The 141,344-nt window shown below is 51.7% G+C and overlaps 3 protein-coding genes across 3 annotated transcripts; all 3 read left to right on the top strand.

The window, feature by feature from the left end:
- Window positions 1-45,889: 45,889 nt before the first annotated feature.
- On the top strand, window positions 45,890-48,107 carry ID3 (inhibitor of DNA binding 3). Its single transcript, XM_073317816.2, has 3 exons — window positions 45,890-46,384; window positions 46,589-46,667; window positions 47,349-48,107. Exons 1-2 carry the CDS (start codon window positions 46,058-46,060, stop codon window positions 46,643-46,645), a joined length of 384 nt encoding a protein of 127 aa, XP_073173917.1. The 5' UTR covers window positions 45,890-46,057; the 3' UTR covers window positions 46,646-46,667; window positions 47,349-48,107.
- Window positions 48,108-79,007: 30,900 nt separating this feature from the next.
- CATSPER4 (cation channel sperm associated 4) lies at window positions 79,008-96,162 on the top strand. Its single transcript, XM_073318093.1, has 10 exons — window positions 79,008-79,076; window positions 80,840-80,983; window positions 85,831-85,932; window positions 87,596-87,693; window positions 90,013-90,133; window positions 91,068-91,201; window positions 92,110-92,302; window positions 94,058-94,272; window positions 95,576-95,738; window positions 96,046-96,162. Exons 1-10 carry the CDS (start codon window positions 79,008-79,010, stop codon window positions 96,160-96,162), a joined length of 1,356 nt encoding a protein of 451 aa, XP_073174194.1.
- Window positions 96,163-108,799: 12,637 nt separating this feature from the next.
- E2F2 (E2F transcription factor 2) lies at window positions 108,800-138,168 on the top strand. Its single transcript, XM_078849426.1, has 7 exons — window positions 108,800-110,035; window positions 125,446-125,551; window positions 126,199-126,418; window positions 127,638-127,796; window positions 128,724-128,838; window positions 131,995-132,151; window positions 132,769-138,168. The coding sequence occupies exons 1-7, from the start codon at window positions 109,742-109,744 to the stop codon at window positions 132,981-132,983; spliced, it is 1,266 nt and encodes a 421-aa protein (XP_078705552.1). The 5' UTR covers window positions 108,800-109,741; the 3' UTR covers window positions 132,984-138,168.
- Window positions 138,169-141,344: the final 3,176 nt, after the last annotated feature.

Below are 141,344 nucleotides of genomic sequence, written 5' to 3'. Positions count from 1 at the left end.
ACTAGCATCCCAGTAAGTGCCCCGGCTCTCGGGTGGGCTTGCACGCAGGTAGCCAGCTCCCTCACTGCCTTTTGCAATAGTAAGGCTGTTAACCCCAGTGCTAATTTCCCCTTTGAGTAACGTATCTTCCGCCCACCCAAAATTCCTGCTAAAACTTCAGTTGGCGGCAGTCTTCTTTGCCTCCTGCCCCAAGTGGTTGGGTAAATCCAGGACTGCTGGCCCCAAGCATTCAAAAGTAATGAGTCAGGCTGCAAAAGAAAAAGAAAAAAGAGCTTGGCTTAGAAATCATGCCAGTGTAATAGACTAATAAATGTCATAATTTATTGGCCTTGTGGGGGTTTCCTGTTGGTAGAGAAAAGCTTGAAAACAGAAAGCTAGAAGCCTCTGGTTTTTGACTGGAAGCTGGGAGTCTCACATAATCATGTGACTCCAGGAGCTGGGTCTTGAAGAGAAACTCCAAGTAGTATGAGACTTGCAATACAATTGCAAGAGCTGGATGATGGGGTGGCCCCCCCCACACACACATGGCCTGAGCAGGTTAAAAAGGGCCAATTAACCTGGTAGGCTGCCCCTGGGGGAGAGCCAGGGTCTGATTAAGTCTAATTGATGATGAAGCAGCTGGGCAAGGGCAGGCTGGGGTTTGTATCAAGCCAGGAAGTTGAGAGGAGAAGGAGGAGGGTAGAGGGAGGGGCTCTCCCGACACTCCCTAGAGACACAGGGAGTTGGCTAGGGACAAGGTAGAGTCCTAGGGGAAGTAAGTCCTAGGATCTGGCCCTGGACTAGAGACTAGTGAGAAGCTGAGATGGGTGAAGTAGCCCCTGGGAGCAGAGGAAGCTTAGGCTGGTAAATCCAGAGATGAGCCATGAGAGGGAGAAGTGAGGTAGGAAGGTGCCCAGGAAAACAGCTGCCAGACCGAGAGAGCGCGAATCCCAAGACCCAGCTGCAAGGAGGCGCCTCAGCGGCTAGAGCACCCAGTTACAAGCTGGCCATGCTGTGACGTGTCTCTGTGCACCATGGGCTGCTGTCACCTTCCTCAGCACCGTGCCATCTAGCATCCGGCTGGGGCATTGTCCTCTCCTGACTTTCAACTTCTGAATCGCTGACGCCACTTCTGGCATCAGCATGTGCTTTGCTCAGAGGTCTCCTGCCCAAATGCCATGTAAACAGATGGGGCGTAGGGTGCTCCAGGCACCGAAACCTGCATGTGGGCTCATCTTTGGAAGGCATCATGCAAAGCTATGAGTCTCCACGCTCCAACCTGGCTGGGTTGCTGCACTTTCAAATACCCATGAATGGAAAGGACATGGGGAGATGAAGATGGGACGAATGGCCACAGCAGAACTACCATCACGCTGCACGTCATCAGCGATGCCTCTTCAATCTTTCAGCTCAGGATGGGTTAAGGGGCTTACAGGAAGGGGGCTGGATGGACGGCAGCCCTGGCTGCATGCCCCTCCATTTCTACATGGCAGCTTTGATTCCAGATGGGTTGTTTGGTGAGTAGAGACAGACACGCCATTTAGCTCGGGTCAGGGACTTGCCCAAAAATGTCTGGCTGCTTCTCTGGATGCCTTGGGTCTGTCTGTCTGGGTTTGGAGAGAAGGTTTGGTTTGATACCACTTTCCTCCAAAGCAGCTCACACTTGTGCCACCAAATCAGTGAATCCCAGGTGTATTTTGCATACCCCTGACCGACAGAGTTGTGCCAACAACACTCTCAGTGTAGACACAGCTGTGACAGACGGGCAATTTCCTGCAATATCTTTGGGAGATCTCACTCTATTCAGTTGATCTATCATTGGGGGTCAGGGGTCGTATATAATTCCATGGCGGGAGGGTTACCACAGCCCCCCATGAACTAAGAAGGAGGGGGATTAGGCAAATTCACTCAAGTTGTAACCGCTCCAGAGAGGTACCACCACCTGGACAGGCTGCATGTACTGATTCAAACTGGATTCTACAGATACCAATACACAAAGAAGGGACTTCTGGATAAATGCCTCCTTTCTGATCCAGCAACCAGACAGGACCTTCTGTCCAAGAGGGGCCCAAATCCTCCCTGGGAAGGGTTGGAAGGACTTGGGCCTAATGGGGTCCCATAAGACTGGCAGGTGACATCTGGTGCGCGTGTAGGAACTTCTCTTGGTTTTAATATGTTTTCTCGGTCATGCTTTCACCTTAAGAACAAATGTGCTTGCTTAGAAAGGGCTGTGTGGGAACTTGTGACTGCTGGCAACTACAGCTGTGCGTGGCCTTCGGAGAGAACGCAAAGTGCGGGTGCTGGCTTGTCTTGGCAGTCCGTCTCGCTGGGGATGTCACAGTGTAGGCAGGGGTCAGTGCAGCCTGGAAAAAACCCGGTCAGGAGGGAGAGAGACATGGGTCTCCACCCAAGAGAGGTGACGGCTGAGGAGCTGAGGGCCTAGAGGGGGTGCCCTTGAAGGGGGACCACGGACCAGGAATATGGGTGCAGTCACCCTGAACTGTACACTGTTGCATCTATCTATGCCGCTGCAAGCTCTGTAGTGTAGACGTAGCTTCTGCTACCTTCCAAGTCAGGCTAAGGCACACGAGTGGGGGACACTTGCCCTGTTGCTGTTTGTGTGCTGTCCCTACGCTCAAGGAACCTCAGATGCCAAGTTTGACAATCCTGCCTTCCCCCCCCCCATCAAATTCCCTGAACACGTCACACCAGCAGCGAGCGCCTGTGAAGGTAGGAAATGCATCTTTGCTGCACAGCGCGGGCCCTGGGAGGCCCACTGTCAAACATAAAAACAAGCAATCAGGAAGAAAAAGAAGCACCCAAAACAGCCTCTTATCACGCCACCAGCAGACGGGGAGAACTTGGCACCGCTCGCCTTTCAGGCCGCGCAGCCCTGATAAAGTCTTGGGTAATTATAATCAGAAGAGAAAAGTGCCGAGGTAGAAATAACGAGATAATGCCAAAGGCTGCAGGAGGCCCCTGCGCTTCGCAGGGCGACGCTGGTGTAATCCCCACAGCCACAGCGAAAGAGGGAGCAGACGGATGCTGCGTGGAGGATGGGGCAGTTTTTACATTTTTCTCTACAGAAATCCTGTCTTAGAACCAGCCACGCACACCTCTGCTCGGTCCCCGCCCCATTGAGTCAGGGGGGTGAAAAATCCACACCCGAGGGCCTAGCGAGGCCGAGCTAACCCAGGGTGTAGATGCAGCTAGGTCAATGGAAGAATGTGTCTGGTGACCTAGTTACCGTCACGCGAGGAGGAGGAGTTCCTCCAGCGACGTCTGGCGGCGTAGGTTGCGTCTACACTACCGTGTTACCCCGGCAGAGCCATGGCGCTGGAGTTGTACCGCGGTAGGCCCCGTAGTGTAGACAAGCCCAGAGAAGGATGCAAAATCTAGAGGCCCTCATTCTCCATTCTTCTGCCTCGCGTGGTCATTGACACTGGGGCAAAGAGGGTCAGTCACAAGCCAGAGCGGCCGTGATTTGCACACACTTCACATTCATGCTGTGCTGGGATTGCACGGGGGCAGGGCAACGGGCGATCTGGGGTAACTATTTGTACCTTTCCCTAGAAGGCAGGTGGGGCTAGCTAATTAAATCATGCTCTTCAGGGCAGGTGCCATCTTTTTTGTCCTGTGTCTGCACAGCACCTTGCACATAAGGTGCAGGGCCATCGCTGGGCTCCTAGGTGCTGGGCGAATACACATAATAAATAAGATCAGTGATGATAAGGTGCTTTGAGATCCTCAGGTGCAGGATGCTGTCAGAGGCCAGAGCACTCACCTTTGGTCCATCCAGAATGGCTTGTGCATCTTTCTCTTACCCATTTCCCTCAGTCCCAACTCTGAGGCATCAGAAGTTCTGGGGGAAGCTAATGCAACAGAAAGAGTTGATGGAGCAAGTCCCAGGCCGCAGCCCCCTGGGAAAACTGGAGTCAGCATGTGTATTGTGGGCATCGCGTGTTTTCTTTGGACTTGACGAAAGGCAGGTCTCCACCTGGGCCTGTGTGGCTGGTGTCCCATACCTGCCATCGGGCATATTCACTGTGATCCCTAGGGGGCAGCACCCCTGCTCCTCTGCTGGGCTCGGAGTTAACAGGGGCAGGCCCTGGAGGATCCTGGGTCAGGACACCAGGTCCGGTTTCCCCTCCCTCCTTCTAATCCCTTGACCCTGCTGCATTAGCCTTCCAGCACCTTCGTTCTTTTTGCTCAGGGCCCCAGTTAACGAAGGGGACGCTGATTTGAGGCCCTCGCCAGCGCAAACACTGGCTCGACCTCTAAAAAAGCAGGTGGGGTGCACCAGAAGTCAAGTGACGAGGGGGATGAAATCTGCCGCCGCTCTCCTCACAAGATTTGCCTTTAAAAGGCTAAGAGTCCTGCTCCCTTGAGCAGAAGCCCCCCACCCTCCTCCGGCCAGCACTAGGTGTGTGCGTGCAGGCAGGTTTGTGTGTGTCTGTGTGTCTCGTGCCATTACTTGCAGCAGCCGTGGCTTGGACGAGGGGGCAGCAGAGGTCTGGTTAAAGTGGAACGGGCAGGTTTCCAAGCGGCTTTGCAGTTAAGATTCCACTGAACACTCCGGTTACTGTAAGACAATTCAATAACCCTGGAGCACGGGGCGGCTGGTTTTTCGGGATCGGTGACGGTTGAGGTGGCGCTGCGTGTTTCTGACCAGGGTTATACGAGGAACGGTCATAAACAGCCAGCCGGGGGGGAAATTCACCCCAGGGCTGAGGGCCAGCTCAAGGACTAGGCATTCCTTAGGCCGTCAGTGGGCCTCAATCCGTGTTGTGGATCCCAGCCCAGAGGTGAATGTGGCTGGAGAACGAGGTGGTGGACGCTTGTATGGCTGTTCCCTCGCCATACCTGTCCTGGGAGTAAATTCAGGACATTGCTCCTTAGGGTTGCTGATCCAGCACCTTACACTAATGCTAAATTCACTGCCTGTGGAAGGGAAGTTGGCTGGTCCAGTGGTGAGAGCATTGGCTTGGGCTGGGGGAGACCTGGCTTCTATTCCTGCTCTGCTTCAAACATCGTGTGTGACCCTGGGCACATCCCTTAGCCTCTTCAGGCCTCAGTTTCCCCTCCAACGTGGGGATAGTAGTACATCCTGCCTTCATGGGGATAAAGATGTTAGAGTGGGAGGGGCTCCACTATTACCTGCCGGGGGCCCGGGGTGCAAGGGGCTTCACGCACAAGGTCCCATTGTGCCAGCCTCCAGTTTCAGTGTGCGACCTTTCAGCAGCTGCTCCAGCGGTGACCCCAGGCCGACCCACTGGCTAGCTAAAGGTAGCAGGCTCCTGGCAGGCAATGCGCTCTCACACCTGCAAAGAGCAGTGGGCGGGTTGCATATTTCTCTCTCTGCCTCTCTCTCCAAAACCTGATGGAGGAGCCGCATCTGGGCATCCAGCTAGAAATAGAAAGCACCTGTGCGCCAGGCACCGGCCTCACAGCCCCGCTAACTGGAAGAGACCGGTACGAAATGGCCCTTTCAAACCAGCCTGACCTCAGATCCTCTCCCAGGATTTACTTCTCCATTTATTTATTTTTTTACCTCCTTGCATCTGAGCCACCTGGTGGGTACAGTTCCCTCCATCGCCTTTTGGGGTCACTGGCGAGCAGTGTGAGGGGAGTTACTACCTTCCCTTTGCACCGGGGCGGGGGGTGAGTCCCCCTTTCTCCCCCTAGCACCCAGGCAGGTGGGTGTGAGATAGGGTGACCAAATGGCAAATGTGAAAAATTGGGACAGTGGGTGGGGGGTAATAGGAGCCTATATGAGAAAAAGCCCCAGATATCCGGACTGTCCCTATAAAATTGGGACATCTGCTCACCCTAGTGTGGGAGCCCAGTGCAGAGCCCTCCTCATGTTGGCCAGCTGGGGAAGCTCTGCCCAGCCCTGCCCCCCGCCATACCTCCCTTTGCTTGCATGGGGAATATCCCCAAGCACTAGGACTTGCAGTGTCCTGGCAGCTCACCCTGAGGGAATGTCTGCCCTGAAATCGCTACAGGGGCACAGCTGTAGTGTACATGCTCACAACAGCCATGGGAGGGGTAGTTAATTCACCTCCCCGAGAGGGAGTAGCTTAAGATTCTTTCCTCAGCCTAGCGCTGTCTACACCAGGGCTCAAGTCGGCATAACTGTGTCTCCTCGGGGTGTGGATTTTTCACCCCCCTGAAAGACGCAGCTGGGCCGATGTCAGTTTTCTGTGTAGTCCTGCCCCGAGCCCAGGCTAGTCCTGCCCCGAGCCCAGGCTGAAGGACCATTTTTGCGTGATAGGCCTTTGGAACATGAGGCTCAAGAACCCTCCCTGCCCCCGAAACACCTGTTTGTGGTGCAGCGAGCCCCTCCCGTCAGCCCTGCTTATCAGCCCTGGCTCCACCCCACCTCTGTGGCTATTTATACAGATTTGCTAATATAGTTCACAATCTCGCTATTGTCATTTCAAACACTTTAAAAGTTCACCACTTCCCTTCGCTCCCCTCTGCACCAGCACCCTCGCTCGCTCTCCGTCATTCACCAGCTCTCTCCTCTTATTATCTTCCTCATTCATCAGTTCTCTTGCTCTCCATCACCATCTCTCTCTCTCTACCCCTGTGATGAAGTCAATGCGCAGGAGATGGTGGTGGGTTTCTAGGGCTGAGCAAATGCAGCCGGAGTTCATTCAGCATTTCTTTATTATTCTTTCTTTCTATTCCAGGAAGCCCTTGGAGCATTGGGGCCTCACTGTACATATACATAATAAGAGACAGTCCCTGCTGCAGAACGCAGAGTCCCCACAGCTGCTTGCTTTGGTTAGAGCATCTGACTCCAGAGCAAAGCCTTGAGTCAAAGCCTGACATCAGGGCGCAGGGGTGCTGGAAGCAAAGTGGGTGCAGCGAGATAGGGTGCAATGGGGAATGGCAGTCGAGGTGCCAGATGGTTGTGCAGGTAAGGCTCCAGAGTGGGACTCAGGTTTAAATCCTGGCACCCTGCGTGACCTTGGACCCATCAGAGTGGGTCAGATGTTCAGCTCCTACTGGTTGGCCTAAGGAAGGGCCTGCTTTTGCGACGGGCTGACCACTCTGCGTCTTGGCCTCCTTTGCAAACCTGGCGGTAAGTGTCACCGCTGGCAGCTGGGCCTTTTTTGAAAGTCTGGCCCTGAGCTCTTTGGAATATTTGCCCCTCAATCTCTCCGGGCCTCAGTTCCGCTGTGGAAAATGGGGATCAGCCTGACCCTGCCGCAGGGGTTCTGCGCTGTTTGTGAGGTGCCCAGATACCATGGTGAGGGGAGCCTAGGTATGCAGCAGCGGGTGACGGAAGAAAGTTCCCCCTGAGTGATCCCGGGAGCTGTGGCCAGACCTGTGAGATGGCTGGCAGGTTAGCATCCCGGCTAATGGCAGATGTGTGGGCCGTGATGATGCTTCTCTATTAGGAAATAGTGGGAGACGGGGGGACTCCCCCTGGTGCTTTAAACACTGCCACAGGTTTTCAGCCAGGTCTGGGCCAGAACTTCACTGCAAAAGGAAATGAAAATCAAGAAAAAGAGAAAGCAGGTGGGAGGGAGTGAAAGCGGGAAAGTAGCTTTTAGATCATGAGATGGGCGGTGCCAGCTGGGCCTGGGGAGGGACTGAGAGGCAGGGAGGGGGGCTCCCCCTGCATTCTTGCAGCTGGTGGCATGGATGAGGAGATGTCCGTCCCCCCCGGCTCCCGCAACTTGCTTTGTCCTGATGGCCTCCCTTTGGCTCCGGTATATTTCAGGGTGTGCTCTTGGTCCCTTGCGGGAGTGAAGGAGCAGGGATCCTGACTCTGGAAGGATGGGTCTATGGCTAGGACAGAGACCCGGCTCAGTCCTCTGCTCCGACACTGACTTCCTGCGTGACTGCAAGCCAGCGCCTGTGGGCCTGATCTGTGAAGGTCGCGAGGTGTCTAATTCCCACTGAAATCAACGGGTTCCAAAAGACCTTTTAAAAATCAGGCCCTTGGCTTCTCAGTGCCTTAGTTCCTCATCTGTAAACTGGGGGGAATCTCAGAGCCGGGGCTCCCCCCGCAGCAGGAACGTTGACATGGCTATTTTTAGCCCCGCAGCGTGAGCCCCATTAACCCAAGTCAGTTGCCCAGGGCTCTGAGACTCGCTGCCATGGTTTGGCGATTTTGCAGTGTAGACGTACTCTCTGTTCCCACATCCCAGATCCTTCGCTGCCAACGCTTTCTGTTTCCCATGCACCAGACTGTGCCAGTCTCAGGGCAGCAGCCTGGCCTCTGGTGTGGCTCAGCTTGGGACCTGCTCACATCCAGCTGGCAGAGGGATCTAGGGATCAGCTGACTCTCAGAGTCCCCGAGAGAGACTAGGGCATTTCGGACACACTGGGCTGGCTGCCTGTCCTGAGCTACAGCCTGGTTCGCAGCGCCCCCCTCCTGCACCAGCACTCGCAGCTGCATGCATCCACAGAGGTGTGAATACAGTCACAGGGAGAGCCACAACCCGCAGGCAGGACTAGGGACAGATGCATGGGCAGGCAGGCCCGTAGGGCCACGCGTGACGCTCGACGATCCCAGGCTGAGGCCCTGCATTCTTCAGCTCACGTCTCCTTGAGGGTGCAGGCTGATGGGCCTTTTCAGCAATGACCCCCGCCCCCATCCCCAAGGCTGCGTTGGGGACTTCTCTGAGAGGTGTGAGGGGGGTGGAGGATGAGGGAGGACCTTCCACCGCCTTTCCTTCCCCTGCACCCTGCCCAAAAAAACCCCTTCCCTGATCTTGCACCTCAAACTGCGGCCAGCACCTCTTTTAGAAAGTGAAGCTGCCTTCTCAAATAAAAAGATGAGAGCGAGAAAACTGGCAACCCCATTTCCTGCCCCATGCTCTCTCTCTCTCCAAACACCTGGGGCTGCAGCTGCATGAAATTCACGGCTTGTTTTTAGAGGTAGAGTCAAAAACACCAGAGAGCAAAAAAGGTGGGAGGGGTAGGTTTGGCAATTAGACGCTTCAGACAATGATTTGAATCTCGTGCAGTTGCTGGGTGGAGATTTGGGGGGTGGGAGGGTGCGGGGGACTGATTTCAGCAGCACCAGCTCCGAGTGTTCAGGCCCTCAAAAATCAGGAGATTGTCTTACAAACCAGGAGATTTCTTTTTTAAATATTCTTGGGGGTTCTTTTTGTTCACGCCTGAGGGTGCCCTGGGGTCCATGTTTTCAAGCTTTTCTCTGCAGCCACAAGGGCTGGGGAAAAAAACATTTTTTTATTTTAAATAAATGAAAGTCAAGCTTGTCCCCTAGTCACGTGACTCCCAGCCTGGCTTTAAGAAATAAACCAAAACCAAATGTCACAAGACTTGTGATAAAATCTTGAGAGCTGTTGACACATTGCCCCACCCAGATTAAATTCACCCCTCCCCCCCCCCCCCCCCCTGCAACCCCCAGAAGTCTCATTTAAGCCAGGCCCCAGTTCAGCCCTTGAATCCAAAGATCTCCAAGTGCTTTCATCTCAGAACCCTGTGAGGTAGGTCAAAGGATATGAAGGGAGCTTCTCACCAACCACAGAAATGCAGCCACCTCTGAGGAGGAAAGCAGCCATTGTTTATCAGCGTATAGTAATGCTGTGCAACAGTTTAGGACAGGAAGTGAAGCAGAATCCAAGTGCCATTGCGGGGAGAAATTTTGGGAGGTGGAATGCAATTACCCAGAGTGGAATGAGGCCTACCTGCTTTAGGTAACAGTCTTGCAGTGTTGCCAGCTTGCATTAGTTTTACCATGAGTCGCAATTTTTGGTGTATTTTTGAAAGCCCCAGCTCCTGGACTCCAGAGAGAGTCTGAGAATCTCAGCTTTCGTGGACAAGAAAAGGCAAGTTTCTAGCCCTTCTGGTTTCAGAGAAAAGCTTGAAACAAGTGCAACCCAAAGGTTCAAAACTAGGAGAAAATTAAAAAGAACTCCAAATATGATTTTTTTTCAAAAAATATTATTTTTAAGCCAGCCTTGTGACACTTTTGGGGCCTGACTCATGAGTTTTGAAGGTGTGAAGCTAGCAACACTGGCTCTTGCTCCTGTGAAAAGTGCACTGGGACCACCCACAAGCGATCAGGATAGTTCAGGTTTCCCTCTCCTACTTTCCAGCAGCACCCCCCCAGTACCATGATTTTACCACAGATCTCATGGTATCTGGGGCTTTTTCTTAAATCCTCAGCTCCCCGAGTCACATGAAACCCTGATAGGTTTCAGAGTAGCAGCCGTGTTAGTCTGTATTCGCAAAAAGAAAAGGAGGACTTGTGGCACCTTAGAGACTAACCAATTTATTTGAGCATGAGCTTTCGTGAGCTACAGCTCACTTCATCGGATGCATCCGATGAAGTGAGCTGTAGCTCACGAAAGCTTATGCTCAAATACATTGGTTAGTCTCTAAGGTGCCACGAGTCCTCCTTTTCTTTTTATGAAACCCTGAGAATCTCTGCAGTCATTGTCAAACAAGCTAAGCTTCTAGTCTTTGCGGTAACAGAGAAAAGATTGAAACTGTGACCTCTAATGGCCCAAGTGCCAGGAGGCAAAGAATCAGAACTTGCCGTGTAAAATCTCATGACTTCTGAGGGCCTGGCACTGGTTGTGCCTTGTTGGATCAGGGCTGACTGAGATTGAAGCGTGTTATGTACTGAATGTCCAGCCCCACTTCCCGCAGCACGTGGGGGGCTGCCCAGGCCCAGAACTGCCCACCCGACCCCTGTTGACCTGTAGGCTCCAAAAGCATCCCCACACAAGGTGATGGTAGTACCCATCCATACAGGTGTGTTCTTCAGGGGCCCAACCTGCGTTCCAGGGAGTCTTTCCACTGACTCCAGTGGAAGCTGGATCAAGCTCTGAGCCTAGGATGGCTGCCAGCCAGAGTGAGTGAGTCAGCTGGTGGAAGCTGCCATCCTGGTCTCTCCGTCTTGGTGCCCAGGTGAAAGGTCTGTGTGGTTGGGCGTAGCACAAGCCACTGTTGGTATAGTGACCCAGGGAGGGCCAGGATGAATTCAGCGCAGGGCCCCAGTACTCTCAGTCTGTGTCCCTCTCTGCCACTCCCTTCGTTGGCCTCCTTCCCGACCCATCGCTCCCAGGGCCTCACTCCTGATGGCTCCGGCTGCATAACCCAAAGGGGGAACTAACACACACAAAACGCACGGTCAACCTGTGGAACTCCTTGCCAGCAGGTGTTGTGAAGGTCAAGACTATAAGAAGGTTCAAAAAAGAACGAGATAAGTTCATGGAGGATAGGTCCATCAATAGCTATTAGCAGAGCTGGTGTCCCTTTTTGCCAGAAGCTGGGAATGGGCGATGGGATGGATCACTTGATGATTCCCTGTTCTGTTCATTCCCTCTGGGGCACCTGGCATTGGCCACTGTCAGAAGGCAGGATACTGGGCTAGATGGACCTTTGGTCTGATCCAGTCTGGCCATTCTTATGTTAAAAATCAAGAACTAAAACAAGCAAACTGGCATCTCGGCATCCCTCCAGGAGAGGAGCAGCTGCAGGGCTGGCCCATGTTCCACTTCTCCATTCCTTTCCTGCTCCGATGCTTTCCCTGTCAATAATCTCCGCTCAGCTAGCACCTGGTGAATGACACACCTTTTAGCTGCTTGCCCAGGTGCACGGAAATAGGCCACTCTGATGATGCCTAGAGGGCAGGGAAAGAAAAATACTGTTGTAGTCCTGAGATACCCAACCCAGATCATGAGCTGCAAAGTCACATAATGAGAGATGGTCCCTGCCTCAGAAGAGTCTCAATAGACAGGAGGTATTACTTTAGCGTGGAAGTTCTTTCAGACAGGGAATGTCTTTTTGTTGTGTCTGGACAGTGCCTAGCACAATGGGGTCCTGGGCCATGACTAGGGCTCCTAGGGGCTACCACAATTCAAACAAATCACAATTATTCTCCCCCTTTTACAGATGGGGAACCTTGGCACAGAGACTTGCCCAGAATCCCAAAGGAAATTTTTGAATCGGCGTCTCCTGGGTCCCAGCCCAGTGCATCACCACAAGACCAGCCTCCCTTCTCCAGGAAAACACCCTCCCGGTGTAAGTAGCATAGAGCTTTGTGAAGACATCCCAGCTAACGATGTCCATGCTGGAGTCCTTTTCTGTCTGTAGAGCCTTACAATTTATTTGTCCCTCACAGTGATTCGCCAAGCACTTTTGGAAAATAATTAGGAACAATGGGATCATTTGACACTGAGTCAGGCCAGTAGCCCCAGACTGAATCCAGTCTCCTGACTCAGACAGTGGCCAGGACCAGCCACTTCAAAGCAAGGAGCAAGGACCCCAGTGTGGACAGTAATGGACTATGTGCGAGGTGTTGTACACACAACAATGGGGTCCCGGTCCATGCCTGGATGTGATGGTAATCCAAATAACAATAATATAATAACTCGTCCCTGGGGAACTTTTCCTGATGTCCGTCACTGAGTGGTTGGTTCGTGCCCTGAAGCAATGAGCCTTTATATCCCATATACATTTCCATCCGATCAAAACGCAATTGGATTTTCCCATTTGTCCATAGAAATGCCTGATCCTTTCGTGAATCCTGCTAAATTCTTGGCTTCAATGAGACGTTGTGGCAGTGAGTTCCACAGGCTAAATATGCACTGTGTACAAAATAAACCATTCTCCTGGCTCATTTTTAAATGTGCTGCCTTTCAGTTTCATCCTGTGGCCTCTCGTCCTTGAAATTAGGAGAAAGTGTAATGGCAATTCCCAGTCTGGAGTGCATTCGCAATCACTCAGTATTCCCGTTGTGTTGTTTAGACATGCAGGCCTCACTGTATCATTTCTGTCCTGGGAGTGGATGAGCATAATTCTTAGGATTGTGTTTCCAGTGCAAATGCTCTCATGGACGAGATGGCCCCTTGAGGTCCCTTGCTGCCCTACATTTCTATGATTTCTGTGATTTACGAGGTTAAAAAAAAAAAATCCACGCTCCGCAGATGTTCTCTACTAGTTGCTTCAAACTTGCTGCTTCAAACTTGCTGTGAAAATTCCTGCCTCATTTGCTAGAATATTGACCTGTAGCGAACGGTAAAATGGAGGGGCGTGCAGGCGAGGGGAATGCAGTTATCTGCTCCAGGGAATATCAGTGGGCAAAGAGCTGATACAGCCCCAGCACACGGCTGATACAAACACTACAGACAGTTGCTGTTCTGTGTATTCTCATGGCCTAGCAGATAGAGCACTAGATTGTGACTCAGGAGACCTGGCTTCTGTTCTCAGTTACCTGCCGGGTGACCTAGGGCAAGTCACTGACCTGCTCTGTGCCTCAGTTTCCCCATCAGCAAAAAAGGGCTAATGATAGTGACGTCCTTTTAAAGTGCTTTGAGATTGACACTGTTCTGCTCAGGAAATAAAACCAGAGTTAACCACCTTTCCCCATCTCTGCACCAACCCCACATGATCGTTTATTCAACAGAGATTTTTGCCCCTCCACACACAATCCCCCTGGGGGGCCTTGGCATGAGTGCAAAGGCCTCCCCATATTCCCAGCTCCAAGGAGCCCTTCCCACCCGAGTGAGGCTGCAGCTCTGGGCCGGTTCAGCTGTGGGGGCGAAAGGGGGAAGCTGCTCTGATGAGGCGGGGAGGGGCTATTGTGGCAGGGTCAGGGTGGGGGTGGGAGACAGTTTGCAAGCGGAGCCTGGCACAGACCCTCTCAGAGGGCGACATTCCGGCGGGAGCCTCTGCTGTCTTTGATACGTGTTCCAGATGGCAGGGCAGACTTGCTGGAGTCAGACGGATGCCGGAATGTCAGGGCCAGCTGGGTTCTTCATTTCCAGGTGGAAGTTCTCAACTCCTCTCTCCTGTCGGCAAAGCCTTTCCCAGCCGGCTCAGAGCAATCCCAGCCCATTCGTTCCCATCGCTGTCAAACACAAAGTTGGGGCTTGATTCCCACCAGCCCCCCACCCCACACCGTTCAGTTGATTATTGGCGGAGGATTCACGCGGGAGTGACATCATGTGGCAAGGTGAGCGCTTCACAATATCCCTTGGCACTGTGGAGCCGCAGGTCTGGGGGGGGGGCTTTTCCGCTCCAGAACCAGGGGCTTCAGATTCTGACCCAAGAACTTGTTGGCTCTCAGTCTGAACGTTCCCCTTTTGCCCCATCCAAACCCCCTGCAGAATTTGGTGTGAGTAGTGCTCTTATTTTTCAGCGGGAGTCAGGAGGAGCAGAGGGGGCTGCAGGCCAGGAATGTGGTACCTCAGCAAGGGATCAGGACTGGAGTCATGGGGTCGGGGGCTGTGTGGGTGTCAGGCAAGAGTCTGGCAAAGGGTAGTTTGCATTAAGAGCACAAATACAGAGGACCATGTATTCTGTATTCACACCCCACCCCGCGAGCCACACCAGTGGAAAAACGGACAGTAACATAGACACACACACGCACATCCCCGTCTAAACAGTAATACGGGCACCCACCCCTTCCCAGTGTAATACAGATGGACAACAAAATACACGCATATCCAAACAGACACACCCACACCCAGCCCTATACAAACAGTAATACACGCCGTCGTATAAATAGTAACACACACACGCCTACACAGACAGTAGTTCCGTATGCACACTCTCTACAGAGACATGTACACATCCCCACTTGTACACTCAGTATCACAGTCACACACACACACACACACTGAGTCAAACACACTCACAGACCCTGGTGGGGAATATGGAGTCAGAGTGAGATCGGTCATGGAACCAGAACTCCACATTTTCCCCCTTTTCAAGCATTTTCTTTTTAACTATAGCGTCCTAATTGGGTCCTTATGAATTAAATCTGTCTGTCTGTCTATCTGTCTAATTCCCACTAACACTAATGCCTCTTTAGCCTGCCAGACCAGCGTAAAGTACCTTGAAAATCAGGCCCATATTTTTGGGGGTAAGGAATCGATCTTTCTGCCTATTGATCTGTGATGTTTTATTGATATTGCAGCAGCGCTAAAGGGCCCCCATCAGGGATCAGGGCCCCACTGTGCAAGGTGCTGTACAAACACAGAACCAAAAGACCCCCAAAGAACTTCCCAACTAAGGTTAGGATGAGAGACGACCGGTGGACACGGACCGACAGGAGGAGACCAAGAAAACAGTGAATTACTTACGAAGAGCATGAGACGCAGCTGTCCCAACACAACTCCTTGCTGTCCAGGGTTCTAAAGGCATCCCAGGTGAGGAGAGGGCCCAGGAGGGATGTGAAGGAAGATGAGATGATGGCTATCTATCTACTGAGCTATCTAGCTACATTCTTTCTGCCATTCTGTCTTTCCCAGGCTTGTTAACAGGAACAGTTTCCTTATTATTTTAAAAAAATGAGGAGGACTTGTGGCATCTTAGAGACTTACAAATTTATTTGAGCATAAGCTTTCGTGAGCCACAGCTCACTTCATCGGTCCTCCTTTTCTTTTTGTGAATACAGACTAACACGGCTGCTACTCTGAAACCTTAGAGACTAAGTTCTTTTTGCTGATACAGACTATAGTGGCTACCACTCTGAAACTTATTATTTTAGGCAGGCACAGGGCTGTACCTCTATTCCCCCCCTTCCCCTTTGTCTGTTTAGATTGTAAGATCTCCCGGGCAGGGGCTACCTCTCGCTATGTGGATGTATGGCACAAGGAGGCCCTGGTCTCAGCTGGGATCTCCAGCGACTACTATCTTATAAATAATAGTGTCCTAGGTACTTACACATGAAAAAGAAAGCTGAGAGCAGGGGGGTCTCAGTTTTGGAGACAAAGGCAGAACACGATCCAACGGCGGGACGTTGAAGTTAGCTGAATTCAGCCTTGAAATGAAGATGCAGTTTCCTAGCAGTGAGGGTAATGAAACGTTGGAACAGCTCACCAGCGGAGGTGGGGGATGGACGCGCCCCTACGTGGAGTCTTTAAAACGAGCTTAGATGTCTTTCTACAAGGCAAGCTCTCTAGTCCAGCTTCTGGGGGAAATTCTCTAGCCTGTGCCAGACAGGAGGTCAGGCTAGATGGGCTCTTCTGGCTTTAGTGTCTATGAATCTATGAAATCTTACACCAGCTCCTGGCTCGGGTCCCATGTGACTCCGGGCAAGTGGCTCCATCTCACAGTGACTCAGTTCCCCTGAGGAGGATACTCCTTTGCTCTGTCTCGTCTGAGGCTGTGTCCATGCAGCGCCTAGCGCAGCCGGGCCCTGATCTTTGGCTGACGCCTCTTGCCCCTGTTGGAAGAGAAGTGATACGAGAACACTCTGGGGCTGAGGCTGCTCTCGCCTGCATCAGGCAGGGGTGATGCCATTTGAAATCGCTGGCCTGACGTTAGCGAGAGGCGCTTCAGAGCCTTTGGCCTCTTTATTTCCAGGCTTCTTCCACGCCTGCAAGAGCTGGGTGCCTCTGGCCAGTTGTGCTCACATCTGCATCCCCAGCCCCTCCTTAGACTTGTCCCGCCGGGCGAATCTCCCCTGCCGGGCACGGCGGGGTGAATAGCAATGAACCGCTGGAAAGCGATGGCCCATTGTGCTTAACCCGGTGCATTAAACAATCCCTGGGCAAGCAGGGCTCCTCAGACAGTGGGGTTTCTCACCAGCCTGATTGTCCATTGACGAGTCATCTGTGTTTGCTCCTTACCAGCTCATTAAAAGCCCATTTCGCCTGGGGATTATCCCCACTGTGTGGTGCCTGTGTACACTGGGGGTTGATTATTTGGCTGATAATGGATCCCCCCCCCATGCTCCCCTCCTTTGCAGTCTGGCTGAGGCCTCACACACGTCACCCCCTCCCTCTAGCCCCACTTGCCCTAACCCAAAGAAAACCACAGGCCAGGCCTTGTGAGGCACCTTCAGACTCCAGCTCTGGACAGGCAAAGAGGCATCTGTGCGTGACTCAAAGGACCTGCAGAATCTCACCCCCCCACACACCTTGGCTCTCCTCCCTCTGTGGCCCCTTCCCCCATGCCCAGCGTCACGCCTGCACTCCGGGCTGCCCCCCACCCACCTTGTGCCTAAGATCACTTTCCCGCTTCCAGAGCCTGGTGTACATCAGCAGCCGCCTGTGGGAGTCAGCGGGATGGCACCGCTGTGGGTGAGAGGAGAACCGGGCCCCTGGTGCAGCAGGAGCCCATAGCTCCCCACAAAAATCTATGTCTCGCTAAGATCAAATCATTGAGCTCTGGGCCCTCCAGAGCACCTGGGTGGGGCACGTCTGGGTTATCTTTATTTTAGCCCATGATGATGTGCGGCTGCATACTTCTTCCCACCTGCACCTCTGTGCTCCGTGATGGGCTCTGAAAGGCTGCCCTGGGCTTTGCCTCATCTGGGGCAGGCTGCAGAGCCATCGGGCAGCGTGCTTGCCCTGGCCTAGCTCTTGTTAGGGGCTTGTTTCCCTTAGAATTGCTCCTGTTAAATCGCCTCCCATCCCCTAAACCGCCTCCCTGTTAGCATTGCTTAAGTCAGGGGTGCAGATTGGCGCCAGGACACAACATGCTGGTCCTCCAGCATCATCATCACGGCGAATCCCAAAGGGCTGCAGCCTCCTGGCAGGTCAGCCGCCACCTGGCTCAGACTCAAGCTAGGTCTTGAGGGTGTTCTGCCTGGCTATTCAGTTTATGTCCATCAGTGGCCCTCCAGCGCTTCCCATGATCCCCCGTGGTTTATCTTGCCATTTGCCCGTTTGCTGTTCCCTGCCTGGACGTCACCTCCCACTGCCTACAGGAGACCTCGCCATCCCGGTCGCATGCACCTTCCCGGGCCAGTCCTGCTGCTCATCTCCGGTACGACGCTCCGACTTGCAGGCGCAGGCCCCAAGGAGCCATCCTGCCAGCGTGCCGAGGCCGACACGGGGGCGTTGCCGGAGCTTTGGCGTGAGGCTCCCATTTTCCACCTGCAGATCTCCCAGCACTCTGCAAGGGTGGGTGGGGACCATTCCTCTGTCGCACAGAGGAGTAGAGACGTGGCCAAGGTCACGCAGCAGGCCGCGGCAGAGCCAGAAATAGACTCCAGGTGGCCTGATTCCTGGTCCAGTGCCCTCCTTCCTGCCACTGCAGATTGTGAGGCTACTTCTGCCCTTTCTCTTCATCCTCTTCCTCAGCGATGGGGCAGCCCTGATGTGCACAGTGCCACGCAGAAAAGGGCACTGGTGGGTGAGGAGGCTTACGACAGCAGATACACTTGCGCGGCCAGATCCTCAGCGGGTGTTAGCTGAAATCCATGGAGCTGAGGACCTGGCCCTGAGCGGTTACAAACACAGCATGTTTCATAGGCTGCTCCCCAGGGGCGGACAGGGCGTGCCTCAGGGAGACTGGCTCTGGGGCGAGGAAGGCCGCGTCCACCAGGGTAGGGAGAGGCGTAATTGAAATGGGCAAATCTGGCAGGGTGCTGATGGAAAGAGGCGGGCACGCGTGATTCTGGCCCTCGCCCGACTCCCCTTGGGGCGGCAGCCGGGCCTGAGTCACGGTGCCAGGTGGAGAAGGGGCAGTTGGGTCACTTGGGAGCCAGCACTGCCATGGAACGGGGCATTCGGGGACTGAGTGTGCCAGAGGGGAAGGGCATGGTGTGGGGCGGGAGGGCCAGGCTCCCAAGCACTGCGCACTCAGCAACGAGGGAGACTGTACTGGGGCGGTGGGGGGTGATGGGTTTGGGTGAGGAGACTGTATTGGGGTCAGGACACTATGGATGCAGGAAGTGATTTGCCCAGGGGAGGAGGAGTATCTGTAATGGCCCAATATCCCAGTGGTGTGGTCCCCCCCACACCACACACAAACACAATCTCCGCCCCCCTCCCCCCCGTCCCCCTGTGCAAGCTGGGAGTTCTCATGGGCATGGCCCTGCAGAGACAGCTTGACCGGAACGACACCCCACCCGCCGCCGTGCCGTACGATTGCCTTCACCTGTCACCTGCTCTTGGTGAATGGAAACTTTGTGTCAGAGAGGAAGCTGGGCGGCGGGTTGGCAGCTTGCTGCAGAGGCTGCTGGCTGGGCAGCTGTGCATGGGGTGGAGGGATTGGGGATGGGGGGGGGTGCCAGGCTGCATGGGCATTGCAGCCACACGATCTAGGTGGTTGGTTCAGCTCCAGACCAGGCTCTTGTGTGAATCCCATCGGCACCGCTGGGTAGAGGCTGGTGTGACACTTGTTTGCTGGTCCCTGATGGACTAGAAATCTCACCTCCTTGGCAGGGCCGCTCAGAACTGAATGGGCCATGCACCCTGAAGTGTCCTTTCAGCCCCAGAGGTGCCCCTGCCCCGGGTCAGTGCTAAGGGGCATTGTCAGGGCTGAGTGTGTTTGTGTGTGTGTGTGATGAATGTCTCTGTCTGAGCTGAACCTGGATGAGGACAGGGCTGCAGGGACAAGCTGGTGCCTTTCACTAGCACGAATGACACTTCTAACAGGAGACACTGTGGACAAAGCACAGGGCTGGGCGCCAGGAGGGGCCAGTCCCGACTGAGTCACTTTAATCACTCAGTGCCTCCAGCTGTGGAATGGACCTGCGAGGTCGCCATAGCTTTGCAAAGTGGCCAGAAACATACGGCTACAAGCACATGTATGGTTTAAAAAAAACACAGTGCCACGGGGCCCCAACCCGGAGCCCTGGTTTCCAAACCCATCAAAGAGCATCCTCACTTTGTGTCTAGGTCCTAGTCAAAGGCCTCGATGCCTTTCACTTTGTTTCTAAGCACCTCCCTGCCTTCAAATCCGAAACACTAATTTCCCAGCCAGCGGCTCCATTGTCTGATGCGTTCTGAGAAAGAGGGGTCGCCTTTGAAGGCCTTCTGCTTTTTTTCGGGGCCCGGCAAAGTGACTGAGCTCGCTCGCTGTCTCTCTCTGTGTTCTTATTTATAGTGATCTCTGTATTTTAAGGGCTTTTTGACGAGTGAAATAACAATTCAGGTTAGTTTGAAAAAGCGCCTTAACCACCACAGGAAACCAAATTGTACAAATGCAGATGTGAATGGAAAATACTCTCGAGATGGCAGATTATTGGCTTTCACCTTATCTAAAAATAAAGTAGGTTATTAGAGGCTGATAAACGCTGAGATAAAGCGGCTGGCTTTCCACCGGCAGAGGAGAAGAGGCTGCTACTCCTGGGCAGTAATAGCTCACGCAGGATTTGGGCGGGGGAGGAGCTCTGGCCAACGTATCGGAAAACTGTGTCTTGCGATCCCGCTGCAAAGAGGTTGTTCCCGCCATTCGCCATGTTATATTTTCAGGCGCCGGGTTTGTTCTTGTGTATTTTTTGCAAAGGGCCAGAAAAATTTGTGATGGAGGGGCCTTGCGTGCACACTGTACCGCCCTCTACTGGACAGCGCATGGGTTCCTTTCTTTGCACAACTGCGCCTGTCGCTGGGTTCCTGAGTCTTGGGAGCTCTCGGATGGCTGGCTGTAGGTGACAGTCCCATCAGGCCAAGTTCCTCCCGGCTGGAATGCCACTGACTTCATCTCTGGCCCAGTCAGGTCAAGGATTGGCTTTGGTTCAAGAGCAAGACCCACCAAGCTGTCTCATGTTGCAGATTTAGGCCCGGGCTGCGCTAGGAACATTGCCTACTAAAGCGTGTCGGTCGGTTTCACAATGTTTCTTGGCTGGCAAAGGAGTCGCAGTTGTAAGACAGAGTTGGAAGATGCCACTTGGTACATTTATGAAGGGACTCATTGCCCCTTCCAGGCCTAGGTAGTACCAGCAAAAAAGGGCTTATGCTGGAAAGGCCGGCTACTGGTGTGGCTATGCCTGCCAACCCGCACTAGTGTGGAATGGGCCTTCCGGTGGGTGGAGGAAACATGAGCTTTGACTGTTGCACTGAGTCTGGCACTTTGGAGCCGGAAGCTCCTGATTCTCACTCTGGCTCCTTTGATGACCTTGAGGGGATCATGTCACCGCCCCGTGCCTCAGTTTCCCCATTTGTAAAGTAGGATTATAACCTGCCTGCCCACCCCAGATGGCTGCTTGAAAGCTACCGAATCTCTCTTCTGTGTTTTCAGTGCACCTCATTGTGTGTAGAGCCCTGCATGGATACCAAATTTGTATCCGCATCACAGCCGACCCACGACCCGCAAAAATGATCCATGGATTTAAAGCGGATTTGCAGGCCCCTCGCTCTGTGATACTTTGCTCTCGTCTCGTGCTGTCCACATGGGGATCTCAGAGCACGCTGCGGATGCTAATGAAAGCACCGGACAAGCGCGAAGTAGCGCAGCTGTGTCTCGTGTGGCCGCCCGCTGGCGGTGCACCCAAGGCAGAACCTGGCTGCTAACCTGGCCTGGGCTGCGTGAGACCACGCAGAGCGCAGCTCGCTCTGCCCGTGCGGCAGCAGTGAGAGCTTGTCTTTGTCAGCACATCGCCGCTGGGTCTCCCCCACATGCATCATGCTCTCATTTGTCCCCCCCCGCTCTGCAAGGGGGCTGCTGCCCCCTTGCGTGACTGGCCCCGTGCGCTGGCCCCTGACAGGATACCGTAGGAGGGAGAACATGCTTCAGCTGCAGAGGTGTGCACTACCAGAGCCATCAACCCGGCGGCTTCTTTCCTCTGAGTCCCGAGTAGCCCAGCACCTGTGTGTGACCGCGGGTGAGGGGCTGGAAACGGGCTCGCCGAGGCAAAGAGACACACACACCTGTGGGGCGCCCTGTACGTTCTCATTCTCCTCACAACGGAACCCATGTCAGAAATAAATGAGCCCAGAAAGGCCTGATTCAGCCGACCGAAGCATCTCCCCTCCTTCATGCACTCACCCAGACACACACCCTGAGACAAACGCACACAGAAAAGTGTGCAGACGCCCCCAGCCCGCCCCCGTGCGCTCGTGCCCATCCGTATGCGCACACGCGTGCGTGAACGCACCCAGACACACACGTGCAAAGCCATGTGCACTAACACAGAGAGACAGGCCTACACAGACAGATTTACAAGTAACGCGTGTGCCTACGCACAAACACACCCACACACGATCACAACCCTTCCTGTAGGCCTGCGGAAGCGGATGAAGAATACCACTTGCTTAGACAGGCGCAAATATCCTTGCATGCACGTGCAGACATACAAACACGCTCATCACGCACCGACAGTTACACATGCAAACACACATTTACAGTCCCGTGCATTCTCCCCCCCCCCCGACCCCCCCATCGGTGCCTGCACATCGACAGCCCTGGAAACACAAATAAACTCATGTCCGTGAACACATGAACCCACATGGATGCACTCACATGCCCACATCGCTGCATGCACCCATCCAAGCTCACACCGGCAAATGCACGCTCAGACGCTTCCCGTAAATACCCAGGCACATCCACTGCACCCACACATGAGCACAGTTGCACACACGTGCACAAGCACAATCATCTGCATGCAAACCCACGCGTGTGCTCCCAAGTCCACGGGCACCGGGGCGCAGGCATTAGGCAAATCACTTGCCCATGCAGAAGGTCTGGTGCTGAGTCTTTGGAGGCTGCTTCCCCATTGCCCTTCGTCTGGTTTCCTCCTCCTCGCTGACTTACTTTCCCAAATCTCACCTGGCCTGGCCTTTCTGTGCTCACACACTTGCGTGGCTGCACTCCCATGCTAGCTGCCAGGAGCAAGCGGTGCAAGCGGGTGCAAGCGGGCTGGCCTAGTGACGACGCAGCGCGTTGCCGCGTGGAGATCTGAGCTCCGACAGCAGCAGGAACTGTCTGGCTTCTGCCCCGGAGCAGCATTGGCTATACAGAACATTGATCATGGGACCATGTCAATGGGTTGGCTGGCCCTTTAAGGAAAACCAGCCTCTTCTGCCACAGATCAGCTACCCTCCTTGCTGATCCTGATCAGCTGGCGGTTAGATGGTGTGGGGCAATTATTAGACTCAGCTGGAGAGCAGATGGGCGATGGCACCAAAAGGCTGGGAGAGCTCAGTTAGGGGGAAAGCAGCTGGAGGGAATGGCTGCCTGGCTGGCCCAGCCGCCCTGTGGGGGAAAGGGTAGCCTCAGAGGCAGGCCCTTGGAAAGGCCTAGGCAGCCCTGGCCCCAGGGAGATGAGGCTAAAGATTTGGTCTGGAAGGAGGCAGCCAAAGGGGAGGATTGTAGGGAAGAATTCTGGAGGGCCAGTGGCCCTTGAATGGCCAGAGAGGAAGCTTTGGGAGGTTAGGATGACCAGACAGTGAGCGTGAAAAATTGGGACAGGGAGTGGGGGGTAATAGGAGCCTATATAAGAAAAAGACCCCAAAATCAGGACTGTCCCTATAAAATCAGGATGTCTGGTCACCCTATGGCAGGTGCTGTTGTGTAGAGGGAGTGGAGAAGACTCTGCAGGGGACTGGGCCCAGGAAGGCGGGGTGGAGTTTGTCCTGTGGTTTGGCTTGGCCTTTGGGAGAATCAAACTGCAGAAGAGCCCAGGTGGGGAAGAAGATCTCCCGTTTGTTGGACATTATTGGTTTGGGACACTGGGCACCATGGATGGGGGCAGAACTGGAGAGTGACCTGGCTGGAGATCGCCTGCCGAGGCCCGAAGATGGAATTTGGTGCAGTTGCTTGCAATGCTGGGCCTTGCCAGGAGGGACGGTGAGTCTTCTTCCAAGCCACTTTGTTCATGCCATGCCTTCCTCCATGTAAGCATTCAGGGAGCGTCTCCATAGCTTCCTCTCCCCTCCGATCCCTATGCCTGGGTGACAAAGCACAGCCCCAGAGATAGGTGTGGGCAGCAGAACACAAAATTTCTTTAAGGTTGCATCTAGGATTCTGTTTGGCCTTCCCCTTTGATAACCTCACCTGCAATTTCTGCCCTTTCCATGCCGGGGGGATCTCCGAGCACTTTGTATACAGTAGTGCATTTGCCTCCCACCACAGCCCCTCTCCCGTTTGGTTTTATCCCCATTGCATAATGGGAGAAACTGAGGCACAGAGCGATGAAGGGGCTTGCTCAGTGTCCTAGTGATAGAATCCGGGTCTCCTGGCGCTCTGATCTGTGGTTCCAATCGGGGGGGGGGGGGGTGTGGGAGGGATAGCTCAGTGAGCATTGGCCTGCTAAACCCAGGGTTGTGAGCTCAATCCTTGAGGGGGCCATTTAGGGATCTGGGGCAAAAATTGGCGATTGGTCCCCCTTTGAGCAGGGGGTTGGACTAGATGACCTCCTGAGGTCCCTTCCAACCCTGATATTCTAAGATTCCTTCTGTACTGCACTGCAGCTTCCATACCCTGAAAGGGGAGTGAGGGCCCCAGGCTCCTGTTAAGTCAGTGGGAGGGCAATGGAAGTGGAAAGCCCTCTGTGCCAGGCTCTAGGTCAGCATGACATCTCTTGGTACTTAGGTTGCCTTTGCTGGACTGGGTGATGAAGGGCACAAGCTCATGTGGCTTGTGACTGCAGCTGCTTTTGTCCCCCCAGGGCAACAAGGGTCCCATCCCCAAGCCACTGCTTAGTTGTTGGCCTCTTAGCCCAGAGGATGGCCCTCAGACTGGCTGTTCCCCCCGCCCCCCGGCAGGCTGCTCGACTGTTCCTATCCCAAGCTTCCTCTGCCTGTAGCAATGGAGTCCAATCTCTGAGAGCAGGTCGGCAACTGGCATCAAACCGGGGGCAACTCGTCTTTGCTTGTCTCGCCGGCTCCTTTCTCTTGGCCTTGCGCAGAACTGATTTTGCTGACGCCTGAGTTACCGAAGATGGGACGGTCCGAGCTCCATCCGTTGTAAGACACCAAAACCTGTGTGAACCAGTGAGGGTTAACAGGCAACCCTACAATAATAAGCCAGGGTGTGCTCAGCTCTGCAGAGCAAACCAATTTGCTGCACCCCACCGTAACAAACCGGTGTACCTGCAGCCCTACGATACTGCGCTCAGCCACTCATCAACCCCCCCGACACTAACAAACCAGGGCGTGCAACTGAGTGCCTGTGAGCAACCCTACAATAACGAACAAGATGTGTGCATCATGTGACAGTAGAGGAAATTGGTAAGGAAATGCCCTGCCTTAGGCTCCCAAAGGGATGGATATTAATCAGCCAGGGGGCGAATATATGAAAAGGTACCTCGCCTGTGTTCTAATGGGAGCCTGTGGTTATTGTGTGATAAACAGCAGCCCCGGTCCTGGGAGGTCAAGGCTAAATACGGCGGTTTTCTCTTCAGGCGGCTGCTCAGGAAGATGACAAAAGGAGGATCTCAGGAAGGAGCTGGGAGTCCCTGGTTGTCTCTTTTTAGGCCGCTTCGATGTGGTGGGCCCAAGCAGTCCAGCTGTCCGTCGGGCAGGCCGTGAGAAAGGAGGCGCAGGCCAGCGTCCCGGTGCAGGAAACAGAGCGTTTAGAAGGCAGCGACTCTGGGCTGCTGGTACCACATCCTCCAAGATGAGCGTGTGAGATAGCCGGCTGCAGGAAGCAGCTGTCAGGGAGTCCCAACAACGGACTCTGGGAAAATTGGCCACCAGCTGCTAACATTTGCGTATCGCTTTCACTCTGTCTCCCCCCCCCACACCCCCCCCCGGCCCCGCCCTCTGATCTTCTGCAAAGCCTGGCTAGAGAGAGGAAAGGTTTGTCGAGAGAACCTTCTCCACGCACACGGATATGATCCCTGATGCCTCCCGCTGCACGTTGGCAACGGCAGCTTTTCATTGGGTTTGCGTTCGGACCTGAAGATCCCAGTGAGCGCATTGAGGCCTTGAGATGCAGGCTCCTCAGAGGACGCTGTGAATCACTCCCCTGGCGCCAGCCATCCCAAAGTCGATGCCCTTTCACATCCTGCTCTCTCCTCTCCTTGGCCTTTTGGTTTTGGTTTTCAGGATGCCCAGGTTTTGTTATAAAACCTTTACTTCCTTTTCAGCTGTGGTAACAACCCTCCCCACTCCAACTCCCCCTGAATGTAGGAATCGAGCTAATGAAATAACTGTCCTATGGCGTAGCACCTGGAGGCTCCAGCGAAGAGCAGACCCCAGGTACTGTACATACAAACTCTGAGACAGCCTGCCCCAAAGAGCTTACAATCTAAGTCGGCCAGGCAGATCAAGGGAGGAAGGGGAAACTGAGGCACAGAGAAGGGCAGTGACTTGCCCAAGGTCACACAGTGCTAAGAGCAAAGCTTTAGCTCCTAGTCCAGTGCCCTCCCCCCTGGATAACACTGCCCCATTCAGCACTCTTCATCCAGAGACCTCCAAGCACTTTAGAGAGGAGAACAAGAACCAACACCTCCAGTTTTGCTGCCCTTTGGAGCAGGGACTGTCTTTTATTGTATATGTGTGCAGTTCCTAGTGCAACAGGGCCCTGATCCTGGTTGGGGGCCCTCTAGCTGTTACAATATAATGTGTCTTTTCATTGTGAGCAGGGACCATCCTTCTTAGTGTTTGGCAAGCAGTGCACACGTTGTACGTACATCCCTAAAGAAATAATAGATGGGGTAAACTGAGGCACAGAGCAAGTTAGCAGCACAGCCAGTAACCTGGGGGTCCTGATTCTGTCTGGTGCCTGCTCTGCCCCTGTTGCTACTTAAGTCATGGAGGCCCAAGAACAGCTCCTTAGTGCAGGTTGGAAAGAGAGGCCAATCGTACGCCTTTTATTTCACTTCCTCTCTCAAATTCCTATGATCGCATATTACATCATAGGCTATATTGATAGAAGTTCTAGTAAAACAGGGAGAGGGTGCTGAGTCCCTGGAACTGAGAGGAAGGCAATGGGAACTGAAGGGACTCAAGACCCGTCAGGATCAGACCCTGAGTTACTGTGGGCCTAAGCCACAAGAATTTATGAAAATTAGCAGCAGGTCAGGGAAGCATGGTACATACGTTCTCTGCTGGCTCTCACCCGCTTGGTAATCTTCCCCGCCCGGCTTTGCCATGGGCAAGGGACACCTGCGTGGCTTGACAGGCCGGTGCCGGCACTGAGACTTGTTGCTGTTCTAATCACATGTGAAAAACCAAACAATTAACATACACGGTGTGGATATTGCCTAAAGAAATGGGTGAGGCCCTCCCTGGTTCCGAGCACCCCTGATCTTTAGGAGAGTTCAGAGTCTGGATTCCTATTTTAAAAAACAAAACAAAACAAAACAAAAAACAACAACAGACAAACCATGGCCCCACCAGAATCGCACACCAACAGGGGGATTAGAACTCCCCTCTTCTCATGCTCCTAAAGCAAAGACCCTGCCACGGGAGCTAAATCCCTGTTAGTAGCTGTGAGGCTATGACACACAGTTGAGTGGCTCCAATTCCATCCAGTAGAGGGCAGCATGCATACACATTCGCATCCTCACTGCAGCGAATAACTGGGGTGTTGGGTTGGTACAGCCCCACCTCCATTTCTTCTCTCCCAAATTAGATTTTCTCTCTGCTGCCGTTTTAGCCCTTCCCTGTCCTTGAGCTATCACTGCAAGGGGTGAGAGGCCAGGTTAGTACTTGGCCTTGTGCCACCAAGAGGGTCCGTTGCGATGGAGCTGGTCAAAAAAGGGACAAATCTGTGCCCTAGAAAGGAGACTGAGACTTGTTTCACGGAGCAGCCAGCAGAAGGTCACAAACAGTGAAAAGCTGCTGCCCTGTGCCAAACCCAACCTACGCAGCAAGCCGCGGCGAGGTGCCGCCCACAGCAGATTGCGCAGCTCTTTGCAGTATGATTATCCCACACTTTTTGACAAAACAGCAGTAAGTGGTCATCATTAGAGTTCAGAGTGAACGCGGCTAAGCTGGGGCGGTTCACACCACAGACCCAAGCAGACATCACTGCCTCTTTGCACCGGATTCACAGGGTGGCGACTTTCTTTGCAACCATAACGGCTAGAGACTTGTTGTTAACAAAAGCTGAAATGCTAGAGCATCCCCTGCGGTGCCTGAAGCAAAAAGTGGTGACTCGCCAAGCTCATGCAAGTCAGCCCAATCCAACCCCTGGCCAGAGTATTTTTTCCTCCCTGTGTGTACAGGGTCAAAGGTGAGAAATCACTTGCCACTACAAGCCCTCCAGGCAGGGAATTTCCAGTAGGAGCATGGAGGGCAGCCCAGGACTGCAGATTCAATACCCAGCCCTGAAGGGGATTATCCCACATTCTCTCTGTCTCTCATTCAACTACTCAGGCCTTGATCCTGCAAGGCCTTGCACAGCAGGGAGATGGAACTGCTGGACTCCCATGAATGGGGCTCGCACCCAGGCACTAGTAAGGTCTCCCACGCGGAGTGGGAGGAGCTCTCTATCCAGCAGTCATCCTTGTGCTGCTGAAACCGATCCCATTCCTCTCTAGGGCTGCCTTTCTCAGGAGTCGGTTGGTGGCATTCTGGTTAAAGGAGAACTGGGGTTCCCTGTGCTCCCCTTATTCCGCTGTAATAATACACTGCTTTGCACTGACAGAGCCCCGTTCACGCCCAAAGATCCCGAAGCACCAGGGTCCATCTACTGGCTCATCCCATGCACACCACCAGTGCATCCTGGTGCACCATTGCCAACCCCAAACGCTCAAGATCATGAGTCAGGCTTGCCAAAAATCACAAGATTGGCTTTAAAATCATGAGATTATGTAAGAATAATAGATGTGGTGCTCTTTTTATTTGCCTTCTGCTTTTTGAGCCTTTAAGGCGCACCGGGGTCACATGTCGGAGCTTTCTCCCCAGCCACAAGGGCTAGAAACTTCATTTCTCTTTAAGAATGAAGGCTGAAATCGTCCCATATTCACTTGACTCCAGGAGCTGGGGCTTTATGGAAACCAATAATTCTCACGAGACTCACGACAAAATCACAAGAGTTGGTGGCAACGCTGCAGTGGTGTAGCCCTTTCAAAGGAAGGAGCAGTCCTGGTCTCAGATATACCCCCAGCCTTTGTTTGCGATGGAGGGGCTGCAGCAGCCCCCGAATCTCCACAGGGGGCTCCCCAGCAGTGGGTTCTCTGTGGCCAAGGGGTGACGGGTGGGGGAGAGCGGAGGTTCCCGCGCTGGGCCCTGCCTCAGGAAAGGTCGGCGCACCCGGTGCTGTTCTATTTCGGGCCTTGCTAACGGATTTCCCTTCCATGTGCCTGCACCTCGGGTCGCCCTCTGCAGGCACCAACCCGTCCCGGGACTGGGATCCTCCACGACCCGCACGCATCCCCTCTGCAAATCGGGGTGCCCCGTCTGCTCCCCCAGCGATGCCCTATGCATCAAGCGGAGCAGCCCGGCTTCTCCCCCCGGCCTCGCCTCATGCATGGCTCCGGCAGCATGGTTACGAACTGCATTCCTTCCTCTTTCCCACACACAGGCAGTCAAAGGCTCCAGAGCCACTCGTGATTTTCCCTGTGTACCCCCCTCACACACACACTCCCTACCCAATGACTGGAGACGCTATTTTTCACTCTGGTCTTTAATCTGTTGTTATAAAATAAAGCCTCTTTTGTTGGGGGGGCGAGAGAGCAAAGCCGCTGTGAAAGGAGCCGAGGGTCCTGATTGCTAATTATGCATGGTGAATGTTGATAGCTTGATTGTGTGTCCTGCAGCTGCACAGACAGCAGAGAGCAAGGGAGGGAGGGCGAGAGGAGAGAGGCAGACAAGCTGACGCCAGGCCTCCAACTCTCCCACCCATTTGCAAGTGCTTCTGGTATTGTTTTCAATGGCCTGGCCCCAGCACCTGGGTTCAGCTTGCAAGCACAGCAGGGACGATGTCGGAATCTGGGGGGGACAGCATTTCTGTGCAGAGAAGGAGGGGAAGGGGGAGTGTGGGGGGGAAGGAAAAAACCCTGTTGGATTAGAGCTGTTAACCCCTTGCTTTGGAAACGGCGAGAGGATCCTGTGGCAGAGGAGGAAATGCAGAAACACCCCACACGTAGGCACCCAGGCGGCATGGGCACAGCGTGGTCTTGCAGTAGCAGCAGGGGGCCTCGGTTGAGATCAGGACCACCGCTGCGCTAGGCGCTGTACGTACATACAGCGAGGGACTGTGCCTGCCCTAAAGCGCTGACAATCTAAATAGGCAAAGGGTGGCAAACAGGAAGGATTCTTGTTCCCACTTGTAAAAAGAGGATCTGAAGCCTGGGGAAGGGAAGGGACTTTGCCCAAGGTCACGCAGCAGAGCTGGGAACAGAAGCCAAGTCTCTTGATTCTTAGCTGTAAGGGCTAGCCGCCGGGCCGTGGTGTTTTTATGCTGAGCTCACTCCTCAGAGAGTGTGGGCCTCTGTCCCCACATGCTGGCTAGTAATTGGTTCACACAGAAAGATAAGAGTCTACTATAGCTATCAGCTTGAGGAGCTGCTCCCTTTGTTCAAACCGCCTAGATTCTTGTTTTCAGCAGTGTGGGTCTGTTTCAAACCCCAATGCCAGCCGTCACAGAGTCAGTTATCAGTGCACATGCCTGTGAATACAGAGGGGATGCAGGCACAAAAATATACACAAACATCCCTCCACAAATGCACACGCAACACACACGTATGCACACACAGCAGGGCCTGTGGACTGAGGGCTAGTTAATGAACACGTGTGACCTGCACAGAGGTTCATGCACACATACACATACATCCATGCAGCCCTGTTCGTACTCACGCCCATGCAAATGCGTGTGGTCAAGAACACAGCTGCACACGGAACAAGTGCCGCTCGCATAGAGCGGTGCGCTTGTGTGAACGTATACACAAACACACACACACACAGATGCATGCCAACACATCCCTACACGAATGCATTTCCAGACACAGGGCTGCACACACCAATGGGGTGGCATGCACCCAGAGCAACTGCCAGCTGACAATGAGACAATCAGCTAGTGAGGAAGGATGGTTGAGTGCTTAGGGGACTAGCCCAACACTTGGGAGACTAGGTCACATTCACTGCTCCACCAGACTTCCCGTGTGACCATGGGCAAGTCGCTTAGCCTCTCTGTCTCTCTGCTTGCCATTGGTACAATGAGGATAGCAGCCTGGCTCTACTCACAGGGGTGACAATAAACATGCTGAAGACTGTGATGTGCTCAGATGCTAAGGATCCTGTTATTTGTACATATCTATCCAAGAGTCTTCTGGGATAGCGTATATGCCTTTTTATAGACAGACCAGCCTTTGATGTGATCTGTTCTGCTTTTCCCCTAACTCTTGCTCTTGAATCCCTCCTAGATAGAGAGGCAGAGGGGGAGGGCGCAAAAAGGAGGTCATTATGAGTTGTCCCAAGTGAGAGTCATCCTAAAAAATATAGCTGTCAAGAAACAGAAAGTAAGGACGTATTTGTTTACTTCTCAGCCAGCGTGTATGGCATCTATTGATAGGTGCCATGGTAGTCAGCGAACGGACGCGTGGAATCTCTGACAGCTCGTTATGACGTGGGAAGTAGATTTGAGAAAAGTGCATATGGTACCAATCTTCTGAAGAGGGAAGAAGAGTGCTCCTGGCAATTATTATTTCCTGTAAATGCAGCTTTTGTCATTAGGAAAACAATGGAACAAATATTAGGACAAGTAAAAGACCACTATGCATCTAGGTAGGGTGACCAGATAGCAACTGTGAAAAAACGGGATGGGGGTGGAGGGTAATGGGCGTCTACAAAGAAAAAATCCCCCAAAACGGGACATCTGGTCACCCTACACTAGGCCAAGATTTTCAAAAGGGGCTAATGCTTTTGGGAGTCTCATCTTCTTTTGTGAGGGGAGGACAACTTGAGACATGCTGAAAAATGAGGCCCCCTTTAAAGGCGTCTTATGCTGAGCACCTAAAAATTAAGGATTCCCAAATCACGAATCATCTGGCCCTCCTGGATAGTAGAACCACCAGCCCGACTTTATTATAGTATTACTTGGCTCTTATGAAGTGGTTTTTTAAAAATCAGTAGATCTCAAAGTGCTTTAGAAAGAAGCTCCATATAGTTAGCCTCATTTTACAGAAGGGGAAACTGAGGCACAGAGTGGTTAAAGTGACGTTAACTGGCCAATGGCAGAGCATATCTTGAACAAAACTTGCCAGACAAAGCTGATTGCTTTTCATGGACAGATCTGCTAAACTAGTAGATGAGGAGAATGCAGCAGATGGGACATATCTGGATTTTACTCTGTCCTTTGTTCCTGTCTCCCACCAAATCTTACTCTTACAATGAATTCAGATGCGCTCGGATGGGAACACCGTTGCCAAGGCTGAAACCTGGCTGAATGACCATAAGCAAAGGACAATGATAAATGGCAAGGTGTCAAACTGTAGAGAGGTATCGAGGAGGTTGCACAGGAATTGGCATGGGGTCCTGTCATGTTTATCATCTTCAGTCAGGATTTGGAAGAGAGGTTAAATAACACCTTGATGCAGTGTTTCCCAAAGCATGCCTATATCCTCTGGGGAGGAAGGTGCAAAGGAGTTGCTGGGAAGAGGGTTGTGGCTAGACTTCTCAATTGTTCACCAACCTCCGCTTTATTCTTATTTTTTTGAGGAAGTCTGTAGCTCTCATGGCTGTGAAGAAAGCCTTGAAAATGTGAAGCATGTGTTATCCACGCAAGCTATTTCTGCCTGTGTTTGCAGAGAGCCTGAAACCTATGGTGTGAATTGCCCCCTTCATTTCCATGGATGCTAAGTCAGCTGCCTTCAACGATACTTTAAATGTCAACATTGTTAATTACTTTAAGCATGTAAGCAAGGAGAAAGGAGTGTTGTATGACGAAGACCTGTGCATTCTGCTGTGAGTAACTACTCATTATTAGGGAGACCTTTAACACCAGGTAGCAGGGCTGAAAGGGGATGTAATTGCTTTCATCTTCCTGAAGCAACTCTTGGATTTCCAAAGCCTGGGAAACGTGGCTTTCCTGAAAGCTACAGATGATGCCAAATGGCGAGGAGTTACAAACGCAAGTGCTTGACAGGGCCCTGGAGAGATGAGAAATGCAGGTACAAAGTAACAAAATGAGATTTAGTTCTTCTTTTTACTATGGATTATGTCTGTTGCGGTAGCATCTAGGGCCCGTGGTTAGGGATCACTGTGTTCGGTGCTGTACAGCCAGATTATTGCTATTATTTTATTTCTGTTTCACAGCACCAAGGAGCTCCAGTCATGGACTAGGACCCAAATGTGGTAGGTGCTGTACATTAATATTGCTAGGTGTATTCTAGGAGCCCCAGTCATGGACCAGGGTCCAAGTGTACTAAGCACTGGGTATCATTATTGGTATTTATTAGGTTTATTACGGTAGAACCTCGGAGCCCCAGTCACGCACCAGGGTCCCACTGTGCTAGGTGCGGTACAAACACCGAACAAAAAGACTATCCCTGCCCCAGAGAATTTACATGAGACAAAATGTGACAGGCGAATAAACAGACAAAGGGGATAGAAAGATGTTAGCCAACACAACTCACAGTTTTATCATGAGTCCTGTGCTGTTTGGTGTTTTTCTTAAAGCCCCAGCTTCTGGGGTCATGTGAGACTCTCCCTTTCCAATTAAAAGAAAAGTCAGATTTTAGCCTTTATAACTGTGGAGAGAAGCCTGAGAACGTGACCCCCTACAGTCTGAAATACCAGAAAGTAAATTTTAAAAAAAACCCAATTTTTTTATTGTTTTTTTTAAAAAAATCTCATGATGTTTAAGCCAATCTCATGATTGTCTGAGGCCTGATTCATGGTTTGTGAACCCCTGAGCTGACCTTGCTGCCTAGGGGTGACTGCAGGCAGCAATGGAAAACAGGAGGTTGCAAGGCAATTGTGGCACAGGCTGGGCTGCCAAGACATAATGGAACTGAGCAGGTCTGCCCTGTTTTTGCTGGAGGACTGGCCAACTGAAGTGGGAGCTTTCCCAACCCTCTGCTGAGGGGTGTGTGTGTGTGGAAACTTTCCCATAGAGTGCCTTTCTCCCTAGTGTTTACCTGGTGTTTGCCAGGCAGGTGTTCAAACAAAAACATCTTTTGAAACAATGGGACTAAAACTCCCCTCGACTGTCCAGTCTCTATCCTGTTTGCAGTAGCGCATTCCCATTCATTCTCCAGCCCATCGGCAAGAAGAGAAGAGTCCAGAGTTGCCTCTCTACTGCAAACCAGCAGGACTTTCTTTGAACCCTTAGGGCCTCTATAAAGAAGCAAAACCGGGCACGGACCCGTTTTCCCCTTTGTGCTTTGCAGATCACCTTTTACTAACTGGTGGTAGCACAGGGACAGATTTTGGCCAATCCCAATAGTCCTCCCCTTGCATGCCACCACCTCTGGACTGCTCCAGAATGGATATGGAGCGGGCAGGGCTGTTACTCCGGCACCCCTCTGCATTGGCCAGCATGGTGCTGCCTCCGGCACTCTCCCCAGGAGCAGTGCTCCCGAGGATGGCCCTGATTCCAAGGAGAGTCATGTATGCCTGTCCGATTGGGCTGGAGGTGGAGAAAGGCCTGGGCGGTAAGCCATTCCATGGGGAGCATGCTTGTCTTTGCTTGCCCAAGCGGGAGCTGGCTGCGAGGCGGGACAGGATCCTGCCGCGTGAAAGGCACCAAACTGCCTTTCACTGTGCGTCGCTACTTGATCCGTCAGCATTTCCGCAGCATCTAAGCTGGGGGTAAGGTGCACGTGGGCTGGCGGCATGAGAAAAGGCAACTGGATTTCATTAATGGAGAGGAAAACCTCTAACACAAGGAGCCTGTGTGGTCTAGTGACCTGGGGCCTACTGGGAGTCAGGAGATCTGCATTCGAGTCCCAGATCTGAAAGTGACCTTGGGCAAGTCACATGACTGCTCTGTGCCTCAGTTTCCTCTTCCACCCTCTCGAGGTTCTATAGACTGGGTGCTTTTTGGAGCAGAGACTGTCTCACTATGTGACAGCACCTAGTGCTGAACTGAGATCTTGGCTGGAACTGCTAGAGGCTCCTGTAACACACCTAGTAACTGGGAGCTTTGCCACTGAACCCATAGGAGCAGACCTGACTCCGGGATGAAGTGCACAGTCCTCTGTTTTTCTCTAGCTATGGACCTGTTCTGTCCTCCTGGTTTCATTGTCCCTAGCGCTGGGTCCCAATGCCGCCCCTCTTCCACTGCTTCCCTGGGATTCTCCCCGAGGATTTTACTGAGGGCGACGATTCATGGAATTCAACAGAGGAAAGAAGCAGAGTCAGGCTGGGTTTTCATGGCTGCAGACAGAGAGTGGCTGGTCTGGCAGAGCAAGTGCCCGTTCACCTGCTGGGGACAAGGTCCCCTGGCATTATCGGCCCCATGAGAGAGGTGGCCTCTTGAGTTATTCAATCCCTTGTCTCTGCTGCTCCCGGATTCCTGGCAACCGGGGGAAACAGGGTGTCTCAGATGGCGCATAACAGACATCCAGGTTAAAAATCCGCAGTCATTTGACACTAGACCAGGCAAAGGTCTGGAGAAGACCGTGAGGAGTGATCCTGCGCAGGTCCCAGGTTTGGGCAGCATGAGAATGCACAGAGCTTTCCCCCCCAACTATCTTCTAGGAACCGCCAATGATAAAATAACAATCCATAGTCAAAAGGCTGGGGCCAGCTGACTGATTAGATCCTGCCTGTCTCTTGTTCCTGGGATCAAGACTTTTGTTTGTTATTTGTACTGCAGTAGCACCTAGTAGCTGCTGCCCTGGGCCAGGACCCCCTGGTGCTAGGTGCTGCACAAGCAGAGAACAAGGAGATGGTCCTTGCCCCATAGAACCTACAAGCTAAGCTGGTAGCTGGAAGGAACCTTCTTAGGCCACCTAGTGCAGCCTTCTGCATTTTCGTTATTCTGATCCATACTGAGCTCCTAGAACTGAGAAATAGGAGTCTGCAGTGACTTTTATCCCCCTACCCCCCACTATCACTGGGTCCCCTTCTCAGCTTCACCCCACCAGAAGGTGTTTGAGGGAAAGGGGGGAGGGGAGATGAGAGGATTTCCATGCACCTGCTGCATTTTGTCCCCCTCTGGAGACCATCCCTGGCTGATGAAGACACTTCTAAAGAGCAAAGGGACAGTGCCTGTGACACTTACTCCCCTTACTCATGCAAACACTCCCTGTGAGGTTAGTGTGGCCAGTGAGTAGGGGTCTGGCCTGGAGGATTGGGCCCATGTTATTTGCCTTTGGAATGCACCAGCGTGCACCAAAGGACAGGCGTTCTCCAAAAACCCTGCCATAAGGAGAAAAGGAGTACTTGTGGCACCTTAGAGACTAACCAATTTATTTGAGCATGAGCTTTCGTGAGCTACAGCTCACTTCATCAGATGTTTACCGTGGAAACTGCAGCAGACTTTATATACACACAGAAATCATGAAACAATACCTCCTCCCACCCCACTGTCCTGCTGGTGGAGGTATTGTTTCATGATTTCTGTGTGTATATAAAGTCTGCTGCAGTTTCCACGGTAAACATCTGATGAAGTGAGCTGTAGCTCACGAAAGCTCATGCTCAAATAAATTGGTTAGTCTCTAAGGTGCCACAAGTACTCCTTTTCTTTTTGCGAATACAGACTAACACGGCTGTTCCTCTGAAACCTGCCATAAGGAGGTTACCCTTTGTCCCCCTGCTTTCCTGCAAAACACTTAGGCACAGATCTACAAAGGTATAGAATCGTAGGACTGGAAGGGACCTCGAGAGGTCATCTAGTCCTGTCCCCTGCATTCAAGGTAGGACTAAATATTATCTAGACCATCCCTGACAGGTGTTTGTCTAACCTGCTCTTAAAAATCTCCAATGACGAAGATTCCACAACTTCCCTAGGCAATTTATTTCAGTGCTTAACCACCCTGACAGGAAGTTTTTCCTAATGTCCAACCTAAACCTCCTTTGCTGCAGTTTAAGTCCATTGCTTCTTGTCCTATCCTTGGAGGTTAACAAGAACAAATTTTCTCCCTCTTCCTTGTAACAGCTTTTTATGTACTCGAAAACTGTGACCATGTCCCCTTTCAGTCTTCTCTTCTCCAGACTAAACAAGCCCAACTTTTTCAATCTTCCCTCACAGGTCATGTTTTCTAGACCTTTAATCATTTGTGTTGCTCTTCTCTGGACTTTCTCCAATTTGTCCACATCTTTCCTGAAATGTGGTGCCCAGAACTGGACACAATACTCCAGCTGAGGCCTAATCAGTGCAGAGTTGAGCGGGAGAATTACTTCTCGTGTCTTGCTTATACATCCCTGAATGATGTTTGTTTGTCTTGCAACAGTGTTACACTATTAGGCTCCTGACTTCCACTGAAGCGATTGCCCAAGCTCAGCCAGCAAAAGAGCAGCAGAGCAACAAATGGAACCCAGGCCTCCTGAGTCCCAGTCCAGTACCCTTTCCACTAGGCCAGGCTGCCTCTTTTCTAAAGGAAGCCTCAAGCCAGGGCCAGGCTCCCATTCCGCTAGGGCTGTACAGACAAGGGAGACGGGTCCAGATCATCTACAATCATTTGTAGAAAGGATGAAGGGAGGTGGCTGGCTTCCTTTGGAGATGGGATGGGATGAGCTCTTCTGGCTGTTTTGTACAGCATCCCTCAGCCAGGTCCTGCTGTTAGCTACCCAGTGTGGAGTTACTCCAGATTTACACTAAGGCAGCTGAGAGAGGAATCCATTCCTCTGTGTCCTGTATCCACAAGACTGGTCAGCACTCACCAAATGGAGCCTGGTCTGGGTGGACTTGGTGCAAATCATTAGCCAGCAGCGAGCTAAGAATACGCACTCCCCAAGTGCTGTTCCGGGTTTACTCCTTCACCCGTAAACAACCGCATTCCTCAAACAAAGGCGGCAAGATGCAACCCTGTCTAAAAAGGAGCTAATTGAAATTAATGGAAGTTAGGAGCCTGCATACCTACATCAGGTCCTGAGTCCACACACACATACAGTGTCTGAGTCTTGTATTGCTCACCCTGGGTAATGCAGGAGTCACTCCATTTTAGCCAATGGACCTGAATCTGCTCTTGCTCACCCTGGTGTAAATAAGAAGAGAAGCGGGCCCCGTGGCCCTGGATCATCTGCACCTCCCAGTTCTGCTCAGGGTGCAGCATTCCCGTAGGTTGGGGGTGCTTGGGGTGGTCTCTGCTAGAGGTTAATCCTCTCTCCAAACAATCTGCTTGCTAGGGACCACCTTTGCATTGCCGCAAGCTGGTCTGGCTGTCCCAGTGAGGGGGTGACACAGACCCTGGGGGCAGGGTGGCGGGTTGATGTGTAGGGGAACAGGTGAGCCCAGATGTAGAGGAGGCTCTTCTGTGTCCTTTGTAAAGCCAAGAGACCGAAGCTGTCCATTTATTCACAACAGCAACTGAAGCTGCTGCTGCTCCCCAAATGGACCACCCCTAAGGCATCGGAGGTAGCTGTGGATGGATGCCCATTCAGTCCTCTGGCCACAACCACGGGTCGTGCCAGCTCGTGTGGCACACAGCCTGATCTGCTGGCAACTAGATCTCCCCCTCCACCCCAACCCATTCCACACAGGCCACCTGAGCCCAGCTTCCATCACTGCTAACCTGAGCCAGATTCCGAGGGGTGACCTCAAGGTGAAAGGCTGACCCTGTTACCAGCTACCTGAGCCTGTCTGGTGCCAGAGAGTGTTTACACTGCAGCAGGTTGCAGGGGGGACACTGGCTACTAACAGGCATCAGCACTTTTTATCCAAACTGGGTTATCTTTTATCTCATCTGTTTGTTGGCTTCTTGCAAGGTCCACATGCTGTCTGATGACAAAGAAGCTGAGTGGGGCAAAGCATCGGGGCTGCTGACAGAGGTGATGACAGCAAAGCAGGAAGGGTTTAAGGTAGGATCGTAAATCACCAAGAGGGAGAGACAGGGCCTCACTCACACAGGGGCAAGCCGGGAGGGACTCCACTGAGGCCAGGAGGGATACGCCAGTGTAAACATGCAGCGAATCGGGCCCAACATTTCCCGATTGTTTGAAAAAGGAACTGTGGGGGTTGGGGGCGCTTGCCAAACCAAGCCAAGGGCAGGCTGCCATCAGGCAAGGGCAACCTTTGCTGTTTCATTCCAATGTATCTCTAGGGAGGAAGCAGGAAGTGAAAGAAGCATTATGTGGCTTCTTTGGTGTATGCGTCTCCTATGAGAGGCAACTGTGGTTGAATGGATAGGACACCAGTCTGGCTCTCAGGAGCCCTGGGATTTGCTCCCAACTGGTCCACTGGCCTGCAGTGTGATCTTGGATAAACCCATTTGGCTGTCTTGTCTATTTAGATTGTAAGCTCTTTGGGGTAGGGACTGTCTCTCACAGCATCTAGTAGAATGGGGCCACAATCTTGGTTGGAATCTCTAGGTAATGTTGGGGTTTGTCATTTGACAAAAGACATTTTGAAGGACATTTGTTGGGGTCACAACACTTTGCTTGCCTAGAGCATTTTCCATGCACACTAATATTAGAACATGGGAATGGCCATGCTGGGTCAGACCAAAGGTCCATCTAGCCCAGTATCCTGTCTTCCGACAGTGGCCAATGCCAGGTGTTTCAGAAGAAACGAACAGAACAGATAATCATCAAATGATCTATCCCATATCGCTCATTCCCACCTTCTGACACAGAGGCTAGGGACACTGTCCTTGCCCATCCTGGCTAATAGTCACTGATGAACCTATCCTCCATGAATTTATCTAGTTCCTTTTTGAACCCTGTTATAGCCTTGGCCTTCACAATATCCTCTGGCAAGGAGTTCCACAGGTTGACTGTGAATCTTTGTGAATTAAGACTCTCAGCATCCCTGGGAGTTAGGCCAGTATTGTTATCCCTGGGGAAAACTGAGGCACATGAATGTGTAGTGACACAGCCAGGGTCATGCAGCCAGTCAGCGATAGAAACAGAACTATTCTCAACTTGGCATCCTGTGCTCTAACCACTAGGCAAAGCTGCTTTGGGGAAGACAAACAGGTTTACAAACATAAGAAGTCTCCTTCTCCCTGCAATCTCTGGTTCATCTCTTGAACAGAACCTGAACCAAACCTTGCTGTAGGCTCTGAAATGTATGTCGGACTTTCCATTCCAGCCCTCACAAGTATCTCCCATTGTTATGACTGTCTCTGTACCTTGGGCTACTAGCCACAGGAGTGGACCTAGGAACATAAGAATTTCCAGTGGATCAATAGCCCATCCAAATCAATATCCTATCACTGACAGTGGCTGGTACCAGATGCTTTAGAGAAAGGTGAGAAATCCACATAGACAATTTTGCAACCTTCATCCCATAGGGGTAATTCCTTCATAATGCCGGTTAGGGTTGGCTTATGCCCTAACAACTGAGCATTGATACCCCTTATACATATTTATCCTAGTGTGGGTGATGCTCTTCTTGCCTATAGAAATGCTGAATGATTTCAGGAATATTTTCCAGCTTTTTCCTTGGTGATATAATGGAGCCTCAGTGAGTCCCACAGGTTAGTCAGACATTGTATTTGAAAAGCTTCATTTCCTTTAGTTAATTGTGAAGATATTTTACAAACCCTCCTGATGAAGGCTGCTCCTATCAGATTTCTAGTTTAATGTAGCTTTTAAATGGTTCGTATCATTAACTTAAACATCCAGATTGATGGGTGCTAATCCAGACTCAAAACCCTTTGATGGTCACCTGCCACTTGTTCCTGGGAGTGGAACCATCACTATTGTTATTATTTGTGCTGCAGCAGAGCCTTGGAGCCTGCACCCTGGACCAGGGCCCCAGTGCGCTAGGTGCTGTACAAACACAGACCAAAAAGATGGTCCCTGCCCGAAACAGCTTACAATCTAACCATGATTTAACTGGGAATTGGTCCTGCTTTGAGCAGGGGGTTGGACTAGATGACCTTCTGGGGTCCCTTCCAACCCTGATATTCTATGATTCTATGGTAGCTGCCTATGCTATCCTAGCAATGCAGGGCTGGAAGGGACCTCGAGAGGTCATCTAGTCCCACTCCCTCCATCTTTAATAAAGTCTGCTGTGACTTTGCTCCATCTCCCTCCCATGATTTAATCATTTAAAATAATGGGTAGAGAAGATGAAGGGAGGTGTCTGGCTTACTCTGGAAACACTAAGCTATATCTATGAAGCTGCCTAATGCTGCACCAGCTGCATTGTACACCGTCCTGCTGTTAGTTACACAGTGTGGAATTACTCCAGATTTACACCCAGGCAGCTGAGAGAGAAATCCATTCTTTTGAGCCCTGTATCCACAAGACTGGTTATTGCAGCAGCAATCACACCACATGGAGCCTGGTCTGGGTGGACTTGGAGATATCCCATACAAATCATTAGCCAGAGAGTGAAGAATAATCACTCCCCAAGCACTGCTCCAGGCTTACTCCTTCAATCTGGTTCTCCAAACAAAGGCCGCAAGAAGCAACCGGGTCTAAATATGAACTAAGTCCCCCTTGGCAAAAAAAGCAAAAGAGATGCTTCTCTTAAGTCTTGATCCAACAATGGGAAAAGTTCCCACAGACTGATCTGCCAGTAAGATGAGCATTGTGGGGGAAGCACCCATGCAGCACCAGCCTGCTGGAGTTGGTCATGTTTTTGGAGAAACTGGTTGAGAAGCCTGGAATTTAAGCTCCTTCAGTTGGGCTGAAAGATTCTAAAGAATCTGAGAACAATTTTGGTTAAAAAACACAGTAGTTGAAAATAGTCAACAGGCCTAACGGAGACTTTTTAATTGATAGTTTCTTCGTGTTGCCCTATAGTTAGAGGAAGGAGTAGGCTGTCCTGCCAGATATCCTAAGTGATGTCAAACAACTTATTTACAGGGGTAGCATTGTCTGGTAACAGCACAGGGCTGGGTGTCAGACCACCTGGGCTCCATGCCCTGCTCGGCTACTAATTTGCTCTCTGACCATGGGCATTTAGGCATGTGCTTCAATCCTATTGATTTCAACAGGCCATGTGCTTACTGCTATGCTGAATAGGGATGGGCTTAAGCACGTGCATAAATGCTTTGCTGAATTGGGACCTTAACATGTGGGCATAATTACCAAATGTTGCTTGTGAAGATGCAGCCAAACCTACCAGTGTGGCATGGGCGTCTAGCTCCACATGTTGTTCCTCCTTTCTTCCCCACCCACCCAACATATTGCATGCCAGTTGTTTTGCCTAGGGTCAGATGGGAAGGGGGTCCCATTGACAAGAGAATTCCACAACATATTTAAGAAATCACTGCTTATTTCTTAACCAGCTGCTCTAATTTTTCCTCTGGCTTTAAAATTATCCATTGATTTTAATAAATTTGTCCCAGACCCACAAGCACAGGCAATTAGAAACAAAAAGTAAATTGGACATAAGCACAAATGTGAAGGTAAGCATGTGCTTAAATGCCTTCTTGAATCAGAGCTCAAGTGAGTTTGCCTGGCCAGCTGTTTTTTTTCCTAGCTCTTGTTTTGATTGTGAATAAGGGGACAGAAGTGAAGGTCCCAAAAGATTTGGGACAAGATTTGATCCAGCCCTTGTCCAGAAAGTGAATCCAGATGACCACTGTGGAAGAACTGTCTTCTTTGTAATTTCCTTGGGCATATATTCTGTTCCTCCTCCTCTCTTCTGTTCTCAATCACTTTCATGGATGCAGCGTTGCCAGGAATCCTGAAGATGCCGGAGCCCTGAGAAAATCCCCCAAAGCCCGAGTCCCTGTCCAACAGCTTGAGGTTAGGTTGGTATGATAAACTAAATGCAACTCCCATCCCAGTCTTCCAATCATCAGTCCTATCCTCACTTCCATTCTCCCACCCCAAAATACCACATTCTGGGAGCCAGAAGTCTTACTCTATTTCGTATCCTGCCACCTCTGTTTTTTTGTTCTGTTTTTAAAGGTTTGATCTTAACAGAACTTCTCAGGGGCGCATTCGGTGGCAATTGATTTAAGAAATTCCTAGAGAGAAGCCTTGGAAAAATCCTCAGCGTTGCAGAACTGATGCAAATTACAATAGATGTAGCAACAAATAACCGGTAAAAGGGACTTCAGGGAAGGGTTGAGGATGGGGTACATTGCCTGGCTGAGAAGTTAGTGAACATTTCGAGCTGGAGAAGAGAGAGTCTGGGAGGGGATGATGGCTGTTTGCTGACTTTCCCCCTTTACAAATGAATCCAGGTGAATCAAAGAGCCTAGGAGGCGAACACCAGTCCGTGTTGTGAGCTTTATGGGACTTGTTCTGAAAAGTTCGCTCTCAGGGCCCAGCGCAGTTCTAAAACAACCAATTTTTGTTAATAAAACACACACAGTGTGGGCCATTCCCAACATGAAATCACTGCACTCCAGAGCTTTCGGGGGTGGCGGGCGGAGTGAATACTGCTTTGAGCCAAAAAACCGGACTTTATGACTCCCCCACTGGCCTAAACTGTAAGTGATAATAATATTCTGATTCTTGGCTTGCAATGGGAATCAGTTCCCAGAAAAAGGCCAGAAATGATCCAGCCCCACCAAATTGTAGTTTAAAAAAAGGGGGGGGGGGAGCAACAGCCTCATGCAGAAATGTTTGCACGTTCCCAGAATCTAAGCTAATTTTGCACTCAAGGTTCTATTCCCCCAGCGAGGCCACGCCCCTTCGAGCGTTGAAGCACCTCCCCGGCCTCTCATTGGCTGGGCTGCGAGGTTCCAGTTCGGTGGCTATGGCGGCGGAAAGGTTGCCTTGGCCACGCATCCCTGTGTGAATGCATGACGTTCGCAAGGCTGGCGCCAGGCTGTCTGGAGCGGAGAGTTAGATCAACACAGCTGGAGGGAGAGGGACACAGCTGGGCAAAGGGAGCAGATTCCTCAACAAAAAATAGGATTGTGAGAAAAGTTCTTAAACAAAAACAGTTCAAACAAAAGCCTTAATGACATCCTTTCATAAAAATAAAAAATGCAAGGAGGACGGGGGGGGGAGGGGTTTGGAGGGAGGGTAGGGAGCAAGAGTGGGAACAGAAAGTTCAGGGATGCTCCGGGGCTGCCTGTCCAAACAGCCAAACATGTTGCACACAGAGAATCTTTGCCACCAAAAAAAAAAAGTTATTTGAAAAATCAGCCTTGGGGATATTCCAGTGCCATCGCTCAGTTCCTGGAACGAGGCAAAAATGGGGTTAAAGATGGAATGTTTTTGGGGGGGGGGTGTGAATAAAAAAAAATGCTCAGGGCTGGGGCACAGGGCTGGGAAACATACTCTGGGAGGCCCTAGGGCTGATGGTGACTTGTATGAGTGTTAAGAAAATTTCAAAACTTAACATAGAAAAAAAAATTGGAAAAAAAAAGTCTTTGGACAGTCCAGGCCAATACCCCAGATTCTGAAAAACAGGTTAAAGATTTATTATTTTTCTTCAAAAACAAACGAAACCCCCCTGCCCCATCAAGTTCAGGTTTATTCGCCAGCTGCCACCATTTGAATGAAGGAGGTTTCCCAACAAACTTGGAGCGAGGGTTGAAAATATCTCATCACAATTTATTTCCTCAGGGAGAGAGGGGTTTTTTTTAAAGGCCTTAAAATGAATCCAAAATTAGGGAGTCTCCCTAAATAGGAGTGAGGATTGGCAGGGTCAGAGGACTACAGGAGGGTGAGGGAGGAGGAGAAAATAGTGGGGTTACCAAAAAATAATTACTTTTTATAAAGATTTAGTAATGTGCAATCTAAGGTCTTGAAGGAATGAATAATTTAACTAGCTTTTCCATTACACTAAACAACCCCCGGCCCCAAATAAATATATATTTAAAAAAATCCATTGTGACATGCAGTGTGACTGCATTGTGACTGCTTAAAAACATGGAAATTGACCATGGTTAGAGTTGTATACCCAAGGGGGTTGGGGAAGTGATTTTTTCCAAACTTAGCTAAATGTGAAAGCAGAAGAGAGAAAAGCCAAAAAAAAAAAAATACAGTATGTTTTGTTTTGTTGGAAAAACACACACACACAACCTAGGGTTTAGGCAGATCTGGAGTAAATTGTACTTGTGGGCAGGCATAATTTACTCCAGGTGCCCTGGCCTCCCCCACAGCCCCTGAAATAATACAGTTTAAGAAATTGTATTAACAGAAATAGCAAGCAAGAGATTTGGGAAACCAGTAATGGGCTAGGGGGGAAATTAAATGGCATACCCCATTGTCATGGGCCATAAAGCAGTATTTCCATAGCAGTTGCCCACTCACAAATAATCAAAACACATTCCAAAATAAAGAGCTGGCCCTTGGAAAAATCTCCAGGCTTGGGATCAATAAATTATATCACACAGCCCATTTGAGATTGATTTTTAAAATCAAGTTAAAATATAAAGAGAACTTTTTATACCCTCCCTCTCCTCAGCCTCCGCCCCACCTTCCACCAAAACTGTTTTTTAGGGCCTCATTCGACTCTCACAGTTACTCTGGATTTACACCCAAATGTGAGTGGGATAAGGCCCCAAGCGAACTGGGTCTTGTCTGCACCCCAAAAGTTGGACCCACCCATAAAGTTTTGTCTTTTTAGTTAAACCGATACAACCATGTCAATTGAGTTTTTTTTACCCTGTTCCTGTTGTTTCAAAATAAAATAAACCCCTACGTATATAGATCCCCCCACAACACAATGTTTCTGCAGTCAAAGAGTTGCTGACCCAAATCTGGTTTCTCCACGGTAACCTCAGCTTTACCGCAAAGCTTTTTTATTTTTCTGGTCACAAGATCATTCCTGACGGCAGAAAGTCTGGAGGTCATATGAGCAGCAAAGTGAGGAACAAGGCGCCACTAATTCCTTACTAGAGCCCCCTGGGAAAAAAACAAACCACCCCCGGGGAAAAAAGTCCCTGCCGCGAGGGGCTTCACGGCTTCGGTGGGTGCTGAAGTTTGAGGGGCTGCCCCCTGGGGCTGGGCTTTGCAAGGCGCGCTTTGAAAGCCGGGTTTGTCTTTTCCAGCCAGGGCTTCTTTTTTTTTTAAAGGGGCCGGGAGAGACAAACGCGGCAGGGGAGAAGAGCTCGACTTGGAATTTTGAGCTTTAAAAAGCAAAGAGGGGTGGGTGTGTGTGTGTGTGTGGGTGTGGGGGGGTTGATAGCTAGGCCCGCCCGTTTGCAATCAGAGCTTCCTCATTCCTTTCCTGCCCTGGGCTCTTTGGTGTCAGGCGAAGCCAGGGGAAGCCGGCTTCGCCATGCAACCAGCTTGTAAGCGCTCAATGCAACATTTCCCCCGGCTGCCACCAGAGAGGCAGAGGGGGGGGGGGGGACAGCGGCGCGGCTCGTTTGCATAGAAAGGGGCGGAGCCGGAGCGGAGCGCCCGGCGTATAAAAGGCCGGAGGGGGGCGAGGCGCAGGCAGCCCGTTGCACGGAGGAGTCGGGGTTTGGGCGCCGGGATTGCACCGCGGGAGAGACGTGCAAGCAGCCAGCCGGGGGTGGAGGGGAGGATCTGCCTTCCCGAGACACCAGCCCAGCGCTGCCAGGCGTCCGCCAGCCCAGCCCAGCCCGGTGACCATGAAAGCCATCAGCCCGGTGCGGTCCGTCAGGAGCTGCTACGAAGCCGTGTGCTGCCTGTCGGACCAGAGCCTGGCCATCGCCCGGGGCAGCCCCAGCAAGAGCCCGGCGCTGGAGGAGCCCATGAGTCTGCTGTACGACATGAACGATTGCTACTCCAAGCTGCGCGAGCTGGTGCCGGGCATCCCCCAGGGCACCAAGCTGAGCCAGGTGGAGATCCTGCAGCACGTCATCGACTACATCCTCGACCTGCAGATCGTGCTGGAGGAGCAGGCGAAGGGCCAGGGCCAGGACCCGTCCGCCGAGACCTCCCTCCTCTCCCTGAAGGTAAGGACGGGGCCCCGGCTGGTGACTCTGCATGGTAACATTGGCGCTACATCGGGGGCACCTTTCCCCCAGCCGGCTAGTGCCCTGTGCGGGCAGGAATCAGCCTGCGAGGCTGCTGCCCTTTTTCCCCAGGGAAGAAAAATCCCCCCCACACACACACACACCAGGTCCCCCCCTTGCTTACTTCCCTTCTCCTCTCTGCAGGCCTCTGAACTCGCCTCTGAACTGTGCTCGAAAGATGAGAGACGCTTGTGCCATTAATGTCTCTTCTCCCCCCCGCCAGGTAAGACTTGGACCACGCGCTTCCTTGTCAGTTTCCATCCCCAGCCCACTTCTCCGTCCCCGGGAATTCGCGTGAGTGGCTTGACGCTAGCCAGGGAGGGATGATTTTAAATCGCCCCCCTTCGTGCAAGCCACGCTGCTTGGCGCTGGGCATCTCTCGCGTCTCTTCCCTTGCGGTTGATTGAGGTTGTGGGTTTTTTTTAAGCAGCAACTGTAGTGGAATGAGATCTGTAGCCATTGTCCCCAGTTCAGCCTCTTCCCAGCTCCTGCAAATGGGGTCATTCTTGTTACAATGTCCTTCTTTTTACAGCGAACTCTGCAGCTGCTTCAACGGCCCTGTTGAAATGGGTAGAATCAAGAGGCTTTTTTTTAAGGGGGGGGGGGATGTTTTCAGGCAGGAAGGCACAGCCAAGCATGTGTCCCTCCCTTCTAATCTGTGTAATTTTAGATCCATCTGTAGAGAGTTAGGAACAGAAGGGCTTGTCTCTTTTTTCCTTTTGGTGCCAATTAGCAAACCTCCAGCCTGAGTGTTGGTTCCTGATTCCTTATCAGCTGGAGGTAAATAGAAGTTTCCTCTCTCTGGCGCCAGGATGTCTAGTGCAGACCTGCCTGTGATCTGCTCTGAATAACTGACATGTCTTTCTCTCACATCCCCCGCCCCCTCCCCTCTACCCCTATTCAGACTGCAGGTGTGGGATCACAACACTTGGCTCTCTCCAAGGGAGGTGAAGAGAGACCTTGACTTGGAAAGGATCAGACTTCAACCCCATGAATCCAATAATGGAGGGACCTCAGCCTTTATCTTCCAGATATTGTGTCTCTGGAGCATGTGGTGCAAGGCATTGGATGCTTGGCTGGTTTTTTAGTACTGTTTCTGCTTCTTGCCTGAAAATAAATCTCAACAGGCCAGGAAAGACTTTTGATTCTGCTCCCTCCATCCCCCATTCAGAAATGGATCTGAACTCTTGAATTTAACCGCCTCATTGCACAAGGGCAAGAAAAGCTGGGAAGTCCTGACTCCTTGCGCATCATCTGCACTGTAAGATCAGTGTTTTGTGTTCACAAAATCCCAAGTGTGCTAGACTGGCTTCCCAGTCTTTAGATAGATATCTTTTAAAACATGGCTGGCTATAAATGAGACCACAACATGCTTTAAAAAGACTTGCAGAGATGCAGTTGTATGTATATTTTGGATTATAGTGTGATTTAAAAAAAAAAAAAATCCTTACGGGGGCTGGGTAGGGGGTAATACCAACAAGAATTTCAAAAATGAGTTGTTCTGGGGCTGTGGCCCCATGTTTATTGTTGAACTCTATAATAGAGTATAATGTTTGTACCTTTTTTGCAGGAAGGTGAATTTCTGCGATCATGCATTGTACTTGCTTTATAAACTTTTTATAAAAGTTAAAAGTTTTTACATAATAAAATTAAGTTTGTTTTTTGACTAGTCCTTCTCTTCCCCTAAAATTCTGAAAGTCACATCAGTCTTCCTTCCTTGGAATGTGAAACCGCTTTGGGGAGCGAAATAACTTTATAAAAAGCAATTGCAATAAGATTGATCCATCCGTATTGAGTTCTGCCCACTTCACATTGTCTATGAGAGGAATGACACAAAATGAGCTATATTTGAATCAAGTTGAATTTGCAGTTTAGTAATTTTCTGCTAATAGTGCTATTATGGGTTAAAATGTCAAATCATGTATCCTAGTAAGGATCAACCTTGTGACTTAGTAAAACTTTAACCTCTCTTTTGCAGAACAGGACTGTTAGTGGGTCAGGCCTATCTTAACTATCAGTGTGAGAGCCATGTCAAATTTTGAGTTGATGGTGATTTGGGGCATAAGGTGGCCATGGACAAGAGTATTTCCTTCTACCTTTATTCTGTGGGTGTACTGTGCGGTGTGGTGGTTGGGGTCCCCTACCCCTTTCTGGTCTCAGTAGCCTAATAGTTGATGGTATCAACAGTGTCACAGAGAAGGCCTTGAAATGGCTTATGGACCCATAATTGCTTTGCAGACAGTCCTGCCTGGGTGTGCAAAAGAAGCATAACTGGGCAAGCTTTTTTAAAAGAATTTTTCTTTGCCCTAATGTGCCAGTCCAGTTTGTCTAAATATAGAACTCAGTGCTATATTGCACAGCATGCAGGTACATGAGGGCTGGGTAAAACTACAATTAAAGGCTTAGAGATGATGGATTGGTTTCTAGTGGAAACCTTATCTCTCCTCCCCCCCCACTTGGTTTAAAGTTGTTTAGCCTTTACCTCCTTCAGCTTGCCCTGTTCTAGCTAGCTTCCTCCAGGTTTTCTGCAACAGTTGTGATCCCACAAAGGCCAGGCTAAGCAATCTGAAAAATCATAACAGGAAGAACTGGGCTCGACTGCTGTCACAAGCTATAGGTTATGGGAAGCCAGTTCCATTAATGGAATGCTCAAGAGGGATAGTAGATTTGTTACAGCCCTGGTTGATGAGCACTAGACAGATTGGCTGTTGGTGTTGTGCTATGATCTGCCATCAGACAAAATGAACCAAGTTCCCTAGTGCTGAAACTGGGGTGAATACACTCCAATAGGTGTGGACCGTTCCAGCTCCCTTGAATAGAGTGCGTAACAAGAAGGCCTAATTACCATGTCACAAGGACTATCTGCTGCTAAACAAACTTCTCTGCTGTGGGTTGTTTTTGCTTGTGCCCTGGCAGGGGTGGGGAGCATGTGAACCAGCCCGGGGCGGAGGGAAGTTGTAGTGCTTTGAAGTATAGAGGTGCTGTCTTGACCCCTTCAGTCTCACCCTTCTCTAGGCAGGCCAGAGTTCCTCCATGGGAGTTTTTAATACCTCATCCTGTGTAGAAATGAGTGGTGGCCACTAGGGCTCTGCAACTGTCTAATCGGGTTAACCAGTTTGCAGGGTTGCTGCAGGCTGCTCCGGCGCTCCAAATCTTATTCTTGAAGATACAGCAGGCTGGGAGAATACACTAGCCTTTTCAAGTCCGTGAGATACAAGCTTAATTATGGCTTGCAATGCTGGAAATCTCAATAGTTCCTGGACTGTCATAGGCTGCTTCCAACCAAAATGGAGGTGACAGTTGTTTGAATTAATAAGGTACCTAATGATACTGCCGTCACTTTTCTCTCAAAATCTTACCTTTGGGGCAAGGCCAGTAATAGTGTGCGTAAGTCTATGGAGATGTTAAGTCACTTACCAAAGGTCATGGAGCAAGGGACAGAACTGGCTAGAGAACCCAGGAGTTCTTAACCACTTAATAGACTCTTCCGTAGATGTGAATAGAACTCAGGAATCCTGGCTTCAAATCTCACTTGCTCTCAGCCCTAGATCCCCTTCCATAGCTATGAATAGAAGAACCCAGCAGTCTGGTCTTGCATACGCTGCTCTAATCCATGGACAACATGTCCTTTTTACAAAATTATCCAAAACCTCAGAATTGTCCTCCTGCGATCTACACTTTTCCATTGGCCTTGAGCAGAAATAACCTGGAGCCCACCTTGTAAGTCAGCTCAGGTACGGACCCTGTCAATAGCTGCCAAGTCATTTGAATGCATAAACAGCTGTGCTGTAGCCTTGTATCTCATTGCTCAAAGGTGCGTGACTGGCCTATCTGAGAGGGCATGAACCCAGATGCTTGATTGGAGTTGCGTTAGCCAGAAGCCTGTGTGGTTGCATAGGTCCCCACCACCCATGTCCCTGATCCACTAGCCAAAGAGCTATCTCCTCTACCTGTATTCCTATCTCTCTGGTGCCAGTAGCCCATGGTAGAAGGAATGCTGTAGTTTCCCTCTGCTTCCTGATTGGAGAGTTCTGTTTTGGTGCCATTTCTGGCTTCCTAAGGTAAGTCCAGGGGGATTAGATGTGGCTATGGAGACCTTACAGGGTGGGGTGGAGGTTTTGAGTTGAGGATGCAGTTAGAAAGTGGCACAGGTCTGAGAAGAGGACAATATGGCTCGGGGGTGGATGTAGGCTGTACAGTCTTTCACCTTTAAATCAGTGGTTGAAACCCAGCCTTGACAGGTAATGTGCAAAGGCCACTACTCTTGTTCCGTGGTGTATGTGAAATGAATTCCTGATCCTTCTCCAGTTCCCTGTTGGGAAATGTCCCAAAAGCTTGGGGGGAAAGTTAGACTTTTACAGAGTGCCCTATAGGTTGCAAATTGGCAGCATAGTCTAGTGGTTTAAGGCCCTGCAACCAGGGGACCTGGTATCTGCCTGATGGTGGGCAGGTCCCTGCACCTCTCTGTGCCTGCTGCCGCCCTTTATCTACCTTATGTATTCAGACTAAGCTCTCTGGGACAGGGACTGCCTCAAGCTGTGTGTACAGCACCTAGCACCATGAGGCCCTGCTCCTGGCTGGAGTCTCTGGTGGTTACTGTAATATAAATAATGGTTGTGTTGGCTCAATGGGGAAGCCAATTCCAAAGTTGATGGTCCCTTACTGAGAACGCCCTGATGTCAGTCACCCCTCTCGCCCCCAATTAACCCAGGTCAAGGGTTACCAGCTTGCCTACCTTAGCAGCTGTGGAGTCAATCATAGCAGGAGACGGTTGGTCTCTCAGATAAGACCAAACCATTTAGGGCTGTGTAACTGGAGATGTTGCTTTGCCTTACCTGACCATAGCCATGTGCATGTATGGACTTAGTGTGACTCCCTCATCCCCCATGTAACTGCACTGAAGTCAGGGTGATGCAGTGGATAGGGGATTTGGACTTGGGAGCTAGCCTTTGCTTTGCCACTATTCATCTGGCCAGGTGCCTTTCTGTCTCAGTTTGCCCCTCTATAAAATGGGTAGAATGACACTGCCCTCTGGAAAGCACATTGTAATCCTCTGAGGAAAAGAGTATTATGGCATCAAGGATGAGTTTGGCATCACGATTGGTAACGCAAGCTCTGTTTTCCGGGAGATGCCATTTAAATTGACACGTACCATCGCCTCAAGTTCTAGGGAAGAGCGTGAGCTTGCTACCAGGAACATCCAGTGAAGGAACACGTGAGTGGAAGGGGGGTGTGGGTGTGGGTGTGTAAAACTACCGGCTGGCAGGAACCTGGAGAAAGCATAAATACAAGCCCTAATGAATAGTGGTGACAGGCTCGTTTGTGAGTGATTTATTATCACTTTAGGTTCCAGTGGGCAGCATGGATTTCCTGCAGTCAGACCAGGGACAGAGTAAGGCTTGGTCCACAGTTAAAAATTAGATCTAGCTATGTCACTCTGTAGCTATGTGAAAAATGTAACCCCCCTGTGTGTTGTAGTTAGGTTGACCTAATCCCCAGTGTAGATGCAGCTAGGTGGACAGAAGAATTCCTCCATTGATCTACCTGCTGCCCCTCAGAGAGGTGGATTAACTTCGGTAGCAAAATCCCTTCTGTCGAGGCAGGAACATGGCTGCAGCGACATGCTCTAAAACTGCGGCGGGCCTGGATCAGTCAATGAAGCCGGCACTCTACATCTGCTTGTGTTTCCTTTCTGCTCGAACCCAGAGTCTCCAGTCCTGACGTCCCCTTGTAGGCCTGGTTTATGCTACAAAGTTAGTCTGGCTTAACTGCCTTGCTGAGAAAAACTGCATGTCCCGTGCGATGTAAGTAAGCCGCCTGAAGCCCCAGAATTCTTCCCTCGACCCAGCTCCTGCCTCTCAGGTGGATTTACTACCGTGACAACGTGATACGTGTTTACACCGCTGTAGCATTTCTAGTGTAGATGTACAGGGTGGCCCTGTTACCAGTTCAACAAATTATTCTTATGAGCCACTCTACACATGTACAGCGTGTGCTCTGCATGGGCCAGGCTGTGAATCCCTTCCCCATGTCTCTGAGTCCCTGAACTGCTCATGTGAGTAACTCCTCACTAGTGTGATTAAGAAGTTCACGCTCTGTTCCTCCATCTTTAAAACACACAATCGCGGTGCCTGGCCAAAGGGAACATCCTAATGTTCAAAATGCACTTAAGGATCACTTCATCCATCACTAAGATGCAGCCACCTCAGGGTGGAACACAGCAGCTGCGGCAACCTCTAAGCAGAAACAGGAAGTGAAGAAACATCCAATAGAAACTGCCAGGGCAGAATTTTAGTAGGGCCTAATATAACTCATGCATGCTTGAATGTGGCCAGAGCACAAAAGTCTCCGGAGAACTTTGGTAAACAGGGGCCCGATCTAAAGCATCTGAGCAGTGAGCTCATTTGTTGTCTGTAACAGGGCTCCTCTATACTATGGTACTTCCCACAACCCTAGCTCTGGGCTGGGGGAATAGCTCAGTACTTCTCAGAGGGAAGAATGCCACCTACTGAATGGCCATGAGCCTTTTTTAGGAGGCGTGAGTGACTATCCTGGTGGGTTTTGCACAAATCCTGCAGCCGGTGCGAGGTCATCCCTGGGGGTGTATCACCCAGTATTCCCAGGATTTCCCTGCCATGAGCAACGTGGGAGAACATGTGTTCTTGCATCACCATGCTCTGACACACATCTCGCCCTGCATCTCCACTTCCCTGCATCTTTCCCTCCCACGCTTTGGTTGCTATTGGCCTGAGTCACATGGGGAAGGCTGGGGGGTGGGGCTGGAAGATGCACTGTTCCCGGGGCTGTGCCGTGATGTCAAAGTCACAAGGGATGTATTTCAGAAGAGAGCTGCTCTCAGCTAATGCTAGGTTATTCTGTTGGTGGGTTATAGCAGGATTCCTGGGTTCTAGTCCCAGGTCTGTCCTGAATTTGTAGTGTGACCTTGGGCAAATTGTGTAGGTCAGATTTGGTGGTTAAATTAGGCCACTAAAGGAAGCTGCCAGGTCTCTGGAAGGGCTGAAGGCCTGCAGCTCCCATTGGGGTTCTCATCTCATATTGGGGCTGAATCTGGATTCAGGTGTCTGACTTCAGGCTGAACATTTTCTGCCATTACCTCTCTATGCAGCAGGTTTCCCCCCATCTGTAAACCAGGGACCTTCATGCTGACTGTGCCGCACAGAGGGCTGGGTGGGGGTTAATGTCATGGTTGTAAAGCCCATGGAAGGCACTAGAGACATGGAAAGTGGTGTTTACACACAAAACACCCTTGTCTTCATTCTGATCAAAGCTACTGGCCCAGACTGCTCCGGCTCCTTTAGAATAAGGTTATGGTCATGTACATAGCATGTCTGCCTCGTGTGTCTTGGGGTGGTGGCCAAGGTCCGAGCAATACCTCAGTAGAATCAGACTCGTATCTGCTGATCTTCCATGATGTCGGTAAATGGTTGCTCTGTGATCCCTGCAGAGCTAATACAGCTATAGGAGAGTGAGGTGGGGGTCTAATCTACTGCACCAGCACAGCCATCTCCTGAGTACTGCCCGGAAGAGTCTTCATCCCCAGTGACCAAGTGAGAGACAGGAAGAACCCAGATGGATTTCAGCTCCTAGCCTTGAGTTTGTGGCACTAACAGGTGGAAAATCTTTTGACCTATAAAGTTAGCAGGGCTGCTATGGAATTATTGCATGAGAAGCAATACGGAGACCCGGGTTGTCCTTTTATAGAGAGTTACTGAATACCACTGTAAGTGCTTCTTTAAAAGCACTGGAGAGGGCGTGGGGTGGGGTTAGGAAGGGAATGGAGGATGGGGCAGGGGAAGACGTTGGAATTTCAGTTTCTCTGGCAACTTTTTCTTTCATTTGGAGAACCGCGGGAGCCAGTCAGAATGGAGAAGTCGGAGCCACATGGTGCTAGGGCCCAACCACACTGGCGGACAAAGGGGCCTACAAGTGAATTCATGGTCATGGCCATCATAGGTTTGGCATGTGCAAGGTGGGAGCTGCTGCTGCTAACCCCCTGCATGCCTCTCTAGGCTGCTGTGTATCTGGCCTGAGTGCCAAGGATCTCCTCCACTTTATTCCCCTGGGTATCTTGGTTCAAGTCTATCCCCAGCGTCACCCCATTGCCTTCAGAGGAGTTCCAGAAGGGTTCGATCTTGCTCTTTGGAGGGGCGCACAACGACGTGAGTCCGAACTGCGCCCCATGTTGTTATTAACATATTTGTTATGCTAGTTGCCTAAGAGCCAACCAAGACCAGGTCCCCGTTGTGCTTGGTGATGTACAAACACAGAGTTGGAGACAGGCCCTCTCCCCAAGAGCTGACCGTCTGAACAGCCAGTCCAGACAGATGCAAACTGCTATTTACTGTTGTAACTAAACGGGCGGTGCACAGACCGGAGAAAGCAGCTGTCTCCTCAGGACAGGGTAGTGATTTCAAGGTGCCTTGAGTTTTGTGCGTCAGACACGAGACACCTTCAAGGGGGCCCGATTTTTCCCGCCCTCTGAAAATCAGGCACCTTGGAGGTGTTTCAGCACACCCCGCGTCCCCCTCCCCCAAGCACTGGTCACTTTTGAACATCCCCGTGACAGGAAGCAAACCCTTCAAAGAACAGCAACAAGCTCAGCAGAGCTGGGCCTGCAGATTCCACGTCTGAATCTGCCCCCTGCAACCGACAGCACAGTGAGCTCCTTGGTGTCTTGGGGGTCTGCTGTATTCAGCAGCGACCGTGGCCCCAGGTTTCCAAGAGCTGAGCAGTGGGGCAAATTGTCGTAGGAAAAAACCTGCATTCTGAGCATCCCCTGCCACCAGTCCCCAGTATCTTGACTACAGCTAATCCCTGCTTGGGTGATTAATGTGAGCAACAAACCCGAGGTGGAGAAGAGCCTGCAAGGAACGGCAGGACGCAGGCCCTGGCATACCAGTCAGGAGGGGGTCCCTGTCGTGCAGGTAGCTCTGTGGGGTGGGCGTTCCCCTCTTCCTGGCTAATGTCAGGAAGGCACAGCCAATGGCTCTTCTCCCTGAAAGCACCAGGGAAACCAGTGCTGGGTCTAGCAGCTAAGTTGAGGGGGTGTGTGTTGGGGAGTGCACCAAGCAGAGCAGCTGAGTGGCGATGGGGTGGGAGGGCCCATCTCAAGCTTGGACGCTCAGGTGTCGCAGGATCCACAGAACAGACTTGGCCCCAGGACCTTGCTTCACTTTCTCCCGGCTTGTTTTGCAGCTTCTTGCCTCACAGGTGGCGAGTACTTGGGGCCTGCAGAGGGAGTGATGGGAAGTGGGGTTAATTTCCAAGCTGCCTGGGCAGCAGCCTCACACTACAGCTAGGGGAACAGCAGCCTTGTGGGTAAGGGCTCAGCTCTCCGCTCTGCCCCAGACGGTCCCTGGGTTCTGGGGCCCGGCGCTGAGCGTCTCAAGGTCTCAGGTCTCCAGCCGCAAACCTGGGAATCCATCTCTTCTCTCTTGCCTGTTTAGGCTGTGAGGTCTTCCGGGCAGGGGCTGGATCTCACTGTGTGCTTGGACTGTGCCCAGCACAAGGGGGCCTGATCCCTGCCAGGACTTCTAGGGGGCACCGTAATGCAATTAACAATAATGTCCGGAACGCAACGATCACTGTCAAATCGGTTTCTCCCCCTTGTTCTCAGGCCCGTCTGACACTGCTTGGGCCAGATCCAAGGAACCAAGTACCTGGTATTGGATTGAACTGGTGTTGCTGGCCCATGGTGGTGTTCTTAGCAGCTTGGCATGGAAAGGCTCAGAATGATAGGTGTGAATAGAGGAGGGGAGGGAATTATTGCAATAGAAAAGACCGAGTTGAAGCAAACTGAAGTTCCTATTAAATCCAGAGAAGTCTAGTAATGCAAGGTCAGGTCTGCCTTCCCTGTGCACCCGTATCTCGTGTTAAAGCCAGTGGGAGTTTTGGGGGTGGAAGGGATATGGAATCTGGCTGTGTCTCCATTGATAACACTAGCTACTGGATGGCCACCGAATTCTAGTAGCTTCCTCTGAGCAGTGCCTGGACAGAGACAGGAAAGCTACGAAGGAATGCATGCTAAGATTCCTCAGTGCTTCCCTTCTCCCTCTCGACTCCTGTTCCCATGGGCTTGGCTTCCATGTTGCTCCTGCCATAAATACAAGGAATCCAGCTTCTCCTGGACACCCCCCAAGCTCTAAGTGCTGATCTGTGTGTGTAAACTGACTGGCACAGCAGTTGCGGCGTAACCTATTCCACAACAGCTACTCTGGAATAGCTACCCATGTGGACACTCTGGTCTGGAATAATTCCTCCACTTTGGAAAGCCGAATTCAGGCCCCCCCTTTATTCCAAATGAGAGTCTCCACATGGGGCTAAATCCGGTTTAATGAATTTGGTTTAAATTCACACTTTTACTTAGTCTAGATTGCGTTACCCATGCAGACAAGCCCTAAACAAACAGGGGGGAGGAATGTATCCAGGTATCTCCACCGAAGGGGAGGCTGGCCTAGGGTGGGAGCAATGAACAGGCCTGAGAGGAAGAAGCCAGAGTGACATGTTGGAGGAAATACGAGCAACAATCTTTTCGGGGCAATAATTGATCCTGCACCTCTGTGTAAACAGTGTGTGGAGGGGCAGTGGGTTAAGCGGGTGATAGATGGCAGCCAGTGGGAATGCTCCCTTCCAACCAGCTGCCAGGTGCCGGTCTAGCCAGTTTGCCAACCCGAGCAGAAAACATTTTCGGTGCTGCCTCTCAGTGGCCGAGCAAAGGCCAACAAAAAAAACAGCCAATCAGTGATGCAAAACACCCCAAACAAACAAAAACACAGAGGCCCGGCAGTACGGCGCTCCTGGAGGCGCAGGGGCCTGGCAGTATGGCACTCCTGGAAGCTGGTGCAAATTCCAGGGGCAAATTCCAGGGGCATCCAGGAAAAGGGGCGCAAGGCGTGAATTACCCTGGAGGGGCAGACAGAAATGGCAGGTCAGTGTGGTTCTCTCTAGCCCTGATGAGCAGAGGAGGGGAAGGGAAGCCAACAAGAGAGACCTCACCATGATATTGTCCAGGCCTGCTGCTCCTTTTGTTGATGTTAACTGCCCTGACATCTATGGTGCAAGAGTGGATGCTGGCTAGGCCCTCATCACCGGGCTTGATCCTCACTGCGCCCCTCGGAGGGCGAGGTATGCTCTTACCCCAGACTGGGGACCTGAGGCACAGGGTGGTTTAAGGATCTGGCCCAATGTCAGTCAGGAAGCCAGAGCCAGACACTGACCCCAGGTCTCCTGAGTCCCCATCTCGTGCAGGATCCACCCAGGCCCACTTTATCCCATTCCTCGCCCTGCCCCAGCATGGCCACAGCTCAGCCCTAGCTCTTAGCTGATCAAGCTGCTTCTCCCCCATCCTGCCAAGCCTCCAGGTGCTGGGGTTACGCTATCTCCCCACACAATTCAAGGCTGGGGCAGTGTGGCACCCGATGGATCCGCAGCAGGCTGGCGTGCTGGATTTTCCCTGCTAGCCTGCAGCCCCCCCAGGTCAGCCTCCTCTGGCATTATCTCAGCAGGGTGAGGCAGGACGTGACCCAGCTGCCTCCCAAACAGAGAGGAGAGGAGATTCCAGCCAGGGACAGTGGCTGAGAAGAAGCAGATCCCAGAGGCGTGAGCACAAAGAACAAAAGAAACAGAACTTCCACTGTTTAATCCCTGCGTTTCCTCCACTGCAATCGCTCCTCCAGGGCCACATCACCCCACCCCGGGACAGAAAGATGGGGCAGCCAGTGCTTCCAGACCAGGAACCTGGCGTTAGGGGCTGAGCCCTCCAGGCCAGGTTAGCGGAGAGCAGGCACCAGTAGGGACAGTTGCTGAATGCCTGAGGCATGAATCAGGCTGGCAGAAATGTACCAGAGAGAGCTTGGGAGGGGAGGAGAGGTCGGGGCTTTTAGGGCTAATGGGGAGTGGGGCGGGTGTTTAGCAGGATATCGGAACGCAGCTGGAAGTCATTAAGCAAGGACTGGCAGAGAGGAACCAGACAGGACTGCACCGGGCTCTCCCACTGTGGAGCACAGAGTACTGTGGGGTTGGCACGCAGGGCTGTGCTGGCAGCTAGGCAGGGTCCCAATTGCTGAGGGGCAAAGGCTGCAGCGGGCCCTGGACGTAGGTAGCAGACTCTGTGTGTTTCTGCTGCAGGAGGCAGGATTGGTAGGGCTGGGGCCCACTCCCCCTGCGCCCCATGGGACACTGCTCCACGGGGACTCTCCCTGTGCACTGAAGAAGGGAGGGATGGGGCTAGTGGGTCCACCACAGCCTCCCACACAGCACGTGGTGCCAGGTCTGTGGGAGCTCACGTGGCCACAGGGCTCCCTGGTCTGGAGTGAGCGGGGAGGAGTCCATCACTACCACCCCCACAGGGCACTTCTCGGGGCTGAATACCTAAGCCTCCGTTCTGCCCCTGCCTTGGCACCCACAGATTTCTGCTGAACCAGTGGCAGTGGGGCTATGGGCTAGCTAGAAACCAGGGCAATCTCCGCCCCATTGTTAGCTGCTGGCAAACATTCCCAGGTAAATGACCTGTTGTCCCAGGCTGGCAGAGCCTCGTAACTGGCCACACGAGGCTGTTTGGGAAAGGGGCATCGGCGATCGTTCCATGGTACCATGGGAGCGTGCTCCCTGGCTGATTCCCAAAGCACTTGGCTAACTAGGGACGTTGCTGTCAAGCGGAGGTGCCTGCCTGTGCCAAATGAGAGGCCTGAGTAGGGTGACCAGGCAGCAAACGTGAAAAATCGGGACAAGGGGTGGGGGGTAATAGGAGTCTATATAAGAAAAAGACCCAAAAATCGGGACTGTCCCTATAAAATCGGGACATCTGGTCACCCTAGGCCTGAGTTTGAGGACCCGAGCACCCGCTGCTCCTGAGTGACTTTGATGGCACTTGGGGGCACTCAATGCCTCTGAAGATCAGGCTACTGCTTCGGTGGCCAAAATGTGGATTTAGCTTCCTACCGTTAGGCCCCCAGGCATTGAGGAACATTGCTGACACCTGCGAAGGAATCTGTTCCTCTACCAGTGAAGTGCAGCTGCGTCAGGGGTGGAACATGTTCTCTGTTTGGAACAGGAAGGATGCTATACCCAGTGGGAACGGCGAGGGATTATTGATCCTCTTGTCAATGCAGGAGGGGCATTCCTAATGGACCTGGCACCACGTAGGTGTAGGCTGGCATAGCTACGGTGCTCAGGGGTGTGGATTTTTCACTGCCCCACAGGTCAACTTATTGTTAAGTGTAGTGTAGGCTGTCCAGGCCCAAGTATCTAGACACTAGATCGACTTAGCACAAAAGAGCATTTATCACCTCCCACCCCTGCCCCCAGAGGGAACCCAGCCCTCCTCTGGTGCCCTTGGAGATTCTGTTCTCATTGGTTTTTCCATCGGTGTAGGAACACCGTTTCCCCGAGTGACAGTAGCTTGGGCCACAGAAGTTGTCTCTGTGCGGGGGGTTAGGTCACTGTAGCTCCATTGCTCAGGATCAGGTGATTTGTTGCACCCCTGGGTGATGCAGCTCGGCCGACCTAAATTTTAAGTGTAGACTAGGCCTGGCTTACTGGGTGGCCTTAGGCAAGTCACTCCATCCCCCTTGTTTGTGCCTCAGTTTCCCCATCTATAAAAAATAGTCACGTACCTCACAGGCGCATTGTGAGAATTATGATTTGTAATGCACTTTGAGAGCCTCATTTGAAAGGCCCAATGCAAGAGCAGGCTGCAGAAGTGCAAAGTAGGGTTATTATTTTACATGTGAGTTTCCTGGCTTCTGCTGGTTTACAGCACTTTCCATGTCTGTAGCACCGTGAAAGATCCCAACGTGTTTTGTAAATGATATAAATGCACCACTGAAATGCAGCCACCTCTGGGGTGGAGAACATTAGCCCACCAACAGTGCACAGGATGCCACACAAAGCTGGGGGTTGGGGAAGGCAAGTCCTTGTTTATGCCATGCAGAGCAGCCAGGATCTGAAATATTCAGGACACCCAAGAATAAAAATTGGACTGATTTTGGAACAATTTGTATAGTGGAGGTGCTGAGAGCCAATGAACCAAATTGTAAACACTTCTGTGATAGAAACTACTTGGAGCCAGGGGCTGCAGCAGCCCCCCCCCCCCCCCAGTTCTAGCACCTATGGCTTTTGGAGGGGGATGTTCTGTGTCCCTGCTGCAGCCCCAGGGCTGAATGAGTTTACTCTTACCCCACAGTCCTGGGGCCGGAGGAGGTAATTCTCCCTGCCCAGGCCCTGGAGCTGGAGGAGTTCTGTGCCCCTGCTGATTTCTGCGGGAGCCCGTGCTCCTGCTTGGCCCCCTTGTGCACACTCCTCAGGAATCCTTAAAGTGTCTGTCCTCCCCCCCCCCCCCCCGAGCAAATTGCATTGGGATTAAGTGCAGTCACCTCTGGGGTGGCACACGGCAACTGCTTAACAGCGCTACACAATAATTTAGGACAGGAAACTGAAGAGGGATATTCACTTGATAGGGGATATTCAATTGAAAATACTGTGGGGATGTTATTAACCAACCTGGAATTGGGACTCACATGGGAAGGAAGCTAAGAGGGAACATATGTGATCGTTCAAAAATCCCCTTCGAATTGAGAAATAAACCCTAAGAGACACTTCTGGGTCTGAGCCATAAAATCAGAATCCAGATAGGGCGACCAGGCAGCAAGTGTGAAAAATCGGGACAGGGGACAGGGGGTAATAGGAGCCTATATAAGAAAAAGCCCCAAATATCGGAACTGTCCCTATAAAACCAGGACATCTGCTCTCCCTAAATCCAGAGTTCAAATATTTGGGGGAGCCCACATCTTGGGGCAGTGGATTAAGACTCCCGTGTGGGAATCACGCTCTCTATTTAAGGCCAGGCAAACTTTCCGCACACCCCGTCTCCTGACCCACACACAGGGGAAAAGTCAGACCCCCGGAAAGAGGGCGCCCCGCCAGACTTGTTCCTTTCGGGGCGGTGGGTGTGTGGCCTGAGGGGATCAAAGAGAATTCTCCAGCTAATGAATGTTTGAAAGCTCTTTTGAACCGAGCAACACAGAGATGATCCCCCCTCTCCCCCCCAAAAAAAATCCCTTTGTCCCCCTCCCCTTAAAAACAGGAATTTGCCCCGGATTGCATTTCAAGCGTAATTGATGGGGCTTGGAGCAGGGCTGGAAAGTGTTACTGGGGCCGCCTTTGCTCCCGGTCCCTGGGCTTGTTTGCCGACGTGTGAATGGGAGAGGGAGGCGCCGAGTGGACTTGGAATTGGAGGCGAGCCAGAGAGCAGGAGGGGGCGGGGTGGAGGGGAAGGAGCAGGGCCGGGAGCTCAGACAGCCCGGCGCCAGCAAACACCTGCAAACAGCTAACAGGAACACAATGGCAAACACAGGTGGGGGAGTGCTGTCATCCCCAGCCGCTCCCCTCTGTTAATCACAGCTGATTGCATCAGTTTCCAGGCCCTGCCAAGACCCACCACCAGCAGCAGCAGCCGCCACCGCCGCTGTAGCCAGGCCGGGGTTATTCTCTGTGTCAGGAGTTTGCTAATTTAAAGCAACTTTGCGTTACTTTTCCCCCCTTGCAACACAAAGGGGAGTTAAAAACAGGTGGGGGGAGGCTAGAGCCAAGCCTCGCTTCAGAGTAAAAGCCAGCCCAGATTGGCCTGGTGCTTGGGGTTTGCCCAGCCCCGGCGCCTAGGAAAATGCAGTGGGAGGCAAAATGCCAGGCCAGATAGAGTCCAGGGCCTGATTCTGCTCCCATAAATCCGGAGTAGCTGTATTGTTGTCAAGTCAGGCCCAGTGTAAGGGAGCGCAGAATCATGGCTCAGCATTTCTGCCGTACCAGGGTCCAGGATACATTTTTTTTGTGTTTAAACACGGGGTCTACTGGTGTGTGCTAAGCTGCCGTCTCCCGAGGGACGTGTGGGGCGGAGAAGAGCCAGGAGGGACTGGGGAGCAGAGCCCCTTGTTTTTCCATCACCCAGGCTGAGGAGGAGACAGCAGACACAAATCAAAGCTGCACATGGCTGGAAAGATTTTTCCGTTTGTTCCAGGAAACTTTCTGGAGTCCTGATGACACAGAGGAAGAAGAGAGACGGGCTTCTGCCCTGGGACACTTAAGAGTACTTTGCACAGGATGCAGCAGGCTCCATTCCAAAGGTTTGCTCTTCTGACCGAAGTACTGAGCCGTAGGGATCCAGCACCCCTGGCTGGGTTCAGCTAGGAGCCAAAAAGGGGTGATGTCCCTGACGCAGATTGGAGTTCATTCTACCCCAGCAGTGGGGTGGTATCACGGACCTGCTTGCTGAGCGAATGCCGTATTGGGAACTGTCGCTTTTGCCATATAGGCTCGGTTTCATCACCCTAACAATCCTGCATTCATATAAGGGATGATCTTATATATGGCGGAGAGGCCCTTTCACCTACCACTGAAATGCAGCCAACTCTGGAGTGGAGCATGGTAGCTGTTTAACAGCGAGACATAACAGTTTAGGACAGGAAGTGAACAGGTATGCTGTATCCACCTGAAAAAACAGCAGGAGGGAACATTGTTCTTAACCAAACTGGAATGTGGCCCCATTCTGGGGATATCACCATAACTCTTGCAAAAGGAGGCTTGTGGTTTTGGAAAGCCCCTCTGTGGTCAGGCCCTTGGTTTGATGTCTCACTGTATTCCCTGTGACCGCGCTGGGGCCCTTGGTCGGATCATTTTTCAGAGGGAAGAGTAACCTCTTCTCAGCCACTGTCTGCTGCTCGATTGGTTTTTATTTCGGCACTGAGCCTGACTCAGCCCACCAATATTGCTTAAGCTTATGAGATCTGACAAGATCACAGCTGGGAGCGGTACCCGTATGGAAGCCAATAACTGTCATTATGCCCCATTTTATAACAAAGGAAAGAAGTGTCACAGACAGCCTTTCCCACCCCCCCCAGTTTATACACAGGGAGTGGCTAGGGGTGTTTATAAAGCATACAATCACTCTGTTATTTATCTTGGTGCAGTCCTTCTGATTAGACACCTGGGCCCAAGGCTACATGGCTCTCCTCAATTCTAAGCAGCTCAGTCTCAGCAAGCCTGGATTTCCAAGCTCAATAATAATTCTGACTCCTTTAATGCCTTTCACGGGGGATCTCAAAGCACTTTTCAAGTACTAATGTGTATCCCAACCACCATGTTGCGATAGGTGGCGTTGCCCACTTTTAACACATGGGGAAACTGAGGCACAGAAGTGGCATGGCATGCCTGGAGACACCTATTTAGAATGGATTTTTGCGCGAGCAAGAGAAATTACCCATTGTTGAGTGGTGGTCAGCACGCCCCCTTCACCTGGTATTCGAAGTGGTTGGGTTGCTACTGCAGACAGGCCCCAGTTGTTTTCAGTGCGATCAGAGGTCCCTTTCCTTGTGCCCTCAATGTCGAAAACGCAGCTCAGACTGCGTCGCTGCTGAGCTCCGACAACGTGTCGGTGCCCCAAGAGAGCCACACAATTATTGGATAGCGGCTCACAGGAGCTCCCAAAAGTGTCACTCAGGATCAGGTCCCCATTGGGCACCCACATAGGAACAGCACCCCAAGTCTCTGCCCCGGAGGGCTTACAATATAACGTGCGCTCACGCTCTGTTGTGTTATGGTGACTTTTGCCCTCCTGATCACACGAACGTCCCTCCCTAGGACTGTCCTTGAATCAAAGGTTGTTCCTGGGCGGACGTGCCAGCCACTCAGGATAATTAAACTGGATTCTTTAATCAGGCAAACTTAAACGCTGCCATAATGTCTGTCTCCTTCCTTCCAGCTTTCAGGGGCCATATAGCATTGGCAGGTATGTGCTGCACCCACTCACCCTCTATTCCATTATTATTATTATTTGATCCAAACCCCAAAGCTTTGATATTTTAAGGCTTGGAAAGATATTTTTTGTCACCTTGTGGCAGCTTTTGCCCTCCTGCATTCTGGCCAGAACAGGCACAAGGGCTGACATGTAATAATTACCTCTGATCAGCCCCCTTGCTCAAAGCAATTTACATAGGGAGGCTAGTATCTTTACAGTATTCTGATTTTTGCGGATGGGGAAACTGAGGCAGGTAGGGGCAGAGAGAGCGACTTGCCCAAGGCAAGTGGCAGAGGTGGGAATGGAACCCAGGTCTCTCAACTCACAGGTCTGTGCCCCACCCACTAGACCACACTGCCTTTCAATACAGCCAGGTATGGAGGAAAAGGGCGGTCTTTTCCTGGCCCTGGCCCTCTGTGGGTTACTGTAATTCACCTTTCTGATCCTGTCACTGTGGCCAACCCCTACAGTTGCTAGACCCCACCTTAACGAGGAGCATCCCTGACTCACCAGCTGTCAAGCCCCCTTGCTACGCATGCGTCCATGTGCCATGCAGGCTACAGATGTCCTCCCCTGGTCTCCTACATGCTGTAGTGCACAGGATGTGTGGCCCTGGCCACCCCGTAATGCCCTTTCCATCACGTGCGGCCCGTATGCGGCCGGGCCCTGTTGTGCGGCGCTGGGCCAGAGCTGACAACAACGTGCGCAGTCACTGGCCTCCTGGGTATTTCCTCTGTAACTCTAGATGAGAGCGAGTCTGAGCCCCTCATGAATTCTTCTGGGGGGCAGGGAGCAGCCTCGCTCTGCCTGGGGTTACGGGCTAGTGAGCTGGTCCCATCTCGCCCCCAGATCCAGTTTCCTAGCTCAGCAATGCAGGAAAGCTGGGCTTGGGCCATTGTCAGCCGGCAGCCTTGAGGGGATCCTGGGAGACGGCTGACTCTCCCTTCTGTGCACATCCACCAACTCTGACCGGGGCTGGGGTGAGGGGGGGTGATGGTTTCCATCCACTTGGTGCAGACACTTAGTCAGAGCTGGCCCCCTAGACAGCATCCAGGGCAGCCCACCCGCCTGTTCTATTCGTTTGGTAGGATTACAAATCCTTTGCACCAGCACCTTCCACCTGAAGATCACAGTGCACCCAGCAGGCGATTTGGGTGGTGTTGCCAGGTGCCCGCCACTCCCATGAACATCAGCTGGAGATGTGGGGGCTCAGCACCTTTGAAAATTAGGGTTGTCATCTGCGTAAGCGCCTTGTGGGGGTGGGGAGGGGAGTGAGAATGGGGAAACTGAGGCACAGAAAGGCAAAGTAACTTGCCCAAGGTCTCACACAACAGGACAGGGGCAGAGAAGTGCATAGAACCCAGGGAGTTCTGGCTCCCAGTTTCCCATGCTCCACTCTGGTCCCCTAGCCTGTCCCTTTGACCACAGTATACACCCACCTGCCACTCACTGTTAGCATCGCTGTCGGATGGAGTCATTCGTTTGCCAGCTCTTGGCTCCCTCGAGCCCTGCTCTTGGCTCCCTCGCAGGCAGAGCGGGGTGACAGGAGCCATGGGCAAAAGCACGGAGCAGATTGATCCGCGCTCAGCGAATCTCGTCCTTTCCCTCTCCCCATCGCCTGAGTCCAGGCTGGGAGAACTGCCAGCACTTCTGGGGCAGCCACAGCCCCTCTGTAGGCTCCTCTGCAGGGCTCGACATTCACCTCCGGCATGCTGGGGAGGATCCTGCAGCTATACTGGCCAGCCCTGGTTGGGAGGGAGCAGGACTGGGGAGAGCTTGGCTGTGCCCAGGTGGACTGAGCCCGTCTCGTGGCTCTGCTGTGAGGAGACACCACTCTATGCCTCATTGCTGCTCCCCTGACTTCACCCACCACTGAGTGCCTGCTTCCCGCTGGCCTCCCTGGGCCCACCCGCTCTGCCCCCTGCAAAACCTCTCTGACTCTGTCAAGTAAGGACCAAACCCCAGCCCTGCCTCCACCCATCCAGATTTACTTACAAGCTGTCAATAAATTGCTGCTCAGCCTTGGGTACATCCCTGCCCCTCCACGTGCCTCAGTTTCCCCCCTCAAGCAGGGAGGATAGTACTTCCCTGCCTGCCATGAGGGGCTGCCACGCTCCGTTCCTTACTGTGCATAAAGTACTTTGAGATCCAAAGTACCAGGAGCTTGGAGGTGGAGTCTCTCTTTAGGCCCAGCTCTGATACGGATCAAGGGTAAAAAGCTGCTGAGTCTGCAGGTCACATCTCCGCTGCCCGTGGGACACTTGCCCTGAGCACAGGTCCCTGCTGATGCAGGTGGGGAATATCTGCAGGGCTCCCCAGTGGGGTAAAGGCTCTGCTACGGGCGCTCTCCCCGCTGTCCTGCACTCCCCTCACTGGCTTGATGTATCCACCTAGAGTGTAAGATCTTTGGGGCAGGGACCCTCTTTCTGCCACATGTCTGTACAACTTCCCAGCACCATGGGCCCTGATCCTGTCAGCGTTGCCAGCTCTTGTGAGTTTTTTCCCCGCGAGACTCTCGATAGTTGCTGTTTTGGTTAAAACCCTGGTTCCCGGATGCAAAGTTTCAACACCCCCAGAACTGCCCCTTGTGCCGTCCTCCTCTAGCTGCCACAGATCTACTGCCATCGATATCCGCCACCTGTATCAATCTTGTAACCATGGTTACATGGGCAAGACAATTAATTGCCCCTTCAGTATGCAGCTGCAGGTCTTGTTAACGCAGCCGCGGCAGGGGAGGAATTAGATATAATTATATGCCTGGGTGGCATCCCAGCTGCAGTGGAGGGGCACTGCCTGAGCTAGCAGACTGTCGGCATTTCCCGGCTTGCGGGGATCAAACATTGTCTGTGAAACGTCTTTACCCTGGGCTGAAACTGGGCAAGTGTGGCTCAGTGGGGAGACTGGCTTCCTGGGGGAGCTGCAGCCGCCGCCAGGGGAGGCACAAGCCGGGCCAGGGGCACAGCAGTGAGAGGAAAGAATATTGGCTAGGTTTGGCAAACCCAAGGTCGACCAGAGCCTGATCCAAAGCACTGGGGAGTGAATAAGGATCATTCCATTGACCTCCATGGATCAGGCCCATAAGGATGAGTTAAGACTTGGGGATGGAGGGTGGGGGGTTCCTTTGTTGTCTGAGTAGTTTTAGGGCAGGTGAAAGGAGCTGGTTTGAAAACCCTTTGTGATTCCACAGCTCAGGTTAGACAAGAGCAATACTAGCTTCCCACAGAGCTCGTGTGACTCAGCCCTGCCCTCTAGAGGGCAGAGGAAGGAGTTTGATCTCCAAACCCGTTCAGTCCGTCTGCCGGGACTGCCGAAAGGCCTGCAAAATAGATGCTCACAATGTGGATGTCAGGTTTACTGGGATCCTGACTGAGATCCGCCAAACTCATTTCACACAGGCTGCCAATCCATCAGCAAAGAGCGAAATCTTTCCCTGGGTTGGCTTTGACTCAGCAATCAGGCAAGGAAAGACCTTTGTCGCTAATTTCCCAAGCCATCCTCCAGTCGCTATGCATCCAAGAGGCAATTCCTGGCCGGGTGAGACTAAAGGGAAAATGACCCCAGCATCAAAAGACATTGATGGCCTTTTCTCCATCCAAAGGCTTAAAATGTGTCATGGTCTCTTCGTTATTGACCAGTCATACTTTAGCAGGGGAACGACCCTGATCCCTAAAGCCCTGTTATTTGTACCAGCATAAATGTGACTCCTTCGCCCGATACAGATTGCTATGTAAAAATCTGTGCGTGTGTCAAATGAAGCCAGTTCTCTCACCCCAGGGAGAACTGGCTTGTATTGGGTACAGTGAGTTTGGTCCACAGCACAAGACAAAAACCATCTGCAGCGCCTTCAGGCTGCTATATCTCTCATTTACTGCCCCCTAGTGGAATTCTGGCGTGATACAGAATGTATTTTTTAAACAAATATATACTTGATAAAGAACCATCCTTCCTAACCGAAGTGGCTGGAAATAATTGTGGACAGGGAAATATTAGGAAGGGGTTTATCGAGCCAGGACAGATTTGCCTTTTCTCTTCTCACCTCTTCCCGGTGGTGGTGTTGGGAGGTCAGAATCTCAATAAGGGAAAATAAATGATGACAGCAGGACCCAACGGAGAACAGCGTCCCAGTGTGCCAGGCGCTGTACACGTGCATAGTAAGAGACAAGACAGATAAAGGAAGGCTCTTTATCTCCATTTTACAGACTGGGAACTGTGGCATATAGAGATAAGCAACATGTCTCAGGTCATGCATAGTCTGTGGCAGAGCCAGGAAATGAACCCAGGTCCCTGGCCAGTTGTCTAACCGTGAGACCTTCCCTCCCATTTGGGAAAAATATGGCTTTGGGCTGTTGTGATGGGAAAAGGTGCTTTCAAACTTGGTTATATGAGGAATAACAAGGCTGCTCTTTCTCACTATGCTGCTGAAGGACTCATTGGAAGAGTCAGAGATGTGTGTTGGCGGTTCTTGCTGCCTGTAATTGCAGGGATGGGGATTATTCTTTAACAAAAGCCTGATCCTTCCAACTCTTTGACCAGTGTTGAAGTGAACTGGATGCAGAGCAAAATGCTATGATTTCATCCAGGCAAGCCCTTCCCCCTCTCTGCTAATCAGGGTTCACATCCTGGGTCCCCGTGATGTCACAAGCCTATTAGTTGTCCAGTCCTGCATGGAGTGTTCCTGGAAGAAGAAAGGGGTAGTGTGAGAGGGCAAAGGGGTAGCCATGGAGGGATCTATCCTCCATGAACTTCTCTAATTCTTTTTTGAACCCAGTTGGCCTTCACAACATCCTCTGGCAATGAATTCCACAGGTTGACTGTGTGTTGTGTGAAAAGGTACTTCCTTATGTTTGTTTTAAAGCTGCTGCCTGTTAATTTCATTGGGTGACCCCTGGTTCTTGTGTTATGGGAAGGGGTAAATAACACTTCCCTAGGCACTTTCTCCACACCATCTGGAGTGAGGAGGGCAGGAGCCACGCACCCCCATGTAGTGATTTAACTGAATCTAGGACCTTTGCTTCTAAAAGGTTGAGCTTCTACAACGTGAGCTCCAGCACCCATCTCGTTAGCTAGGCTGTAGCAGGCTCATCCACCTCTGTCTCTGGCCTCCTGACCACTAGAGGGGGAGAGAGCGCCTCACCGAGTGGGTGTGGCTTACACCAGCCTATGACTAGGTGGAGGCGGGTGGTCTCCAAGATACATATGGGATCAGCCAGTGTCACCAGCTTAGTTGAAAGGGGGCTGCTGGCAATGGCCAGCGTGGCAGGCACTGGACAGGGACATGGGACAGGCCTTTCGCATAGGGACGGGGTTGCTCCAGGCATTTTGTGACCCTTGGGCAAAGGATGCTACAAAACGCATCTCATTGTGTTGACCTGGTCACTAAGCATTTTATTGCACAGCCTGGGAGCCCAGGCATGGACCAGCCAGCACCCCATCGTGCTAGATCACAAATTCCCTGGGACAGAGGCTGCCTCTTGCTCTGTGTCTGTAGCTCCCAGGACAATGGGGCTGGGTTCCTGAGCCGGGCCTCCAGGTAATGATCAATAGTCTCCAAATGAGAAAACCACCAGAGAGCAGGCTTGCTGTGGCACCGAGGAATGGTCAGCTGGCCACTAGAGGGCAGCCTCACTTGCTCACTCGTTCACACCAAACCAGTATGTTACCGCGAGCGAGGGAAATGGAGCAGAAATGGGTGAGGAAGCATGGCCAGGATCCATCTGGGCTTGGCGGGCCACCCCCGAAGCTGCTGCTAGGGGCCTCGCGCCCATTGATATTGTAGACTGTGAAATGGGGGGAGGGCAGGGGGGATGAGGGCTGCCGGGCTGAGGTGACTGAACAAATACATTGGGCGGAGTATTTAGTTAGCAGCAGAGGGTAGCTGCCACTGCATTACGAGCTGGAGTATCAGCAGCACTTGAGCTTTAACCCCCAACAGGCCGGTTAGCTTGGGTCTAATACACCACCTGACTCGAGCTAGAGATTTTTAGGTGTGGACAGGAGTGGGGTTAAGGGCAGCACTCAAGTTCTATCTCGTGCTAACACTGCAGCGAAGACCAGCCCAGAGAGAGGCCTTGTCTGAACATGCCCAGGTGTTGGAAGCTGACCATGGACCGAAGCCAGATCACCAGATACCAACCCGTCTGAACGTGCAGGGCATAAAAAATCCAGGTTTGAATCATAGAATATCAGGGTTGGAAGGGACCTCAGGAGGTCATCTAGTCCAACCCCCTGCTCAAAGCAGGACCAATCCCCAATTAAATCATCCCAGCCAGGGCTTTGTCAAGCCTGACCTTAAAAACTTATAAGGAAGGAGATTCCACCACCTCCCTAGGTAACGCATTCCAGTGTTTCACCACCCTCCTAGTGAAAATGTTTTTCCTAATATCCAACCTAAACCTCCCCCACTGCAACTTGAATCTTCCAGCTGGAACTGATCTCTGATCACAAGTCTCTGAATCTGTAGGGAGCAAAGGAAATGCAGCCTATGATATGATCCAAACCCTGAGAAGGCTTCTGTTCAGTAGGGAAAGTATCCCATCTCCATTCTCCCCCACAACCAGTCACACCAATTCAGATCTTTCTTGAGAGGAGGGGACAAATTCTAGTCTCTACCCCCTGGCGGGGACCCCATGCCAGTCCCATTTGTCCCCCCTCCTCCCATGCAGGGTCCCCCGATTTCTTTTGGCCGGGGAGTCTCCACTCTCTCTTACCCACACAGCACGTGAGCCAGTGCCACCAGGGGTCGAGTTCTTGGCAGACTCCCCCACGCTTTGCCAACCAGGACCCGACTCTTTGTCCACCAGGTCGGAGCGCCATTTGGCCCGGCTGCAACTCTGTCTGGATGGAGGGTGGCTGGGCTAAATCTGAGTGACATTGTCAGCCCATGCACCAGGTCGCATGACCCCTCATTGTAGTGTGGCCTGGACCCCCTCCTTCCAGCTGTATGGAGGGGTGGACGGGTGACATTTCAGTGGCATTGGGACCATGCACACAGGGCAATGCTCTGGATTACTCTGGCAGCAGCTGTACTGAGATACTACGGGACTATGGCTGAAAAGTGGTTGGACCAGGGCCTCCCCCGGCTCCATGGCCAATGGAATTTTGAGCAAGTGTAAAAACCTGGGGGGCGGGGGCGGGGAAGAAGGGGGATTTGCTCCCCCTAATTGGCACAACTACCTCCCACCTTCCCCTCCCTCTGCTGTTCCAGGGTCTTCCATGGTGAACACACTGGAACAGAACTAGAGAAGGTCCCCTCTTTCCATCAGGGCTGCACGTACCAGGGCTGGGATGAGAACCAGCCGTGCCCTGTTCCTCAGCCTTCCACTGGCCTCTGGTGGGACAAAAGCGCAACTGCAGGCCCAGCAAAAACAGGCGTGATTACAGGCAGAAAAATGAAAACAGAGGAAAATGACCTACTGGTAGAGGTTCAACCACCCCAAGGAGACTGGGTCCTGGCAGGGGTGTTGGAACTATTTTTATAGTGGGGGTGCTGACTGAGAGCCATTGAATGAAACTGTAAACCCTGCATATAATGGAAACCACTTCAAGCCAGGGGGTGTGGTTGCACCCCTAGTTCCAGCACCCATGGGTCCTGGGAGCTGAGGTCTAGTCGGGCATGGGGTGAGGCGTGGATGCTGGTAGATGGGGGGCAGGTTGGAGGGGGCTGATATTGATACAAGACTTTGTTGTTAGGACAGGACACTGGCAGAAGGCAGTATCTCCAGCTGGAATTTGGCCATGGCACCAGGGATATCCCCCTTTGTCTTGTGAAAAATGTCATGGGATCGTTAATGACAAGCAGACAAGCCCTCATCTGAAAGGGGGCTACTGGAGGGGCCACCTACGCCTCACGCTGAAGCTTCGGCTCAGTACTGGGTCATCCCAATATTCCGCCCCTGTCATCCGTTACCCCCTTCTCAGTTCATTTTCAGACCCTGTCCTATGTGTCCTCCACTGAGTCTCCACCAGCCTCAGTCCCCCAAGCCTCTGTCCCCCGTTCATTCCCTCCCTCCCTCAGACCCCCCCATTCTGTCTCCCCATCAGCCTCCATCCCTTTCATTCACCAGAAGGCAAATCAGAAGAACCCCAAATATTATTTCTAAAAAACTCCTAATTTTTAAGCCAATCTCATTTTGGAGGGGGGGCCCTGACTCATGGTTTTTGGATGCTTGGTGTCAGTGTTCATAAAATCAGGTAGAAGGAACAAAATCCTCCCTAATCACCTTGTACAATCCCATCCTAGAGCCGGCGCCTTCTAGACCCTTGTAAATATCTTAGGACATGTGATGTTGCATGAAACAGTAGCCAGAAAAGTTACTCGTGGCAGGAGAAGGATGGCCTGGTGGTCTAGGACTTGGAGACCTGAGTTCAAGTCCCTGTTGTACCACAGACTTCTTGTGTGACCTTGGGTAAGTCACTTAGCTGCTCTGTGCCTCAGTTTCCCCATCTGTACAATGGGGATAATGACACCGCTCTACCTTCCAGGGTGCTGTGAGAATAAATACATTTCAGATTGTGAGGCCATCGGATACTAGGGTAAGGGCAGCAATACCTGGCAAGTTTCCCTTGTTTTAGTGATACAAATAAAAAGCGGTATTGACAGCGATTCAGGCGTGGGCCTCATTCTATCCAGTGTTAATAGCCAAAGCAGCAGCACTTCTTAAGGCCATGTCCACACACACAAGTTGTACCGCTTGCATGAGGTCATTCTAGTGGTACAACGTCCCCTAGTGTGGACGCGGTCACGCTGGCATAAATGTGCTTCTACTAGAATCGCTATTCCTGGGTGGGAAGGGGGCTAAGCTGTACTGTCCTAAGCCCTGGTCTACACTAGGACTTTAGGTCGAATTTAGCAGCGTTAAATCGATGTAAACCTGCACCCGTCCACACGATGAAGCCCTTTTTTTCAACTTAAAGGGCTCTTAAAATCGATTTCCTTACTCCACCCCTGACAAGTGGATTAGTACTTAAATCGGCCTTGCTGGGTCGAATTTGGGGTACTGTGGACACAATTCGACGGTATTGGCCTCCGGGAGCTATCCCAGAGTGCTCCATTCTGACCGCTCTAGACAGCACTCTCAACTCAGATGCACTGGCCAGGTAGACAGGAAAAGAACCGCGAACTTTTGAATCTCATTTCCTGTTTGGCCAGCGTGGCAAGCTGCAGGTAACCATGCAGAGCTCATCAGCAGAGGTGACCATGATGGAGTCCCAGAATCGCAAAAGAGCTCCAGCATGGACCGAACGGGAGGTACGGGATCTGATCGCTGTATGGGGAGAGGAATCCGTGCTATCAGAACTCCGTTCCAGTTTTCGAAATGCCAAAACCTTTGTCAAAATCTCCCAGGGCATGAAGGACAGAGGCCATAACAGGGACCCAAAGCAGTGCCGCGTGAAACTTAAGGAGCTGAGGCAAGCCTACCAGAAAACCAGAGAGGCGAATGGCCGCTCCGGGTCAGAGCCCCAAACATGCCGCTTCTATGATGAGCTGCATGCCATTTTAGGGGGTTCAGCCACCACTACCCCAGCCATGTTGTTTGACTCCTTCAGTGGAGATGGAGGCAACACAGAAGCACGTTTTGGGGACGACGAAGATGATGATGATGATGAGATTGTAGATAGCTCACAGCAAGCAAGCGGAGAAACCGGTTTTCCCGACAGCCAGGAACTGTTTCTCACCCTGGACCTGGAGCCAGTACCCCCCGAACCCACCCAAGGCTGCCTCCTGGACCCGGCAGGCGCAGAAGGGACCTACGGTGAGTGTACCTTTTAAAATACTATACATGGTTTAAAAGCAAGCATGTGAAAGGATTAATTTGCCCTGGCATTCGCGGCTCTCCTGGATGTACTCCCAAAGCCTTTGCAAAAGGTTTCTGGGGAGGGCAGCCTTCTTGCGTCCTCCATGGTAGGACACTTTACCACTCCAGGCCAGTAACACGTACTCGGGAATCATTGTACAACAAAGCATTGCAGTGTATGTTTGCTGGCGTTCAAACAACATCCGTTCTTTATCTCTCTGTGTTATCCTCAGGAGAGTGAGATATCATTCATGGTCACCTGGTTGAAATAGGGTGCTTTTCTTCAGGGGACACTCAGAGGTGCCCGTTCCTGCTGGGCTGTTTGCCTGTGGCTGAACAGAAATGTTCCCCGCTGTTAGCCACGGGGAGGGGGGAGGGTTGAGGGGGTAGCCACGCGGTGAGGGGAGGCAAAATGTGACCTTGTAACGAAAGCACATGTGCTATGTATGTAATGTTAACAGCAAGGTTTACCCTGAAAGAGTGTAGCCACTGTTTTATAAAATGTGTCTTTTTAAATACCGCTGTCCCTTTTTTTTTTTTTCTCCACCAGCTGCATGTGTTTCAATGATCACAGGATCTTCTCCTTCCCAGAGGCTAGTGAAGATTAGAAAAAAAAAAAAAACGCACTCGCGATGAAATGTTCTCTGAGCTCATGCTGTCCTCCCACACTGACAGAGCACAGACGAATGTGTGGAGGCAAATAATGTCAGAGTGCAGGAAAGCACAAAATGACCGGGAGGAGAGGTGGCGGGCTGAAGAGAGTAAATGGCGGGCTGAAGAGAGTAAGTGGCGGGCTGAAGACAGGGCTGAAGCTCAAATGTGGCAGCAGCATGATGAGAGGAGGCAGGATTCAATGCTGAGGCTGCTGGAGGATCAAACCAGTATGCTCCAGTGTATGGTTGAGCTGCAGCAAAGGCAGCTGGAGCACAGACTGCCACTACAGCCCCTGTGTAACCAACTGCCCTCCTCCCCAAGTTCCATAGCCTCCACACCCAGACACCCAAGAACGCGGTGGGGGGGCCTCCGGCCAACCAGCCACTCCACCACAGAGGATTGTCCAAAAAACAGAAGGCTGGCATTCAATAAATTTTAAAGTTGTAAACTTTTAAAGTGCTGTGTGGCATTTTCCTTCCCTCCTCCACCACCCCTCCTGGGCTACCTTGGTAGTCATCCCCCTATTTGTGTGATGAATGAATAAAGAATGCATAAATGTGAAGCAACAATGACTTTATTGCCTCTGCAAGCGGTGATCAAAGGGAGGAGGGGAAGGTGGTTAGCTTACAGGGAAGTAGAGTGAATCAAGGGGCGGGGGGTTTCATCAAGGAGAAACAAACAGAACTTTCACACTGTAGCCTGGCCAGTCATGAAACTGGTTTTCAAAGCTTCTCTGATGCATACCGCGTCCTCCTGTGCTCTTCTAACCGCCCTGGTGTCTGGCTGCGCGTAACCAGCAGCCAGGCGATTTGCCTCAATCTCCCACCCCACCATAAACGTCTCTCCCTTACTCTCACAGATATGGTGGAGCACACAGCAAGCAGTAATAACAGTGGGAATATTGGTTTTGCTGAGGTCTAAACGAGTCAGTAAACTGCGCCAGCGCGCCTTTAAACGTCCAAATGCACATTCTACCACCATTTTGCACTTGCTCAGCCTGTAGTTGAACAGCTCCTGACTACTGTCCAGGCTGCCTGTGTACGGCTTCATGAGCCATGGCATTAAGGGGTAGGCTGGGTCCCCAAGGATACATATAGGCATTTCAATATCCCCAACCGTTATTTTCTGGTCTGGGAATAAAGTCCCTTCCTGCAGCTTTTGAAACAGACCAGAGTTCCTGAAGATGCGAGCGTCATGTACCTTTCCCGGCCATCCCACGTTGATGTTGGTGAAATGTCCCTTGTGATCCACCAGAGCTTGCAGCACTATTGAAAAGTACCCCTTGCGGTTTATGTACTCGGCGGCTTGGTGCTCCGGTGCCAAGATAGGGATATGGGTTCCGTCTATGGCCCCACCACAGTTAGGGAATCCCATTGCAGCAAAGCCATCCACTATGACCTGCACATTTCCCAGGGTCACTACCCTTGATATCAGCAGATCTTTGATTGCGTGGGCTACTGCATCACAGCAGCCCCAACAGTAGATTTGCCCACTCCAAATTAATTCCCAACTGACCGGTAGCTGTCTGGCGTTGCAAGCTTCCACAGGGCTATCACCACTCGCTTCTCAACTGTGAGGGCTGCTCTCATCTTGGTATTCATGCGCCTCAGGGCAGGGGAAAGCAAGTCACAAAGTTCCATGAAAGTGCCCTTACGCATGCGAAAGTTTTGCAGCCACTGGGAATCGTCCCAGACCTGCAACACTATGCGGTCCCACCAGTCTGTGCTTGTTTCCCGAGCCCAGAATCGGCGTTCCACAGCATGAACCTGCCCCATTAGCACCATGATGCATGCATTGGCAGGGCCCATGCTTTCAGAGAAGTCTGTGTCCATGTCCTGATCACTCACGTGACCGCGCTGACGTCGCCTCCTCGCCCGGTATAGCTCTGCCAGGTTCTGGTGCTGCATATACTGCTGGATAATGCATGTGGTGTTTAATGTGCTCCTAATTGCCAAAGTGAGCTGAGCGGCCTCCATGCTTGCCTTGGGATGGCGTCTGCACAGAAAAAAGGCGCGGAACGATTGTCTGCCATTGCTCTGACGGAGGGAGGGGCGACTGACAACATGGCTTACAGGGTTGGCTTACAGGGAATTAAAATCAACAAAGGGGGTGGCTTTACATCAAGGAGTATTTCAGGCAGGACTTCACGGAGGGTTCCAATAAGAAATGGTGCACCTAAGTAATTGTTCTTATTGGAACAAGCAGGTTGGTCTGGCCTCTGATTGATACATGACTAGATTTACCTCGCTGCACCTTCTCTGTGAGTGACTGCAGTGTGACCTAGAGGAATGAGTCCCCTAGACGGGTGTGGGGGGGAAGCAAATGAATACAAAACAAATCTGGTCTATTTCTTGTTTTGATCCACTCCATCTATCTTTTACATCTTTGGCTGGCAGCAGACGGTGCAGAAGGACTGCAAGCCATCCACATCTCATGGCTGCTCGGCAGAAGACGGTGCAGTAGGACTGCTAGCCATCCTCATCTCTTGCCTGCCTGGCAGAAGATGGTACAGTATGACTGCTAGCAGTCCGTATCACCTGCCTACTCACCATAAGATGGTTCAATAGGACTGACTGCAGCACTAAAGAGAATGACCTGGTCAAGTCACTCCAAATTTAGTCCCTGCGCCCATGTCTGGCCAGGAGCACCTCGGACATGACGATGATGGCTACCAGTCGTACTGTACCGTCTGCTGCCACAAGGCAATGGGTTGATGCTGCTGTGTAGCAATGCAGTACCACGTCTGCCAGCACCCAGGAGACATACGGTGACAGTTACCTGAGCGGGCTCCATGCTTGCCGTGGTATGGCGTCTGCACAGGTAACTCAAGAAAAAAGGCACGAAACGATTGTCTGCTGCTGCTTTCACGGAGGGAGGGAGGGAAGGGGGGCCTGACGATATGTACCCAGAACCACCCGCGATAATGTTTTAGCCCCATCAGGCATTGGGATCTCAACCCAGAATTCCAATGGGCAGCGGAGACTGCGGGAACTGTGGGATAGCTACCCACAGTGCAACGCTCCGGAAGTCGACTCTAGCCTCGGTACTGTGGAAGCGCTCCGCCGAGTTAATGCACTTAATGCACTTAGAGCATTTTCTGTGGGGACACACACGCTCGAATATATAAAACTGATTTCTAAAAAAAAGACTTCTATAAATTCGACCTTATTTCATAGTGTAGACATACCCTTAGGCATCTTTATACCAGTGGAAAGTCCGCACTAGGCCCTGCTAGTTCCTGCTCTAACTAGATCAGTAAAAGTCCCATCCCCTAACCGACAAAGTTATACCGGTCCATCCGTGTGATGTGCAGGCCTAAAATGCAGAGAGCAGGCTAGCGTCTGTGGCCTCCAAGTAGGGTGACCAGATGGCAACTGTGGAAAAAACGGGACACGGGGTGTGGGGTAATAGGCGCCTATCGAAGAAAAAGTCCCCAAAAACGGGACTGTCCCTTTAAAAACAGGATGGACGGTCACCCTACCTCCAAAGACCCTAATTCTTCTCTCCCTTACTGTGGGGTCAATCAGGAGTGACTCCACTGGGTCACTGAAGTTACTTCGATTTAAAAGGGGGGGATGAGACCAGATTCCTGCTCCCCCTACCCAGCTCCCCTCTTCTCCAGACCTGCTCCTGGTTTCTGGCTCTTTTTTTTCGGCTCTTCCTTCCTTCTCTCTTTCTCTCTCCGTCCCCAGCAGCCAGCTCCAGCGGTTTGCTCATCCCTCCCCTGCTGTGACAGGAGGGAGCGGTGACCGCAGAGGGAGCGGGCCGGTGATGACATGCTTGGCAGGAGGCATCCATAGGGTTAGAACCGTGATGTCATAATGCTGGTGGCTGACATCAGGCAAGGAGGTGCAGCTCCGAGGCGCCATGCTGGAGCTGAGATGGCTGCTTATCTGGGGTCCCGCCTGGTGAGAGAAAGGGGCTGGTGCCCTCAGCCTGGGGGACAGAGGGGTTTGCAGCCCGTCCCCTTGGGGACCAGCACTCTGCCCACACCCCCCATGCCATCCCTCTTGTGCCTGGAACCACAGAGACCCTGCTCCTCCAGATGTGTCTTCTTCCTGCACATTACAGATGTGCACAGCTGGAAGCCCATGCTGGACCCTGCCTCGCTGCCCCCCTCTGGCCTGTCCCCCAGTGCATGGGAAGCTCATGATGGAGTGGATGTGTAACCCCTGGGGGAGGACAAGCTAGGATGGGCTTGTGGGTGTGAAGGATAACTGGGGCCCAAAGATGGGGTGGGGGTAAGCTGGGGGTGAGGGAAGGGTGTGTGTGACTGCATGTCTCCTACCAGTGGAGGCATCACACCATGCACCAGGAGAAGGAAGCCAAGAAAGTAGAGCTGAAGATCAACTGCAGAGACATCATATGCGTCCAGGTATGCGCTGCCCCCTTCCCCTGCGGGACTGTACCTCCGGCTGCCAGGCGGTTCTCTCAGGGCTGGATCCAAAGCCCACTGCACTGGATTGGGCCCACAGGCATGCAGGAGAGCAGGACTGGGAGATGTCCTACTCTCGCTGCTCCCCATGGCTCTGACAGCTCATGTTAATGATTAACCACCTGTGCCTCTAGTCCCTTTTGCCTGCAGAGCTCCAACCCCCAATAGCGGTGGGACACCCCCATTTACAGGTGGGGAAACTGAGGTCCAGAGGGGGGAAAGTGACTTGGCCGAGGTCACTTGGCATATTGGTTGCAGAGATGGGAATGGAACCCAGGATTCCCAGCCTCCGGGCCCTGCTCTAACCACTACACCAAACTGCCTCCCGTTTCAGTGCTTTATGTTGGCGGCAAGTTGAGCATGTTCATAGTTTACAGGAGCTGGGATGTGCCAAGGAGCCTGTTTGCAGTGGAAGACACTGTCCGTGGGTATATCCGGGTCTTTATCCTGATCCTTTTCTCTTTAGCTGAGCATCCTGTATTGGTACTGGCAAAGGGGGCTCACTCACCATGTGGGGCTACATCTTCATGTGCCCACAGCTGGAGCCGGGTTTTCAAAGGAGCTCAGCTCCCAACATACTGAGCTGTTTGGGGAACCGGGCCATTGCCTTCCTGCTGTGACATGAGGCCCCAGGATGAGATGCTATCTGCGGGGATTGAACCCACAACCTCCGGCTCGCATGCCCTAGTGCTTGAGCAGACAGAGGCAGCTCCGTTGAATGACACTCTTTAGCAGCCTCACAAACCTGTATGTGGTCCAGCGACTTGAGGGCAGAGAAGAGCCACAGTGTGTTAGCCCGGGATGATACTGCAGTGGGCTGACCGCTTGAGCTGGTGGGAGAAACTTAGCAAACCATATTCCATCGGCACATGCAGGTCTGTCCACGCTGGGGCAGTTTCGCTGGAGTTTCAGACTGGGGAAGAAAATTGGGGGAGGTAGGGCGGGGCAGAGGAGGTTCTGACCTTTTCTGAACAAAGTGTTTCAATTTGTTGTTTGGAAACGAATTTTTGTTTAGAATGTTTTGGTTTTTGTATCGTATTCGTATAACGTGGTGAGGAGTCGTCCCTGAACTAGCGGCCTCATTGAGCCACATGTGGTGATGAGTCACTCCCGTGTGAGGCTCCAGCCAATCCGCAAGCCAGGAGCTGGTCAGGTGACTCTCAGGGGAGGTACATAAGCCCCACAGGAGAACGAGCCGCCCAGTCTGGCCAATGTCACTGCGTGGCAAGGAACCATCCGCTGCCTGACAGTGGTGACGGACTCCACAGACCTCAGCCTGCTCTGGCACCAGCTCCAGCCTCGTTCCCAGTCCTGCCCTTGTGCCAATCCATCTCCCGGCCTTACACTTGCCTTGTTCTGACCCCACTCTTGACTCCTGACTCTGGTTCTGACCTCTGACTCTGGTTCCCAGACTGACCGCCAACGCACCAACCAGTAGGCCCGTCTCCCACTGCTCCAACCATAGGCCTTGCCCATCCATGTCTTGGTTTCTGACAAGGAGAGTTCTGCAAGACAACATTTTTAAAAAGGTTGAAATTGAAACAAAATGGAATTTCCCTCCTCCACACACCCCTTTGCTCCCCACCTGCAACACAACAGGAAAGAAGAGGAGCCCACAACTGGGGCTGAAATTTCTTCCTGCAGACGGCTGGCTCGGCCCACTTCCACCCCGGCGGTGACGCAGCTCTCTGCTTCCCCCCTAGGATAACTGGGATGTGGAGGAGTTTGTCTCAAAGGTGTGCATGGGCAGGTTTCTCAATCATCCCGCCTTTAAAATCATGCTCGCTGCGCTCATCATCTGCAACGCGCTCATCATCGCTAGCCGGACGGAGGTGGAGGTCGAAGAGGTACGTTTGCGATGTCTAAATCGGTTCAGCACGCAGCAAACTCTGAGCAAAGGGAAAGCACAAGCTCAGACTCGGCCTCCTCAGGACTGAGACCAGGACCCTGTTGCGCTAGGCGCTGTCCGTACGCATCGTGAGAGCTGCTGCCCGAAAGAGCTATTTTCATTTCCATGCTTCCTCTCCCCTTTTCCTTTTCTCCTATTCTTCTTCCCATGCTGGTTATATTTAGTGCTTTGCTAAAGACCTTAGGGCTATGCTAATCAGAGAGAGAAAAGACACAGTGGGCCAATCCTTGCTCAGAAAGGGGCGAGAGGGCAAAAGCAGATCAAAGGTCCCTTAATCCTGGGATAGTTGGGTGTAAAGTCAGTGTCTCAGCTTCAGGCTACTTAAGATGAAGTCAGCAGTTAACAACCCAATACAGCGGCTGGGGACCACTGGGGAAAGGAAGGCCTGGCTCTGTCCTCTTTCCCCAGGCAGCCTGGAGCGGGTGAGTGTAGAAGCTGCCACGCTGGCTCTATTCCACAAGTGGATCTCCCTACAGTGGTGTGATTTACCCATGCCAGCTGGGTGGCACTGGAGGATCTGGGCCCCATGAGTTCATTCCCCAGCTCGTGCAGGATTATTTCCTCCTAGTCATTTTCTCACACATTGTGCTTGTTGCTTTCCAAATTTCTGAGCAATACGGCTCCCATTCGTTCATTAGTCTGGAAGCACTGGTCACTGTCCCTGAGTTAAGGCTGAGTGGGTTTTGCACTTCAAGCAAGGCCTCTGCGATGTAGGGAGAAGGCTGCGTGTTCTCCCCACTCCCTCTTTGAGGACTAGATGAATTTTCTGAGCATCTGCAAGTAGATCGTTTAATTCGTTTATGAAAATGTATTTGTATTGAGGTAACACCGAGGAACCCCCAGTCCAGGGTCAGGGCCCCTTTGTGCTAGATGCTGTACAGACAAAGAAGGAAAGATGGTCTCTGCCCCAGACTGTTTATAATCCCCCAGCAGTTGATTCCACCTCTGAGTAGATTTCACTGTCAATGTTTTTCCTCTGCCTAATATTCAGCCACAGTTTTGTCGTTCTAAAGTTTGCTTCACATCACCCTCTTCTATCTAATTAGCTAGAAGATCTCCGAGTCATTGTGGACATAGGCGCTGACTCTGTGGGTGCTCCAGGGCTGGAGCACCCAGGGGAAAAATTAGTGGGTGCTCTGCACCGACCGGCAGCTAAGCTCCCCGCCCCCCTGCCCCACCTCACCTCCTCCTCCGCCTCCTCCCCTGAGCGCGCCACGTCCCCGCTCCTCTCCCCTCCCTCCCAGCGCTTGCTGCCGCCAAACAGCTGTAGCAAGCTCGGGGAGGGAGGGGGGAGGAGAGGGAACTTGGCGCACTCAGAGGAGGAGGTGGGGAAGAGGCGGGGCTGGGGCGGGGATTTGGGGAAGGAGTCAAATAGGGGCAAGGAGGGGGCAGAGTTGGGGTGGGGACTTTGGGGAAGGGGTTGGAATGGGGGCAGGGCACGGATGGAGTCGGGGCAGGGGCAGGGAGGGTCAAGCACCCACCGGTGCCATTAGAAGTTGGCGCCTATGATTGTGGAGAGTTCTCTGAAAACATCCACTCAATGTGCAGTGACAGTCAAAACAGCAAACAGAATATTGGGAATCATTAAGAAAGGGATAGATAATAAGACAGAAAATATCATATTGCCTCTATATAAATCCATGGTACGCTCACATCTTGAATACTGCGTGCAGATGTGGTTGCCCCATCTCAAAAAAGATATATTGGAATTGGAAAACGTTCAGAAAAGTGCAACAAAAATTATAAGGGGTATGGAACGGCTTCTGTATGAGGAGAGATTAATAAGAGTGGGACTTTTCAGCTTGGAAAAGAGATGACTAAGGGGGGATATGATAGAGGTCTATAAAACCATGACTGGTGTGGAGAAAGTAAATACGGAAGTGTTAAGTATTCCTTCTCATTACACAAGAACTAGGGGTCACCAAATGAAATTAATAGGCAGCAGGTTTAAAACAAACAAAAGGAAGTATTTCTTCACACAACGCACAGTCAACCCGTGGAACTCCTTGCCAGAGGATATTGTGAAGGCCAAGACTATAACGGGGTTAAAAAAAGAACTAGATAAATTCATGGAGGATAGATCCATCAATGGCCATTAGCCAGGCTGGGCAGGGATGGTGTCCCTAGCCTCTGTTTGCCAGAAGCTGGGAATGGGCAACAGGGGATGGATCACTTGATGATTCCCTGTTCTGTTCATTCCCTCTGGGGCACCTGGCATTGGTCACTGCCAGAAGACAGGATACTGGGCTAGATGGACCTTTGATCTGACCCAATATGGCCATTCTTATGTTCTTATCACCTGCTATTTATTCTTTTCTTCCTATCTTCCTCTTTCAATTCCCAGATGCCAGTCATGTCGCTGACTGCCCTGCTGGAAGGCACTCACAGCGAGGGGCAGCTTAGAAACCCGCAGAGAACAGGACAGAACTAGAGCTAGTTGAAAATTTCCACTGCAAATGTTTTTCAACGGAAAATAGGGTTTTTGCCTAATCAATTATTTTACAAAAAGTGTCTATTTTCTGCCAAAAAAATCATTTTTTTCTCAAAAAAACTGAACACCTGAAAACCATTTTGGGGATGAAAATTGAATTCAGTTTGGAAATACTGCAGCAGTGCCTCATGAGAGTTGTAGTTTATAGAATCATAGAACTGGAAGGGACCATGAGAGGTCATTTAGTCCAGTCCCCTGCATTCAAGGCAGGATTAAGTATTATCTAGATCATCCTGACAAGTGTTTGTCTCATCTGCTCTTAAAAATCTCCAATGATGGAGATTCCACAACCTCCCTAGGCAATTTCTTCCAATGTTTAACCACCCTGACAGTTAGGAAGTTTTTCCTAATGCCCAACCTAACCCTCAGCCTTCTCTTTTCCGGATTAAACAAACACAATTTTTTCAATCTTCCCTCAGAGGTCATGTTTTCTAGACCTTTAATAATTTTTGTTACTCTTCTCCGGACTTTCTCCAGTTTGTCCACATCTTTTCTGAAATGTGGCACCCAGAACTGGACACAACATTCCAAGTTGAAGTCTTATCAGCACAGAGTAGAGCGAAAGAATTACTTCTTGCGCCTTGCGTACAACACTCCTGCTAATGCATCCCAGATTGTTTTATTCCTAAATGGAGTACTTTGCATTTGTCCTTATTTAATTTCATCCTATTTACTTCAGACTATTTCTCCAGTTTGTCCAGATCATTTTGAATTTTAATCCTATCCTCCAAAGTACTTGCAACCCCTCCCAGCTTGGTATCGTTCACAAACTTTATAAGTTTACTCCCTATGCCATTATCTAAATCATTGATGAAGATATTGAACAGAACCGGACCCAGCTTCCAGCTTGACTGTGAAATGCTGATAACTACTCTGTGGGAACAGTTTTCCAACCAGTTATACACCCATGTTATAGGAGTTCCATTTAGGTTGTGTTTCTCTAGTTTGTTTATGAGAAGGTCATCCGAGATAGTATCAAAAGCTTTACTAAAGTCAAGATATATGACATCTACCTCTTCCCTCCTATCCACAAGGCTTGTTACCTGTCAAAGAAAGCTATTAAGTTGGTTTGTCATGATGTGTTCTAGACAAATCCATGCTGATTGTTACTTGTCACCTTATTATCTTCTAGGTGTCTGCAAATTGATTGCTTAATTATTTGCTCCATTATCTTTCTGGTTACTGAAATTGAGCTGACTGGTTTGTAATTCCCCAGGTTGTCCTTATTTCCCTTTTTATAGATGGGCACTATCTTTGCCCTTTTCCAGTCCTCTGGAATCTCACCCGACTGCCATGAATCGCTAATGGTTCAGATATCTCCTCAGTCCGCTCCTTGAGTATTCAGTTGCCTCATATCCACATTCTCCTCTATAGGCCAAGCTCTCTCTGGCTGGACTACATCTCTCATGATGGATCATGGCCAGGCACTCCCATGATACACTGCTTCCTCTCCCCAAAAGAGGAGACTGAGGTGAATCATGGGAGTTGTAGTCTGACCAGGGAACCTGTCTCCTGGAGGAGAAATGGGAGCATGAGACACGGAAATTACAACTCCCATGAGGCAACACAGCAGTATTTCCAGACACAAATATTTTAGTTTTCAGCCAAAATATTTCAGCATTTGAATTTCTGCCAAAAAAAATCAGTTTTTCACAGAAAAAAAAATTGTTTTGACCCTCTTACTCATTCTGTGATTTCTTTTCTTTTTAAAAATTGTCTTTTCTATCCCCAAAGGTTTTTCCTCACCCATATTTTTTCTTGCCCTCTCCTTTTACTATTACCTTTTCTTCAGTCTTTGCAGCACTTTTCTTTGTCTCTCCATTATACATTTTCTCCTTCTGTCCATCATCCCCAGCCCTATGTCCATGTCCCTCCTCCTAGCCCCGAGTCAGCCAGCCACTTAAGCACCTAAGTAATCTCCTCCCTATTCAACAAAGCACTTATGTTGTGTGCTGACCTTTAAGCATTTGCATAAATCCCATTGAATTCAAGCCCACCCGTAAGCGCTTTGCTGAACTGAAACTGTCCCCTCACTCTGAGCTAGGACTGATTTTGGTTTTGACCACAGTTGAACAGCGACACAGTGTGAGCAAGACACAAGCAGAGTCCCCTGGGGACATGGTTGAGTTTGTTTTTTCTTGCATCCGATGAAGTGAGCTGTAGCTCACGAAAGCTCATGCTCAAATAAATTGGTTAGTCTCTAAAGTGCCACAAGTACTCCTTTTCTTTTTGTGAAGACAGACTAACACGGCTGTTACTCTGAAACCTGTTTTTTCTTCTGTTTTCTATTGTAGAAATACTATGGGTTGTTCTCTGCCATAGATAACATTGTCCTGACTGTTCTTTCCTGTGAAGTGCTTCTCAACTGGTACTATGGATTCCAGATGTACTGGAAGGTGAGTGCTGAGCACAGCTGTTTAGATCCAATATTTCCTGGGCCATTAGCCACATTCCTGTTATTCTATCGCCCTATTCCCATTATCAGGGTCCCATTGCAACTCTTCCTTGCCCCTCTCCAAAGCCTACAATGTTGTGCCTCGAATTGTATCACTTATCCTACCTGGCCCGCCAGGCTTTGCACAGGTCTTACCGTTCTGCAACATGATCATTGTTAGAGGTCAAAAATAATCATCGCCCTATATTTGATTGGATCAGGTCTATCAATCAAAGTATCGAAAGCAGGGGACATGCTGTCCAGAGGTTAAAGCAGCCAATTGGGAATGAGGACTCCTGGGTTCAACTCTTGGTTATCAGATCACTCGGACCTTGGACAAGTTACTTTGCCTCTCTGTGACTCAGTTGTCCTGTCTGGGTCTAATAATCCTTACCTTCAACAAAGGGGCTTAATTATGCTTTGGGATGAAAGGAACAATATAAGCACTAAGTATATGCAAGATTATTACTTGCTTATAATAGAGAGCATCTGTTTTAGATGCTTTGCAGTAAAACTAATACAGATTAAGGGCCTGCTCCTTCTCTTAAAGTCAGTGGGAATGTTACCATTGATTTTTCAGTGAAATGACTAAAAGCATACTTGACAGGCATTTCATATCTGTGTGGAACTGTGAATAACGTCTATGGGCCGTGCCAAGGGCCTTCTGGAATAGAATTGTCTTTAAAAGAAACAAAAACAGTCCAAAAACAATGAGGAGTCCTTGTGGCACCTTAGAGACTAACAAATTTATTTGGGCATACGCTTTCGTGGGCTGTAACCCACTTCATCAGATGCATGGGGTGAAAAAAAGTAGTCAGGTATAAATACACAACACATGAAAAGATGGGAGTTGCCTTACCAAGTGGCAGGTTTCAAAACCAGTCCAGGTTTCAGAGCTAGACACTTACTTACCTAGGGCCCAATTCTCCATTGTCCAGCACCTTGTGTAGTCGTTTGTTTAGTGCAAAGTGGGTGTGGCAGCACTACCATTCGGAGTCAGTGGTGTCGCACGTCCGCTTTGCACTGACGTAAAGGACTCCATCAGGTGTAGGACAGCAGAGAATCAGGCTCTGCATATTTTTCATCCGTCAGACCTCAGAATACTGAAAGGTGGGTAAGTAGCACTAACCTCATTTAACAACTGGGGAAACTGAGGCCCAGCGAGAGTGTCTTGTCCAGCATCACATAGTAAGATCACGACTGATCTGGGAATAGAATGTAAAATCCTTCACATTCTTGATCTGGCGGTGACTGGTAAAATCAGAGTTCAGAGATGTTTTTATGGGTCAGATCCTCATCTGGTATAAGACAGAATTGTCCCATTGATTTCAACAGAGTGATGTGGATTCACACCCGCTGAGGATCTGGCCCTTCTTATTGGCAGGTTTCAAGCTGAGATGCACCCCCTCCCTCTGTTCTTTCATTATTACCATGTATTATATGTATTATGGTAGCTCCTAGAGGCCCCAATGTGGGATCAGGGCCCCGTTTTGCAAAGTGCTGTGCAAAAATACAGTCCCTGCCCCAGGAGCTTACAGTGTCATTGCTCCTAGGGCCTGTGCCGACCAGCCCTGCTGTGAAAGCTTGTCCTCTGCTTCTCAGGGTGGGGTTTTCTCTTCCCGCAGGATGGCTGGAACGTCATCAATTTTTTTATCGTGGCATATCTCTGTGTGGGGCCTTTCATCTCTGTGCTGAACAACCAAAAGATTTTCTGGGTCCTCAGGTAGGGAAAGGGCTACTTTGTCTTAAAGCTTGTCAAGCTGTTATTATTTGTTTGTTGACAAGATCTTGGTAAAACACAGATCAGGCCCCATTCTGCGAAGTGCACATATTCCTAGGATGTGTCTACCCTGCAGTTAGCGGTATAGCTGCAGCATGTGTGGACATATCTATTGGCTCAAAGGTGGATCCAATTGTTTGACTACAGACATGTTTTGTTCTTAAAAATGTTCAAGAGTCCAAATAACCAAACATAGCCAAATTTATTGTCCCAGGAAACACAGTACAATATGGAAAGGAGACACAGATGCCCTCCTTCCGGAAAGCAAATTCTTGCAGCATGTCCACCTTACACAGCCGGCGTGCTTCCAAGATTTGCATTTCAGCTAATAGCATTTAAAGGTTGATTTTCCAAGTTACAAAACTTTTCACACATCACTCAAATCCAACCCACGCTGTTCCTTAACTTGCTGTTCTGAACTTTCCTTCTCTTCGTTTTGGATACCGGCATTCCAGGTACTGCTCTGAGAAAGTACCTCCCCAGCTCGAACCAGGCAGAACATTCATGTATTTTGCCTTTGACAGGTTCCCTATTTTCTAATGCCAAAGCACACTTTAGCTTTGCAAAGTGCTGTGAGATACCTGACGTCGGTGAACAGAATTGTGGGAAGAGCAGAATACTTAACATAACTTCCCAACACTTATATTCATTCCGTGCACATAATACTTATAAGCCTGGTGTATACTATGCCTAACATACATACATTGGCTAACATACCCCAGCTAGCTTTGATCTGGCTACCGCCAATAACAGCAGCGATGCTGCAGCAGCATGGGTTGTACAATGCCACTCAGGACCCTGGCGATGTAGTCAAATGACTAGCCCATGCTATCACCTATGCTGTTGCCCATCCACTGATATTGTTACTGAAGCTAGCTAAATCAAAGCTAGCTCAGGTATATCTACTATGCTGCAGTCACACCTCTGACTGCAGTGAAGACATACTCTAGTAAGAGACAGTCCCTGCCCCAAAGAGCTTACAGTCTCGATAAGTCAGACAAAAGGTGGGAGGGGAAACTGTGGCATGCAGTGAGGCAGTGACTTGCCCAGAGTTGCACCGCCAGTCAGTGGCAGAATTGAGAGCTCCTGAGGGTATTGCTGGTTGGGACTTGTTCGACAAATTGTTTTTGAAAAATTGAAAAAATGCCAATTTGTCAAGACAGAAACTGTTTGCAAAACAGGGTTGGGTTTGGCGAATCTCCCGACTCGATAAAAATGTTCAGGAAACGTTTTAGAACCATCAAAATGTTTCGTTTCAATGCTTTCGGAAAGAAAACGCCCAGTTTTCTGGTTCAGAACAGCATTTCATTTCAGAATTTAAGCTAATGAGACCGAAAAAAAGTTCCAAAAGAGAGGAGGTGAAAAAAAGGTTGGAATCAAAACCAAAATATTTCAAAATGATTGGGAAAAAATGGTTTCAATTGACCCACTGTGGGGAAAAAAAGGTTTCGATTGACCCAATGTGGGGAAAAAATATTGCTTCATTTAGCAAATATTGGTGAATTTTCAACGTTTCATCCCGATCTGAGATGGGACAAAGTTTGGGACTCTTGAGAGGGAACAACGTTTCCTGCCCAGCTCTGGCTGAGTCCCAGCGTTGGAGCCTGAGCTCTCTCCAGACCGAAGTGGGTCTCTAAGAAAGAAAATGATCCCGGGCAGAGCAACCCCAGCACTGCACTGCAAGTCCCGGTGTCTACAGCAAACTTGGAGTCCACTCGTGGGAATGTCGGCCTCATTGACGTGTCCCCGCTCCCACAGTAAATTTGGGTGAGGTTACGCTTGAAACGCTGCAACGGCACAGCTGCGATGCTTCAGGACAGCCACTTGTTACCGCGACCAGAGGATTAATTACTGTCACTGTAATTAATCCCTCTGCCTGAGGCAGTCGCTAGGTCAAGGGAAGAATTCTTCCATCGACCTAGCGCTGTCGACACCAGGGGTTAGGTCGGCTTAACTGCGTTGCTCGGGGGTGTGGATTTTTCACACCCCTGAGTGCCGTAGCAGGTCGACTTAACTTTTGCGTGTTGACTGGGCCATAGTGGCAGAGCTGGGTGTGGAATCCAGAAAATCCTGGCTAGCAGATTTCTGCTCTCGTTCCTGTGTTGAGCTATGCTGTCCTTGCTGGCCTGAGCCGTGGGAGGAGCTGCTTGGATTCTGGAAGCCCCGAAAGATTCTTCCAATGGTTTTTCTTCGAAGTCACATGGACCTGGCATCATCTCCCTACCGGCACACGCTGCTCACGACTCCTCTGTCTCTTCTCAGGGTGATGAGGCTGATGCATGTCTGCACGCTGGTCAAGGGGCTGGCCAGGATCATCCGGGTGATCCTACAGTCCATCCCAGACATGACCAACATCATGGTCCTGCTCTTTGCCATCATGCTGGTGAGCTAGTCAAGCCCTTTGGGTGGGGCCCAGTATAAAACTGGAGTTCTCCCTCCTTCCTTCCCTTTCCACTTCCCTTCTTCTCCTCTATGTCTTTCCTCTTCTCCTTTCATTCCACTTCCTCCTGTTTCCCGTCCCCTCCACCGTGGGCCTTCTGGTTGGAAGCACCACACAGTGCTGTGCCGGGGGTCCACAAACAGCGGTGGGAGCTGGCCTGTTTGTGAATGGCATCAAAGAGCCTTCATCTTAACCTGGTGCAGTAAGCGGGAGATCCACAGGCGCCGCCTTCCTCCTTGCCCCAGGGGTGCTCAACCCCGGCTCCGCCCCCGGCCCCACCCCCGGCCCCACCCCTGCCCCACCCCTTCCCCCAAGCCTCCCGCCCTGCCTCTTCCCACTCACTTCCGTCCTGTTCCTGCTCCCACCCTTGCCTCCCAGCACCTCCTGCATGCCCCAGAACAGCTGATTGCGGCAGGCGGGAGGTGCCAGGAGGGAGGGGGAGAAGTTGATTGGTGGGTGGTGGGCGGGAGGCACTGGAGGGGAGTGGGGAAGGGGGAGCTGGCTGCCGGTGGGTGCTAAGCACCCACTAATTTTTTTCCATGGGTGCTCCAGCCCTGGAGCTCCCCCAGAGTCGGCGCCTATGAGGAGATCTGGTTAGGGATATCTGAGCTGCCTGTGGACTCTACCAGGGGTAGATTAAGGTAGCAGCTGGATGGTGAAAGGGTGTGGATCAGCCTAGAACAAGCACAGAGTTCAAGGAGAGAGAGAGAGAAACCTAGTTCCGGAAACGCCCACCTGCCTCCGAGCCCTAGTCTGTGAGGGGTTTGTTTTACGGTAGATTTGTGGGAGGTGGCTGCTCATTTTAGCTGTCTGAGGCTGACCATGGGTCTCGGGCTGGAGCTGGCCAGAGCTTCCGGCCAGCGCTGTCTCTCTGCAGGTCTTCTCAGTGTTTGGAGTGACTCTGTTTGGAAATCTGGTCCCGATGCACTTTGGAAATCTAGGGGCGGCTTTGTATTCGCTCTTCACCTGCCTCACGCAGGACGGATGGATGAACATATACGAGACCTTTGTGTGAGTGAACACGTTAGGTTTCAGATGAATCCCCACATCCACCATAGGGAAACAAGCCCCCCCCAGCATATTCTTGCAAGAGGAGTGCACCCCCACTGACAAACACACACAAGCAAACAGCACAATGCTCTCCTCCTCTTTGCAATACACAGACACACCCAGAGATAGCTAATGCGTGCACACGGACACAGGCCGCTAACCCACAAGCCGGTAATGTAATCCATACTAGGAGAGTGAGTGTGGGTCTTTGGGCTCCTTCCATCTCGGAGGATAAGAGCCTACTACAAGTACCACCTAACAACTTCCCTCCTTTAGCTCAGGTGGTAGAAACTGATGCCATTGGTGCTAAAGATTTGGGGTTCAAGCTCTGCTGGTGACCCATGGCGGTGGATTGTTACGTAGATACAAGCAAGCCTCTGCGGTCAAACCCTTTCCTTTGTCCTAATTATTTCAAGCCAATTTGAGAGGGTCTTTAATTGTGATCCGAGCAGGGGGCAAAGCCTGGGGTGTTTGGGCAGAAGTTAGGGTGACCAGATAGCAAGTGTAAAATATCGGGATGGCGGTGGGCGGTAATAGGTGCCTATATTAAAAAAGCCCCCAAAGTCGGGGGCTATAAAATCAGGACATCTGGTCACACTAGCAGAAGTGGGAAGTCTGACCCCCATGTGGGACCTTGGATGGCCTGCTTTTCCTTTCACATGGGGGGTGAGAGGGAAATGCGGGAGGTTCCCTCTAGTTGGGGCTTAGAGGAAGATTGGCAGGACTGCTTCCCTTCTCCTGATTTGGGAAACAGAGGGGGGATGGGTGGGGCTCCCCTCTGCATAAGTCTCTGAAGGCTTTACAGGAAGGTTTTGCAGAGTATCCCTGCTGCTCACCCCCATGAATGAAATTCCTTCTGTCCCCATCAGGGAAGAGGGGATCGCCCTGAAAATAGGGGGTGCCCTTTACTTTTTCATCTTCATCACGGGCGGGGCCTTTATCTGCACCAACCTGTTGGTGGCCGTGGTGACGTCAAATCTCGAGCAGACAATGCTCACCTACGCCGAGGAGAAGAAGAAAAGAGACCAGCTCCTCTACCCTGACAAGTATGTGGACCAGGAGGTGAGTGCCGGGCGCAGCCAGTGTGATGGTTGAATCCTGAGGCTTTTGCTCAGGTTTTGCTCCCCACTAGGAGTTATACCTGAGTAAGGACTGCGTGAACATTGATGAAGGAAGAACCTCAAGATCTGGCCCTAGAGTATTAAAGCAAAGCACTGTAGCTTGAAAAAATTCAAAGATCCTGCATTTTAGGGTGAGCTACAGACCAAAACACAAATGCCCCAAAATCAAAATTTGGAAATGCTGCCATGGTGCCTCATGGGAGTTGTAGTTCAGTTGCTGTATGTTCCCATTCACGTCTATGGGTTGGGCTCCCCAGCCAGACTACATCTCCCATGATGCACTGCCTTGTCTCTCCAAAAGGGGAGCCTGTGGTGCATCGTGAGAGGTGTAGTCTGACCAGGGAGCCCCTTTTTTGACCAGCTGTACTACAGTCTCCTATTGGGGATCGCATTCCTGTGCTGAGAGCCAGCACAAGGTCTGGGCACTCCACTGAAAATCGGTATTGGAGGCTTGAGGGTACGTCTACACTACAAGAAAAAGCAACCGGCAGCAGCGAGTCTCAGAGCCCGGGTCACCTGACTCAGGCTCCCGGAGCTTGTGCCTTGGGGCTAAACATAGAGTGTAGGTGACTGGGTTTGGGTTTGAGCCCAAGCTTTGAAACCCTCCCACTGCACTGGGTTTCAGAGCCTGAGGTCCAGCCCGAGTGGGAAAAGCCACACTGCTGGTTTTAGCCCTGCAGCGCAAGCTCGAGTCAGTTGACCCAGGCTCTGAGACTTGCTCCCCCGAGTTCTTTTTGCAGCATAGACATACCCTTCAGGACATTCATATGGTGTCTGGAACCTGCACACAGGTTAACTTCACCAGGGAAGAGCCATTATGCCTGCACAGCATGGCAGTGGTTGAGCGCGACCCAGTCCCTTCTCTGAGCTCATCAAGAAAGGTACCAACCAGAGCTGAGCAAAGTTCCAGAATTTCTGTCCCAGGGGAAATCCCAATAGGTCAACATTTGCTTGAGTCCCAAATTGTGAGGACATGTCAAAACCCCGACGCTTTGCTCAGGGTGAAATATTCTGAAACATTTCAGTTTGACATTTTCAATCAAAATTAAACACTTCAGCTGTCTGAAAGAGAAATGTCTCATTTTGGTTCTTTGAACTAAATCAAAACCCTTTATTTCGAGCCAGTTTGACATTAAACTGCAGTGTGCCTTATTGTGACACATTGCTTCGTGAGATTTATATTTCAGAAGCCTGATACACCCATTCTTCACGACTGGCCAGATCCCTGGTTGAACAAAATATCTTACAATGCACCATGTGATTCCTGGGAAGCACCACACAGCTGGTTTAGAGGGGAGTTCATAATATCGTCCCTCAAAGAGCCCAGTCCGTTGGAGAGAATACGCTACAATAGGGAGGTGCAGTTTAGTGTTGCAACTGGCTCAAAAAGAAAAATTTGGGGTCAGTTCCATAAAATGAAATACTCTGATTGGGGTTGAACCAACTTGGATCGTTCCTAACAAAATCAAAAAAATGTCAGCAAAATTGACATTTTCCTGTGGAAAATTTTGATGTTTGTGGAAACTGCATTTTCTATTGGAAAATTCCATGGGCGACAGGGGATGGATCACTTGGTGATTCCCTGTTCTGTTCATTCCCTCTGGGGCACCTGGCATTGGCCGCTGTTGGAAGACAGGATACTGGGCTGGATGGACCTTTGGTCTGACCCAGTATGGCTGTTCTTATGTTCCTTCAGTCCAATGTTGGGGATGACGACTCATCTCCGGAGCTGAACCTGGTGCATTTGAAAGCAGTGATGCAGGATACAGCCATGACACATCGCCAGATGCCACTGATCTATGGCAACCTGGGCAACCTGACTGAAGCTACCTGTGATGATTTCTGTCTCATCTTGGAAGGGATCCAAGAGAACCTGAAACGATACAAAGAGATCCGGGATGAGCTTAGCACGTAGGTCCTTCCGCGCACACCCCTCTCCTGTGCCGGGTTTGGGATCTCCCTGGTGGGCAGGGTCAGGGTCAACTTAGTTATATTTCACTTCATCAAAGCAACACAGGGCAGATGCAGCCACCCAGACTCCAGAGAGGGAGACCTATGTGCCGTGGGGGGAAAGCTAAGTCCATGATCGTGTGAGTGGCTGGGTGGGGCTTATGGCTCTCAGTTGACAGATCTTCCGGTATTAACATTACACCTTTGAAAGTGCCATGTCTTGGGTTCTGTGGCAGGAGAGTACTGGTGGAAGAGCATGACTTTGAAACCCAGGAAGGAGAGTTGGTGGGTAAAGGGCAAAGCTCAGAGCCTTGGCCCTAGGACCATTAGAGAATTGGAGGATGATGTACTCAGTGGTGGCAGAAGCTCGTGGTTCCGCTGTCTGTGTAAGAACGGGCTATCAGCATTGGGGTACGGGCTGTCGTACCCTCGGGGCAAGACTATAGTAACAGAGCGGGCACAGCTTCCTCAAGCTGCCCCCCATCATCATGCCTCAGCCTTACCTTGGGGATCACCTCTAGGGCATTCAGCCTCCACGGTCCATCAAGTCCTAGGCTCCTTCACTGAAACCGCCAACAGGGCCCACAGCATGCTCATCGCTGTTCGTTCTGGACACTTCTCCACTAACCCTGTGTTGAGACCACCAAGGTCATGTCCTACAGGCATCTCTGTCACTCCTAATCTAGGACGGATGCAGACCTGCAAGGTAGAGGCGGTGAGCCCCACTGCTATCTCCTGAGCTATCTAGTCCTCTGGCTGACTAGTACTTGATGAGGGGAGCTTCTAGGCTTGGGGCCTCTGGAGCAGAACTTCTTGGGTGACAGTTCTTGATCTCAATAGCATGGAGGGGACAGTATGTCAGCATCTAGCCTGGGAGATGAAGTTTGGAAGGAGATGGCCTGACCCAAAGCCCAGTGGAAAGACGCCCAGCAGTGTCAGTGGGCTGTGATGCAGGACCATACTGCTTTAATGGTTGAACCTTACTGTCATGGGGTCCAGGAAAGAGAGCTTGGGGCATGTGGTGGTGAAGTTTCCTGGGGAAGGAGAATCTGAAGTGGTGATCTTAAGGTCTCATTCCCTACTGCCTTGAGGATGGGAGAGTGGAAGACTAGGCCATTTGGGGAGTGGAAGCCCTGCAGTAGAGACTTGGAGATGAGTGTGTTTGGTGGTGGAAGTGGATTTTCTCAGAGCTGCAGAAGAACTGGGGGTGAATGTACTTGCTGGCAGAAGCTCACTGCTCACCTACCCGGCTTGGTCCCCACAGAATAGTCAAGGAGGTAAGGTCCATTGCATTCAATAAAGAACAGGAGGAGGAGAGGGTGCTGAGAAACATGCAGAACACCAACATCTCCGATGGCCTGCTTTGCAACGAGGTGGCTGCTGGGAGGTCTGGAGATATCCTGTCCACGCTGATGACTCTGGAGAAGGTACAGTATAGAGCCAGATCTTCAGATGGTGTCAGTGGAGGTCAGTGGTGCCTACGCCTCGTGCTCTCTCTCTCTGCCCCAGGGTGAATTTCACTCCCTGTGCAGGGCTATGCGCCCTCCGCGCTGACTGATTTCAGCTGCAGTTGAAAGTACCGTGGCCCCTTTGCATGAAATGTGCAGCTAGCATAAGATCCCAAACCTCTTGGAGGAGGGCAAGGGACTGCAGGGGTAAAGGCAGCAGTCTGGTTTCTGCGCTGGGGTAGAACTGGCCTGTGCTTATCAGCCTTGTTCTTTTTCCCTTCGGTAGGCGAACATGATTGACCCAGAGGATGTCACGGCATCGGGGTACCACAGGGGGGCAGTGAAGATGGCCTTCCTGAAAGCCCGGCGCCATTCTCTTCTCAGCCAGTCAGTCCCTCCTTAGCCGTGCTGGAGTGGGGCCACGGAGCTGTGAGTGGGAATCGGCCCCTGGACCGTGCAACTGAGGAGCTGTTAGCGGAGCTGCGGCGTAAATGCTTCCTTTGTAGCAAGGGGGGATTTATTTGCTTTGCTGAGGAGACGCTTCTGTCTTTGGGATACCGAGGAGCGAGTGTGGACAAGGGGTCAGCGCTCCAAGGGCCACGCATCATGACATACCAGCTTCTAGGTGGACAAAGCCAGACCTGGAGGAGTGGCAGGAGACTGGATTAATGCCAGGTCTGTCAGGTTTGCTGAGTCCATTTGGATGACTCTGATCTGGCTTGGAGTGTCTCTTGGATGGAGACCATGTCCAGAGTATTCATGGTCTGGTGCCTCCAAAGCACAAAGCAAAGAACATCAGGGAGAGAAGAGTTGCTGCAGAGCCCGTGCCTGTGGTCAGAGCATCGGCTCCCACCCTCTTTCCCAGAGCACTTGGGCATGTGTCTGTGTAAGTCTTGGGGGAATTCACCTTTGGGTACCTTTGTATAGGTGAGAACAGAGCCCTCCAGGTGGTAAGAGCAGGGATGCAGGATGAAGCATTGGGTGTTCATGCTTGTGCCTGTAAAAAGGGGATTCTCTTGCAGCATCAGGAGCGGACGCAATGTCTAAATCTGGGAAATGTGTGGTGGAGCAGAAGATGTATCCATCCCGTTGTCCTGGCTGATGTCTCCTTGAGACTCTACCGACAGGCAGCTACAGGGAAGTCCAGGGCTAGTTTGCGCAGGCCCTGTCCTGTGCAGTGAGTGGAAAAGGGCTGATGAAATTATTTTCCACTTTTAATACCCATTATCAAGTTCTGGACCATGTTCCCTGCCTTGGCTGCTCGTGATGGTGAATGACACAACCCAGTGAGGTGCTGACATGTCTCCTGTATGGGATTGTTTGACTTTCCAAAGCCAGGAGGTGCTCCGTCTCACATCTGCATTTCCCACCCAGTGCTCTGCAAACTCCAGGCGCGGAAGGAGATTGCTCTGCTTCAGCTGTGTCTGCCCCCATGTTCGCTGGACTGGATGCACTCTAGCACTCATGTAGCCATGCATTAAAATGAGCAGTGTCTGGGGAAAGTAGCTGGTGCCAGCATATTTGAGGCTAATACTTGTCAAGAAATGCATGGCTCGTGTCGATCAGCTGTGATGCTTGTGCTGGTCTCGGATGAATGATCATAATAAAGAGCATTGAGCTGTGTTTCTGTGGCCGTTATGTTCCCGTTTCACCTTGTTCAGTGTTTTGAGTCTAAAGGATGTCTGCCCTGTGACTGCAGTATATGTGTGACATTCTATAGCTTGGGGGAGCATCCTGTAGCCCCCCTATTCCTCATTTTTATATAATTGTGATCTTACGTATAAAGCAGGCCACGTGAGGTATCAGCGTAAAGGCTTTGATCTGCTGAAAATCATTTCTCTATCCATATATGTGTATCATTAATGCATATGAAGTTATGAGAATTGTGTTGGATGGTTTTCACTAAAACATGCTGTAAGTTGGGTAAGCAGCCAGATATTAGCTCCTCGGAGGCAACAGCAAGGGAAGTAACCAACACCCGGGCAAGGTGACAAACAACCATTGTCCACCAAGGGAGCTACAATTCAATGACCCACCTACATGAGGCCACATGCTCAGCCTTGCCTGGAGACTCAGCAATGCTCCCCAAGCACATGGGACTGAAGCTATAAAACAGAACACAGTGGCCACATTCTGGGCCTTTCTCCTTCACCCACCTATGCTGCAAGCAACAAGGACACTGAACAAGACTTGGGACTACAACAGAGGAGACTGGCCCAGATTTAAGGGACAAATCTGTATAGTAAGGACTGCAGTATCCAGTGGGGTGAGAAAAACTGCTTAATCTACATGTTGCCCAGTCTAATAGGGTTCAGAGATTAGACTGCATGCTTATATTTTCTTTTCTTTTGGTAACTAACTCTGACTTTTTGCCTAACAGTTATAGTCACTTAAAATCTATCTTTTGTAGTCAATAAATTTGTTTAACTGTTTATCTTTACCAATCAGTTTATATGAAGTGTGGGGCAAATCTTCTCAGGTTTTGCAAAGACTGGTGTATATCCACTTTCCATTGATGAAGTGGTGAACCAATTAATAGATCTGCATTGCTCACCTTGAGTAGTGCAAGGTGGTATATTACTAGGGTACAGTGCCTGTCCTGTAGTAGGTGACTTCTGGGAACTCTTCTGGCTCTGTCAATCTGTTTCTTCACTTCAGCAGGTGGGTATTGTAGTTCTAAGAATGCTTGATAGAGATCTTGTAGGTGTTTGTCTCTGTCTGAGGGGTTGGAGCAAATGTGGTTGTATCGTAGAGCTTGGCTGTAGACAATGGACCATGTGGTGTGGTCTGGGTGAAAGCTGGAGGCATGTAGGTAGGAATAGCAGTCAGTAGGTTTCCGGTACAGGGTGGTGTTTATGTGACCATCGCTTATGAGCACTGTAGTGTCCAGGAAGTGGATCTCTTGTGTGGACTGGTCCAGGCTGAGGTTGATGGTGGGATGGAAATTGTTGAAATCATGGTGGAATTCCTCAAGGGCTTCTTTTCCATGGGTCCAGATGATGAAGATGTCATCAATATAGTGCAAGTAGAGTAGGGGCGTTAGGGGACGAGAGCTGAGGAAGCGTTGTTCTAAGTCAGCCATAAAAGTGTTGGCATACTGTGGGGCCATGTGTGTACCCATAGCAGTGCCGCTGATTTGAAGATATACATTGTCTCCAAATGTGAAATAGTTATGGATGAGGACAAAGTCACAAAGTTCAGCCACCAGGTTTGCCCAGAAGTCACCTACTACAGGACAGGCCTAACAAAGAAAATAACAGAACGTCACTAGCCGTCACCTTCAGCCCCCAACTAAAACCTCTCCAACGCATCATCAAGGATCTACAACCTATCCTGAAGGACGACCCATCACTCTCACAAATCTTGGGAGACAGGCCAGTCCTTGCCTACAGACAGCCCCCCAACCTGAAGCAAATATTCATCAGCAACTACATACCACACACCAGAACCACTAACCCAGGAACCTATCCTTGCAACAAAGCCCATTGCCAACTGTGCCCACATATCTATTCAGGGGACACCATCATAGGGCCTAATAACATCAGCCACACTATCAGAGGCTCGTTCCCTTGCACATCTACCAATGTGATATATGCCATCATGTGCCAGCAATACCCCCCTGCCATGTACATTGGTCAAACTGGACAGTCTCTATGTAAAAGAATAAATGGAAACAAATCAGACATCAAGAATTATTACATCTCTCTGGTCACGCGATTACAGACATGAAAGTTGCAATATTACAACAGAAAAACTTCAAAACCAGAGTCCAGCGAGAGACTGCTGAATTGGAATTCATTTGCAAATTGGATACAATTAACTTAGGCTTGACTAGAGACTGGGAGTGGCTAAGTCATTATGCAAGGTAACCTATTTCCCCTTGTTTTTTCCTACCCCCTTCCCCCTGCCCCCCATTCCTCAGACGTTCTTGTTAAACCCTGGATGTGTGCTGGAGATGGCCCACCTTGATTATCATACACATTGTAAGGAGAGTGATCACTTTGGATGAGCTGTTACCAGCAGGAGAGTGGGGTGGGGGGAGAAAACCTTTTGAAGTGATAAACACCCATTTTTTCATGGTCTGTGTGTATAAAAACATCCTCACTGCATTTTCCACTTTTATGCATCCGATGAAGTGATCTGTAGCTCACGAAAGCTTATGCTCAAATAAATTGGTTAGTCTCTAAGGTCCCACAAGTCCTCCTTTTCTTTTTGTGAAAGCAGTGAAGCGATTGCGAAGTTGGAGCTTTTTAGGCTGTAGGTTGCAGAAAAGGAGAGGGAGCACCAGCAAATATTGGAACTGAAAGAACTGGAGAAGGAGAAGCAGGGAGAAAGAGAGTGAAAACACCACCTGGACCTGCTAGAGAAGCAGAACCAGAACCCACCGACCCCAGCGATTCCCATCACTCCAAAAATCCACAATTGGGACAATTTATGTCCTGCATACAATGAGGCAGATGATATTGATGAATATCTGACCACCTTTGAAAGGCTGCGTGCAGTGCATGAAATCCCTGATGCCAAGAGGATTCCTACCCTGATTGCAAAATTAACTGGTAATGCTCTAAGTGTATTCAATGAAATGCCCATTGAGGATGCTTTAGACTATTGTAAATTTAAAAACACTGTTTTGCAAAGGTTTCAGATGAACCCTGAAACATATAGAGTTAAATTTGGGAATCTTAAGAGGATATTGGTATGAGTAATGGGGAATATGTGAACAAAATGAAAGATTTGATGGGAAAATGGGTGAGGGGCAAAGCTTTGAGGGAATGTTTCATTTGGTTGCTCAAGAGCATTTCCTAAGCATATGTAAGGCTGATGTAAAGCAGTGTCCATGGGACAAAAATATTAAGTCTGTGGATGAGATGGCGTCTCTAGCTGATGCTTTTGAACAGAGCCAGGCATCTGTTGAAAGCAAACCACTGAAAGAGGTGTTTAAAGCTGGTGGGAGGGGAGGATCCCATTTTATCCCTAGCAAGGAGGAGGGTGGCTGGGAGGCTGGGCACTCACCTCCCCCAAACCATTCCTCTAACCCTCATCTCAAATCTCCTGTAAAAGCAGAAGAGCCCAAAAGGTGCTATCTGTATAATTCCTCCCTGTGCTAGGAGGAAGCAGGCAACCAATAGCTCATGTTAGTTCTTGCTGTCCTCAACACAGAACTCCCCCCAAGCAATTGGAACCTATCATATTGGTTTTGTGAGATTAGCCTCTGCAGAGCCAGATATGGAGCATGTTAAGGTTGTCAAAATCAATGGCAGGGAGTACTTGGGGCAGAAGGATACAGGGGCCCAGATCTCTCTGGTTAAGCAGAGTGTGGTCCCAAAGGCCAGTATGTTACCTGGCCAAATGGCAGAGATTGTGGGGGTGGGTGAAAGCAGATTCCTCGTACCACTAGATAAAATCCATGTGGTGTGGGAAGGTTTGGAAAGTGTTTTAACTGTGGGGGTAATGGAACACCTCCTAGCTGACCTGCTTCTTGGTAATGATTTTTGCTGTGTAGCTCGGGTCACACTATGACCGCAGCTTGTGTAGGCATATCTAAGACAGCTTTACTCTAGCTAGCTTGGGTTCTGGAGGAGCAGAACCGTGGCAACACAGGCTTCCATGTGGGCTAGCCCCGTGAGTAATTATCCAGGGCTTCGGGTGGGTTTCGGACACAGCGTCACAGCTACTGGGGCTCATGCTAGCTAGATTAAAGCTGGTTTCTGTATGTCTAAATGAGCTGCAATCAAGCACAGTAGCCAGGCCCTTAAGTGAAACAGAGTTGTTCCAGGTGGGAGATTAGAGACATTGATCACTCCAGCCCAGGACCCTGAAAAGTTGAGAGGGCTCTGAACCTTGCAGGCCTCTGTGTGAGGCGGCCATCGACAGACAGCCGATCTGCTAGTCTGCTTTGCACAGGTGTTGTGTGAGGAAGTCAGTGCTAACGTTACACTGAAATACCCCGAGATCCACAACGAATGGCAGCGCACATGAATGTCTAACAAAGCGCTTAACCCCTAGTTCACCTGTCTTTCAAGATCTATTGCGTGGGATGGAAATCTTCTCCTCATTTGTCCTATAGCTCTGCAGTGGGGAAAACAATGAACAGAATCATAACAAACCTATGCACATGCATCCTAGCACACTCCAGACCTGGATGCCGATCGGAGGCTAATGGTCCCAAATGTGTACGCTTTCCCGCCACATCAAACCATTCTCTACTTGCTTGGAGATGGACTGCCAGAGTGGGAGGGGTTAGTGAAGGATGAGAGAAGAGCTATCACATCTCGATGTCAAACCAGATGGACATTTGTTAGATTGACATGTGGGTGTTAGAATTTTTACTTACATGTAATTAGTGTTATTCTGTAAGATGCCAATGGAGGAGGGAGGTCTCCAGCCCAAAGATAATCACAGACCTCACTGAAGCCAGTGGGGGTACCCTTTCTTTCAGGCTCCACAGAAGAAGCAATCAAACCCCTTTGTGTAGTAAAAATAGCTGGGAGCTAAGGGGCTACTGCCAAGGCAATAGGCCGCATGTTGGCAGGTCAGAGCTAAGCCATGTGGGCTGAAGGATTTCCCTGGCTAGGATATTGGTTGCAGGCTTGCATGTGCATTGGCAGGGAAAGCCAGGAGAAGGAGATGAGAGTATGATAATGAGAAGAAACTGAGCAGGGATGGAAAATCTTGGGCACAGAACTCGCTGGAGCGGTAGACCTGGGGATTTCTGAGCAAGGAAACTGCCTGCAGTTCTTGGATTCAGGGAAACAAGGCTTTGGTTACAGTTTGTTGTAAACAGACAAGATCACACCAAGAATAGACCTGATTCTTGTCAGCCATTTCTCATCCTATTGGGAATGACCCTGGAAGGCCCCGAACATTTGACTCACCGCGTGGGCCAAAGGGGCAACGTTATTATCCCGAGTCTCGGCCCAGACTTGCAGTCTCAGGTGGCTGGTGGCAGGGGCATTTTAATGTAGTTTAAAGTGGGGACAAAATTAAGGTTGAGATTTTCAAACAAATGTAGGGGAGTTAGACACTCAAATCCCCTGTTCCTTTGAAAATCTTGGCCTAAACACATAAGAGCAGTTCAGAATCAGAGAGACAAGGTGGGGGAAGGAATCTCTTTTATTGGACGGACATCTGTTGGTGAGAGAGACAAGCTTTTGAGCTAACACCACGTTCTTCTTCTGTCCTGGGAAATGTACTCAGAAATACAAGGTGTTTCCCACCGATCTTGTCTCTCTGATATCCTGGGACCAACCCGGTTACAGCAACACTGCAAAGAGTTCAGAATCAGACCCACTGAAAACTAGAGAGTCAAAATGAGACACCCTGACACAAAGCGATCAAGCAGGCTACAGATAATAACTTTAGACAATCACAGCAGCAACACGATTATTATTTCTATTACACTAGTATCTAGTGACAGTGTTTTGTCCCCTATAAGGGATCGTGGGAATCTTCTGAAACCTTGTGTTCTAGAAGTTCTAGAGCAGCTGAGGGGCCTAGGAAATGGCAAAAGCAGATGCTGGGAGAGAGAAAGTGGTCCCAGGATACTAGTTTCTGGGGGAAAATCCAAGTTACTATTTCTTTAAGGGCCTGGGTCCAGTAGACTTGTGCTGTAGGGTGGGACAAAGCTCCGCTCTCTCTCAGCCAACAGGACAAGTTCTGGGAAAGAGGACAGATATAATCTGCCTCTTCCTTCATAGCGAGAGAGTTGCTAGCAGGAGAAAGACTTCTTACCTCTGCCAGCCCAGGGGGAAAAGGCCTGAGCTGGTTTGACTTTGGTCTCCAAGTGATGAGGATGGTTGGAAGACATCAGAGTGGAAAGGACTTGGTTATGAAGAAATAGACCCGCTCCGAAGGGGACTGTTGCGCTAACTACTCTGGACTTTGCAAAAGTTGGTGGGACACCCAGGAGGGAATTGAGGGTTAGGGTATGCTCTGAAGATGGCGTCCTGCCACAGGCCTCATTGCACTGGGTGCTCTACACTCACAAAGGGCTTGTCTACACTTCAAACACTACAAGGGGCACAGCTGGGCCACCGTAGTGCTTCATTGTAGACATGACCTGTGGTGATGGGAGGGGTTCTGCCGTTGGTGTAGGGAATCCATCTCCCCGAGAGCCAGGAGCTAGGATGATGGATACATTTTTCCAATGACTCAGTACTGTCTGCATGAGGACTTCGGTTTTTCATAGTTATGAGTAACACAGTTATGCTGACCTAATTTTCTTGTGTAGACCAGGCCAAAGAGACAGGCTGTGCCACAAAGAGCTTACAATCCAGGCAGGAACAAAGAAGACCGTAGTCTGAAACTTGGGACAATCATGTCACCTCGCAAGATAGCCAAACTTGAAATCTAGCTGCCTGTGGAAAAGTGGTCCATTCCCCCTACCTGACTGGGAATGAGAGTAATGGCATTTAGCTTGATCACAGACAGAGGGGAGAGAGAATGTCCCATTCACTGGCCTGGCTCGGGGAGGGGACACAAGCCTTTTCTCTTCGAACTAACCAATACTCTCCATTTGCTACACTAGTTTTGGCCAAATTTGTCAAATCTAGCTGTCTCATAATGGACACCTAAACAGAAGCTTTGATGGTGATTTCCTGACCTCACTGGGGGGCTGGGACCTGTACAAATCAGTCTTCTGTTTAGGATTTAGGAAACTGGTTTTAGGCACCCGTATTTGAAATGTTTGCCTTCTGGCCCAGCCAGTGCCGGGTGAAATGACTTCAAACAGGCAGATTTTTGCGTTCCAGCCAGTAGAGGGCAGTGGTGAGACATTGGTCCATACCTCAGTCACAACTGATTCACCTGCCCAGGTGAAACATGGCCCAACAGCCAGATGTTGGGGAATTGGTGTCTCTAGTGGCTAGGGCATGGGCTTAGGCAGCAAGAGACTTGGGATCTATTCCACCATCTGCTGCTGACCTCAGGAAAGTCCTTTCCCCTTCTGTTTATGCTCCCAAACACTTTAAGGCAGGGACTTTTTTTTTTAGCACATCTGTAGAGCTCCCAGTACACTAGGGCGCAGATGTCAGTTTGGGTCGCTAGATGTTACTGCAATAGAAATAATATTTATTACATATTTACTGAAATGATACATAATACAGGCTTTGTAGACACACACTTTGCCAAACCTGAAGCTAAAACAACCCTAACAATCCTTCCTGAAAGTTTTAAATAACAAAGACTCCCCGAAGAAACAATCAATCAGACAGAAAACAGTGAATAGGAAAGATACGAACCAAAATATCACTTACGTCACTCATGACCAGGGACAATTCCTAGCCTGCTCACTTGGGCACCCACAAGTAATTAGGAATCATCTCCTGTGGGGGGATAGAATATTTTATTCCTATGTTGTTTCCAGTAAAAATTAAAAGATCCATGTGACTTGTGTTTGCATGGAGAAGTGTATTAGCCAGACAGCCTAGGAGACCTAGTACCTAGTACCCCATTGTACTAGGAGTTGTACAAGCACAGAACAAAGAGGCTAAAAGGGAGAGGATTGTGTGTGCGTGGGTGTCCCTGTGCAGAAAAGGGGAGCACAGTGCAGGGGTGCTGGAACAATTTGTATAGTGGAGGTGTGGAGAGCCAATGAACCAAACTGAACCCCTGTATATCATGGAAACCACTTCAAGCCAGGGGATGTGGTAGCACTTCCAGCACCCCGAGTTCCAGCTAGGGTGACCAGAGAGCAAGGGTGAAAAATTGGGACAGGATGTGGCGGGTAATTGGCACCTATATAAGACAATGCTCCAAATATCAGGACTGTCCTTATAAAATCGGGACGTCTGATCACCCTAGTTCCAGCACTTACGGCCCAGTATGGATGTGACGGGTTGGGTCACAGAAACCCCCTTGGAGGCTGCCACCTGATGTGCCAAGACTACTTCTGCCCCTGCTTTCCTGCCCTGGCAGTTTAGAACTCCAGCCCAGCTCCCAGTGGGGTCCAAACCCCGAATAAATCCGTTTTACCCTGTATAAAGCTTGTACAGGGTAAACTCATAAATTGTTGGCCCTCTATAACACTGATAGAGAGACATGCACAGCTGTTTGCCCTCCCAAGTATTAATACATACTCTGGGTTAATTAATAAGTAAAAAGTGAGTTTATTACATACAGAAAGTAGGATTTAAGTGGTTCCAAGTAGTAACAGACAGAATAAAGTGAATTACCAAGCAAAAGGAAATAAAACCTGCAAGTCTATGTCTAATAAAACTGAATACAGACAAAACCTCACCAGTTCCAGTAAGCTTCCTTTTACAGACTAATCTCCTTCTAGTCCGGGTCTAGCAATCACTCACACCCCCTGTAGTTACTGTCTTTCAGGTATCCTTGTGGGTGGAGAGGCTATCTCCTTAGCCAGCTGAAGACCAAATGGAGGGGTCTCCCACAGGCTTAAATAGACTCTATCTTGTGGGTGGAGACCCCCATCCTCTCTCCTATGCACAGTCCAGCTCCAAGGTGGAGTTCTGGAGTCACCTGGGCAAGTCACATGTCCATGCAGGACTCTGTTTTTACAGTCAGAAGCCATTGCCCACATGGTAACCTGAATGTCTCCAGGAAGACTTCTTATGTGGATTGGACCCTTCCAAGATGCACTGTTCCTTAAGTGCTTCTAAATTGGGCACTTAACTTCACAAATTCCTTTCTCCAGGAACTGACCAAATGCTCTACTATGGGTTATTTAGAAATCAAGCCAGTACACAGACAATATTCATAACTTTGAATACAAAAATGATACATGCATACAAATAGGGTTAATAGATTCAGTAGATGATAACCTTTGCATAGATATGTTACATGGCATATGTAGCTATGACGAAGTGGGACTGTTCTTAACGTTTTCTCTGAATACTGTAGGGGTGCCTCAGTTTCCCCAATGCATTTCTTAAGTCTCTAGGTGGTGGGATAAGGGGGTGTAATTGTTGCAGAGCAAAGGGCCAGTGTACATAAATGGCCGACACTCTGTCTCCTGGCAACTGATGGCCTGGGCCCTTCCCCCCTGCAAGGTGATAGCTAAAGGGGCTGGAGAACAAAGGAATCAGGTGACCTCCTGGCCTGGGAAAGGGACAAAGCCCAGAGGAGGAGGGGCTGGAGGGTGAGTCAGTTTGGGGCTGATTGGGGATGTGGAGTGAAGTGCAGTCGTCGTCGTCTGGCTCACTGCCCCCCAAAATGGACCCGGCTGAGGGGTCCTATTCTCTGTACCTACAAGCTCTGTTTTAGAACGTGTTCCTGTCATCTAATAAACCTGTTTTACTGGCTGTCTAAGAGTCATGTCTGACTGTGGAGCTGGGGGGCAGGACACTCTGGCTTCCCCAGGACCCCGCCTGGGCAGACTCGCTGTGGGAAGCACACGGAGGGGCAGAGGATGCTGAATGCTCCGAGGTCAGACCCAGGAAGGTGGAATTGAGCTTTTTGAGCTTTTCTGCCCTGAAGACAGTCTGCTCACAGAGAGGAGACTTCACCAGAGTCCTGACTGGCTTCGTAGGGAGCATCGCTCGGGGACTCCGTGAAAGTAGCATAGAACATATTCCAGTTATGTCATATATATTCATAAACATATTTCCATAAAGCCTTATGGGGGGCACCGTCACAATGGAAAAGATTGAGAACCTACTAATTTAAATTAGCCCGCAACCAGGGCAATCCCTCGGGGAGTGCAGGGCCTGGGGTGGAAGTGACGGATTCGTCTCTTCTGGAGCCGACCGCGCTGGCCAATCGCACTGGCCTACGGGGGCCCCCAAAGCGTGGGGCCTGGAGCACTCGCCCCGATTCGCCCTACCCCCGGGATGGCTCTACCCACAACCCCTCCCCACATATACGACTGCAAAGGGTAGGGCTGGGCAGCATATTCATCCCAGAATAACAATGAATAGGTGTTTGGGTCAAACCCAGTTGCCTTCCTTACCACATAAGGCCACATTAATCTGCTCTCTAGGGTTTCTGCTTTATGTTCTTGAGACATATGAGCTCACCGTGGCATGCAACTGATTATTAGTTCCTATTTGCAGAGGCTACTCAACACACTCTGCTGCTCTAGGCAACTTTTTAGTGGGCTGTCCCCGCTCACTCAGCTTTGGCCCGGCTGCCCCTCCGTCATGAAGGGTTGGCCGGGCCAAATTTTGAGCCAGTAACATTGTGACCTGGTGCAGGGGGTTGCACTCACTGCCGCTCAAAATTTGGTTTGGGTACCCTAGACAGCCGCCCAGAAATTGGCCAACCTAGGCAGCTACATAGCATGCCTATCACTAGAGCGGCCTCTGTCGATTGCATTGCAATAGTTTCCTGAGATCAGGAACAGGGTGCCATCGTGCTAGGTGCTGTACAAGCAAGACAATCCCTACCCCAAAGAGTCTTGAAAGGGCACATTTGCCCATAGGGGCTGGAACTAAGGGTGCTGCACCCCCCTGGCATGATGTGGTTTCCATCCTATCCAGGGTGTACAGTTTGGTTCAATGGCTCTCAGCACCCCCACCCTATACATTGTTCCAGCACTCCGGCATTTGCCAGTGGGATCCCAGTCCTGTTGGCCCTGCGGCCGGCCATTATGAAACCCAGCTATCGGTTGCTTTCTCCGGCTGACTGCCTCAGGGCTTTGTTTGCAACAACAGCAAGTCCCAGCGGGGTGCATGGGCGGAGCAACCTTTGCATAAGAGCCCCCCCCCGCTAGGTTCCCCCCAGCCACAGCTGTGACAGCTGGTCCAGCCCAGGTCACTTTAACTCTTGGGGGGGGTCTGCAGACGGCCCCTAGCTCTGCTTGCATGGACACGCCCCTTCCCGCCACCGCCACGCCCACTCGGCGCGTGGGGAGGGGGAGAGCCCGGGGCGGTGCCAGCCCCCGGGAGGAGGGCGCGCGCTGAGCGCTGCCCCTTTAAGAGCAGCCGCCACCCGCTCCGCATAAAGTATCGAATCCGGTGGGCGGGGCCCCGGCCGGGTTGCAGCGCCCAATCAGGGCGCGGCCTTTGCCGCGGGAGATCCGAATTTCGCGGCACGTCGTTTGGCGCTTAAAAAAAAAAAAAAAAAAAAAAGAGAGACAAGAAAGAAACCAGCGAGCGGCGCCGAGAGCCGCGGGAGACGGGGAGAGAAGCGGGGCCGCTCCGCAGCCATCGCCCCCGCTGCAATCCGGCCCCATCCCGGCCCCGGCCCGCTGCAGCCCCGCCGGGAGGGAGCCGAGCCGCGGCCGCCAGCTTTGCAAGGGGGAGCCGCTCCATGAGAGACAGTGGCGGGGCCTCGGCCGGATCCAGGGCCCGGGCTGGGGGCGCAGCTCCCCCTGGCTTGATGCTGCTCAGCCCCCCCGCGCTGGGGGCCTCGGGCGAAGGGGCCGCCAAAGCAGAGATTTAGGGGGGTGATTTTATGATTATTATTATTATTTTTTTAAATGCAACACGCCCGGGTGGGGGTCGATGCGCTCTCTGGGAGCGGAAAGTCACCAGCCCCTGCAATAACCTGCACGTTACCCAGCTCCTGCAAGCTGAGGCTCGGGTCAGTGACCTGGCATCTGAGCCCTGCAAAGCCCCGGTCCCCTTAGGACAGACAGTAACTTTTAATTGTCTGTGTTTTTATAAAACAGCCGGCTGCAAATTCTGGCCGGCCGGGTAAAGGATCTTCCACGAAGAAAGGAGGGGGTTCGAGCTTTCTGTCTGAATGAGGAGAGAGAAAGGAAACAGTCATTTTTATTCTGGGGCTGGTTTAGTGATTTCCCCTCCCTTCCCCCAAATGCATTTTAGCAAAAATTCCAGCTTGATTTTTTTTTTTTTTTTGGAGATAGCCTCAGACTGGAAAGTGGGGGCCATTCACTGATCCTGCATGCTATGCCCTGTGTTAAATGGCTGGGCAATGCTAGGAGCAGCCTCCGACCGCTCTGTCTGTCCTCCATGTCTCAGCTGCAGCTTGGTTTTTAAGCACCCCCCTTAAAGCTGTGCAAGTGCAACATTTCTGCCCTCCCTTCCCTGCCAGCTGGGCTTCTCGGAAAGGACTTTGCAATGCTGAGAGTCAAGGGAGTGTCTTCAGCCCCAGAAAGGGGGGGCTGTTCCCTTGCCTCTCTCCCCCCCCAGCAGCAGCAGCAAAAGAAAGTCATGCCTGTGATGAGCTCTGCAGACTTGGTGACTTCCAGCCTCAGCAGCCCTCAGATGCACTCCATCCCGGCCAGCTACTTCACCCAGCTGTACCCTCAGAGTGTGGCTTCTGCCCCTGCACCCAGGGGCAGTTGTCTCTACGCTACCCCTCATGGACCTGAAATCAGAACCATCCGATCTGCCTCTGCAGGAAGGCTGCCGGTAAAGTGTCTGACCCCTGTGCACCCTTGTGCTTTCCCCCTGTCTGTCTGCCCTTTTCAAACCCTCTGTGTGTTGGGTCTGGTGTCACTTGTATGTAGCAGAGTATGAACCCAGGTGAAATGTGTGATCCAATAATCTCTTCCTGGCGAGGTGCTCTGATGCTACTGTGATGGGTGACATTATTAAAACCAAACACTAGCTAGTGTATTGAGGGATTGGGATTTCTTTAATATGCAAAATGTTAATGGCTTGGTACTAGACCATAAGTCCCAGCACGGTGGCTCATGTATTTCTCAACTTCCCTTCAACTCCAGTTTACCCCACAAAAAGCTGCTGTCCTCTTCCTCTTTTCGGTTCTTGCAAGTAGCTATTACGGCCCATCAGAAACTCCAGCCCTGACATTTAAGGCCGTAGAAAATCTCTTGCATTAAGGAAATGAATCGTACCTCACACAGTTTCCTGCAGAGTGCCTTTTGCCATCTGTTCCCTAGGCTCTGACCCCAAATCAGCCCTGGCACAAGTGAGTGTCTTTCCATTGACTTCAGTGGAAGTTAGCTCGCTCAGGGTAGGGCCCTCGCTCTGTGGCTGACGGGTGGAGCCCTGTACAGAACGCAGCTGAGTTGAACAGGGCTCTGCGGTGATAAGATCCGAGCCTAGGGTTGTAGTGGGGTGAAGTCCATAGCGGGGTGTAACTTTCTTTTGTGTGTGCGCGTGTGTGGGGAGACTGAATTTGAATAGGATTCCATATGAATACCAGGGACGCCCTGAAATATTACAGCTTAGGAAATCTGTACGAGAGGGACTGCAAGGATTTGGATGTTAGTTGGACAAGAAAGACCCGTGGAAGGAGGAACGGCTGAGTTTCCTGGTGCCCTGCTACCACACTGCTGTGCAAGGGTCAAAATCCGTCTAAAGGGCAAATCCAACCTTAGTAACTAGTGTTCGTCATCCATAGATCTTAAAGCGCGTCGTAAGAGTGTGCGTAGAAATATTATTATTCCTATTTCACAGAGGGAGAAACTGAGGCACAGATAGGTGATGTGACTTGTTTGAAGTTGCACAGTCAGCAAAGCTAGGAATAAAACCCAGGCATCCTGATTCCAGTCCTTACTTGATCACATTGCCTCTAGGAGTCACATGGGGATGTATAAATAAGGCCTAGAGAATCGTGTTTCCTCTCCATCATGGGGGAGGAAAGGGGTTACAGTTTACTTTTTTGAAGCATGTGACATTGGCCTCTGTCAGTCAGGATATTGGACTATGGACCACTGGTCTAATGCAGTATGGCCTGTAGGAATTTAAAGTGCTCGTGCCCCCGATGATGAATGGAGCTATATATGACAGCCCTGCCATCACAGGGATGTGTGGATTGCACTGTAAACCAGAAGTAGGGAAAGCTCCGGAGGAAGAGCAGTCATTGCTCAGGGCCCAATCCTAGAGGCGCTGAGTGTCTTTGGCCCTGGCTAACCTGGGATGAGTCAAGGGCGTTGAGTGGCTGTGGGATCCAGGCCCTCTGGCCCTGCTGGCTTATCATTCACTTCCTCTGGGAGCTGTGCTCCCCAGGCTCTGGCTCTGTGAAAGTGGAGCTCAGACGCTGGGTCGGGCAGGCAGTTTTAACCAGCTTTACCTCCCCTTCTGTAGGCCCCAGCCGAGTGTCTGTTGAAGGCCTCTGCCAGCCCTGCTAATTGGCAGAGAGGGCTGGCGTGTAACTGCTGCTCCTGAGGCAGGCCTGGGAGCGATTCCCTCTCTCCCTGCCTGTCTGTGTTCTCCCCCAGAGTTGGTGATGCCTCCTGACAGGCGTGGGCTCCGTCACGCTCCTCTCTGAGGGCAGCCTGCGAGCGTGCCTCTTGGTTTCCCTTTCTCCGCTTGATCCATAACGTTCCTGCTCTGCTGGGGCAGTGGGTGCTGATCTGGCTCAGGGTCCACTCTCTGCACAGCCCCCGTGCCGGCAGGCTGCAGCGGGCTCTGGTGGCACCTGTCTCGTCGTCTTCGCTGCGTGTGTCTGGCTGCATTTATATTCTGAACACAGAGCTTAACGTGAAATGTATCCCCCCCCTCCCCGATGCCTCGTGTAGCTTCGAGGGCTGTTGTGTGCCGTGAGAGAAACCCATGCTGCTAAAACCCTTCCCCAGACTGAAGGCAGACCATAGCCTTTGCAGAGGTGGTTTTACAGCCACCCGCTATGGGCCTGATCCTGCAACCTATGTGTGGGTCAACTGGGATCCGGGCAGGGTCTACCCGCACCAAAGTGCGTGCAGGGCAGTGGCCTAAAGAACAAATTTTCCTTTCAGAAACGCCCCTCTTTCCCCGCCCCCCGGTCACCTGAGGATTTTAAAGCTCTTTACCAACTCCTAGTGATGAAGACACACAATAGTCATGTAGGCCCTGGGCTGTTGTCCCTCTGTGACAGATGGGCAGGAGCCAGGGTACAGAGAAAGTAAGTGACTTGGCCTAGGTCATATTGTGAATCGGTGGCAGAAGTGGGAAGCGACCCCTGAAGGCTGACTGGCTGCTCTGACCACTGGACTACACTGCCCCTTGTTAATCAAGGCGTGCTTGGAGCCCATCGAAACATCACTTGATGCCCCTGGCTAATGAGCGATATAGCTGCCTTGCAGTGAAGTCACAGTGTTGTAAAAGAGAGAGATTGGGCCCTGGAATGGTCTCAGTAAGACTGTTTGTGCTAAAGCCCTAAATCAGCTGTCATGCCCTCTCCCCACCCCCTGCCCTGCACACCTTGGTGCTGTAGATGGACTCCTTAGGAGGCTGTCTATTGTTTGGCATGGTGGAAGGTGCTGGCTTTCTAATGGCTAATACCCCCATTTTAGGGGAGAAACACCAGGCAATGAACTGGTGGGTGGACAATCCGTATGGAAATCTAAGCAGATCCGGAGGGTTTGATGCTCTGCATCCCTTGTGCATTTATCCCTCCCCTTGGTGGGGCCCCACTGTTCCCAAAGGTCTCTTGCTTTCCCCATCTGATGTTTTTTCCATGCTTTAACTCCCCCCTTCCTTGGGGTCACTGCCTTGCTGTGCAGCCACTTGGGCAAAGGCTAGGACAGGGCTGCCGGCAAGGTGGCTTCTTGGACTGGGTAGCTCCATCTGCAGTCCCATCCCTCAACCCCCACCTGGCCTGGGGAAGGGGGTGTCTCCTGGCTGTAGAAGCAGGAGGAGGAGGAGAAAAGGCCTTCATGGGCTTTCTCCCTCACACTGACCCGTGAGTGTTTCCAAAAGGGCCATTGGCCTCCGGGGCATCAGGCTGCCTGGCCAGTCCACGCAGAATCCCCTCGCCTGCCTTCTCATTCCTTGCAGCCTTGTCAGTTCCATGGGCCCCATCCTTGTGCGTGTGATGCTGCACGCTCCATCCTGCTGTCACATGGGGTGCAGCTGCCGGGGTCCTGGCTAAAACATCCCCTTTCGCAAGACCAGGTTCTAGTCCCCTCTACCTTGCTCCAGGCCCTGGGGAAATCCTGAATGTGTCTCCCACATCCTGTTTCCGGCCAAACCCGAGGGTGCCATGCAGGGCAGCCAGCCCTTAGAATCATAGAATATCAGGGTTGGAAGGGACCCCTGAAGGTCATCTAGTCCAACCCCCTGCTCGAAGCAGGACCAATTCCCAGTTAAATCATCCCAGCCAGGGCTTTGTCAAGCCTGACCTTAAAAATCTCTAAGGAAGGAGATTCTACCACCTCCCTAGGTAACGCATTCCAGTGTTTCACCACCCTCTTAGTGAGAAAGTTTTTCCTAATATCCAATCTAAACCTCCCCCACTGCAACTTGAGACCATTACTCCTCGTTCTGTCATCTGCTACCATTGAGAACGGTCTAGAGCCATCCTCTTTGGAACCCCCTTTCAGGTAGTTGAAAGCAGCTATCAAATCCCCCCTCATTCTTCTCTTCTGCAGGCTAAACAATCCCAGCTCCCTCAGCCTCTCCTCATAAGTCATGTGTTCTAGACCCCTAATCATTTTTGTTGCCCTTCGCTGGACTCTCTCCAATTTATCCACATCCTTCTTGTAGTGTGGGGCCCAAAACTGGACACAGTACTCCAGATGAGGCCTCACCAATGTCGAATAGAGGGGAACGATCACGTCCCTCGATCTGCTCGCTATGCCCCTACTTATACATCCCAAAATGCCATTGGCCTTCTTGGCAACAAGGGTACACTGCTGACTCATATCCAGCTTCTCGTCCACTGTCACCCCTAGGTCCTTTTCCGCAGAACTGCTGCCTAGCCATTCGGTCCCTAGTCTGTAGCGGTGCATTGGATTCTTCCATCCTAAGTGCAGGACCCTGCACTTATCCTTATTGAACCTCATCAGATTTCTTTTGGCCCAATCCTCCAATTTGTCTAGGTCCCTCTGTATCCTATCCCTGCCCTCCAGCGTATCTACCACTCCTCCCAGTTTAGTATCATCCGCAAATTTGCTGAGAGTGCAATCCACACCATCCTCCAGATCATTTATGAAGATATTGAACAAAACCGGCCCCAGGACCGACCCTTGGGGCACTCCACTTGATACCGGCTGCCAACTAGACATGGAGTCATTGATCACTACCCGTTGAGCCCGACAATCTAGCCAGCTTTCTACCCACCTTATAGTGCATTCATCCAGCCCATACTTCCTTAACTTGCTGACAAGAATACTGTGGGAGACCGTGTCAAAAGCTTTGCTAAAGTCAAGAAACAATACATCCACTGCTTTCCCTTCATCCAGTAATCTCATCATAAAAGGCAATTAGATTAGTCAGGCATGACCTTCCCTTGGTGAATCCATGCTGGCTGTTCCTGATCACTTTCCTCTCATGCAAGTGCTTCAGGATTGATTCTTTTGAGGATTGATTCTTTCCTTGGATTTTGTCTCCTGGTGGCAGCTCTGCAGCAAGAGGAGGAGGGTTCTCCAGTGGCTGTGGGTCTAGCCTGCACGTTTGGAGGCTTTGGTTCAATCTCCTGCTCTGCCCCGGTGTCACTCTGGGCACATCACTCAAGGTATGGCTACATGTCAAGCTGGGGTGCTGTTCCCAGCTCCAGGAGACCTGCTTATGCTAACCCTGATGGAGCCTGTGTGCTGCGAACAGTGTGCGAGCAGCTAGCTGCCCAGGGTGTGATCCTGTTGAAGGCGCTAGGCCCATACTCCAAGCCGCTAGCCCTTCCGGCTGCTACACTACATTTCTAGCACACTAGCTTGATCAGAGTCAGCCCAGGTATTTCTCCTTGGGCTGGGAATCGCACCCCCAGCTTGAAGTGTAGACATTCCTTTAGTCTCGCTCCGCCTCTGTCACTCATGTGTAGCACCTGCCGTCCTTACAGGAGTTTGATGAGAGCATGTGGTGTCTGACTCCTCTTGCAACAATCTCCCTTTGAACTCCAAGATGGAGGCAGGCAAGCAGATTCAGAAATTTTTGGGATCAGTTGCATGGAATGGCCAAACTGGCTGGGTGGTGCTCTCTGGAACCTTTGAGCTCGATTCCTCTTCAGCACAAAGACTCTTAAGAAGGTCAGGATGTATTCTTTAAACAAATGCATCCGAGCCTCTCTGCATGTTTGTTTCACTGCTTTTTTTTTTTTTACCATAATCCTTGTTTCATGTGTCCTTCCAGACCTGTGCATGATCATAATGGGATTCTTGTAGGTTTGGATGCATTGAACACTCTTTGTAAGTGACCTCAAAGGAATTACAGTGTAGCTTCCCTTCTGCCTATTAAAATTCTTATCTTGACTCTTCTCTGTGGCTCCCCAAATCTAGCAGCTTGTCCCAGGCTGCTCTTGAGACAACTGATTCAGAAGACTGGGAGTGCAGAGTCCATAGGAGAAGCTGTTTGGATTTGAACGTGAAATGCTGACCAACTTTTTTCTTTGTACAAAGTGCAATTGGTGTGGTGAGTGTGCGGGGTGGTGGGTAGGAGCACAGCCCTATGGATTTCCTCCTATAAGGTTGATTGCGCTTTCTCCAATTGGCCAAGGGATTGGAACATGACCTGTTAAGTGCCACACCTGTAAATACCTATGAGGCAGGTAGTCCGGGCATAGGTATTCAGTTACCTATCTGAAGTGTTGGTCTGGTTGCTTCCTGGGTCTTGTTACAGAGTGGGCTACTAAGGGGCAATGTGGAAGGCTTGCAAATTAATCAAAGGTGGTCTAGGGATTCCTGGTATTATTCCTGGCTTTGTGACCTAGGGCAAATCTCTTTTTATCTAGTCCTTGGTTTTCCCATATTTAAAATGCTTAATTCTGTAGCGTTCATAACGTGCTTGGAGATCCTCCAGGTGCTGGAGATGGGCTGTTGCGTGGGAGATGGAGATCCCCTTGTGTGTGCTCTAGTCACATCTCCAGCTTCACTAGCTTTGCCGAGCTCAGTGCATTGCAAAGAGCTGCTTCTGTTTGCCCGGCTGCTGGGTATGGCCAGTGTGTGTATTGCTTGGCCAGTGTGATATCGTGGCCCTGACTCCATACGCTGAATTCGGGAGGTACGGAAAGGAGGTTCTCTCCCCACTGGCTTTACTTCTATGGCTGAACCCATTAGGGTCCCATCAGGGACTCTGGGTGGGTTGGTACCACCCATTCTGCAGGGCTGTATCGGGCCAGTGTGTCTCAAACTTGTATGTCACCTGAGATACAAGGCAATACTACACGCTGCATGTGGCCGACCTGTGGAACTTACTGCTTCAGGAGGAGGTCTTGAAATCAAGTATTGCAGCAGGATTTAGGGTGGTCGGTATGTCCAATAGGCAGGAATCCTACAGTTGCACAGGCCCCAAGAGAAGGATAATGCAGTCTCATGCTTCTGGGTGTAAACTGATGGCTGGAGGGCTCAGGAGGGTATACCTCCTCCTCACTCAATATCCAGCAAGACACAAACAGGCGGAGGGGCAGTCCTGTCCCGCTCTGCGGGATCTGTCACTGGTGGGAGACCAGACCAGAAGAGCAGTGGTCTGATCTAGCTTTGCAGATCCTCTCTTTGCAAAGTGAAGATCAAAGGTCAGGAGGGAAAGCCCCGGCTTTGCCTAAACTAAGCTTATATAAAGGGAAAAGCCAGCACAGAGCTCTATTCCTTCTCTTCCAGCCTCCCTGGGCTAAGGGGCATCTGCACAGCTGCTATGGCTAAAGACCCCTCTGCCTTGGCCTCCTTTAATCTTGTTAATTTGATTGGGCGGGGGACCCCCTTCTTGCCTGGCCACTGGAGCCAGGCTCTGCGGCGTGGCATGGAACTGAGTTTCTGACTGTGCAACGGGGCTGGGGGTGTCCTTGGGGGCAGGGGTTTGAATGTTCAGCTGGGAATTTTTTTCCCTGTGTTGCATGGAGGGAGAATTTTAAGCCCTGGCCACTGGGGCTCCATCCCTTGGGCTTGAGCCAAGCTTTGCCCCTTGATGGGGTGGAGAGCGTAAAGCTGATTTTGCTTTGAGGACTTTAAATATGGCTGGGGTGGGTGGTGTCAGGCTCCCGGGCACTGCTCCAGGAAAGGCTCTGGCTTCTCTTCCAGGATGTGCCTGTGACTCACGGGTGGGGCCAGAAGAGTGTGTGCGATTGCTGGAGAGTTGTGGTGAATGAGCACGGGGTGTGGGTGAACATCTTGGGGAATGGGAAATCCCTACCATGCTATGCTAACCCAGATTTCTCAGCTGATCCTCTTTACCTGGGGCTGCCACAGATGCAGTCCTGGGCTACAATTCTGGGCAAGCTTCCACTGCACCCTAAACCCCCTTCCCCACCCTGCTGGAGCCGAGAGATGAAGGCAGGATCCTTGGCAGCTGGAGCCAGGACAGAGCAGTGAGTTCGAGTCACTTTTGCATGCAGCTGACTGCTAGTCCGTTGCTGCCCCAGGAGTGGAGTCTGGGAGGAAACCCTTCTGGGGGCCAGAGGCACTAGTTATGGATCTGGTCCCAGCGTGGAGGGAGGTTCACGGTACCTGTCAGGCCGGCATCCAAGCTGATCTACACCCAGAGCATCAGCTGTGCCCCACCCACAATGGGCAGAGCTGCCTTGTCCGTGCAGAGCCCTGCTGTGCCCAGCCTCTGGGAGCAGCACCCAGTGGGGAGGGGGGCAACAAACTGCCTAGCCCAGGCCAAACCAGAGACCGGGCAGCGAACCCCAGACCCTTGTGAGCTTGTGAAGACAGACAGGTGCAGCTAGCAACAGATGGGACCTCGTCCAACTGGGGCCTTTCGCCAGCACTCAGTTGTTGTCATTTACTGTCAGTTATTGCTGCTACCACGATCCTTCCTCTTGGGTCACGGCTGGATGCCCCGACTTTCCCTGCGAGCCTGGCAGTGGTGCTCCTGGCGGTTCTGATGGCCCCTCCCGAGTGGGCTGCCTCCCTCCCTTCTAGATGCTCCCTGGGGAGGGAGGATCTGAACTTGCATCTTACCTCTGGCGCAGGTGGATTTGGCTTGTCTTTCATTTCTTTGCAACTAACTCTCTCCCCTCCACCATGAGCCCAGTTGCTGCTTTGCCCCTGGAGGAGAAATGCTGAACAAGGCCACTGAAGATGGCTTTTCTGCTGACCCCCTCCACCGGGACTGGTGGGGGCGAGGCGGGGGGGGACGGGGTGGAAGGCTGCAGCATGCAGGGGGTTCCAGGAAGCGGCGGGGGAGGATTGGAGGAGGCGAGCCGGTCTTCCCCTTCATGCACAGGCTCGCTGCCAGCTCTCCCTCCCCTGGTGCGTGCATGGAGGGTGTGTGCTCTCGTGCTGTGGGACTCTGTGATAACCCAGTGGCAGTGTTCCCACGCCCTGTGGTGCAAGGGTGTGGGGGGGTGAGGGCAGGCCTCGGAGCTGCCCAGACGGGCCTGGCGAGCCCAGCCCAGTGCTGTTGAGACAAAGCACCCCCAGAAATAAAGGGCAAAGGCGCCGGGGCTGCAGTGGGTGGGCCTAGGTGCGGCAGGCTCCCATCCACCTGTGTCCCATCCTTGCAGCAGCCTTCTAGCCGCTGCCTGCCAGGCTGTGACGTTCCCCTCTCTCAGCTGCGTGGGGCTCTGTGACCTGTAGTGATCCCCCCGCTGCTTAGCCACGGGCAGGTGGGGGTGCAGGGAAAGCTGGCAAGGAGCAGCCAGGCTGAGAGGAGTTGGAGGATGCAGGCTTCCTATGTTGGTTTCTCTTCAGAGCAGTGTGGCCTAGAGCACTGAACTGGGGTTTGTGGTATCTGGCTTCTCTCCCCAGCTCTGCCACTGGCCTGCTGGGTGACCTTGGGCAAGTCATGTCATCAACCGGTGCCTCAGTTTCCCCATCTGTAAAATCGGGGAGAGTGACGCTGCCCTCCTTTTGTAAAGTGCTTGGAGATCTAGAGAAGAGCCAGGTATTATAATTATTAAATGCCGTCAGCAGAAATACAGGGGTGGGTTGAGGAAGTTTCCCCAGACATCCTCTCCATCCCCCTTCTCCTCCCAAATTCCCGTGGCCTGGAAGCCAGGCTGCTGAGCAAAAGCAGTGTCCTGGGGCAGACAGGGGCTGGAGTCCTACAGGGCTTTTGTCTTTTTGACTCTTCCAGTGTCCACCCTGTTGCTGCTGCCCCGGAGCCCCAGCCTCGCTGCTCCCCACCCCGTGTGCCGTGGCTGTGTAGGAGTATGAGCTCTACCCTGCAGCTGGGTTGGCCAGCTGTTGTGTGGCTAATCCAGCCCCTGCCGGGGCGGGGAGACCGTGCCAGCTCTGGGCCAGGCCAGCAGCTGGCAGATCATCTGCCTTGGTGGGAAAGGACAAAGGGAAGCCCATCTCCACAACCCTGGGGCCCCTCAAGCATCCCTCAGTTACCACACACTTGGCCTGGGGATGGCAGGGGATGACTGTTGCCCTCCGACCCCAACACAAGAGTTGGCAGGGAGGGTGTGACCCCCGCCCCACATGCCGAATGGGAGGCACTGTAAACCCCACCCTGCTCCGACCGCCTGCCCCCAGCAGGGACTGCAAATCCGTCTCCTCTCTGTCCCGTTCCCTGCTGTTCGGAAAGAAGCTATGTTCCCCGCATGCTCGCTCTCAGCATGGCAGGGTGGGGTGCACACTTGACCCAGAGACCTGGGAACTTGCTCACTAGCAGAGAAAGCATCTGCTCCTGTTCTTCCCGGACTGGAGCGCCTGCCTTTCAAAGCCTTTCAGGAGCTGGGCGATAGCTCCCAGCCCAGCTCTTATCTCCCAGTTCAGTTGCATCCTCGGACCTGGTGGACCCCAAATGCTCTGTGCATTGCAGTGTCTACTGGGGCGGGCTTCCCCCAGTGGTGAAATGCAGCCACTTCTGGGGTGGAATGTGACTGCCGTGTAACAGGGCTGGTCAGGCAGCAGAATGCAGGGAGGGGGGCTAAGGAGGAGAAACATCGTTCCTGGAGTGTGGATTTGGGCAGGGCTCCCTGGCCAAAGGATCTTTGCTGGTACCAAGTGCCTCAGCCAGAGGGTGGGCCCCCTTCCATCAATACAGCGCCCCCAATGGCATTAGTTAGGCACAGTACTGCCATGGGAACAACTCCCCTGCCCCTGCATCTCTGATTCCACTTCGGCAGCAGCGAGATTGCCCTTGGCGTCTCCTTTCCACGTCTTAACCAGTCCCCATCCCTGCAAGATCTTTCTAGAGGCCAGGGTGCAGCACTGGTATATCACTAGAGGGATTTGTTTGTCCACGTGCCCTAGATGGGGCATGTTTGTGCAAGGGGAGCGACCAATCTCCTCCATTCTCAGGAGCTCTCTTCATCCGCTGTAGCGCAGAGTCGTATCTGCCTTCAGCAGTTGCTTCACGGTGGCCCTTGTTTGGGGAGGATGCAGGTACACAGCCAGGAATGGGCCTGGCCCAAGACAAAGGGGTGCTAGGACAGTGCCTTGGGGAGCAGAAGTGGATTCTGAGCTCCTTCTCCCATCACATCTCATCTGGGAGCCTCTTTGCAGTGTGGCCGAGTGTCTAGAACCCTGGACTGGGATTTGAGAGTCCTTGGGTCTATTTCCAGCTCTGCCACTGGCCTGCTGGGTGACCTTGGGCAAGTCACATTTCCTGACCCGTGCCTCAGTTTCCCCATCTGTAAAATGGTGCTAGCGATACTGCCCTCCTTTGTAAAGTGCTTTGAGATCTGTTGATGAGCCATGCAAGATACGAGCGAGGAGTTACCATCTGAATGTACCCTGTGCTCTCCCCTTCCCAGTCATCCAGGCTGGCCACAGAACCACCTTTGCTCTCCCTTTCTTGGGCATAGGGGTGAGGCAAGGTCCCAGCCAGTCTCCTTAGTGCAAGGGGAGTATCTCTAGACAGGGAGGTAGGCAATTTAGCTCTTAAACATCTTGATCTTGAGACCATCTTGACCTCCCTGGCATGGGCCCCTCCCCATATAACTTGGAAACCAGCTGCACAGCAGCATCCTAAACTCCCAAGCCTCGTCTGGGCTGTGCAGCCTCACGTCCGGGGCAGGGCGTGGGGACCGTGATGCCATCAGTGCAATGGTAGCTCTGCAGTGGTGATGGCCTTTAAGGGGGCATCTTTGGGTGCGCTGCTGATAGTGAAGAGTAAGCCCTGGACCAGCTCCCAAAATTCTCCTTCCCCACACCTGGGGCACGGGGGGCTGGCCCTGCTGGCTGCTGAGCCCCTCCCTGTCTGGCCGCTCCAGCCATGCACTGTCACAGCCACCTGGTGCTGGCCCTCGCTAACTCATTTGTTGCCAACAGATGCCCTGTGGGCAGAGGGGAGGGGGAGAAACCAAGAAGACCCTCCCCCACTGCTGTCTCTGGTTTCTGGGCCTAAATGCGGGGCAGCCTGGCGCAGCAGATGTGTTTGTGGTTACTACTTTGGCAGGTGTTTCCCATGTGCTTGGGTTTAACCCTTCGGCTGCCAGGGGCTTCTGTGGGTAGAGCTTGACTGGGGGTGGGCTTAGGGTGAGACTGCGGAAGCAACGCCCACAGGAATGAAGGAGCGTCCCGGACCTCCACGCCGAGGGCTGGACCCATTTCTTTGACTTGCCGTCTCTGTTCTAATGGCAGAGCCGCGTGGGCGTAGAACTGCTCCACCCGTCCCCCACAGAAAAAGACAGCCCTGCAAGACCCCTCCACATGCAATTCTCCCCAGGGAGAGGGTGAACCACCCGGGACTGATGTTACGTGCTTAGTGCATGACTAGAAGGCGCTCAGATACTAGAGAAAGACTGGCCTGAGAGCAGCCAGTGCAGAAAAGAGGGGACGGGCATTCACAGGGCGAGGATTGCTGCCAGCTTGCTCTGATTCTGGGGGATCCCTCCTCCCATGGCTTTCTGATCGGCTGCTCCAACGCTCCTGTGGTAGGGTTCTGTTAACCACTCAATTGCTCTGTCTGGGGATGGGGACCTTCCCCCAGTGTGGGCTTGATCCAGCAGACTTCATGTGCCCGTGACTCCCTCTACTCATCTCTATTTCCTCTCCTTGTCTGGCACCAGCCTCCTTCATGAGCCCGTCGCACCGTCTTGCCCCTGCTGGTTCAAGAGCCGTCTCCTCTGCAGCTCCTTCCCCCTGGAGCAGCCTCCCCAGACCTCTCCTGTCACTTCTCAGATCTTGTCTCTCCGGCACGGCTTCACTTCCCTCTCCCTCGGCATCTATCTGAGCTGGGCCGAACCTTCAGTGTTTCCGGCCAGGCTTGGCTACCAATTCCCTGATCAGAACTTGCCACTGGATATTTTTGTTACCGAGCCAAAACTTGAACGGAGCCTTGTGTGCCAGCTCAGATGAGGCCGGGGACGTTTCGCTGACAGCTGATGTCAGCATGGTCCAACCCTAGCCCAGCTTCAACACCCTCCCCTGAGCCTAAGGCTAGTCACGATCCAGATCCAAGGACTCCTCGCTTGGTCTGTCTCTAGTTGTTTCTCTCTGTAGAGTTTTGGGGGAGGGGAAAAGATGCACCATGTGTGGAAGATGCTGCTCTGGAGGCAAATAGCTCCTAGAGAATAAAGAACCCAGCAGAGCTTTGCTCAAAGCCCGAAGCTGGGATTTCACCTATTGCAGATGTGTGTGATCGCTAAGAGATGGAGAGGGGAGAGGAGTGTGTGTTTTGGGGGGTGATGGGTAGGGTGTTGTCTGTCTGTGGCTTCTTACATTCCCCTGTGGCCGTTCCTGGTGGGAGCAGAGCTGGTGTGTGATTCCAGATATGACTGAGCAGAGTTGGGGTGATCTCAGGCAAGGCATTTCACAGCATGGTGCTGGAAGTGGCCCTCCCCCAAGGCCCAAGAGACACAGTGGGACTCTCCCGGTTGGGTTGCCCCTGGCTAGCCTGGGGGCTCAGAGGCTCACAGATGGTGAGGCTGTCTCTGAGAGCCGGGTCCCAAGGACCAGGGCTCCTGGCGATGAATGGGGAGCTGGTGGAGTTGCCGGAGGGCTAGTGTGACGTGCTCCTGTCAACCTCTCTAGCTTCAGGTTTCAGAGTAGCGGCCGCGTTAGTCTGTATCCGCAAAAAGAACAGGAGGACTTGGGGCACCTTAGAGACTAACCCATTTATTTGAGCCTAAGCGTCCGATGAAGTGAGCTGTAGCTCTTGAAAGCTTGTGTTCAAATTGGTTAGTCTCTAAGGTGCCACAAGTCCTCCTGTTCTTTTTTCTCTAGCTTTAGCATGCTGGGTGTGTTGTAGCATTGTCGCAGGGACCAGCCGGGAGGGGATGAAGGTGTGGATGGCGGATCACAGCGTCCTGTCCCCTTGCCAGCTGGCAGTGCGGGAGCCCTGCCCACCAACACAATCTGCTGCCTTGATTGCATGGTGTCAGTATCCTGGCAAGTGCTAGCCCGGCCCTGGCCTTCCATGGGTTCAGATTGTGCCAGCTGCTCTCTGGGCATCAGGGGGAGGGAGCTCTCCTCATCTTCCTCCTTTCTGGCTTGGTGCGATGCCCGGTAATACAGCTCCAAGGGTCTGCAACCCGGCCTGGAGGAGCCGGTGCCAAAAGGGAAGCACTTGTGGGAATGGCAGGCAGCGCCTGGGCCAGCCTCCAGTGCCGCTCGGGAAGTGGGCAGGAAGCGACCTGGCAGCTGCTGGGAGCCGGCCGCCCGGCCTTGCCACATGCTGCTTCCCCTTCCCAACCCGCTGGGGTCACTCGCCCCTTCTGTTGTGCAATGGAAAGGGCTCAGGGCCAGCCTTTTTCCAGGGCTGCCCCCAAGCTCCTCGTGGGATGGGGCAATGCCCCTGCCGAGCCCCTCTGCCCCCACCCAGGGCTGAGCTGCAGCTGGTTCCCAGAATCTGCTGTTGTAACCGGACACGTCTCACGCAAGTGCTTTCCTGTGGCTGGGGGCTCTGATGGCGCACTTGGCCCCAGGGAAAGGCCTCCGGGCACAGAGCAGCGGCAGGGCTCAGATCCATGCACGCGGCCCTGCCCTGGGGTTTGAGCGCTAGGGACCGGGCTCTGTCGGTTCTCTGCTGCCCTGCGTCTGCCAGCAGCGGGGCCCGGTCATGATGGAGGTTCGGTGACACGGACGCCTGGGCGTCAGCGTGGGGGACTGTGACCCAGCAGCGAATGCCCCATAGGCCGCGGAGCAGCCGTCCCTGGTAACTCCCTGCGGCTGCTCCCAGGGGGCCACCTGTGCTGGGTTTGCACCAGGGCCCCAAACAGCGCCAGGCTTTGCCCAGCTCTGAGCCTGGTGGTGAGCTCCTGGTTCATGGGGTGGGGGCTTGTGGCTGGCTCGGCACAGCTCCCCCTACTGGTGCCATCACCGCAGGGCTGGAGGCTGCTAACTGGGTGTGTTGAGTTAAGCAGGGGCTCCAGGGCAGGGGCTGGGCTGGCGTTGCCAGAAGAGCATTAATATACAATCTGGACTCCTGTTCCTGGGGCTGGATCCTGTTGTGTTGAAAGGGTCTGTTCTAATCAGCCCGCTCTCTGGGGTTGGGGGTGAAGCAAGGCTGGGCCATCTCCTTCCAAGGTACATGTGTCCCTCCAGGCTTCTGCACTGGCAGCCGGCTTAATGTCCCTACCGATTTGGCCTCAAAGGCAGCTCCAGCTCCCCGTTTCCCTGCCACCGGTGCCAAGGACCTGGCAGGATCAGGCCCCTGTTGCTCGTCTTGCCGTCTGCAGAGCAGCTGGGCCATGATGGAGTTCCTGGCGGGAGGGGGAAGGGAACTGCAGGGATCTGAGCCGGTGGGGTAACTGCTTCCTGGGGATTTGAGGCCCCCCCCCGCGTCCCCCGCCCGGTGCTGCTGTGCTGATGCAATCCCCTGCTGTAGACTGGGCCCAAGCTCTGGTTACGATTTCGTTTATTTGCCTTACAGTAGCGCCAGCCAAGATCAGGGCCTCGTTGGGCTGGGAGCTGTACAAAGGCTCCCTGCCCCAGAGAGCTTACGGTCCTAGATGCCGAGGCCAGAAGGGTCTAGTTTGATCAAAGGGCGGTTGATGAGATGGTTGTGGGTGCTGCGTGGGTCTCCAGCGGGCAAACTGGGATCGTGGGTGCTGTTGTTGGTGGTCAGTCTCTTGAAGTAACTGCACAATTCTCTCTCCTGCCCATCAGGCCAAAAGGAAGCTGGATCTGGAAGGGACCGGCCAGCCGGGCATCCCAGAATTCCGGACACCCAAAGGGAAGAGCAGGACAGTCACTCGAATCCCCAGCCCCAAGAGTAAGTGGTGCTGAGCTGGGATGTGAGGGAGGGGAGATGTATGCCTGGGTGGGGGGGCTCCCGTGCAAAGGACCTGCATTGCCCCACGGCTCTTCTGTCCGGAGCAGCTGGGTTCTGGAGACGTTCGTCACCATGAAAGTGACGCTGGGATATTCCATACAGGGATGGGAGAAGCCAGCCCCGTCGGGGTGGGGCTGCCATGTGGCCTTCAGGCAGCAGTTCCACCACCTGTTGTAGTTAGGAGCAGTCTGTGACATCCTTCTGTGGGGGAGGACAGGCCTGGAGCGAACAGGCATCCGTGAGCATCTGCTTCCACCCGGCTTAGTGCTGCCATAAATATAGGAGCACCTGTAACTGACCCTGCTTGGGCCCGCTGTGGGGTTTGAACCCAGGTCCCTCAACACTGAAAGCACGAGTCTCTGCTGCTTGAGCTAAAGGGGAGGGACCCAGCCTCCCTCTGCGCTAGGCTGTTGAAACCCATTGCAGGCTGCGCTCACGGCAGCCCCCGTGGGTGGGGCCCTGCGTGCTTCTAGCCAGCAGCTGTTGAATCAGCCTGGCCCATTCTCTGGGCGGCATCGTGACTTTTCTCAGCTCCTCTCCCCGGCTCAGCCAACCTGACCTGTCTCCTCTCTCCCTGCCCCCGACAGCTCCCAAGTCGCCTGGGGAGAAGACACGGTATGACACCTCCCTGGGGCTGCTGACCAAGAAGTTCATCCATCTGCTGAGCGAGTCGGAGGACGGGGTGCTGGACCTGAACCGGGCGGCCGAGGTGCTGGAGGTGCAGAAGCGCCGGATCTACGACATCACCAACGTGCTGGAAGGGATTCAGCTCATCCGGAAGAAATCCAAGAACAACATCCAGTGGATGTAAGGGGCTCTGTGCGGAGGAGACAGTGCGGGCAGAGATCCGGGCTCCCAGCTGGGCTCCAGGGCTGGTATCAGTTATGCTGGGACCGTCCGCTCTAAAGGGCCTTGTTTGTTCAAGTGCAGAGTCTTGTCGGGGGGGGGGGGGGGGGAAGTGACCTTCCCTGTGTCTATTCTGGGGGGTTGCACGGATCTGGGTCTTTGTCCCCAAGCCAGCACAAGTTAGGATGCAGGGTCAAACACGATGCCAACTAGGCTGGTTTCTAACGTGGTTTGGCCCGTGATTCTGGATGGGAAGGGCCCCAATGAGAACAGAATTTAAACCCAGCACCGTAGGTGAGGCCAGAACGTAGCTCTTCCAGTGATGTGGCATTTAAGCTGTCTGGCTGAACAGTCCTGAAATAGCTTGTCAGCCCTGCTCCCACCCCAGCCTGGATCAGGCAGTAGGACAGAGCAGAGTTTGGACTCTTATCCCACATTAAGCACAATGGTCTTGTTCTCTCCCCATACACACTACCACAAGGGAGAATACAGTGAATACTTTTACATGATCCACAAGATCACACTGAGGTCAACAGCTCAGCAGGATTCAAAAGCAGGATCCAATGCCCCCCGGCTGTTACAAACCCTGATGCTTCACGGCATAAGCAAAGCACTGACTGCCTGGGGTTAGGAGACATTTCTTCTATGGCAGGCCACTCTGTAATTGTCCACCGTCTGAGTCTTGCACCATGCTCTGCTGTGTCAGCTGCTAGCTGTTGTCAGAGACGTGTGGTGAGCGGGCAGGAGTACGGGATCTGATCCAATGGAGAGTCCTGTGTTCCCAGCCTCGCTGGCAGAGAGGGGGGTACATGTGCCAGATTCATTTACTATGGAATGAACACACTTGGAGGCAGCTGTCACCGAATCCAGTTTGCAGAGAGCGGCCCAAGCCCCCTGAACATGGCTCTGTCTTTGAACGGTTTTAAAATCCTGGCTCTGGGGGCTCTGCTTTCCGGCCGATCTCAGGCTCTGCTTGTTTCCTTTCACAGAGCCGTTTATCTGCAAGTATTTACGATGCTGCTTCGCAGAGCGCTCAGAGCTGCGCGTCTTGTGAAAGCGACATGCTCCCTCACAGGAGACCTTGCGCTGTCCCTGCTGAGGTGGATGACACTCCCCTCCCTCCCCCGCAGTGCGCTGCTTTCCACTGATCCTCAGTGACCGGCTCTGCTTGTCTTCCCAGGGGCACAGGAATTTTCGAGGACACCTCTGTGACGGTGAAGCATCAGTCCCTGCGCCAAGAGCTGGCGGAGCTGGCCAAGACCGAGAGAACTTTGGACGAGCGCATCCAGGACTGCACCCTCCAGCTGAAGCACCTGACAGAGGACGAGACTAACCAGAGATATCCTTCATGGGGAGGCAAAGGGTTATGGAGAAAGGGGGTTGGGGTGTGTGTGGGGGGGGAGAGTCTCTGAATCGCGAGCAAACGCAGTCTGAAAATGACCTTCAGAGGGATATTGGGTCTGAGGGAGTATCTAGGGTGAGGGCTGAGTAGCCCGGAGGGAGGAGCCTGGGAGCAGCCCAACCTGGGGAAGAGACTTGGGCTGAACTCCTGCCTCATTGTTGATAAAACCGCCGCTGAGTTTTGACTGGTCAACATGTGGGCTCTGTTTGAGCCGTCTGGGGAAAGCGCCTGCTCCCGGTGGGCCTTGCCTTCCTGTCTGAGCACAGTTTGGCTTGGATTCTGTCTCCTCTCCTCTGCCAGCGAGCCCCACGGCTTGGGTTCTGCAGCCAAGAAAGCTTTAGCTCCAGCAGCTGTCTTATCCAGGGCCTTTCCCAGCTGTGCTGCCCATGGGGGGAGGGACGGGGGATGGAGCAGACGTGGAGATGGCCACATGCCAAGCCTCGCAGGCCCAGGGCTCTGGGGTCGGTTCAGTAACAAACAGGGAGCCAGCGGCATTCTTGGAGCCATGGGATGATGGCCTGGCACCAGCCTGTGGACTCTGGCAGGGGCGTTCAGCTCCGTATACCACAATGCCTTGCTGCCTGCCCTGGGGGGAGTGGAAGTGGTAAGTGTGGTGGCCAAGGCCTTGTGGTGGGGAGAGGCAGGTAGTCCTGTGTCCCTCTCAGGACAGAAGAAGAGGTTTTTAATCTGTGCCTGGCAGGGAGGATACCTTCGTGGGCTGGGGTGGGAACCCAGCTGGTTTTGGGGGAAGATAGGAGCTGGGGAGGGTTCGGCACATGAGATCTGCAGAGAACCAACTCTTGTCATTTGTGGGCTGAGCAGATTCAGTCTGTGGCTGGTATTTCCTTAATTCCACCCCCCCACATTAGCATATGTCACCTACCAGGACATCCGCTCCATCAGCAACTTCCAGGAGCAGACGGTGATAGCGGTCAAGGCCCCCCCAGAAACCAAGCTGGAGGTGCCGGACTTCAATGAGGTGAGTGCGCCAGAGGAGGGCTCTGCGTGCAGGGAAAACACATCCTCCTGGCCCACAGCGGAGACCCCAGTTGAGCTCCAGATCCCGTTGTGTGAGCCTAGATAGACAGGAAGGGCAACTATCCCCATTTTACAGATGGGCAAACTGAGGCCTAGAGAGATGCAGTGACTTCCCCAAGATCACACAGGAAACCAGTGGCTGGGTGTTGACCCCAGGTCTCCTGAGTCTCACCCTGGTGCCTTAGCTCCAGGACCACTGAATTCTAAGCATGTCCCGTGGGGCTAGGGACACCACCTGAGGAGCCAACCTTGGCTCAGCTGCCCCTTAGCATAGGTGCCCAGACGGGCTAGAAGTGGCTGCTTGGCAGGGAGAACATCAGAACGGCCACACTGGGTCAGACCAACGGTTCATCTAGCCCAGTGTCCTGTCTTCCAACAGTGGCCAGTGCCAGGTGCCCCAGAGGGAATGAACAGGTAATCATCAAATGATCCATTCTTTGTTGCCCATTCCCAGCTTCTGGCAAACAGAGGTTGGGGACACCATCCCTGCCCATCAATAGCCATTGATGGACCTATCCTCCATGAATTTCTCTAGTTCTTTTTTGAACGCTGTTATAGTCTTGGCCTTCATAACATCCTCTGGCAAGGAGTTCCACAGATTGACTTTGTGTTGTGTGAAGAAATACTTCCTTTTGTTTGTTTTAAACCTGCTGCCTATTAATTTCATTTGGTGACCCCTAGTTCTTGTGTAATGAGAAGGAATAATTAACACTTCCTTATTTACTTTCTCCACCCCAGTCATGATTTTATAGACCTCTATCATATCCCCCCCTTAGTTGTCTCTTTTCCAAGCTGAAAAGTCCCAGTCTTATTAATCTCTCCTCATATGGCAGCTGTTCCATACCCCTAATAGCTCTTGTTGCCCTTTTCTGAATGTTTTCCAATTCCAATATATCTTTTTTGAGATGGGGCGACCACATCTGCATGCAGTATTCCAGATGTGGGCATACCATGGATTTGTATAGAGGCAATATGATATTTTCTGTCCTATTATCTCTCCCTTTCTTAATGATTCCTAACATTCTGTTCGCTTTTTTGACTGTTGCTGTCCATTGAGTGGATATTTACAAAGAACTATCCAAAGTGACTCCAAGATCTCCTTCTTGAGTGGTGACAGTTAATTTAGACCCCATCATTTTACATGTATAGTTGGGATTCTGTTTTCCAAAGTGCATTACTTTGCATTATCAACACTGAATTTCATTTGCCATTTTGTTGCCCAGTCACCCAATTTTGTGAGATCCTTTTGTAGCTCTTCGCAGTCTGCCTGGGACTTAACTATCTTGAGTAGTTTTGTATCGTGCAAATTTTGCCACCTCACTGTTTACCCCTTTTTCCAGATCATTTATGAATATACTGAATAGGACTGGGCCCAGTTTAGACCCCTGGGGGACACCACTATTTACCTCTCTCCTTTCTGAAAACTGGCCATTTTATTCCTACCCTTTGTTTCCTATCTTTTAACCAATTACCAATCCATGAGAGGACTTTCCCTCTTATCCCATGACAGCTTTCTTTGCTTAAGAGCCTTTGGTGAGGGACCTCATCAAAGGCTTTCTGAAAATCTGAGTACACTGTATCCACTGGATCCCCCTTGTCCACATGTTTGTTGACTTCCCTCAAAGAATTCTAGTAGATTGGCGAGGCATGATTTCCCTTTACAAAAACCATGTTGACTCTTCCCCAACAAATTTTGTTCATCTATATGTTTGACAATTTTGTTCTTTACTATAGTTTCAACCAGTTTGCCTGGTACTGAAGTCAGGCTTACTGGCCTGTAATTGCCGGGGTCTCCTCTGAAGCCCTTTTTAAAAATTGGCATCACGTTAGCTATCCTCCAGTCATTTGGTACAGAAGCTGATTTAAATGATAGGTTACAGACTACAGAGCTCTGCAGTTTCACATTTGAGTTCCTTCAGAACTCTTGGGTGAATTCCATCTGTTCCTGGTGACTTATTACTGTTGAGTTTATCAATTTGTTCCCAAACCTCCTCTAACGACACCTCAATTTGGGACAGTTCCTCAGATTTGTCACCTAAAAAGAATAGCTCAGGTTTGGGAATCTCCCTCACATCCTCAACCGTGAAGACCAATGCCAGGAATTCATTTAGTTTCTCTGCAATGGCCTTATCGTCCTTGAGTGCTCCTTTAGCATCTCGATCGTCCAGTGGCCCCACTGGTTGTTTAGCAGGCTTCCTGCTTCTGCTGCACTTAAACATTTTTTTGCTCTTACTTTTTGAGTCTTTGGCTAGCTGTTCTTCAAATGCTTTTTTGGCTTTCCTAATTATATTTTTACCCTTCATTTGCCAGAGTTTATGCTCCTTTCTATTTTCCTCACTAGGATTCAACTTCCACTTTTTAAAGGATGCCTTTTTGCCTCTCACTGCTTCTTTTACTTTGTTCAGCCACGGTGGCTCTTTTTTGGTTCTCTTACTATGTTTTTTAATTTGGGGTGTACATTTAACTTGAGCCTCTATTATGGTGTCTTTAAAAAGTTTCCATGCAGCTTGCAGGGATTTTACTTTTTGTGCTGTACCTTTTAATTTCTGTTTAACTAACCTTTTCATTTTTGTGTAGTCTCCCTTTCTGAAATTAAATGCTACAGTGTTGGGCTACTGTGGTGTTTTCCCTGCCACAGGGATGTTAAGTTTAATTATTTTATGGTCACTATTCCAAGCGGTCCAGCTATATACACCTCTTGGACCTGATCCTGGGCTCCATTTAGGACTAAATCAAGAATGGCCTCTACTCTTGTGGGTTCCAGGACTAGCTGCTCCAAGAAGCAGTCCTTTAAGGCATCAAGAAACTTTATCTCTTCATCCCGTCCTGAGGTGACTTTAGGGCTCACTGGATGGGGCTGGGCCCCCGGCTGGGAGCTCTGTTGCCCGTGCACTTGTCTTTGCTTCTCCACCCATCTTGAGGGCAAGGCCCTGCTGCATGAGGCTTCCCCACGGAGTCATCTCTGCTGCAGGGGGGCTGGTAAGCCCCCTCTGCTGGCCAAGTTGCTGCTCTGTGCAGGGAGGGATGGGAGAGGGGATCTCCTGTGTGATGGATCCTGCTGGACTAGTCCCCGCTGACTCCTCCCCTCTCCGGGCAGGAGAATGTGCAGCTCCACCTGAAGAGCACCAACGGCCCCATCGAGGTGTACCTGTGCCCCGAGGAGATCCTGGAGGACAGCCCTGCCAAAGAAAGCAGCTTCCCCACCCCCTCCCTTCAGGACCGCATCGATGGCACCGACCCCTCCCCAGGGAAAGGTAACGCCCAGCTGGGGCTGCAGGGATCTCTGGCCAGGCCTGGCCTCTCCTCCCCCCAGTCTGATGCTGTCGTGTTTAACTTTCTCTTTCGTGGCAGCCATTGAGCTCTTGCCAGGTGGCTGCCATATCTGCCTCTGTCTCTGTGCCAAGATCCAGCCCTCAAAGCCTCCAGGTCTGCTAATTGCCAAGTGGCCTTTGGTAAGGCCCTGCTTCCCTTATGGCTTCCTGGAACCCCGGCCCGCCCTCGCCCAGTTGCACGGACTGGGAGTGAGGGGCATTAGCAAAGCAGGGCGGGGTCTGGCTGGGGGCTCAGGGCTAGAATAGCAGGGGGGCTGCGGGTTGTGTTGGAGAGGCATTGGCAGAGCTGCGGGTGGGGTGAGGATCCCCGGGCTGGAACAGCGGGAGATAACGAGCTGCAGGCTGGGTTTCAGGGGCATCGATAGGGCCGGGTGGTAGAATCCTACCCACTGTCTGCTCTCACCAGGCTCCTCCCATGCCGCTGGTGAATGGAGGGGGGGCTTGTGGGGCACCTGGCCCAAGGAGGTGCCAGGGGCTCTGCTGTCCCGGGGCAGGCTGCACGCCCAAAGCTCTCCCTTCCGTCTTTCCGATTTCCCCAGCTGAGCCCCTGATGGAGGTGGAGGATGGACTCCTGGACATGCCCCATCACCTGCTGCAGCAGACAGAGGACCAGCTGCCCTATGGTGACCCCGCCCCCTTCGTCAGCTTCTCCCCGCCTCTCGACCAGGACGACTACCTGTGGGGGCTGGAGGGGGGCGAGGGAGTGAGCGACCTCTTTGAGGCCTATGACCTTGGTGACCTACTGAAGAACTGAGCTGGCGAGGGGGCCCCTCTCCCTCCTTGCTATGGTGCTAATGGCCTTGCTGGAGTCCGGGGCTCTGACTTGAAGCATGGACTCCGAGCCCCTGCCCTCCCGGCCACCAGAGTAGGGGCATGGAGACCTCCTGTGGGGCAGGGCTTCCTCCCGCTCCTCCCCACCCATGCGTGATCTCCACAGCTCCTCCTCCACTCTTCCTTGCTGCTGGGGCCAGCACAGACTGGGCGTAGCAGTCAGTGCAATGCAAGACCCCAGAGGGCAACCTGGGGAAGAGTCTCCCACCACGTGCCCTAAGAACCTACTGCAGGAATGGAGCGCCTTTGCCCGTTTACCTTTTTCCCTGCCTCACACACATGCCGGTAACACGTTCCTGGCCTGTCCAGGGATGCTGGGGCTGGGCAAGGAGCCCCTGGGAGACTGGGACTCTGTCATAGAGAGCAAATCTTCTCATCCTGCCCCCGAAGCGACCCATCTGCAGAACACACAGGGTGGCTGTGTCTGGGGGGCGGAGCGGGAGTAGAATGCTCCGTGGTCTGCCAGGGGATTTGCGTGGCGGGGCAAGAGATCCCGTTCCCTGAAATCTGGGCAGGGTGGGGGACGCGTGCGCTTGTGTGAATGAAGAAATCCTTCAGCTCCTGCAGCTGCTTGGGGGCCCCAAAGGGATCTGTGACGGCAGTGCAGCTGCGGGACACTTGTCTGTTTCGCTCTGCCGGGCCTGGGCGGCCCCTTTGGATCTGACCCAGATGGGTCTTGCTTCCCCCTCCCTGAATGTTTTGCTTGGAGCGTACGGGGTCCGAGCCAACCCAGAAATGCAGAGTGAAACCTGGTTTGTAATTGCAGCCGTCAGGTGGCTTTTGATGTGAACGGTCAGCTGAGAATGCCTCCGTAGGGCCATGGCCTCTAGGGGGACTTACCAGGGACCTGCTCTGATATCTTGTAATGAAACTTGAAACAAAGCGAGTCTGGGGTGGAGGGCGTGGTGAGACAGGGATTCACCTGCCCACTCACCTGCGATGGGAGGGATTCCAACTGCATCTCCTCCTTCCCCTTCGACTGACCCTAGGCCCCACCCCCTCTCCCCTCCGTCCTCTCACTGAAATGCCTGGCTGCCTTCGCCCTCAGTGGGTCACTTGGATCTGCTCCATCTAGACTGGTGCCAAGCGACCTGCTCCGTTGCAGGCTGCTGTGAGGGTCACATGTATCCAGTAAATGGGCTGTTGTTCCCATGTGAGTCCCTGAGTCCAGGGTTACCCCAGATCCTTCCTGATTGGATCAGCCCTTCTCTAAATTCATTGTTGGCTTAGCATGGGATCCGTTTCAGAGCGTGGGAGGAGCCCCAAGTGCCACAAGCTGGGCTGGGTCCCCTAGGAGACCAACTGCTCCCACCTCTTCTCCTTCCATGGTAGATTCTGGGAACAGGGTGGATTAAATTTGGGATTGCCAAGGTAGCGTAAGAGAGGTCTGAATGACCCGTGCACATGCGCTGTGCCTTGTAAAAACCAGGCCGTTAACCTCCACTGTGCGTCCTGTGAGGCGGGACTAATACCCGTGTCCATGTTGTGCTTTAGGATCCTCGGGGACAGGGTCTCAGTGGCGAGATCTGGACCATTATCCAAGCCCCCTGAAACAGAATGGTGTTCGGCTTCCAGGATGTGCCAGGGGCTTGCAGACCACTCTGGTTCACCAAGGTCCTGGTGCTGGTTGCTTATTGACTTGCTGCTTTCTGATTGGCTTGGTGCATGTCCTGCTTCGGCCAATCGGAGACCAGTCATCTGCACACCATGAAACACACACCCGATCAGCTGCAATTTAAACTTAAATCTGCTAGTGGGACATTTAGTGTGAAAATGGTCAAACAGGGGGGCCGAGCGCTGTGCGCCTACACGAATATTTATGCAGCTCATTGTGGCTTGCTTTTTTTTTTTTTTTTTTTTTTTTTAATTTGAGGTGTTGAGCGTGCGCCGCTCCCTCTTTAAAATCAAGCCACTCAGAGGTGCCTAACCATGTGGATTTGGGTTGCAAACCTGAGCTACCGGAGTTCAGAAATTTTGATCTAATCTTCCTTTATTTTCACTCATTGCCAGATTTTGAGAATCTCACTAGGTGCTTCTCTGCATTTTTAGGGACCTAAATTCCTCTGAAAACTTGGCCTGTAATAACGAGTGGCTCCACCGTGTTGCAACCTTGTTAGCCGCAGATTCCATTGTCAATAGTTTTTTGCAAAATTCCAGAGGGGAAGGGGAAGGTAGCTTTTTATTTCACTCTCTCCAAAATTCATCCCTCCAGAAAGGCTGGTTTGGATTTCCAGGTTTTCAATATTTGCACAATAGCTATTGGTTCACGGGTGCGGAATTTTGTCATGTGACATCCCATTAAATTCTGTCTTAAAAATGGAAACAAGCACATTTTCTTAACCCCTTCTTGAATGCAGCTTCTCCCTGCCTGGGGAGAATGCCAGACGGAGCCTGCAATGGATGCTGGGTGGGTCGCATCCCGTTCACATCTGCCCAGTGGCTCTCCCTGCAGGACTGGGGCTTGTGGTATTGTAGCCAAAATGTCCACTGAAGCTAACATTAAACACTTGGTTGGCTTTTAATCTAGCAAAGGGGTTTAATGCTGCCCGGATACTATGGTGATGGGTAGCACCTTCCACGTAAAATCAATAGCTAAGTCCTCATGGAGTCTCTGACACGTCTCTCTGCTTGGGGGTGAAATCTCTGCTTGGGGGAAGGGTTTTGATTTTGTTAATTTGCCCCCCTTTGTGTGTGTGTTTGGGCATTGGGGTGGAAGGGGGGTGTCAGTGCAGAGTCAGTCTCGTGGTCAGATGCTGGATTCAGCTGATCTCCGTTCTTACTGACCCACCTCGGAGCTCCCCCATCTAGTGTCCCTGTCTAGGGGAGCGTGTGAGAATGGGAACTCCCCAAAATGGGGTGTGAAGAGCTGCAGGTGGCTGTGCTTGAGATGGAGAAAGGGAGGGCTGGCTCATTCGAGCCCCTTCTGGACAGGCATCTGATCGAACCAAAGGATGTTTTCTGGCATCTCAATACGCAACTGTCCCGGGGAACTAGGTCTCCATCTGGAGGTGGCTGTCATGTACCTAAACGAAAGGCCACTGTTGCTCTGGCAGGGGCTCTGTAGCTCTTGGTTTTTCAGGGAGAATCTGCAGAGATGGGACTCTGAACAGCATTAGTGTGTCCTCGAGAACTGGAGATGGGGAAAACAGTTTTCCTAATGCAACCATGTGCTATGAGGATCTCCCCTCCCCCCTGAATAATCCAAGTCCAACCCTGCTGTAAAAGTGACAGTCAAACCAGCACTGGAAGTGGCATGGCTGTGTCTCAAATGTGCTCCATGGATGAGTAAAGATATGGCTCTTTGAACTGCAACTTCCCCTTGCATTGGAGAGTCCAACTGGGTTCTCTCCTTGCACATCCTCCCCAGTAAGAAAGGTTCTGCTGGCCAGGCGAGGCCCACACCATCCCGTTATCCCAGGGTTTGTACGGGTGTCACTGAAGTCTGAGCTGCCTTGTCTGCAGTGGGGGGTTTGCCCCAATTCCAGCCACCTGTGGCTAGCAATTGGTGTAGTAGACCAGGCACTTGCCCTTGCTATAGGCTGGGGTGGGGTGTACTAGTGCCAATGGAAGCTGGTAGCAGTTGGCCTGTCTACAAGAGGAATTTGCAGGCAGTGCAGATGAATTGGGGGGCAAATCTAGTGTGCACATGTCCTTCGTTAACTGCTCTGATGCACAAGGGAGACTAGAATCCAGCTCCCCCCCCCCCCACAGCAGCACTGGTGGTCAGATCCGACCTGGGTCACAAGGTGTTGTGTGGGTTGAATTGACAGAGGAGATGTAAATTGGATCAAGCCAGCGACCAGCTGTCAATACTCTAGACAAGGCCAGCTGTATATTAGCGTGTGCTAAGTGGGCAGAGTTAAGGGTAGATTGAGCTAGTTAACACCATCTAAAAACTAGATTGCTAAATCCTCATCTAGACAAAGCCAAAATGGAAGAAACAAGACTCCGGTCAGGTCTATGCTAAGTACTTCTGCTGGCTTAGCTTTGCCACGAGAAACCTCAAGCGTTGAAGCAGTGATAACAGCAATGTAGTCGCTTTCACCAGTATAGTATGTTTCACTCAGGGTGAGGTGTTGGTTGGGGTGGTTTCACAATACGAGCTTTACCAGTGTAGCTGTATCCACTTCAGGAGCCCTTTGCTCATATGGTAATGCTAGTTTGCTGTAAAGCACGCTTAGAGTAGACATGTGCCCAAGGAGCAAATTGGCTGGAAAAAGGCATCACTGGAAAATAATTCATTTTCAGGGCAGAGCTGCCCACTGAAATCGACTTGAGGGGTGTGTGTCTGTACCCATTGAGAATAAGCTTTTTTTGGAAATAGTCAGGGGTTTTTTGTTTTGTCTTAAAGTCTGATCCTGAACTTGCTTTGTACATAAACCTGAAGTGTCTGTGGGCTGAGACTGGTATATGGCTCCTTGTTAATACCTGCTTTCTATAGAGTTAAACATTAACTTAATCATTCGGGTTTGGAATCCTGTCTGTTGTAGAACAGTTCTCATGCCAGTTGCTGGCTTGACCTGGCTTTCCAGGTGAGGCTTTTAACTGGAGATGAGTCTAGGCCAAAAATCTCAGATCTGTACTTTGCCGCTCAGTCTTGTTGTGAGTCTTAACAGGGCATGTCTACATGGGGAAGCTATTCTGGAGTAAGCTAGGATCTGAATTTAATGCACTCAAGCTGTTGTGGGATAGCTACTCTGGTCAGTTTCCCCACATAGACAAGCCCTAAGAGAAGTGCCTGGGAGGCCCTCTTGAATCTCCAAATCTCTTTTGTGAATGGCATATGAAATCCTTCAAAGATCCTGGCTCGGGGTGTGCCGCTGGCTTTTGTCTGAACCTTGTAAAATTGTACAGAATTATTGCACTGTATTTATAATGGGAGCCACCTTTTTACACTTTTTTTTTAAGTGAGTGTATTTAAATCATTCCTGGGGTGGTTCTCCTGAAGTCCAGTGTGACAGTGTTGTGGGTGTGAATGTGTTTCTTTTGTAAACGTACGGCACTTGAAGGTTTGTGAGCAAAAAGAAATGAATAAAAATGCTTTTTTGAGCCTCTGTTCTCTGTAAAGGAACCAAACCAGTTGCAGTAGGGTTTGGATTTTTTTCTCCTACCGTTCTTGATGTGAAACTTCTCTGTTTCCAGTCCCCCAGGCTGGCAGAGAGAGAGAATGCTGCGGATTCAGTGTGGTCTTCAGGTGAGGGTGGAAAGAGAAGGTAGGGCTACTGGTGACTTTCGAAGGATGCTGCTAAGAAGTGGAGTTGAGCTCAAAGGCCCACCTGTTTCAACCCAGCCAGAGAGAAGGCCTGGCAATGAATAGATGGTGGTGGGAGAGGGAAATAGAAATGGGCAGAGTTGGGGGTGACTATTCTCTTCCTAGATTTGGTCGTTCACGATTCCAGGGTGATCTGTGCTTGTTGGTAGCCATGCACTTCATACAAGGCACCATATGAGCTCCTTCATTGACAGGAGAGATCTGGCTCATGGAGAGTGAGCTTTTCCCACTTCTGACAGTCTGGGCGGGGAGGGCACCCCACTGTTTCCCTGGGCTAGGACTCCACTGTAGTGTGGTGATTCTGGCTCCCCCTGGGTTGAAGCAATGGCCAGAGCTGAGGTGGAGAAGGAATCGTCTCCTTCTTCCAGCTCCTTGCCTGGGCTGGCAGCAGGGTTCGCAACCACCTTCTGCCTGGAGGACTGTGGGGTGGAGAATAACCAACGCCCTGCATCACCAGAGATTGCAGGGAAACATTGGCCTTAAAGACAGGTTTCAGAGTAGCAGCCGTGTTAATCTGTATCCGCAAAAAGAAAAGGAGGACTTGTGGCACCTTAGAGACTAACAAATTTATTTGAGCATAAGTTTTCGTGAGCTACAGCTCATTTCATCAGATGTCTTAAAGCCATCCATCCTTCCTCCCTGACTCTGTTCATGCTTTGCTCGTGGACCAGGGACCTGGTATCCTGAGTTGCTAGACTTAGGGACATAGGAATGGTTAGTTCTCTCTCCAGCAGTGACTGATACCAGTTGCTCCAGAGGATGGTGCCATAGCACTTCTGGTAGCAGTTATGGGATAACCTCCCCCCAGGGAAGCTTTTTCCTGATCCCAATAGTTAGAGCTTGCCTCGCCCAGAAGGCTGAAAGGAAAAGATCCCTTCCAGAAGTCTTCTGTGATACCTCTGGATGTTCTTGTTTATCCATCTAGATTCCTTTTTTGAACCGCAGCGGTTTTCATCGGTTGATCGCCAAGTGCTTTATAAAGGCGGTTAGTAGCATTACCCTGGTTTTAAAGATGGGGAAACTGAGGCACAGAGGTGCCGTGACTTGCAGAAGGCCACCCAGCTGGCCAGTGGCAGAGCTGGGTGTAGAGCCCAGGCAGTCAGATGGGCCATGGCGGCTTCTAACCACATGGTGTGGATTCTGTGACAAACTGCCCCACGTGTCTCCGCAGTAAGCTGCGTGTAGAGGGCTGTGATAGTTGGACTATGAATTGGTGGTGGGGGTGCAGCAGCTCTAAGGAACCTGGCTCTGTTCCAGTCTCGGGGCTGGGGCGAGGGTTGGGGGGCTGAGCCCTTGGACTACTGTAGGACCTGCCCCTAGCTCGGGGAGCCCTGCGCCTAGGAACCCTGACCGTAGGGCAGGTAGGCTACCAATAGGAACCCGTTCCTATGGGTATGGCTCCCCGCCCCAGGGCTAGGGGTCCTATGAGTGGGGTGCTTGGAGGTTGCTCAGTACCTGCAGAAATCTGGCTACTGCCCTGGGGGCTAAGGGCTTAACTTTAGGCTCCAATAAAGTTTGTGTCAGGGCTTTTTTTGGCTTTGGCGGTTTAGCCCGTAGCGCCACCTAGTGCCCAACTGCTGAAATTGCCAGCTGGAGGTGTGTGCAGAGCAACAAACTAGATTCTTTTCAGAGGAACAGCCGTGTTAGTCTGTATTCGCAAAAAGAAAAGGAGTACTTGTGGCACCTTAGAGACTAACCAATTTATTTGAGCATGAGCTTTCGTGAGCTACAGCTCACTTCATCAGATGTTTACCGTGGAAACTGCAGCAGACTTTGATTCTGAGCCCCAGTTGGCGTTTGGAGCTGAGTTTCTCCAACTCTTCAAACCCCCCCCTTCCCAGACAGGGAGAGAAACACGTGTCCCTAGCAGCTCGGCATCCAGCACCTGCTCATGCCTGCTCCTTTCTGGCTGAAAGGCCTGGAAGCTACCTTTTTAAGGCCCTTGTCTTTACACTTTCAGCAGAGACCTGGCGTCGGAGCTGGGCCAGCCTGGGCAACCGCTGGGCAACCTTCCTCTGCCCTGCCTGGCTGCCAGGCAGCCTGACCTCTCTGCTCAAGTGCCCCCCCCCCACTGACCTGAGAGGGGTGCTGGGTCTCCATGCCCCAGCCCTCTGCCAACAGCCCCTGTAGAGGGCATCCAGTGGCAGGAAGGGCAGGGCTTAATTTGTGCCAGGGCTAAGCCCTGGCACCTCTGGACTTCCTGCATCCGTTATGAATGGAAAATAATTTGCTTGAGCCTTGGCATCTCTTTCATTACAAATTAAGCCCTGAGTAAGGGTCTCTCTTCCCATAGAGCACCCCACACCCACCCGCCCCAACGGAGAGTTAAGACGGATGAGTGACTTAGAGGGGAAAGGCAAAATGCTGCATTCTCAGTCCATTTCCCAGCACAGTTAACCCCATGAAGCCTGCAATGTTCTCTAACTGGACACCCTGATGTCTTATTGCTGGGTGGAGGAGTGCGGGGGGGAAAAGCCTCAGGCCCATTTAATCAATGTCAGGGGCCAAGCTCCCTTCCAGGCAACTTAAACATGCAAAGGTAATGAGGTGGTCAAACCACTACCTCTGTCGTGCATGGGATTGCAGCTCTGAAAACTCGGGGGGGAATTGTACCCCTTTTCTCCCTCCGCCCAACCGCTCCCAGTGAAGGGGCTGGGCCTGTTCAGGGGGTCCTGGCTTTTTCCCCCAAGATCCCTTGTAGGATATGTTTGCCTGAGACCGTCTTGAGAGAGCCCTGTCTCTTGTGAAGGACATGCACTGGGAGGGCAGCTCCAACTGAATTGCTGTAGCAGCAGCAGGGCTAGGTCCTAGCAGGAACCGCTACAAACTCTGATTTGTACCAGTGGAGCCAGCCATAGTTTTAAGGAAGGTTCCTTTGCTCTGGGGTGCAAATCACAGCTGTATCTGTGCCAGGAGTTTGCATCCATGCAGATGGCTGGATGCTCTAGTGTGGCTGTGGCATCTGGGGTCCTTATGCTGTGGATGGGACTACTAGAAAGAATCCAACAGCAG

Source organism: Lepidochelys kempii, chromosome 19, assembly GCF_965140285.1.
Source record: "Lepidochelys kempii isolate rLepKem1 chromosome 19, rLepKem1.hap1, whole genome shotgun sequence".
Lineage (NCBI taxonomy): Eukaryota > Metazoa > Chordata > Testudines > Cheloniidae > Lepidochelys > Lepidochelys kempii.
The sequence above is the reverse complement of the archived record's forward strand: the minus strand, read 5'-3'. Positions and strand labels throughout refer to the sequence as shown.

Coding starts and splice junctions, on each gene's coding strand:
- E2F2 (XM_078849426.1), top strand. CDS start 109,742: ATGCTGAGAGTCAAGGGAGTGTCTTCAGCCCCAGAAAGGGGGGGCTGT. Junction 126,419..127,637: donor AAGAACAACATCCAGTGGAT/GTAAGGGGCTCT, acceptor TTGTCTTCCCAG/GGGCACAGGAATTTTCGAGG. Junction 128,839..131,994: donor AGGTGCCGGACTTCAATGAG/GTGAGTGCGCCA, acceptor CTCTCCGGGCAG/GAGAATGTGCAGCTCCACCT.
- ID3 (XM_073317816.2), top strand. CDS start 46,058: ATGAAAGCCATCAGCCCGGTGCGGTCCGTCAGGAGCTGCTACGAAGCC. Junction 46,385..46,588: donor CCTCCCTCCTCTCCCTGAAG/GTAAGGACGGGG, acceptor TCCTCTCTGCAG/GCCTCTGAACTCGCCTCTGA.
- CATSPER4 (XM_073318093.1), top strand. CDS start 79,008: ATGCACCAGGAGAAGGAAGCCAAGAAAGTAGAGCTGAAGATCAACTGC. Junction 79,077..80,839: donor GAGACATCATATGCGTCCAG/GTATGCGCTGCC, acceptor CTTCCCCCCTAG/GATAACTGGGATGTGGAGGA. Junction 90,134..91,067: donor TGCTCTTTGCCATCATGCTG/GTGAGCTAGTCA, acceptor GTCTCTCTGCAG/GTCTTCTCAGTGTTTGGAGT.